The sequence below is a fragment of the Melanostigma gelatinosum genome, assembly GCF_949748355.1.
Source record: "Melanostigma gelatinosum genome assembly, chromosome: 14".
NCBI classification, from domain to species: Eukaryota; Metazoa; Chordata; class Actinopteri; order Perciformes; family Zoarcidae; genus Melanostigma; species Melanostigma gelatinosum.
Window position 1 is genome coordinate 13685448 of NC_136647.1, and position 142785 is coordinate 13828232.

A 142785-nucleotide genomic window follows, 5' to 3' on the forward strand; every position below is an offset into this window, starting at 1 on the left:
TTGGAGTCGGTGGTTGTGATCCTGACTCCATCACACTCTGCAGTAAACGTCTTGAACGCACACCAGAGATTACGGACGTGGCCAAAAGGATGACGTCATCAGCAAACAGCACGGATGGAAGCAGACGTTTCCAAAGCAGAAAATGGGGCTCACGCAACAACATTTTCATTTTCTTCTCCGCCAATCGTGTTGACTTTTTAAGAAGAGTCAGATTCACAAAACTCGAGACAAACGTGTTGTACGTTGCTGTCGCTCCAGCGGCACCACCCACCGAAACACAGTGACTGTTTCCGAACCCATGCAGAGGACTTTAGAAAACATTCCATGCCTCGTTCATCATCGGCATTGCATGCACTGTACAATACTCGCCATTATTTGTCTCGTCATCACTTTAGATTTTGTCATTGCACTTCAGGTCGACAGTTTCCAATTCTTCTTTGGTGCATAACGTCTGGGTTCGTTTCTGGTTCCCATTACGATCCAAATGATGTAAGACTTCATTCTTTTTTTCAGAATTTTAGCACTTAACATTATCATCAGGGAGTTTCCTTTTGATGTTAAGATTTGGACGACTTCAGCTCGACTAATGAGACGTTATGAGTTTTATTTCAATGACGTCCTACAGGTATTTCCTCACAAAAACTTATTGTAGGTGGTCTTCTTCTTCTTCTTCTTCCTCTTTTGTCATGTAATCACATAAACCTGAGTTAACACCTGTGAGAGCGTTCACTTCCCTCCTGCAGCTGTGAGGCTCCTCACAGGATGTCATGTGTATTTTCCATTTGCTCAGGTTCTACCCGTCAGTGGATCAGCTGTGGCCAAACAGGCACGAATTGTTATTCATTTACCGCACAATGGCTGATGGAGGAATTTTGAAATTGTGTCATGAAACTGGCTCTACGTGTCGCTGCGGCGTAACGGGAGTGAAGGCTTCCAAGTGTGTCGGGCCTGACAGTCGACTGGTTGGCTTCGACTTCTTCCAAGGCGGTAAGTGGTCAATTAGTGCCAGAGTTTGGCAACACATTTTACACACTTAACTCGGTTACCAAGGCGATTCGGGAAATGGCACGCAGGGTGGTGGCTGTGGGATCAAAACTGGCATCCATGCTAGTCTGATGGGTTTGAGCTCCTTTCTGCTGCCGTGTTGTGGTTCATATCAGGCAATGAGAAATTAAAGTATTTGTATTCGTATTCACTGAAAACAAATACCTGTATTTACATTCTAACACATTTCTTTGGCTGATTCAACTCACTAACTCCAACAATGTAAAGGTCCAGCTTGGTTCAACCGCATCTTATATATTTGATATCGTCATACTTCATCATAGTTACTGTATTGGCCCAAATATGAGACGCCTCTTCTTTCTAACACCTGTTTTATGGAAAAAAGAAACCGTCACATGATATTAGTGCAAAGAGAAGATGGCCTTTTCTCTCCTCGAGTGAAACACTGAATTATTTTATGAACGCATAACTTAAATTCCACATTTGCGTTGCTCGTCTCTCAGGCACATTCTCACAATCTCATGTCAGGCTCTGAAGAGGTTGTTCATTTTAGACTCTGTTCTGGACTTTCTAAGCTCCTAACCATGACGTTCCTCACAAACACGGGTTTAAAACAAACCCGCAGATTATCCATATTTATTTTTGGGGGGGAGAGCCATGTGAACGACATGTACACAGTTTGCACACTTTATGAAGAGAGGAGACTTTTCAAGTGCACTAAAGCTGTCTGGATAATTTGGACAAACTAATTTCTTGCCCCGTTGGTCTTCATTGTAGCGATGACGCAATCTTCTCAAATCTCGGCAAATACTTTAGTGATTGTAATATTATTATTATGAATATTAGAAATCAGCTTTAAAACCACAGAAACTACACTCACGTTCTTGTAAACCGACATTTTCCTTTTACCTTTGTGTACAATCAAATGACTGCTGAAACCTCCACAAATACGGCGCTTTTTGAGATGCACAAGAATACTGTTTGTGTTCCAGACCAATCAGGTCATGGACAGGTGAAAAGTGTACCACCACCGTGACATTCCAACCGGCTTCATCAGGTCACCTCCAGAGCATCACCTGAGGGGCTTCCTGTCATCGTCAGTAAACGCTGACTCGGACATGTGTGCGGTTGCCCCTTTATAGAGCAGGAAACGGTGCACAGGCCGAGAGGTCAGTCCCACCATCACACACTTTGGGAGATCAGAAGGCACATGTTACGCCACAGGCTCGGCGGGGGAAAATCTTCCTCATTTTACAAGTGACTTGTTCCTGGAAGTTTCATAATGTGTGCCTATTGACACATTCTTTTGGGACGCTCTCACTGAAAACATCTGTAGCCTCATGCATGCTTAACAAAAACAAATGATGGCTGCGTTTAAAAGCAGCATCTGCCATCGTTTGTTTTTCAGCTTAAAGTCCTCAAATGACCTGTTCGTTTCAACAATGTATCAAACTAAACGTCCATGTGAAACATGCTCAGGCGCCAGCAGGGTCAGACATGCTAATTCTTGTGCTCTTTCTTTATTGTAACGGGTCCAAGTCTTAAGTACACGTTAAAACAGAACTGTATTAGTTTGGACGTAGCCGGAGCTCCAGCGTGCTGTAAATGACCACATCTTGGCACGCCGTGACCACTGGCTCATAATGTATGAAAGGGGATGTGACATTTTATTTGATTTACATACATCGTTATCCCAAAATCCTATAATGTCCATTTCATGTGCTTGTTTAGTTGTTGTTTTTTTAGAAAGAATTAAAGAAAAGCTTTGATTTTTGGATGCACTTCTGCTGTTTAAAAGCTGAATATGGGAGAGAAAAATACCTTTGGATAGAGTTTTTCTTTTTTTTAAAGGTATGCCAGTGAGGACAACCAGCAGGACCTTCCACCTGTATTAGAAGTCTGGTGTTGAATCCAAACATGAATGCTCATAAGAGTCACATTATTCTTAAGTACATTCTGTGATAATAAATGATAATGGATAACATAACGGCATATTCTCCTTGTGCATTTGCATCTCAGTCACGTCGGCCGTGTAACTCGATTGACTCATCACTCCTCCTCTTGGATGTCTTTTCAAGCGGAGCTTGTTTTTTTCTTTTTTTGCAAGCCAGCTTTTATATTTTATTCATGCAACATGCCTGGACCCATGTTTCTCATTTGCGCAGATGAAACGCAAATTGCGAGGCCGCGCTGAGCTCACAGGCGCAGAGGTTTGGCGAGGCCGCGCTTTATAACGCTGGCAGCTTTAAAGCCTTCTCTCTTCTAATTAAAGCCACTCTCCTCTCTGCGAGACGGACACCACGTTCCATGTACGTTCGAAGCTTCTTCAGAGGTAGTAAATCCCTCCGGTCTTCATATCTTTATTAATCACATGCAAAGTATACAGATATAGAAAAACATGTATTGGAATAAGGGGAGGGACATTGACATTGTTTTGGTGGGTGTTCAAATATGAGCCTGTGTTTTTGCCGCACTTCCAACCTGTGACAGATGTATGAGTATAAGTGTTGCCACATTGTATCACTTGGTCTCACTGAATAACCACGTGGCGACCTGAGACACCCGCCGTGTCTGTTTGTTTGCAGCTCTACATCCTCCACCGCACCTGCGTCAGTGTGCCGCTACCCCGTTGAGCTCATTTTTATTAAATAACATCAGGTGTTTCTACTTAACCTTTTAAGGCCCCACACGTATACGCTCGGTGGTCTCCCGTCCCGAGTGTCTCTCGGCATGTGTTAGAAGTGAATTGCATCCATCTTGAATCAATGTTTTCTTGCGACTTCCAAAAGATGCTCTTGTGGCTGTGTAATCCGTTAATGATGAAGATAATAATGCTGTATGTGTGCATGTCCCACCAGTCAGAGTCAGGTTCGGCGTGCCGTCCGGGACGGACCGCCTCATCTCCTTTCTTTACATTCGCACACAAATCATCCGTCTGCGTCATCGGGACTTCAGCTCTCCGTGATTTATGATGTGTTTCCACGTTGTTGTGAAAGTGCATCTTGATACCAGACCTTATTACTCAAAACCGTAGAAGAACTCTCGACAGCATCTTACTACGAGAAAACAGGATTCATGTTTCTTCCAGATCTGATCACAAGCACACGCTTCGATACCTCGATAACAGAACATGTTCTCGAGTCAAAACAAACGGATACAAATTCAGCTGTAGTTTGACATTAAGCACACAGCATTGGATCAGGAGGCCTCTCCTGTTTCTATTCGTTTTGACGACATCAATACAAGCTTTTTACGAAACGTGTAAATCATCAAACACCGCCGTCTGTCACACTGTAAAAATGAAAGGCTCGACATCAGCTTTCCGTATGAAGCATGATGTAGCTTGTCGTATCTTTCATGCAACCTTCTTTTTTTCCTCCCTGTGCACATGTTTCGCTGTCGTTCGTCATTCGTAATCCCCGGTGTCTGAAGTAGGCAGCGGAGAGACAAGATTCATGGTCGTCGAGTTATGTGATCCAATATAGTGAGTCTGAAAGCCACAGTCAAGAATATTGTGCTGAAACACTCGCAGTCTTTTAAAATCGGTGATAGTACTCAAACACAAATAATATTTGTCTTGATGAATTCGTCTGGAAGCTCAAACTGAGGCCACAGACGTATCCACGATCACCCGTTAAATTGCCATCGTTCGTTATATCTGCTACTATAAAACTAAGATAGCAACGAGTCCCTTGAAACGGACATTAAGATGTCCAGAAAGCCATTAGAGGGCTTGGCAGACCTCCCTCAGTCATTTGATATTTAACTCCAACGCTGATTCTGAAAAATGAAGTCAGGTATTTCTGAATTTCACATCCAAGCACAGCTTTTATTTCCAAAGCTTAAGGACACTTTATTGTTCCAGGGCTCAGCTTCAGTACTCTATTGGCTCAGAATGGTTTTCCATGACGTTGTTACCCTCCATCCTATCAGGCCTCTTCTTGGAAGGTTCCAAGAGTGGATGTGCTGTGCTGTGTTAAGGGTGAAAACCAAATAAACTCTTAAACAGAAAAATGTGGGTGACGTACGTTTTGTTTACTCTCCGCTAACTGTCGCATCCCAAATGACAGAATCAAGAAGGCTCACGTCAAATATTGATATTCTCATCACACTGGAAAGAGTCGAGTCTTTAATCGGGCTCCTCGATCATCGACCGTACAATCCCACGTTTAGACCATTTAAAGTTTGTCTGGACTCAGTGGGGCCTTTGAGCTTTAAACGGAATGTTTTCTATGTTCTACCTTTGTGTGGATTAGCGGACTGTGACTGTGATTTCATTGACATCCAAAGCAAGGCTCCGCATCCTCGGACCGCATGTACTCGGTATCTGTCTGGAATAAACTAAACAGTTTAAGTACACTGATTGCAGCTGCTGCCGCAGAGGAAGTTGTTTACGCGGTCTCGTCTTGATTACCTAAAAGTTGTTTATTGTCTGAATGCATGTAGAGCTAAATGGCAACGAGCCAGAACATCGTACACAGTGTCTGAGGTCACAGAGTTCAGTCTTCAACCAAACGGCTCTGTATGCTAAGTCTAAACTCAACTGTTTTTGACACAAAAACATCACATCGCAAGAAACCACATCTGGAAGGAAATTCATCAAAGTGACCATAAAAACATTTTTTATTGTCTATCTGTTGTTCTATAAACATAACCATTAAACCTTCCCCATCCCAAATTGTTAAATGGTTTGGTTGCAGGACAACATTTTAAATATTATCAACCAACCCAAATAAAACGGGGAGCTGCAGTAAAATATGATTTGTTTAGTATTTGCAGAGGTACTTAAATGTGGGTCAGTCTGAAACATTAAAATGCCACAATGTCCTAATTTCTACAGCTTTTATATGGTCATTACAAGACACAAAATTAAACTTTTTAAGAGTAACAGCATAACCGTACATTTTCTGGAGTCTTTGCTTCATCACGTGATATCCCCAGGAAAACCACAACTTGTCGTTTTTTGCACTTCAGCTTTGTTGTTGATTAAACAAATGAGATATAACGTGTTCATTTCGTAGCTTCAGAGGCCGATTTTATTACAATTTGTCGGAGCCAGGCCAGCTGTTTCCCCCTGTTTCCAGTCTAAGCTAAGTTAAACTGTGCTAAGCTAAACGATGCTAACTCTCTGCTGGCCTCTGCTTCATATTTACTGTACAAACATGAGTGGTCTCATTCTTCTCATCTAACTCCCAACAACAAAGCAAATAACTGTATTTCGCAAAATTGTCTAACTGTTCCTTTTCAAGCAGAAGCTGAACTTATTGTGAATCTTCTCTGTAACATCCCCTCGTTGAATAATTCATCAAGACGGTGCCTGTAGACCAGCGGTTCCCAAACTTTTTAGGCCACGCACCCCCTTCTACATCCCGACCGGGTTCACGCACCCCCAACCCCACACACACACACCTTAAAAAAAAAAAGCAACAGAGCCGCATAAAAATCGGACGAATGAGAGAACAGTTTGCTCGCGCGTGGCGTTTGTTTACAAGATAAAAAAAACACAAAAACTCTTCCTGCACCGTGCCTTCGAAAAGGTAACGGACGTAACGTTACGAAGGTAACGGACGATTGGCCAGATTGGCCACATCTGTAGGCTCGTCTACTTGCAGAGAGTAAAACTCACTCTTCTTCACGCGACCGACCAATGTAGCCAGGATGTCTTCGGACAAAGCATCGATGCGCGCGACACAGTGTTGTTGGACACCGGGATCACGTCCAACTTTTTCGCTTCTCTCTCTCCAATCATACATTCCACCATCTCTTTAACATTTTTCTTCGGCAGAAATGCGCTCATCCACGCACGGGAACAACACCGAGTTGTAATATATACCTCCATAACACCCCGCCACTCTCGGCTCATACCTCCCCAGCAACGAGGCACATCACCCGGTCACAATACCTCCAGAATGTCCCCCGGGTGAAATCCGGGACTTGGTTTTATGGTTCCGAGTGGCGCGCGCTCACTCGTTGGCGCTGGGACGCGAGGTCTCCAGCCGTCCCCGCCGTGAGGCACCCGATCGTCAGGAACAGGCCGCGGGTCAATAACTTGTGGGTGGCGGGGTAGAGGCGAGGCAGATCACAGAAAAATAATAAAGACTAGAGTACAGCAAAGATATGTTGATGAGAAGCGTATTTGTAGGTCAAACACAAACGTAATCAGGGAGAAAATACGTTCGTGGTAAAACGTAATTGAGAATGCATTTTAGTTTTGGGGGAACGTAATTTTTAGGAGACAGGACTGCACCGCCATTACATTTTTCCTCTCGCGCACCCCCTAGAGGCAGCTCGCGCACCCCCAGATCCACAGCCCATTACTTTCTGCTTGCTTAGCAGTTTGTAGGGGGCGTAAATCTGTGTTATGAACTGTTAAACCGAGGAATAACAGCGGCCACTCCTCAGACAAAGATGTTGAACTGCTGTCAAGTCCCTCATCGCCACCGAAGGACGCATAGAGACTTGAGGTACCAGACGACCTGGTTTTATCTTTTAACAGTTTGAGAACAAATCATTGCTCGAGACACGTTCAATTGTCTGTATTTTTACACATCTTTTTGTACTTGACTTTGTTTTTCTCAGTGAAGGCCAAACCAGCACAATATTTTGCTGACTAGAAAACAAAAACAAAAAAAAGATCTAAATGTCCTCACGATGCAGATGCACACGTCCCTGAATCCCCTCCGCCTGCGAGGAAGCGCCACACCACATGACTCTGACTTATTGCAGATGACGGTGGTGATTTCAGGCCCCCCTTTGCATCTGACATAACCATGTTTCTCGTATCCAGATCATCTCTAGATGTGGTTGGAGCTTCAGAGGCGGAATCCCCCTCTGAGAACGAGATCTGTTCTGTGCGGCTGTTCTCGTTACAGCTGCGGTCAACGTCACCGCCATCCAGAGACGCGTTCAGATGTGGGAGTCGAGATGAATGGGAAAGAGTTGGTTGGCCACAGCGCACACTTGGAAGGCTCTGGGAGGAACGGTGACGTGTCATGAAAAGGATGAAGAGCAACATCTGTCAGTTATTTTCTTTCTTAATGTAGTTGTACGGACCGATTATTGGAAGTGTTTCTTGTTACAATGTGTCGCAGAGATGATGATGATTTTTTTATCCATCTTCTCTCCATCTTGTGTGCATTTACTCCTGCGTTTTTACACTATTGATTTGAGGTGTTTGTCCGAATCGAGTTCACGTTATAGGATAAAACTACCATCCATGAAGGATTGATGACATTTGATTCATGTTTTTTTAAAGGTTATACGCTTTTTGTAAATTATTTGCAGCCAGGTTTTTGTTGGCCTTAAAGCTGGAACCATTTATGCTAAACCCGTGTTCTCTGCATAGACTTAGGTGTGCAGATATCTATTCTACCAGTAGGCCTTAAAGCTAAAAGAAAAAAGTTAACGCAACCTTCAACATTTACAGATTCCCTGGTGAGGAAATTTAGTCTTTCAAATGAACCCATTGTAATTGACCTGTTAAAGCCCTGCTGGGCTACATTTAGCTGAACCACCCGTGCCGTTAACGGTCGTTTCCATATGGTGGGATGTATGTGTGGGATGTATGGGTGGTAGGGTGGAAAATGATACAACATGGTCGAAAAAAAGAATGACTCAGCCCTCCTGCTGAAGATGAACTAGTGTCTTTGATAATGTAAAGGGGAACTCCACCTATTCTACACATACAGCCCGCTTGCAGGTCTTGGCAAATGCGGCTGCATATGTGAAAAAAGCCTTTTGTGACTCCAAAGGAAGCTGCGCTGAACTCGTTAAATGACCTCAAGTGATGTCACTCGAGGCAGAGTCGACTGGGGCTTAAGGCTACGAGTTAAAAGACATCTCATCTCGTATATCGGCTTAAGGCGGCACGAGCTGCCACAAGAATCTCTGACTGAACTGTTGGTGGTCGAGTTGCATTGTGGGTAATGTAGCACCAGGTTTTGACGAGGTTCTGCTGCACATATTTTCTTTTTTTTTGTAATAGGAGTGCACTGCAAAGCTCCCTGCGGAGTTGCATTTCATTCTGAGGATCAGGATCCGGAACTAACGGTCCTTCGATGAGGTTTTCACAACTTAACAAGAATCAACAGCGTCTTACTGCAACAGCTCGTGTGACCGTGGATGTACAGAGACTTTAAGTCACACTTCAGTGCCTATGTTCCACTGGCTGCTCCACAGTGGACTGTGAAGGAGTCCATTTCTGTAACTTTCCGAAACCGATGAGGGTTTGAACTTCGCTACAAACCAACTTTATCCCTCCATAGAATAACACAGGGGCCTTATTCATTTAAGACGAGGCAAAACGTTAAACCTGTCTCGGCTTTTGTCGGACAGCATTGCGATGTCACCTTGCAAAGTACTGAGGTGGCCCATGAAATACATGCAAGCACACATTCCTGGTAGTTTACATTGTGCGTGACATTTCCACTGGCTACCTGTGCGATAGATGCATCAAAAGATAACCGCCACCATGATAACTTCCCAGAGTTGTAAAATCTCCTGTGTTACTCAAACTGGACTTCCTGGATCGTATTTCATGTCTCACCGATACCTTCACACCCCCACCAGCACCCTTGTGTGTGCGCGCCCGTTTTCAGCCTGAACGCCCGCTAACAAAGACTCGAAGGACATTACGGCAGATTGAATGGCGGATGAAGGGCGAAACTTCCCCCAAAACCACCCAGCAGCTCAGACATCTGTATCTGTAATTGAGGCAGTCATGTTGAATCGAGTACACCTCCCACGTAGACAAAAGATTAAAGGTTTAAGAAAGGTCTATAGAACATCTTTATTGTAATTGTAGGTTTGTCTAAAGGAGAAATTACAGGACAACTGGTATAAGTACAACATACTAATGCACCTGTGCTGTGCTGTGTGCAGATCAATAGAAACACTAAACTTTTAGCACTTTATTTTTCAAAGGGAGCTACTTGCTGAAACTTTTAATTTTTTTAATTTTTTTGTATTTGCTGAAGGCTGTCGCAGATTGTTTTGCTTCGTTTTCTATCTTCCATCAGGATGTATTTGTAGAGAGAACCAGCTTCCTTCAGCGAGCTGCTGTCCAACAATGTTTCTCACAGTTTCACCACATTGTTTTCCCCCGACACAATTTCATGCCAATATTTCCATTTTATGTGACACACCATTTGTGGGAGTGCATCTCTACATGTGGAACCAATTTGCTGCGAGCTAATGAGTTTTGCAGGTGGTTGGACTTGTTGCGTGCTACACTGTAGCAGAGAGGAAAAAGAGAGGAGATAGTGCAGTTTGGCTGTGGTAAGTCTTGCCTGCATGGTTACTGTCGTTGCAGGCTCCATGTTTACCTTTCATGATGTCTTTTATTTTCAGGTTTTCTTTCCTCAATCCCTATTGGCAGTGCCTGAGACTGCACATTTCAAAGGAAACCCATGCGAATGTAATTGTCTTTGTTTTTATTTTAGCAAGAATTCAGTTTTTCGCGAAGAATATTGCTGCTGACACGGCAGCTGATTACAGTAGGAATATACAGCACAATGTATACATGTACAAACAGTATTTTAACGGATTAAACGGTGTCTAGCGAGGCTTCGGTTGTCCTCAGACTGAGGTCACTCCCGACACTGAGAATGACCAGAGAGATGTTAAGTTGTTCATGACTGTGGTGCCTTCCATGAAACAAGTGATTAAAATGCTGCTTTCCATTAAAATGTATTTACAAAAGTGTAGAGTAGCTTTACTCTAGTTATCCTTCTATTACTATGACATTTAATATATAGTAATTACTGCATTTCACGTTTATTATGCTAAATGTTTATGATAAGACCCACCTAACATCACATGCATCTCCACAACTGTGGGGAACATCATGTACACAAACACACACTGTCTATGCGATACTTACTGCATGGTAAACCCCCTATCAGCGCTGCATTAAAGTGCTCAGGGAAAAGGTTATAACTACATTTTGAATTTATTTGAATGTAATTCAATCCAGGAGTCAGCTGGCGGCTGAGGCGCTGGTCAGCCAGATGCTTCATGGGTAATTACACTGTTCAGGAAGTTGTAGAATACATTACAGCTCTGGGCAATGGTGTGTGTGTGTGTGTGTGTGTGTGTGTGTGTGTGTGTGTGTGTGTGTGTGTGTGTGTGTGTGTGTGTGTGTGTGTGTGTGTGTGTGTGTGTGTGTGTGTGTGAGAGCGAGAGAGAGAAAGGAAAATGTAATTTAACTGAAATGCAAATGAAGCATCCCCCATCAAGCTGACGTTATTTACACATTTATGGACGTACTGAAAGATAATACGATTCTTAATAAATGAAATAAGATAAATAACATCCAAAATACAGCTCACCTTTTAAAAATCAAGCCCTTTTGACCTTTCCGTATGCAGGGGTTGTAAGCACAGGTGTAGCTAATGCTGTTAACGAGGGCTCATTAAGAGACAAACACCTGTTGCCTTATAAGTTTGTGACTTGGGGTCCAGCAGACCCGGAGCAACGTTAGCATTCATTTGGAGTGGTATGCATGGCTACAAAACAAATGTAAGTCTAACGCTCACTCTTCTTTGAGCTCTGGTTTAGTCTTTACCAGCTCCAGCCAGTGACTGTAACTGCTTGTCATTTGGTGGGCAGGAAGTGTGCAGTTCATTTTTTGCTGAAAGCAGCTGCCACCTCCTGCTGTTGGACATGAGCTTGATGAGAGCACTGAGACGGAAGCAATGACTAAATTGAAGGTTGCAAAGCCAATGCAGTGGAGCTAAAAGAGGCTAGAAGCTCTGTTTGAGTTTTGTTTTTGATTAAATGAGCTTTTACAGAAACATCTGCACCAGAATTCAGTTTTTAGAAATCCATTGTCTAATGGCAGAAAACATCCATCAACATCTGAAAAGGAAGCGTGGGGTTTGGATTAAGTGCAGCAGACTTTAAAGACGATCACCGCCTACGGGCCGACTGACCAGCCAGACCTACCGGGCCAAACGCCACCAGAGAGGAGAGCCAAGATGGAAGCTAACCCAGCTAGGACCTGAGGCTACTCCAGTACCCAGCCTACCCTTTTCATGTGAAGATGTCGGCCATATTATCTGCCAAGAGAATTGTTTTTGTCGCTGCTGTTTACATTCCTTATGATGCAAATTAAAAAAAATGTACTGCAGGAATGTATACTGTATGTGTTTTGGTGTCATGCTTTTGTTGTGTTCAAAATGGGCTACAACTGCGTTTCTTTGTGCATCCCTGTGTTGCATAATGACAATAAACAATCCTTGAAACGGGTCAATTAGACAGCTGCATTTCTTAAACTTACCGCCTGGCAGTGTGATGACGTGGCTGTATTTTTGTTGTTGTTGAAATCAGCTAATTTGAAAATGACTGATGGTCGAAAAGCAAACAACTGAGCAAATATAAACGCACCCAAACATCACGTACTTGCGGCTGTCGGAGCTTTGTGCGTTTCTCTCTCTCGGCCACTTTTTAAGCTGTGATCGTCTAAGTGGAAGACGGTAAAAGCAGGATATCCTCAAGGATGATAATTACAGCCTGTAGGCATAGAGACAACTGGCAAAACAGTGACCCACTTCTCTTACTTTTGTGGTAAGGAGCTCTGTAAAACAACCAGGAACTGTTAGTTTCTAACCACGAGGAGATGTCGTTCACCCTCTCTAACCCCTTATTAACCACCTCACTCTGTCTACATCCTCCTGTCATCTTTGAAAGGAAACGTGGTGACATCCTAATCGCTGTCCCGCCATTGCCTACAAATTCCATCGCTACTCTCCTGCTAATGTATTCAACTAAATGGAGATCAAAGAATCAAAACAAGCTGAGAAAATCCCAGCAGAGTCATTGCCAGATATCAGCCCCTGGGTTTATGCATGTGTGACGTCACACAAGACACAGATTAGCTGTCTCTGTACCGTGTTAAAGTGAAGCTGTACGCCGATGGCATCCCTTTATGTGGTACACTGGCTTAGACCCAAAACCACACCTGCATCAAGGGAAGCCAAAGACGTCTGCCTGCTGAAAGGTCTCTGAGCTGCTGTGACAGCTGTAATGAAGGCATCCACATCCGTTGTGGATGAACTCGAGTCTCTCTGACTGACGCCTTTGGCAGCCGGCCAGACGGAGCCTGTGGGTCAAAGCACTGCAGGGGTGTGGAGTGAAGGACATAACGGAGATGAAGATCCTGCCAGACATGTGTGCACTTGGTAAGCTGTTTGAACTCGTGCGCAGGGTCCGTGTACGTGTTGGTCATTTGTTTTACCGTTAATTCGGAAAAACCAAAATACGGAAATACCATGGTATTCTCGTTTTTTGTTTCAAACCAACAACGGGAAAACGGAAATGGGCGGTCGTATTTCCGTTTTTCGTTCTGAATTCAAAAACGGAAAAACCAAGAACCAAAGTCCCCCAAGGTCCGTGTACGTTTTAGCCATCCGTTTTACCGTTCAGTCAGAAATACGGAAATACCATGGTATTCTCGTTTTTCATTTTTGCAAATCCCTTTTTAGTTTGTTTCCTTTAAAACGAGACGCAGAGCACAGCAGGTAACCCGGAACAAGAATATTTCAAAATAAAAGTGAAGGCACTATAATGTATGCAAGCAAAGTAACAGAGTAACCAAAATGTTCTGCTTAGGATTGATTTAGTCATGAGAGAAAGTAAGAAAGGGCAAGTTATTGTTGCCCTCTGTATTTTCTATTTTTTTTAAACTGCAAAAAGTTTGTTTTGCTGATAATTTCCACCAAAGATAGTTTAGTTGGAAATTTACATTTATTCCTGCATTTAAAGAACTGAGAATAGTCAAAAGATGTAGCTGTATTTGTGCTGTATTTGTATCATCTGTACCACTAGCTGACTGGTGACTGTAGCATCCAGTCACATGTGGTCCATATAACTTTGCTTGTCATGCAGCTGAAGGAGACCGGTCAGCTTTGTTAACGATGGTTACCCTGACGTCTTAAAATCCAAAATGACCACGCTATTTTAGTTACGTTGCTCTACTCAGCCGGCCAGAACCAAAACAATGACACGGGCTAAAGCAACTAAACAAAGATTCATCGCTATAAATATCTTTTTTTCCCAAAGTGTCATGCATTTGGCTGCACCAATCAGTAAACATGTGACAGGATTGTGGAAACATCTGCAATCCAGCAAACAACGGGACTCTGCCATACTGTGATCTGCCCACAACGGGATTATTCCAGTATTTTACAGTGCATTTACTTTATCAGGGACTTTTCTGGCCTCTTACATTAATCAAGTTACATTCCAGCATGGCTTCGTGAGGAGGAGGAGGAGGAGGAGGAGGAGGAGGAGGAGGAGGAAGACATTGATCATTGATCACTGTGAGTCAGGTGTCCCAGAGCTCCACATTTCGACATTTTGAAGAAAGCCAGAGCCGTGATTTACTAAGACGGTGCCTTATTGCATTTCTTGATCCTCTTGTTTGTGTCTGTGAAGAGAGTGGAAGCCTATACAGCAGTGGCGGCTGGTCAATAGAGGGCCATGGGGCATGGCCCCACCATGAGCCACACAAAAAATAAAAACATGATAATGATGATAAATTATACAAATTGTCAATATTTGTGTTTTTGAACTATGGAATGTACCCAGTTATGTGTGTAAAATATGATATCTGCGCAAAATATATGCTTTCCTGCTCGTGCTCTCAGCCTGTGTGCTCTCTGCTCGTGCTCTCTGTCTGTGTGCACGACACTCTGAGAACGCGCAGCTTGGGGGGCCTGATCGTTTTGGCCCAAAAGAGACGGGTCTATGAAGCAGTTTAGCCAATTGCTGATTCAAGATATAAATGAGTGACATACAATTTAGCCAATCAGCGCCCTCAAATAGATTCAGCTGTGGGCCAGAACGATCAGGCCCCCCTCGCTGCGCGTTCTCGTCAGGATAAGTCTCTACAGGCGCCCGCGCCAGCGCGAGCGCTACTCCTCCAAGACCCGTTTGAGAGGAGAACTTTGGTGGAGATTCTGCAGCCAAAGAGCTGATATCAGATCAGCCTGACCTCACAATCAGACAGCAGACTCGCGGGAAAGGGAAGCAGTACATGCGAAGCTTCTGTACCAGCTGTACACCAGACAGGTTTGGCTAGCTGGATGACGTCATGCTAATAATTTCATCAGTAAACAATCAACTAGCCCCATGGCAATAGCAAATGTTGGCCACAGTAAAACGGTTTGTTCTGATTGATGTCCACAACAGTATAAAAGCTCTGCACTGAATATTACCAGTGAAACATTTCATGTCAAAATATAATTAACCTATTATACTTGTCTCTTATTACAACCTAATTATCTTAAGTTTGTAATTATGTAACAAGTTTGAGAAAATGTGATTTATCACAAATTTTCCACAACACAGCAGGAATATTTTTAGACATCCTCTCTGAAACAGACATATCTATATCTTTATATCTTGTGTAAATCAGAATGATGGGAAACCGCTGGAAACAGTTTTACATTTATTAGACCACATGTGCTTTAAAAACCAACGCGCAGCATGAAACAATTAAATGAGAAGCGTGCCCCAACATCAGAAAATAAATAACGAAATAATATTGATGCTGTGAAATGATACTTAAAGGTTTCAGCCTGTTGATGGTATCAGGCTAGAATGTGAACTATTCACCCTCCGCTCTACATTTGAAGGACCTTTGAAAACAGATATATAGAGACTCCCATATTGAGAAGGTTTGTTTTGAGAGGAAACGAATCAGGTTGTTTTCATTGGACGAAAATCATGTCCGTGATGAATAAATTGAAAACAGAAATCATGCCGGCACTGGATGATTTCTTTGGACAGTCAATAAAATACATGAGTCATCGAAAAGATTATATAAGTAAGGGAATTAATGTCTGCAATAATTGTGATCCCATCTTACAATAAGACAAACACACAAAAGAAAACAGTTTTGTAAAAATACTGAAAATCTGGGTTGTAGGCAGAACTAGACGAGCCAGAATACAACACTATAATTTATGTAAAGCATTTCACTTTTTAAGTGCCTTTGCCAAGAAAGTCTTCCAGGAGATCCTCTGTGTTGAACAAAATGTTTTCATTGGGATGTGGTATCGTGCACGAATACTTTTGAACTAAATTAATCCAGGTTACAGACAGCTGGACTCCTTGGGCTGAGCTTGGACACCAGAAGAAACAATACCTGCTTGTTAATGTTAGAACAATGATTTCTTTTAAATCAATTTTATTTTTATAAACTCGTGTTCTAATCAGATTCTAAGCAGCACGCTGCCGACCAGGGACTGCTACGGGCCTGGTGATATGGTTACACCGGGCCCCCTTTTAGTCATATTTGAAGTCACCCACCATCTCAACAAAATGAAATCAATGACAAATGTTTCTTCAAAAGAATACAAAAATAGTGTTTTATGTGATGTAGCAGGTGCTGGCAAACCTTCAGATAAAGAAACATGTTTTTTGATACAGTCCCTAAAGCTCTTGTAGGCTCGGGGTCTACAAAGCACTCGCTGGTCTTTGTAGCAAGCCAGACCATGTAGCTGGAATGTTGTTTATTGGAATTCAACGTCTTCAAGCCAATTCATTCCCCAAAACTGTTTCCCAGCCCACTGTGTCACGACCCCGACTCCAGAGACCATTCCCAGGTTCTCCGCTGAAACATGAACATCAATCATAGTTTATACTTTGAAAGACAGCGTCAAGGACTGAAGGAACGCTGGCTATAGTTGTGGGGTTTTCTCACCACTCGACCAGCCTCTCCCGGGACGTTTATCAACCAGAAAGGCAGTGAAAGCACAGAGGGAGACTCGCCAAGGCGAGGTAAAGCTCCAAACCACAACATGGTCAAAATCATTCTCGAATGTTCCTGGGAAGGTCCCTCCAACGCTCACACACAATGTTATAAAAGTAATAGATATCACTTATCAACCCATATTTTGTATTTGGAATCTGCATTTGGCTTCAGATTTAGCTCTCCGGGGCTAATGGATTTTTTACTGCTGACAACTTAAGATGAGGTTAGAAGAGGGGAGATAAGTTTATCTCTGTAATCTTTTCATTATTATCCACTCAGCAATAATACAGAAAAAAAGAACCAGAAATCATTCTCTCATGTGAGACCAAAGCAGACTGTTTGGACCATGAGCTTAACTCCCTGCTTTGGAAAGACGAACATTCAGAGACCCGTGGGTCAGGAGATTTCGTGAGGTGAAACAGAACATATGTCTCATGTTTGTGTCCAAATAGCAGTTCACATTCGAACTCAGCACCCACGGCGTTCCCCCATATCACCTTCAGAGCGCGCTGCAGGATGGAGGGATACATCATCTGTCCACGCAATCTCTGCTCACTTTGTCATGGAGCTCTATCTCTATTTTATCCACCCAGAACACAGACACGCTCCAGCTGAGCTCTGTTCTGTGTCATCTGCAAAATCAGTGATGTAAAGCCAGAGAAAATTTGTTTAGTTGTCCTGCATCTTGTCAAATGATGTCTTGGTTTGCTGACAGTTGAGCATTTGTTTTGTTTAACCGTCATTTGATTTCCATGTTGTATTACAATTGGTAGAATTGAGCCAAGTGAAACTAATATGGTTTTCTAAAGAAAATTCAAACCTTGACTTAAAAAAAAAAGTAGTTCAAAGTGTACCAGAGAAATGTACAATGGAGGAAATCGGAGTATCTGAGTTTAAAGTCATAAATTTATGAGAAAGAAACTTGGATATTCTCTGAAATTGAAGTGGCAAATTTACAAGAAAAAAATCATACATTTATGAGATTATAGAGTCATTAATTTACAAGAAGAAAGTTGGAAAAATAGTGGATTGCAAAACTGTGGTAATGCCAGCTGAATTTCGCTTTTCCAAAAGATCTGTAATTATGGTGATGATGGCCTCGGAGCGAGGAGAAGGTCCTGAAAGATACATATACCTTTTTAGTTTTAGTTTTCTTTATAATTTCAAAAATGTGAGTTTTTTCTACCACTTTAATCTCAGAGAACATCCAAGTTATTTTTCTCGTAAATTACAACTTTGTATTCTCTTGTTTTTTTCAAAGTCGGTGTTCGTGTGTTTTACGTGGGCTGAAGGTCTTAATGCTTTTATGTGGAGTCTGCTACCTCAGCAAACCTAGTTCATTTCGTGTATTCAGAGAACCAAGTGAGCCTGTTACCAAACTGCGAGATCTTGGGTCTAAGACATTTTGGAGACGCCCAGATAATAACACCATAGATACTAAATCCAGGATCAGCAGCATAGATTCCCCACCCCACGGAAAGGTTAGATGTAAAACACGATAAAGTGGTTTGTGGCCAAAGTGCATTCAAAAGTTCACAAACCTCCAGTGATCTTGTGATTCACTGATGTTCTCTGAACGTCAACGCTTTCCCAAGTGAGTCACCAGAGGAGTTGTGGGAGTGTACGACCCGGGGGATTCTTTCCAGTGTGATCTCTGAGAAATTTCATCAGTAAACAATCAACTAGCCCCATGGCAATAGCAAATGTTGGCCACAGTAAAACCGCTGTGTCAACGAAAAAATAAAACAAAGCAATGAATATTGTAAGAAAAAACCCCCCCAAACTTTATAAGATCTGCAATTGGTTTGTAACACAAACATCATGTTTGTTTTGGTGGTTAAAATTGTTTTGTTTTTTCACTACAGATGCATAAAATACAGTAAACTGTGCTTAAAAGGTCCCTCTCTTAAACAGACATCTGACTTTTGTCTTGCAGTGCCTGACCTTCCACACCAAGTCGGTGCTCTGCCGTCGCAGAACGTGGACGGTGATTTTAGGATAGGTGAAGAACACATTGTGAGTGTGATGTTTTCAGCCACAGTAGTGGTAACCATGAGATGGATCGCCATGAAATTTGATGCAGACGCTCATTCTTTTGACTTCTATATAGAGCTGCCATTTTTGCTTTTGAGTAAAATGTTTTGAGTATTGGATGGACTGCCATGAAATGTGGTTTGACACTCATCGTCCTCACAGGAGGAATATGAGTAACGATGAGTAATAACTTTGGTGATCAATACATTTTTCATCCCGTGCCGTCATCAGGTCAAAAACGTCCAATACTTTGGTTTATGATGAAATATCTGCAAAACCAGTAATCTTCCCATCAGTCTTAACTGTACTTTGTGTTCCTGTGCACTCCACTTTAAGGGTATATAATAACAATAACTTTATTTATCTAGCACCTTTCAAAACAAAGTGCTCCACAATCAGTTACATGTAGGGTTAAGTCAAACGGTAACAGTGAGTCTTTAGAAGAGACTTAAAAGAGGACACTAAATTGGCCTGCCTTAGATCTCCGTGCAGGGAGTTCCACAGCTTTACCTTGAGTGACCAGTTGTGATTTTGGAACTGTTGTTGAGGCCCTGTCGGATATAGAGGTGTGAGCCGACCGTTTGGTGGTTCAGGAGTTGCCATTGATCTCCAACACTGTGGACCTGAACACAGCAAGTGCATGGGGAGGCTGCTGTAGAAGAAGAAAACAGGAAAGCTATAATAGTGGCTGTCGCCACAGCCTGGTTGTTGAGCTACTGACTGCCTTATGCACCATTCAGATCTGTGTACACGTTTCCCATTATTAGCATGTAACTGTAGAGCACAAGAGAGACACAAAGGAAACAAAAGGGTCAACAGTCTGCCTCAGAAGGCTTCGTAACTATAGTATGTGTCTCTTTAACCTCTGGACGTGAGGTGGTGCATCAACACCGGGCTGCTGAATCCTAGTATCCTTTCGTTTTCTGTTTCTATGATTTGCATGACTAAAAAACAATCTGCTTTTGCCATTCTTGCATTGTTTGAACCTGCATCCATCGTAATTCATCCTGTTGTAAATTCATGGCGTCAATGGGTTTTTCTGTTTTTCCTTTTCATCACTTAAAAACTTTGAAAAGCTTGTGTGGCAACAAGGTCGACCTCCCTCCATTAGACATCATTCAGTGCAACAAACTCCATTTTTTAGATTAATTTCTCTCCTCTCGTTAAATGTGGAAAAACCACAAAATGCTTTCAGTTCTCCCAGTTGTGATTCTGAGAGTGCAGCAGCTGTAAAACACGGAGGAACATACGGTCGCATTCTTTCCTGCTCTGTTTGGTGATGCATTTAGCAGCTTAGCTTCTGATCACGACAGCCCTTTTGAGCAATAGACCCATAATGTATAAAGTTTTCAGCACAGCCTCAACAACATGTGGGAGTGACTGACAAATGAACATAGCTCGGTGTTGTTTCGGCCATAAAGTAACAGAATAATGGGAAGATTATCATCTCGGGACCATCTTAAGAAAATGTAGGGTTATGATTTATTCTTCGCAGTCTGCTACTCCTGGCCCTTTTGAGAATTTAGATTCAGTCCAGAACATTTAAAGGGACACTTTATTATAGTTATGGGATTCCGTTAAATTTGTAGTTCCATAAATTGGCCAGCTGACTGATATCCCAGCCTAACTAACGCCTTTTTGAGGGCTTTAGTCAATGAATCCTGCTTACTATTTGAGTCTTTGATATAGTTTAGTGTCTTCAACAAAAAGCCTTGCTGTTGATGCTGAATTTAAATTCTCAATATATTGGCCCTTGATTTAATCACCCTCAACAAATGTGCAAAGGCAGCAGTCAAGTGGCTCTTGAGCCTCTGTGAAAGCATCACATAAAATGACATAAATAATTGATAATCTTCCAAAACCGCAAACTGACTGTCGGGCAGTTTATCAAATGAGTTGTGCTGTGAGGAAAATAAAAGAGGAGCTATCATGACCACATGTTGGTTTTTTTCTGCTTCGTTTTTCATTAACTATAAATGTATCGATGCCTCAGAGGAGTAAGTCAATATGTCTTTAGTTCTTGCCTGGAAAGGTTCAAGAATCACAGTGGGAAAATGTCACAACAAACACAAACTCGTAACTGTAACAACAGAGGAATTGTGACTTCATGACCACTGTGTTTCAGTTTCCTTTCAGTTCAGTTGCGATGATACTTTGTTAGGCCAAGAAAGGACTTGACCATTACCAATCTGGGAGGGGTTCCCTTCTTTTTGGTTGGTTTTGAACCATTCTAGCAGCATTGCTGTCGGGATGGCCCGGTCGGTATAAAATATCTTCCCAAAACTGTTAGCTGGCTCGGTACAAACACATTCATGGTTCCCAGATGATGAATCCTTCAGTGATCCCCTGACTTTTGCTCTAGCGCCACCACGAGGTTTGCATTTGTTGATTGCCATTCAATTTGGTGCACACATTCAGGTTCCCCTCAGGATGAATTGTCATGTCTTAGTGATCACCAGATTTTGCATGTATTGCCACCGTCGGATCAACATTTAAATACGTCCCATACTTTAGTTTATGACTAAATACATCTGATCTATGTAAGAACTAATAACTCAGCTCTACTTAGTATTAAGTGCTTTTTTATACATGTCATTACGCTAACAGGCTAAACTAAAAACATGATACACACTGCTAAACATCAGCATGCTAGCATTGTCATTGTGAGCATGTTAACATGCTCACGTTAGCATTTCGCTCAAATCACAGTGTGCCTGATTGTAGACAGTTAGCCTTAAATACAAAAGATCTGTTCAAGCTGCTCAATTTCAGGAGGAAAGCTAAGTGCCTCCCGACATTTCATCACTTGATCACAGGCCCTCAAGGTCTCCCAGGAAGTATCACCACCACACTGTGTTTCTAGGGAATACATTATAGAATAATAATTTAAGAGTTGTATTCAAACTCAGATGACGTATGTTTTCTGCTGTCGCGATGATCTGACATCTTTTTCTTGTCTATGCTTTTCGTTTCAACGCATTTTTTCCTGACCTTTATTGTCTAGGATGTGAAGAGTTAAATTCTATATTTTAGAAATGTGTCACACTGGCATTCAGTGCACAAAGTCTTCTTGTAAATCTTGTCTACATCTTCCTCGATGTCTCCTTTATTTGAAATCTGCCCCCGAGCCGTCTTCTGGCTCTCAGCCACGTCACAGTTGTCGGTCCCCTCCAGTCCGATAGAAACCTGAGCGAGGGAAACCCATTATTCACGGTCATCGTAATATCAATCATTACTCATGTCGATCTTTGAGTTTCACAGCTGGAGAACGATGATCTGCTGCTGGTTTGATGAATCAGACTCGCAGGATTAAATGCTCACAGTCTGAAGCACCAAAAAAAACAGTGGTGCACCTGAACATAATCTATCAAGTCTGATGTCTGGTGTGCACTCTTCCCCCAGAAGTCATTGCACATTTGCAACTGGAGAAAAAATACATTTTCAAACATATTATTATATTTTAACACTTGTGGCACCCCTTGGTGTGAGGGTTAGAGAGGTTGAGAGCTGAGCTTTTTCATATTGATTTCATTTTTAATGTGACTGAAGTGTGATCCGAAAACTAGCACTAAATAAAGGAGATTGGAAACACAATGACACTTGCCATACACGTTGCCATACACGTAGCATGAGAGAGAGCTCTATTCATCCCCTACCAGGATTGATGACTTCACTTTCGCTGCCTTTCTGATACGCATTCCAGTTCACCCGATACCGCCACTGAGAAGCCAACAGGAGGGGTCAGCTCTGCTGTTCCTTTATATTGTTCTGCTGGAAGAAAGAAAAGCTCGTCCAGTTTCTCTCTTTGTTTTCTTAAACAGGTCTGGTGCGTTTCTTCAGCCATGTTTTAGGTTGTTTTGCCCCCATCAGGTTTGGATTAGCGGTATCCTGGCCTTGATTGCGCTTGTTCATAAATCATGATTTATGATTAGAGCTCTCAACTGCTCATTTAGAGATTAGAGACTTAAAGCGTCATCGTGAACTTTAATGATACTGCGTTGTAGTCCACATTTTGATTCAGACGGCGATATAGTTGAATAAAATGTTCTTTTTTCCTTCTAAAGACTCAGTTTTATAGATTTATAGCATCGTGACTTCATCCTCTCACTTCTCCCTTCAAGATGCTTAGCCAGTGAGAAATTAACTGGGTCTTTGGGGACCGGCGGGGCCGGACTGATGTGGCCGAAATTCAAACGCATACGCATGCACATATGCAGCCAGCAGGACTTTACTTCTCTTCTGGGCCAAGGTTAAAGGCATAACGTGATGTTTTGAAATTCAGCAGATTATTCGTCTCCGCCAGGAACTTGTCACATTATAGGAAAAACTTGCCATTTTGTTTCCCTAAAGTGGCTCGCTAGCATCATTAGCATTCCCCCATTGGAACCAGGAGGCACAGCCAGCCAGAAACCAGAGGAAGGAGAGAGTTTGCTCTACATTGTTGCAGATGAAAACCGTAACTTGAATACATTATGCACTGCAATACTTTCATTCTGCTGATGAATTACAGATTGCAGTTTTTTATTTTTTATTTTCCCAAAGGGTAACTCTCATTTTCTGGCCAGTCACCACTGGACTTTCCCTGAGCATGTTACAGGCATGTCAAGCTTGCTCTGAGTTTGGCTCAAACAAAGGACCCAAAGCGGCCAGACCACCCAAAACATTCATGAGTAAGATTATGAGTGGCCAAAGCAGCCAGCCCGTGTCCTGCTCTTCCAGTGTTCTGTATACACTCTGTGACTTTGATCACAGCTCCATGATTGATGCCATATTTTTCATTCGCCTGGGTTTGTCTTTGTGATCCAAATTATAGTGTGTGAATAAATGTCAGAAGTCTAAAACAAGCCCCCCACTTTTGGGTACTTACCATACCCCCTCTCATAAAGACGCACATGGTTCTACTTAATCTCTCTCTTCATTCTGGGACCTTAAAAACCTCTTGATTGGAGTCAATGGAATATGAAACCCCAGATTTCGGCCCGATGGTGTGTCCTCAGATGAGCAACTCAAATGAAACATTCAATTATGTATCGTACAGCTGCACTGAAGCAATGTACAGCTGGCTGCGTTACAGGACGTGTTTCAACATCAGCATATGTGCCGATACATACGGACCACTCTTGCTTTCTAGTTTTTGCACGTCTGAATATCAACAACCTTGCACTCAAACACTAAAATATGCATTCCACCCTTGCCTTGAGCAACAACTAAACTGAACTCATCTATCATCAAACACACACCTTGACGCTCGTATAACTCCACTGTAGCAAAAGAAAGAAAGAAACCATGAATGGCCATGTTCCAGTGTTTCCATTGTATGCATTTTGATGTGGTGGAATTGCTACAGACACTTTTTTTAAGCGGTTCATATGGAGAACTGATGGTGGGAGTTGCAGCATAAATTCAAAAACTGGAGGAGTGGTCGTAAAACAGAAGGGCTTCCCTCTAAAAACAGTGGTTACCGACCTGGGGGTTGCAACCCCGATGATGATTAACAGGAACCAGAAAAGAACCAGAAATGATGTTTATTTTTTCAGACCTTTCCATAATCTTTGCAGCCTTTCTAGCGAATGGCTAGTTTTTAAACCCCTCCATGCCTCTAAAAATGACCATATTTGACTTATGCAGCCACTGACGAGGGTCAGCCATTGCTTTTGCTTTAAGGGTTCACAGGATGTTGGGAAACGCCCAGTGATTCAGAAGATTATGAGACTGCACAGGAACCGAGATTATTACACCAACCTTTCAACTAAAAGAAACACATTTGTCATCTTTAACGCTTGTTTGATTTCTCCAGCTGAATGACTTATCTCCAAGAAACCTATGAGCACGTCTCCAGTAAACACAAGATATAAAGTGGTGCTTTTGCATGATTCCTTGTGGAGAAACTCAGTTTTACAGATTGTGGATTTAATCGATTAGTTGACAAAATCACATGGGAGTTATTCTACTCAGAATAGGGACGGCCCTACGAAGCACACACCTTAAGTTCACATCTCATCTGAAGCTGAAACCATAGGGTGGTGCCGTTGTTGGCTCGGTACTGATACTGCTGTCGATTTAAATAAAATGCCAGTCTTTCTTTATAATGCCAGGCTTAACGTCAAAGGGAACAGGTCCATTGTCTCCCATTGCAAACAGCTAAAAAGGCTGTTATTTTCTGTAGTGTCCGGTGTCTGTACTCGCACCGGCCTAATCTCATGAACATCATGGATGAAGGCTAAAATGTCTGCATCATGTAGCTATCAAAGCTTTGCTTTGAGACACTAAATGCTTGAGTTCAGAACGTGGTCATTACTCGTCTTAAATGCTCTGAGATTTAGTAAATATTAAGCTCTGGCCAAAGGAATGTCCTCAGTGACCATGTCCTCACAAAGACATGCAGCACAAACAAGCTCAGACTGATGTCAGGGCTTTATCTCTCCAGATATCCAAAATACTCCCTGCAGCTGACTAGTTTCTGTCCTTTTCTTCAAGAAACCATTATAAACCAGACATTCAGATTGGACCCAAAAATGTTCACCTTATGAACATTAATTTTAGAAGACTGTGATGACAAAAAGAAGAGCAGATTCTGGAATTTATGTTCCCATCTTTATCCCATTTATCCTCGTACATGTTTCCCCTCAAGCCAGGCCAAAGGAGAGTGTCTCAGTGGCCGGTGACCTAACCATCTTTGTTAGGCTTGGAGCTGAGCCAATGTGCTGCGATCATATTGTGCCACCAGAGCCGACTGGTTTAGTTCTGTATCAACAGACGCATCAGAAATCTGTCCTGCAAAGTTTCCATATGACTAGTGTATCCATGTTTACATGGAACTGTTAAGTGGTAAGTATCAAACAAGTGGATCCCAGATTGAAAAAAGACACATCTAACCAGAGTTAGACGGGAAAGGTTATACCACAATTAACATGTTATATCTTGTTTGTTCAGCTGGACAAAATTGGAAGTGTAAAAACTCTGAATTGCCATAATGTGTCAGACTATTTTCTTAGTCGGAACCAGTTGCACGGAAACGGCGGAGACTCCCAAACAGTTGGCTCAGAAGTCAGCCTCTAACTGCTTCACTCAGCAAGAGACTGAAGACAATCTCCCTGTTTTCGTTGTTGAAACAGGTAGGAATCAATTAGAGTGTAAAAAACACCTGCATAGCCGAACCAATGCAAAGTCATAGACGACGTCAACCAATAACAAGTGTTATCCCCCCGTACGTCCCCACGCAGAAAACAACTTTGGACAGAGTCGCTGGCCTAGCTGTTTCTGTTTCCTGTCTTTGTGCTAAGCTCAGTTAGCCGATGATAGCTTTGTATTTAGTGTACGCACAAGAATCCTCACAACTTTCCCTCAAAGTGGCCTTTTTTGCTAGATTACTACAGGGCAGCAGAGGACTAAATGATAGTTGTGCTCAGATAACTGCTTCTGACTTGATGATAATGTTTGGTGGTCAACAAAGCCATGCCCGTACAACAGACAGAAATGTGCCAATAAAGTGGCATGCTGTTTAACTCAGCCACAATGAGATGAACCATTAGAATCGTTCAGCTGTGGATCCATCATCACTGTTGTTTGCGGACAGATCCCGTTCCTGCTGCAGTCAGCAGACCTCCTCAGAGATGCACATTAATGAGACTGCTCATTGGGCCTTTCCATGTACCCATTCAGAATCACGTGGACTCTGTACAAAGCACTTCTTTGACAGTGGATATCTTTAAAAATGGTCTGTGGTGTGCAGTCCATCCGACTCAGCAATAGCTGCAAGAACAAAAATGTGTTGCTGATCAGACAGAAGACGCCACATAGAAAACTTGTCACTGGGCTTCTCACCCTAATTACTTACAGAAACTCTAAGGTCTCAACCAGTTTATAATGGTTTCACTAATTAGGGATAAGTCTTTCCTTGGTAGGGGAACTATTAAAGGCACCACAAGAATGTGGAGCTATGGGTAATTTCTTTAAAAACAGGAAATGCATTGATGGCTGACCCAGCGAGTCAAAATTGTGGCTCAGTGTCGAGCCTTTGCAGCAGTGGTGAAAGAAGCTGGACTTATGATTTGCAGGAATAGAATAGAGTTTGTCGTCTCATTCATTGGTGAGAGTAGTTCTTTGTGACACCCTGGCTCCTCCAGTCCAAGACACCGATTTTAAGACATGTCCATTTACCACGTACGAGGGTGCAGGTGTTGGTGGTTCAGTGTTTTCCAATTCCACTTTATGAAAACTTTTGGTAGTTTTAAATACCTGATGGATGCTTAAAAAAGGGCAGTATGTGCAGAGATTTTACTGTTCGCCTTTTTTTTCTAATTCAAATACGTTTTTCAAAACCATTTCAATCAATGCAGTGACGGTTCAAAACATGCCTGTTCAGAAGGGGCCGAGTGCTTAGAACAGCTCATAAAAACAAATGTACAACCAACAATGTGCTTCCTTGGGGTCCTGAGCAATAAAACTGCCTTGACATAGCTGTGTCACACATCTAGTGGCGGTTAATCAAAAAGAAACCAGTGAAATACACTCTGGTTCACAGGAAAAGACACCAGGGGCATCCTGGGATTGGGGCCCAACTACAAAATGTCTATATTAACACCAGCATTGCTGTTTTTTTACTACAGTACAGTCATATAATTTAGTTTATATCTTAGAAAACACATTTATGTGTGCAGTTACTCTTTAAGTTCAAATTTAAAATGGGCCTCCCAATGTAAAAGAGTTGTTTTTCCATTTCAAAAGCATCACTTAAGAGAAACCGGTAAGGCCAAACATTCTTTTTGATAGAGTCTGGCTCAATTATAGCCATCAAACCTGCAACTAGATATGACTATAAACACAGGCAAGAGGCAAGGAGGGGAACAAATAAATATTTCCATTGGCTCCCCTCCAGGTTTTCCTCTATCTGCTCTTCTGTAGGTCAGAATGTTCAGCCTTTTTGACATATCACTTCCTTCTTAAAAAGTAAAAAAGAAATATCTTGACACAAGACCTCCCATGCTAGACTCTGACCTTTTTTCTCAAAGTCCTCAGACATGCATAAGTCATCATGCCAGAATCGCACAATTCAAATTTTCCACCTTCTCACACACAGCTGCATTCTTGGACTGGTCGTAGACACAGACGGGGGGAGAATGAGTCCACGTCAACTTCGTGGAAAATATCAGTAGTTGCATTTCTAAAATGTTGACCGTGAAACAAACGCACGGCAAAGTAGAGTTAATAGGCTACGGTGAACTGCTGCAAGGCACGCTGGCCACCCATCTCACCTCTGCGCTTCTACTGTGGCTGCACATGTGAGAGCTGGTGATTGGTTTGGATACTTCACAGGGAGGAAGCATATGTCCTGGCACATTTCTCATAGTCCACACCTCATCTGCTTCCTCTCTTGTCTTTAGTTTTCATGCTGATCCTTGCTGCAAGTTTGCTCAGTATGGGCTCTGTAATTGTTCTCCCTCTGGCAGTATTATACATTTTTGGCAAAAACTATGCTTTTAACTTTAACTGAATGAATGGCTTTCAGTGCATTTAGCCTTCCCTCAAACTTTCTGGACTATAGCGTATGGACAAATGTGGCTTCCTTTTACTAAGATGAAGGATTTAGCAGTCATGTGAAGGTTATCTAGAAGCGCTAAGTCAAGGGCAGCTATCTTTAGGTTTTGTGCCTCCTGGCATTTTGTCCACCTTTGTGAACAATCTCATTCAATAAAAAGTAAATGAAGAGGAAAATAAAAGCTGTCTGAGCTAATGAGCTTGGTCACTTAGCAAGCTTGCTAGCTCGATAGCTTGGCTTGGTCGCTGAGTTCACACAGTTCATTTAAAAGTCATTTTTGTAGCTGTCTCTCAACTGTGTGTATGTCTCATAACTGTGTGTGAACTGTTTAGTGGATAAAGGTCATGGCCTACTCCAGCAGAGGAGGAGCAATACAAGTAAAAGGTGCAACACAGCTAGTGCTACGATGGCTAATTCCATTTTGGACTCAAAGGTGCGAATAAACAGCTCAAACCATGCATGGATTCACCTCATCCCCACGAGTCTACAATGCAATCTACTAATTGCATTTGAATTGACTGCATTTACGTAAAACATTGTGACTGAGCCTGGACAGTAACAATGAATAATTGCAGAACAGGGCAAAGAAAATGCAGTATTAGTGGTAATTATACACGAATGGCTTTATTTTGGAATAAATACACTGAAGTCAAAGACAATTACAAATGCCTGTGTAAAAAAGTATTTAAAAAGTATTTACATTATTTTTTGCACAGAGCTGAATAAATATATACATAGTATACAATACAGCCCATGTAGGTCATAGTTTTCTTTTGCTGTACAACGTGCAAAAGCTGATACGAATTAAAAAATTATAACCCAACTAACGCAGGATCCATCCTTTAGTTGGATGTTGGACTGGACAATGTGGCCCCGTTAAGAAACAAAACAAGAATATAATGGATTACAGGATTTCAGCAAGTTTGTAGAAGGAACAGCTTGGCTCTGGCTTTGGGGCCACGAACAAGGTGATCCAAAAAAACACAAATTCTGTACAGCAAAACGGAGGGCCTGCCAGTTTTTCTTCCCCTCTCCGCCTTATCGTTTCATTGATAATAAATTACAGTGGTAACTGTGCCAGACAGGCGTGACTCGACATGGCTGAACATCATGAACTGAGAAGACAATTGCTGTGGTCGAATGATAACATAAATGAATGAAGCAATCAAACGTGCTGAACACAGGAGGCGGGAATTGAATACAGCATGTGTGGCTATTATGGCGATAAGATCAGGGCTATATTATAGCTGATCTCAGATCAGCACTGTTATGTTGGTTGCAGCCTGATGAAATCACTGAGCTGGCGGACAAACCAGCTGACAGGGACCACTGACCATTGTCTCCTGGCCTGCTTTGTTTCACCAATGGGACTTCAGATTCTAGTTCAAACTGTTTCTATGACTGCTGCTGAGTGAGTTTCTGCAGAAAATGTTTACCGCTTCCTAGTGTTGGAGCAGCAATGCTGGCTGCATCGTTATTGTTGGTTTCCATGAAAGTATCAGGAGTAAAACACAGTGGTTGTTACTGAAGATATCTATCCAATCTGGTATCAAACTTTATCTGCTCGAGCTGTTAACCAACTGATTTTATTTGCATTGTATAGATGCAGCAACAGCAGAACAGAAAGTACAACCATGTAAATGATGTGATCCGTTTCATTTCTTAAATTAATTCCAAGTTAAAGACTCTCTGAAAAAACACCTGTAATGGCAGATGAAGTTCGCACATAATGTTAATCATGTGAACATTACGTATTAGTCCAGGCTGTAAGAAGTTATGGACGTCAATCCTTGTATATTGGAGTCGTTGTTTGGAAAACCAGAAGGCTTCGCTGATCCATTTATAAGACTCCACTGAAACTTTGAAGCCTCAACAGTTAAAACATTATGACATGAAATGGGTTTCAGATTCAAAACTAGATTGATTGCTTGCAAATGTGAATTTGTGCTGACAGTACAAAGGATCCCACTGCATTTTATTTGACCTTTCTACCGTGGTACTTTGCCATCAGAGTTAGACCATGACAATGTCTTTTGAAGTCAGAGTGATGGCAGTGAAAAATATCTTACAGCATTCATCCTGCGGCTTTCACGCTCCTTCCAAAATTCTTGGTTTCCCATGATGCAGGTGGAAAAAGTTGCACCCGACAGACACGGTGTGTGTGTGTGTGTGTGTGTGTGATACTTGCAGGAGGATTCGATTCAGTCTTTTTAAAACATAACAAAGATTTGTATTTTATAAGTTGTAGTCATTAGCAAGGCATTAGGTTACAGAAGTCCAGCTCCTGTGGCTTGCGTATGCCAGTGCAGTGGTCCCTTGGGAGCAGATGCCCAGTTTGGGTTTTGCAGTGCAACGGTCGTCTCTTGAAGCCCTTCCCACAGGTTCTGGAGCAAGGTGACCACTGCCCAATAAACCACTCCGGACAGGGGTCTCCACAAACCCTGGTGGCCGAGGGTCTTTGTGAAGGATCACAGTACGACCCTGGCTTCCCGTCCGGTCTCAGACACTGCACCATCCTCCTCTGGATCCCGCCGCCGCAGGTCACTGAGCACCGATCCCAACCTGTTGATATCCATTTCCCGAGAGCAGGATCCTCCTTTCCGTAAGACTTCTTCAGGGTGTCTCCCCCGTTCTCCTTGACGCTGTCCTCAGCCAGAACACTGTTGTGGGAGTCTACGCGCCCCTCTTTCTTCAGGGTCTTGTCCTCCTTGGTCTGACGGGCGAGGTAGAAGGAGTAGCGGATGCGAGGCGGCGTCATCTGACCCGCACACAGCACCTCCACAGTCAGGGATTCTCCCAAGGGCTTCACGGCCTGCAGGGTCTCGGCGAGGCCGGATGTGCCGCTGTAGCGCAGCAGACTTTTCTGTATGATGACGTCCCTCTCTCCAGCCGACACCACGTAGTTCCCATTGAGCAGGTAGTGGCCCTTGCTGTTTTTAACCGCCAAATAGTTGTCATCGCTCCTCATTCCCCTGTAGCCTCGCTGACGGATGTCTATGTTGGCTGCGCCCACCGGTAACATGACCACAAAGTTGTAGCCGTGCCTGCATGCCAAAACATTTTGCAGTCAATGAGAGCTCAAAATAGTAAATAGTTGATAATGCTATCGTGTTTAAATAAGGGCCGGGGTAAGAATGACGTTAGCAATGTCCCATGACGATGTGGATTTTACTCACTGAGGCTTTGTAAAGAGTCCCGACACCTTTTTGCAGCCCTTGCTGTCACCTCCGCAGATTCCACACTTGTCAAACTTCTTGGTGGAGCCAATTTTTCCATCACAGCCGGCCTTGATGCACTTCCCTTGGACACACACTCCTGTGGAGTCAGGGGAGCACGGAGTCCCGTCCACAACCTTGTTTGTACAAAGACACTACGAGGTTAGCTTTCCATATACTTTAAGTACAGAATTATTATTTTGTTCTTTGCAGCAAACACAGCAGGAACTTTAAATGGGTCGATACTCTCTTTATATAACAGTCCGTTGTGAGTTTACTTTGCTTTATATCTTTATTCCAGGTTACTAAAGTATAAAAACAGTTCTATATCCTGTACTGTCCTGCTTTTTCTAAATTAGGCAAATAGGCCAGCAGACAAAATAAACATTGAAATTCTCCCTCATAAATGTACTCGTTACGGACAAATGTATTTTACAGTCAATACACCAGGAAGATGTAAGATACAATCTGAAGTGAGCCTCACTGCTCGTCTTAGGTTCACTTTGTTGCGGTTGCGAGTTCCCTAATTTATATTTTTTTCATCCTAAAATGTATCCGACACCTTATGAACCAAACTCCCGCTCATATTTTAAACTAAACTGTCCACAGTAAGTACTGTACACTCGTTGTTTTGGTTCAAAGTCAAAACTAGATGGTTAAAACATGCAGCTTATCCGTGACTCAGAGCTCTGTGTCCCCTGAGCACTCTTATCTGCTCTCCCTGAGCCGGTATGATGGACCGAAGTGTGAACCCGGCCTCACTGCTGCTGAAGCTCACTCTACACCCTGCTATCTGAAAGAGTGAAACTCTCCTCCTCGCCTTCATTCCTTCTTTCACTCTTTGCACTTACATCAGAGGCAGCTGGCTGACGTTTATTCATGTTCTCCTAACTTATCTCCTGACACTATCTCAAAACCTTAATTTATCATGACTTGTCTCCAATCACCGATCACATTATCTTTGAATTTTGTTCAGACAAAGAAGAAAATAAACTTGCTGTTTACCTTGGGTGCCAGGACATAGAAGTAGCCGGTGCCGTTAGCCCTGCAGATGAGTTTGCACCTGTCGTCGGTGGACACTCCAGAGTACTTGGGTACCCACACCACGGAGGGGTCGATGCGGTTACTGTTAAAACTGCGGCCACTGGTTGCACACTGCTCCTCGCGATAAGTCTTACCTACACAGAGGGAGAAAATATGAGGTGAAATGGGGCGGACGCTCGGGAAAAAATGCCATTGGACATAGTTGTTTGCTAAGAGCCTCGTACCTGCATCAGGGCAGTGGTTCAGGTTGCAGGAGCGGTATTTGACCCTCACCCCTTGGCAGTATTTACCCCCATTTGACGGAACCGGGTTGTTACACTCTCTTTTGGAGAGCTGGACGCCGCCTCCACATGTGCGTGAGCAGGAGCCGAACGGGCCCCACCTCCCCCAGCGTCCGTCCACCTGGAAATGCACAAACCAGTGGTTTAAAGGCCGTTCCTCAATCACGCCTCAGTCGAGGTAAACGTCTATCTCAAGAACTCTGTCTTTTCGTGAGCCTTACCTTCACATTTCGGACCTGTTTGTTAGAGCAGACCCCTTGGTTGCAGACCTGATTGTCCCCGCAGTGTGTGCCATCCGCCCAGGGGAAGTGACGAGTCATACACACCAGGTGGCCGTTGGATTTCCCTGTGCACCACAGACGGCCGCACGCCGGCTGAATAAAGGGACAGGGCTTGGAGTCTTCTCCGAACGCGAGCTCACACTGGCGGTCGAGGATGTAGGACGTTCCCGGCAGTATGTCGGGGAGGACCAACGGTTTCGGAGGCTGGTCGAGCAAACATTCCCCTGGAAGAGGGAGACTCGGTGAGCAACGCAATGAAGCAACTGTTATCTCTGGGTTCATTGCCTGTCTTGTCCACCTTTGAGCACTCAACACGCATTTAAAGTAAGAGCCAACATTTCACCAAAATACTCCCACAAAATCATGAAAAACTGCATTTCTTCATCAATATTTCCACTAACCTTTTCATTCAGCGTGTGTGTGTGTGTGTGTGTGTGTGTGTGTGTTGTGGGTGGGGTTGTTGGTTGGAGGCTGTAAACAGACATTGCCCTGGTGATTTGGGCTCTTTGAAGTGAAAATTCAGCCTGATGCAGTGCATTCACTGTATGCCACATACCACACGCACATACATGAGCGCCCCCCCCACCCACTCACCCCCATCCTAACTTCTCCCTAAAAACCCACAAGCTCTTCCTCTCATGTGTCATCCCACCCAGGAATAAAGTTATACTATGAATAATCTTAACTTTTTAGAAATGAGTTTAAAATCCTATAACTTTAAACCAAAATGACATAATGGCAAGCGAGCAGTTCAAAGGTCAAAGGACTCCATTTACAAATGGCGACCAGAAACTTTTCCAGGAACAGGCTGATAATAGGTGCTTGGAAACATGAAAGATCAACGTCACTGGATGAGAAGGTTTCCAGGAGGTGGTTGTTGTTTTTTATCACACAACTTCTCACCCTTATGGGGAATTTACACATCCAAAACAAGCATTTGCACTAAACCTACGTGCACTCGCTTTGAAGTGTTTATCATGCCATTTGTGTCGCGTGAATTCATAACCAAGCAGTGAGTGAATGAGCTGTAACTGGTGGCAAATTAGTTAACTCCCATTTCATTGCAAATTTGGCAGAGAAACACTGATTGACTGAGAGTACAATCCAATATAAACAAGTCACTCTACGCTGAACTAGCTGAGCCTCACCTCTTCCTTCCTACTCTTTCTCTCCAAAGAGCAATCATTGAAAACAATAGCTGGTATCGTGTGTGTGTGGAAATGAACAGGTTACAAATCATTTTGGGCGCAGCACTGCATGAAAACTGCCTCAAGCATGTGGCAACATGTTTGTTTTTTTTCCTTCTTTCGGCTGCTTTTTGAAGTGTAGATTTATGACAGATGGCCTGGAGAAACGAACTTACAAGATTGTTGGATAGAAATGACTCCCTGTCAAGTCTAAAATGTTCTTCGCTCTGGACCAGTTTGTGTTCTTTTGTTCTCAGACCATCTCTGGACACAGAAAGAAGTGTGTCTTTTTGGCGTAAACCTGCATGGGAAACCCTGGGCAGATACACCTCTCTGTCCAAACCACTGTGGTGACTCTCCCCAAAACAAGCTCTCTAATTTGGGACAGATGTGGGGGCAGTTTTAAAATAAACGTTTAGTATTGCTCCAAGGCTTAGTCCTGCGGTCTGGCCTGCTTGGCAAACAATCCGCATCCAACCGAATGAATTTCTCTCTGGCTTTGCTTTTCTTTTCCACGAGCATGGTGCTATACAGGTTTAGGGTTAGATGTCATATTTGAAGCAAGACTGATGTTAAAATTCAATCATGCTCTCGTTTGCATTTACCTCAAACGACTGTTGCAGATTAAGAGGTTTTGTTTAACCCAGGCAAATGAAGTAAAACCCAGTAAATGTCACAAAGAGAGCCTGCTCCTCTTCAAGAACTGCATATCTTGATCAACGGACTAACAGAACCGTAAACAGAAAAAGGTCAGATTATATGAATAATACAATGAATATGTGTTCTCCTAATGTGATTAACCGCTAACTATGTGTTTTTTAAGCACTGTTGGTGGCCCTTTAAAGGAGTGCGTCCTCAATTTAGCATTGCTCTCCTGTGACATTGTCGGATTGATGGTAGAAAGTTTAAAAGAAAAAGTATGAAAAGTGTTGCAGCAAACCCAAAGACATTTTCCTTCTCAAAACCTGGTCCTTACATTACCCACAATGCAACGCGACTGCTGGTGTCTTATGCTAGTAGAAGCTAATGTAGCCTCGAGCTGCTAGCCTCATGCAGATGCAGTGCTCCCCAAAACGTGTTAACAGACTTTGATGCGTAAAATCTGTGTAGTTACCCTTCAATGATTTGTAAGTGTCTGTTTGCGTCTGTCTCGACTTTGACTTTCCACCTCTTCAAACACAACCGTGGGGCTGCTAGCAGACAAACACAGGGGTCAGGGGTCGTGAAAGCTCACCATGCCCGCTGTCCAGGAATTCAGTGATGATGGCAGCACTGCAGGGGGACCACGGGCTGGTGCGGTTGATCTGAATGAGAGTAGGAGACATCATGTGGTTGTCCTGCAGTTTCCCAAACACGTCCTCGCAGGCCCTCACGTTGTCGTGTGGCATGTTGAACACGTGTCCTGCCGAGAGGGAACGAGACGTCAAGACGTCTGTCACGAATTACACGGATTCTTTCATCTGTAAACTGTGCACGTGCGCTCACGCTATAGGAAACGTCGCAGTACTAATGCGTGTTGAATAATGGATGGTGCGGGCTCACCAAGCTCATGAGCGGTGGTGAAGGCTGAGGGTAGGCCGTCATCTTCGATCACAGAGCAGCTCCTCTTGGGGTCGCACATGGTGCCAACATCTGCCATGCCAAGAGTGTCACAGGTGGAAGCTCCACACAGGTCCTAGACAAAGAAAATTACATATATATTTGATATATTTTGCATTAATTCATATGAGAGTCAGAGTCAGAGAAAAAGTCTGGATTTTTGTAACACTGGCCTTCATTTCTGTGTGTTATGAAAACATTGTAATCTCATTAGAAACATTGGACCTTGCAGTTTGTTTGAAACCTGTCTGATCATGTGATTTGTTTCTGTTTCTCGCCCTGTCTGACCTCTTTTTAGTGATGTCTCCTTGTTCCCTTCAGCTATTAACTTGGTATTCATGCCAATAGGAGCGTTGGCCAAAAGTACAAACATAAGACAAGTTGCAACAAACTGGATTGATCCTTATATTGTCTTGTTGTCATGACAGGAAGGTTTTTTTTCTTCTATAGATCAGGAAAAGATGAGATAGTGTTAAGTCAGGCTTTCCACCACCCAGTCTTGAAGTATTTTTAGTGGGCAACAGTGTTTAGAGCACACCGTCTTCTATGAGGTAATGCAACTGTCCCCAATCATAACATTTCCATGCCAGAGCAGAGTTTCCAGATGACCTATTTCTCCACCGCAAGGTTTTAAAAAAACCCAATCTTAGCGAGCATCCATTTGGAGCTGAACCTACTAATCACAGGACAAATTCTGCAGTAACCGCCACAGAGAACCCGCCCATCTGCCTGGCTCCTAAACAGCTCTGTCTCTACAAACCCCAGAAACACAGAAAACCAATGGAGGTCAGCTGCTGGAGATAAAGCAAAGCACTGGGTTAATGTCACACAGCCCTCGCAACCCTCCTCTGCGCTGGACCTACACCGAGCCAAGTGAAGACCCTGAGAGCGATGACAAATCACTCCTAGAATAAACCACGAAACCCACAATTGTTGGCCTGCGCAAATTTAGGCCAGATGTGCTCGTGTGCAGACGACATCTGAACGATTGGGCCATTTATGAGCAAAACATTTAAAAAAACTGCAAAAGAAGATGGGAGAAGAAACATCAGTGTCAATGAGTTTGTTCTTTGCTTTGACCTACTTCTCACATCTGTCATCTATCTTTGCATTTTGTGTGCGTTTCTGCAATTTAAAAACAATATGCAAGTTATCTCAGCAAAGGAATATTTCCATTTTATTTTGTGTACAGATTTCAATGCATTTAACTGCCATCTGGCACGTTACCGTCGATCACGTTGCTCAGAGTTTCAGCTAGTACTTTTTAAACTCAAGACAAAAAGGAGTGGAAAAATAGGCCTGATAAGCCGGTATCGGTTTACAATGTGCACGTGGCATTTTTGGGTGTACTCTTTTCTTTCTCAACCAATTATCTATCATGTAAGTAAAGGCAAACAAGCTAAAACCTAAATACTTCAGATTTACAGTCAGACTTTGTCTTTAACAGACTGGATGTTCACATACAATACACTTTGTGTGTAACTTAATGAACTGAACAACTTCCAACATTCTTTACACAACAGTCATGCTGGCTATAGAGTTTAAAGATGACCGCAGTTGCCTCTGGACAACACCGAGTTGGTCTTCATAAAACCAGCAAATTACACTGTGGGCTGGTAAACAGCAAACAATAGACGTGCCTTAAATGCCCATTGAAAGCCATGGTAAACCGAAACACCACTGACTAAACCGACTAATTTCTATCACCAAGTTGTGAAGCAACAGAAGGTGGACTGTTGTTGACTTTTTGACCTTTGGCGATCTGCTGAGCAGAATGCTCCATGATCAGTGGGCCTTTTGTGCAGACGCCTTATTTGATATATGAAGTTAAAGTGTGAATATATAATAAGTACCTTGAGTCTGGGAGGGGCGAGCTTGTTTGTATGTATGCTAGAGGCCTGAATGGCAAAAGGTTTGGTAAAGAAAAATACATCCGATTTTCACAAACACAATCTGGCGGTTTAACATGATTTCATGATCATATTCGCTGGCCTCTCGTACTTTACTGGAGCACCTCAAGTGTTGAGATGCTGGATGTTTTGCACATGATGTCGGCAAGCCCGAAACAATCTTGTACATTTGTTTGTGAAAGAGAATTCCTTCTGATGGATTGAATATTATTTGTATTCACAGATAAAGCTGAGAAAAATGTAATTCAAACCGTGTCACTCAAACAATGACTGAATCCCTTGACGTCTGTCTCACTGCTTCATATTGCAGATTACAGCCGTGTGACTCACCGTCTCCAAGCAGTTCCAGTGCAGTTGAATGGGGTCATTTTAAACACAAACTCTGCACGGGGAGCGTATGATCCCAGAACCTGCTAACGCCCTGGATTATGTAGCTGAAATACTTTTATGGAAAATGCGGCCCATCTTTGCGATGTCATGGCCTAAACAGGAAGAGCATGCCGTAGGAGCGTTACGGCAAAAAATAATGAATGAGAGAGGATGTGTGTGACAGGGTGAAGAATGTGTTGTGAAGATGCAGCTGTGCAGGCGGACTGCAGCTGTGCACGACTGCCCCTCCGGAGCGGCTTGTTTCAGACCGGGGTTGAGCGGGTGGGGCCGAAACATGGAGGGATGTGACATCTCTGACATGCACATAGGAACCCCCCCCCCCCCCTCCTACATCACTCCCCCTCTCCCTCCATTCCTCCCTTCAGGGGCCTGTTTAATGAGGAGCAGGCGAGGCGGTGGGTAGGGCTGGAAAACCCACAGCTGGAGGAGGAATGGGAAATGCTAAGAGAAACAGGACACTTCCGACTAATGCGTCCCTGGTGGCACTTAAATTTGGCAAAGTTGCAGTCAAAACAAGCATTCGTTTGAGGTCTGCAATATGATCATGTGTCGGGTCATGTTAGCACAAAGGTAATTCAGCACATTATACCGTTTCACTCTTTCATTCCCACTCTTTCATCTGCAGTTGACCCTTTGACTGCAGACTGAACAGTATCCAAATATTTCAATTCTCAGTAATTAAATATATACCTGCTGATTTGATTTGTCAACTTTTATTCAAAGTGTTCAATGTCGAAATGAACTCAAAGTAGCCAGAATGCATAGAGCAGACGGTTCATCGTCGATCAGCGGTTTGCACACTGACCAATGAGTGTGAGTAATGACTTCATCTCTGACCCGGTGTCATCTGCCAAATATTTGGGAGTGCTGCGAGAACTCGGAGGTGGGTTCCAAGTCTATAAAACTACCCTCTCAGGATCCATGAAGAGACTATTGCTCATTTCCTTATTGACCCAGCCTCAATGTCGAAGCTGTGACGTATTGGTGGACTGTACATTCACTGAGTGCCATGGAGAGTGTGTTTTGAGAGGAAACCAATTACCTGACGCAGCAGGAGTGATTATGTTTGATAAGAGATGAACTAAACTAATTCATAGCTTATCAAACACAATCATGTCTTACACACAAAAGACACTGGATGTTTTTTTTAATCTTTATCATCGCCTCATTCTTTTCGAGCATATACAGATTAAATAAAGATTTGCGCATTTCTGTGCGTAATTGCGCATTACTAATATAACACATTCTCCTGTGTTTCTTCAGACCCTGCAGCGTGAACTGAGATGAATCCCTTTTTGTTTACCTGTCTGGTGAAAAGGATTGCCGTGTCCCAGTAGTCTGGCTGCTTGTCGTTGTTTTTGTTCATCTTTTTTTGCCAAGTGCAAAAGTTTCGAAGCGTCATGGCTGCGTTCCCGGACACCTTGGGTCCTTTGTCCTCCTCGGATATAACTACGATCTTCACAACCACGATGCTGATGGAGTTGAGAATACTGGGGTGCCTGTAGAGCTTCGCTGCCACTGACATCAGGGTCAAGAGGTAATATTTTAAGTCGTCTCCATGGAACTGCGCCATGGACTCGTCCGCCACCACGAGCGTCTCCACGTACCTGGGGATGGAAGCGAACCTTTTGCTTCTCCCCATCTTCTTCAGCATCGTTTCGGTCACATTTTTGTCATCTTGCAGTCGCTTGTATTTCTCCAAGGATTGCGCAACTTGGATACTTATGTCGCTGTCCACTGCGCACCTAGAGGTTGAATTGAGCTTCAGGTTGTTGCTGGTTCTGCGCCGGATGATGTGCGCACCTTCCACGCTTGTGGTGTCATTTTGCACCGGGCTGATAAAATATTCCCAGCCCTGGAAGCCAAATGCACCCCGTAAACCCTTACAGAGGCTCAGAGCGGCATACGAATGTGGGTCAGCGTGCACATATCCGGAGTAAAAACACCGGCTCAGGTCAGTGGAGACATCGGTGTTGGAGAGCCAGAATGCATCTTGGCTAGAAATGGAAGGCGCAATGAAATTCGAGTCCTGGTGTAAATCGATCACAAATTCCTGCTGGAAAGCTCGTATTTTTAAAACACATTTTCCATTTAGGATTCCCACGTCGTTGTCAAAATCCCTCCTGTCATGTTTGTGGTTATCCAATCTAATGGGGAAGCAAAGTTCAGTTTCCATGCAACGAACAAGTTTTGAGAGTGAAACCACAAAGCAGAGGAGAAAAGTTGTTCTGATAAACATGACGATGTTTGTGTTCAATAAAGAATGCAGTGACCATCAGAGAAAACGAAAACGATGTTGAATCCGCAAACTCAATGGATGCGGTGAGAACCACAGATCAGGATGAAGAGCATAATCCAATGTGCGGGACTCTAAAACAATGCAGGTCGTACAAGTCCATTCAGTGCAAACTCCTCCTGGTCATGCCCCATTCTCCACCTGTGTATGCTGAGTCGACTGCTGCCTTCTGCGGACTTTATGCATTTCCGTCATGTGTTGAAAAAAAAAATATGGAAACTCAATCTCTCTTTTGGAGGGGGCCGTCTTTGGAGGCGCTCATTGGACACGCGTCTCAGCTCACGACTTTTTCTCAGCAGGGCCGAGATCCTTCTTGTGGCACGCGTCAGTCTGTGGCACGCAGCGTCACACAGCGTCCCTCTCTGTCTCTCAGCGTCCCTCTCTGTCACTCAGCGTCCCTCTCTGTCACTCAGCGTCCCTCTCTGTCAGTTCAGCGGAAAGATTCAGCTGTGGCACGCGAGCATAGTTCGGCAATTGTCAAGAAGCTGCGGAGCTGAGGGGGCGGAGCAACATTTCCTGAGAACACCCGTTGTTGTTACGACAGATCAGCTTCCATAAATCAGTTTTATGATTTTAGTTGAGTCACAGGAGCCCCCTGTTCTCTGTATGCATCCTTAGAGTAAGTACGTTGTACTTTTTTGTTTCTCATTCATTTTATTTCAGTATGATTTTGCTGCTTATGCAACAAAATGGAACATAATACACTTTCCAAATTACTACTTTTATAGTCACTTACAACAATCGGCTAAAATAATGAAAATAAATCATCCGTTTTAGAATCATTTAAAAGTATATATTAAAATTAAGACATAAAATGTCCAATCCAAAAATACATGTTTGAAAATATCTTCACTCTTCCTCTGCTTATATGTATATGTATGTCAGTAAGACATATGTTAACTGTTAACAGTTTACAGCATACTTAAATAAATATAAATAAATACAAAACACACGCACACTTTGTACACACACTGCAGCAATTCTTTTGCAGGAATATGAGCATATTTTCCCCCTCTGGCAAAATACAACACGTCTCATGCCTTATTTTATTTTACCAGTTGGTGGCGGTAATGCGCCAATTCGTTTGCCAACCGCCAGTACACCAAAAGGGAGGAGAAGAAGAAGCTTTCCCGTGCCTGTGTTGTTGTGCTCATGAGCGACAGCGCTACGTACCCCGTTGTAATAATACTATGAGTGAGGAGCGGAGGACCCAGTCCTGCTGCCAGGACGGAGTCATCAGGGTAGTGTAAAAAAAGTATTTCAATCTGCACAGGAAGACAGAGGGTTACGCAGAGTAACAGAGCGTGAAGCAGTGTGACGGAGCTTGAAGCAAGGTGACGGAGCGGGACGCTGGGTGACCGAGCGGGACGCTGGGTGACCGAGCGGGACGCTGGGTGACCGAGCGGGACGCAGGGTGACCGAGCGGGACGCAGGGTGACCGAGCGGGACGCAGGGTGACCGAGCGGGACGCAGGGTGACCGAGCGGGACGCAGGGTGACCGAGCGGGACTCAGGGTGACAGATATTTGATGTTGATGGTTAATTTGCAACCAAGTTGTATACATCATGTATTTACTTGTTATTTGTATGTAATAGAAAAGTGAGCATGTGTACTTCATGAAGCAATAAATAATGACAATTGAAAAATATAGAGAGATGTTTGGTTCATTCTTTTCAAACACTAAGCCTAATTTACCTGAGTCATTGATTTAATTGTCACACTTAAATCCTGAATTGACTGGTGAAACAGAAGAAGTTAAAGGCCAAGATGAGAAGATATAATGTTGGTCAAATACTGTGGTCCAAATACAATTTATTCAGTTGTATTGGCATTGAGATATAGAAAGTTTGACTCTAGAATATTCAAACAATTCCGAATCTCACAAGACAAGAGCAAAAACAAGATGAATGTGTTCTCCTTTCTTCGTTGCTGTCATGTTAACTGTCTTGTGACCGCTAAGATTGATCTCTGGAGCTGTAGGTGGAGGCAGACTGTCAGAAGTCTTACTATTTTGAAAATGTATCACTGATTGTGTTACTATGGTAACTGAAGCAAGGTCTACTGGAGGCTGTTTAATAATAGAGTGCAGTGATGAGATTAACGTGTTATACATTCATAATATCAGCAATTTCCTGCCACGTTTTTAATATTTTGTGATCCTATATTGAACGTAATTTTCTTTTCTTTCTCGGAACTGAATCACGCTGCAAGCAATCGGTCCATTTTGTAGCCTCAGATGGCTTAATTGTTGCTGAAAGAGCACTCTTAACGTGCATTTATTAACATAGCTGTATAGTAGTAGTGTGATGGCAATAACATAACGAAAATAATGATGTGGCCTGCTGTACATGTGGTAAGTAGTAGCCTATGTAACGTAGCCTATAAAACAATCAATACATATGGTAACATATACTAACAATGATAATAATATACTGTGTTGTCAAACTTGTATTCAACTTGTTTATCTGCTTTTTATATGTTGTGCAATATATTGTGATGACTTCCATAACAGTTCAACTACGTTTATTTAACACAAGTAGGAAATGGCATTTAACACGCAAGCTATTTAAGTAGAACTTCCACCGTGCTGCCGCAATACAGAGTGGACATGCACGGCCAACTGACGTTGTTAATACGGGACCCTAACCTCCATGGAAGGAAAATGAAAGACACGGTTTTTTTAACTGTTGGCTGTACATGACCAGTCCATACAGCGTATTGATCTTTTAACAATTTAGTCTAGCCTATTTCATACGAATGTCTTCCGTGTGGAAACAGCCCAATTTCCCTTAAAACAGTGCTCACATGTTTACACCAAAAATAATCATATAAATATATAATGCGGAACAAAAACAGGCAAAACTATTTTGCCGAAATGATAATGTCAATAATGACTGATTACTTCATTTAAAAAAAAGTTTAGAAAAAACAAATCTCTCTGACAAAAAAATAGGTCTCATCGGATTTAGCCCACACCCCTTGCGTCGGTGGAATTTTAAAACCAGAGGTGAGATTAGGCTGTAAATGGGCCATTGGCTCCGTGTTAGGTCGAGAAGTAGAGGTGAAGTGTGTCCGAATCATTTCAAAACCTTGAAACTTAACACTACCTTTTTTTCGGATGTATAGATGTCAAAGACAATTTGAAATAGATTTTCTTTGTACTGGGCATCGGAATTGAACATGGTCATAAGGACTAAACCATGGCAGGTAAGGATGAGTGCACTTTGAGACTATGCCTCCACGCTGCAGTACCTCGAATTATTCCTACTTCGAAAATTACTTCAAAAAATCGTAACTTCATTGGTAACTTCATTGGGGTTAGGTGATTTAAAGATTTAAAGTTGCCTGCAGCCTCGGTTAGGCTGGGCTTTTTATACAAAATAGCAGTGACGAGGTCGAGATCTACCAAATCCAGCCAACAAACGGAAAGACGCGATGGCTCAAGTGATTTCAACATGGCGACAGATGAAAGTCTGTTCTGAGTTTCGCGAGCCTGCTGTCTTGCGACGGACGGACCAAATTTGTATAAAGTTGAACGCGGGTCGTGTTTATGCAAATGTGGATACATTGAATGGTCAGTCTATCTTGCTCTCCAATAAAAAAAAAGAATGGGATCCATAAACTTCACATACGTCCACGGATTTGGTATATTTTCACCTTTTAAAGATTTGACATCCACACCGGCATGTAGGCCACGTTCGTCACCCAGCCTCATTCAATTCAATATCTGTATGATATATTTACTGGTTCTAGTGGGTGTCAGAAATACAACAATAAAACAAAGTTATGTTACTTTTTTGAAAGACATCCAGCATTGATCACTGTCATGCAGTAGATGTATTTATTATAAGGTATTTAATAACTAATAGAAGTTGCTGCCACGGCCGTCGCCACTAGATGTCACTGTAGGCAAGAAATAACGCAAATAAGAATAACGAGTTTTACTGGAACTAGGCTTGTAGTGCATCTATAGTGATGGCACACAGACATTATTTTTGGTAATAACCCCCCTTCCCCAGAAGTAGGCCTATACACAGATTTATAGGCCTACCAATAACTAGTAGGAGAGTTGTATCTAAAAATGTTGTTAAAAGTTTACAACATTCATGTAAATAGACTATATAGTATGATCTGTATTTGCTCTCTACTGCACACGTTGCAGTTTGTTTATTATTTTTGGTATAGAATGAAGCTGGGACCTTTCTTTCATATTACATATTTGTTGAAATTTATTTAAAAATAAATAAATACATATTCTCTTGCAGATTCACATCAGGTCTTCAATGATGCACAGTCTGTTCTTCAGTTTGTTGGTCCCAAGTGTATATTTTGCACTCTGCAAGTAGAGGCTTCTGCAGTGCATCTACATCTAAAACATCTAAGGGATGCTGTTTATTTTCGCGATGGAGATACAGGTACTTAAACATGATTGAAGAGAAAATACTGTATGCTCCTGTTTTTTACAACAGTTTAAGCAAATCTTCATGTCACTAATATTCCTAATTTTATGCAATGTTCTTCGACAGAGAAACTTGTGTTGGCATGCTTTTGCCAGGACGCAAATCAAAGACATAGATGCCACAGTCATTGTCCGTTTTGCAGCTACAGAGTGTTTTCCCGAATTCCGAACTTCAGGAAACACCTTCAACAAGTTCATGGTAAGTATATGTCACACTCAAAGGCCAAGGCCAACAACTAAGGGACATACATGATGTTATTGATAGACAATTTATGTTTGGCATAAAGACATTCAAATACTGAATTACAACATTGGCCTCCCTTTCGATCTCTATATCCAAAACAAAATGATGTATAAATATCACCTGTAAATATATTTGAAGCCTCTAGGGGCACTAAAAGGCCATATCACAATCAGACCACAGTTGACAGTCCTTTTGTTTAAATCCACTTATAAAATATTAAACTTTACCTTTTAAGATATTAAATACATAAATGTCATTCATCCAATGTGAAATTCAGTGTTCTTATGTAATGTTCATTGGGGGTTTTAAATTACATCATGTTTTTATTTTGTTTAATTTAAACTAAACTTTTAAGGGTGAATATGTTGTAAATGTATTAGAAATGTTGCTACTAAGAACGACAACTATACATGTAGTCAAGAACAAATATCTGTAGTCCCATTATATCAGTAAGTAAAAATACCTTTTTATGAATAAATTAATCTTTCAAATTCGGGGAATTAGGGTCTCTGAGAAACCATTATGTTAAAGGATAGCTTCAGAGCCCAATGTTGCAAAGACTTGAAGTGGTAAAGTAACTATAAAGATTTATTTTATTGGAATTCAATGACCAATTTTTCTTTCATTTGCAGGTATTGAATCATACAAGAAAACAGGTAATATTTTCCTTTTTTTAAAGATATATTTTAAGATATAACATCTAGCACCCATACTATCATCCATCTTTCCATTGCCATTGTCTATAGGTATATATTCACATGTGTGTGTGTGTGTGTGTGTGTGTGTATATATATATATATATATATATATATACCTTAATATTCCTTAATACCTCAGAACTTGACACTGCAAGAAAACACATTTACTTCAGAAATTGTTGTAAAAAATAAATGAATAAGAGTTACATGGAACATAATGTGTTATGTGAATCCTTTGTTTTTGTTCTTTTAGAAAGAGCTGCAAAAAAGGCTGACACAGAGAAAGCAGGTGATATCCCACATCCAAAGGTTTCACAGAAGAATAAAACTATTCCATGCATACATTGCAGTTCATTACTTTCATCTCATTCCAATCTGAGACGCCATATCCGTGAGGTTCACAACCGTCCGACAACCCCTATGATGTGCATAGACCCTGACAATGGCATTTATGTCACGCCAAAACATGATTCAGGCCCTCTGTTCCCGATTCATGTCATTAAATCTACAAGCAGACCAGTTATCGATTGCGAAGTTTCACTCTGTCGGAAATTGATGGATATTGCGAAAGCATCAGGAAATCCAGGAAAAGAGTGTGTTCACCTGGAAAGAGTCAAATATGCCGATCCGTATGTCCCCCCAGCATCTGTGAAAAATACTTCGCTACAGGAAATGTTGGACAAGGGACTTATCTCCACTGAATGGAGTGAGCGGTGCAAAGAGTTGAAAACAGCAGCAGCCAACAAGGAAACTGAAAGCATCAACCCCATTCTTTATGGACATGCTGGATTTTCAAAAAGATGGCTATTTTTCTCTGTCTTCACTGACAAAAAGGACAATTGGTGCCGTTTTGAGCGTACTGTGGTAAGCTTTGACTCTGTGGGGGGTCAGTGGCATTGTCCTTGTAGGCAAAGGGGACAATCACACCGCTGTGTCCACCACATGATGGCCATGTGGTGGATCTTTCAGGAGGCTCCAAATGTTCTCAGTAACTGTGATATCCACCCAGAGGAAATTGAAGACATGGAAAGTGAGCTCCTTGACCCAGAACTGCCATGTACATCATTCAATGTCAATGACCAAAACGTCCGCGTTATGACTTATGACTCGCTCATGAGCACAACAACACAGGCACGGGAAAGCTTCTTCTTCTCCTCCCTTTTGGTGTACTGGCGGTTGGCAAACGAATTGGCGCATTACCGCCACCAACTGGTAAAATAAAATAAGGCATGAGACGTGTTGTATTTTGCCAGAGGGGGAAAATATGCTCATATTCCTGCAAAAGAATTGCTGCAGTGTGTGTACAAAGTGTGCGTGTGTTTTGTATTTATTTATATTTATTTAAGTATGCTGTAAACTGTTAACAGTTAACATATGTCTTACTGACATACATATACATATAAGCAGAGGAAGAGTGAAGATATTTTCAAACATGTATTTTTGGATTGGACAATTTAAGTCTTAATTTTAATATATACTTTTAAATGATTCTAAAACGGATGATTTATTTTCATTATTTTAGCCGATTGTTGTAAGTGACTATAAAAGTAGTAATTTGGAAAGTGTATTATGTTCCATTTTGTTGCATAAGCAGCAAAATCATACTGAAATAAAATGAATGAGAAACAAAAAAGTACAACGTACTTACTCTAAGGATGCATACAGAGAACAGGGGGCTCCTGTGACTCAACTAAAATCATAAAACTGATTTATGGAAGCTGATCTGTCGTAACAACAACGGGTGTTCTCAGGAAATGTTGCTCCGCCCCCTCAGCTCCGCAGCTTCTTGACAATTGCCGAACTATGCTCGCGTGCCACAGCTGAATCTTTCCGCTGAACTGACAGAGAGGGACGCTGAGTGACAGAGAGGGACGCTGAGTGACAGAGACGGACGCTGTGTGACGCTGCGTGCCACAGACTGACGATGCTTGACACAGACTGACGCTGAGTGACGCAGAGGTGCCAGTGCCACAAGAAGGATCTCGCTGTCTCTCCTTTTTCTGCGGCCACTTGAAACTCAGCAAACCGCAGACCTATCATCATGTCCCAACACACTGGGATGAATTATCAGATGTCTCACTCACACCCTGCCTGACTCCGCATAATATGCAAGTCATTACTCGACACTTTTGCCCACATTGCGGAGAAGCACTTAATACATTTCATCTCACATAAATAGCAGCACGCTCATGTCTATTATAAATAACTAAGACCGGTGCTTCAATTACCTACATCTTTAATGGAACATCAGTGGGCTGCAAGAATAGTACAGAGATGTTAAAATCAGATGAACATGACACAAGTCCCGATAATATTGCAGCTGAATTCCTGTGGAGGAACAGCTGCTGTGATTCAGGTCGATTACTCTCCGTAACTCGCGTACGACATCTGGTGGACAGTACAGGAACTGGGATTGTGTGTATACTATATTATGGTATGATTATGAATTACTGATAATGCTAGTGTATACTAGGTTTAATTTCCACTACATTTCAGAGGGAGATATTATTCTACTCAGTTGCATTTACTATTTACTTTGCAGATTAAACCTTTTTTAGAGAACATGATCCCCCTTTCAAATATATTGATTTGTTATATACCACCTGCAGTTATCAATTTAATCTAATGTAGTCTATCTGTTTTAATAATCAACAATGCCAGATATAATAATCACAATCATCATAATCATCATAATAAAACACTCTGAATGAGCCGCATAATGAGGACATTTTGCATTTATACTTCTTAGGAGAGGTTGAGAGGCAGACTTGTTGAAGTAAAAATCAGTTATCTGTGCAATACTGTGGAATGGATATATGTGCAGTATATTCATTTTGTGTTTAAATAAGTGGATCATCTTAAGACCACGTCCCCCTCCTGCCAGCTGCCTGCTCTGTTGTCCGTTCTCAGCCCGTTGTCAGGAACGCAACAGTGGTCGCTATGCTAAGGACCCCTGCTTGCGTGTTGTCCACCCAATTGCCAGTTTTTACTTTTGTATAACAATATTAAACAATGCTTTAAACAACTTTTAGTTGTTCAAATACGCAAATAAAATACTTAAATGAAGGGCCACTGGTATACTTGTGAGTGAAGTTAAACTTAACTGTGTCTTTTGCTACTTTTATGAAACGGCAGTTAGCTAACCTACTTGCTCTCGAGCGTGAATCATTTTAGTTGTCACCGTATCCAAAAACGTCCAACACGAAGCTGTGCAAAGTGTAGTTCACATCAGCATGTAAACTAGGCTGCTAGCTAGGATAGCTCGGCTAGGATTTGGGAAGTTCAAAGTTTTGTGTCCAAGTACACACGTATCCTGTGCTGTCACGTAAGGAACGAAACGCTCGTCTACTGTCCTAACGGATAACTGTAATGTTTTAACCTCCTGCCGTTAACCGTCGACATGAACTCGTATCACGTCTTGGAGCTGGCGGGAGAGGGCTCATTTGGTCGAGTTTACAAGGGAAGGAAAAGATTTACCGGCCAGGTGAGTGGCTTTTGTTTGAACCGTCTGATAGCTGTGTGACTGTTGTGTTCAGCCGTGTATCGTTTCACCGTCTGTGTGTCTGTGTGTCCATTAGGTGGTGGCTCTGAAGTTCATGCCAAAGGTGGGTCGGTCTGAAAAGGAGCTGCGCAGTCTCAAACGAGAGATTGAGATCATGAGGGGGCTTCAACATCCAAATATCGTTCAACTCTTTGACAGCTTCGAGACTAAAACTGAGGTATTACTGTAATCTTCTCTCAAAGAAACAATGCATGCATGTGCTTAGTTCACAAAATATTGCTACTAATTCTATAATTTGATCCACCTAACCACTTATCTTTCCATGTGAGTTCATAATCGCTCTCTATGTTTGTAACAGGTTGTGGTTGTAACTGAGTATGCAGAGGGTCAGCTGTTCCAGATCCTTGAGGATGATGGGAGTTTACCAGAGAGCCAGGTAATCACTGTCGGTGTACAGAGCAATGCCAGGAGTGACACTCATCATGGTTTCTCATGATCATCATGTGCATCATCATTCTTCCCCTTTCTTCCAAGGTCTGTGAGATCGCCTGCCAGCTGGTCTCGGCTCTGTATTACCTACACTCCCATCGCATTCTTCATCGGGACATGAAACCACAGAACATCCTGTTGGGGAAAAGTGGGGTGGTGAAACTGTGTGACTTTGGGTAGGTAACTATTTTAAAGACAAAGTAGCTGCATCGCTCAAATACCACGAAGATCATGTGATGCAATCTTGCCGTAGGTTTGCGAGGGCCATGAGCGTCTCCACCTTGGTGCTGACTTCCATCAAGGGAACGCCACTGTACATGTCTCCTGAGCTGGTGGAGGAGAAGCCGTACGACCACACTGCTGATCTCTGGTCTCTGGGCTGCATCCTTTATGAACTCCACACGGGGGCGCCTCCGTTCTACACCAACTCCATTTTCCACCTGGTGCAGCTCATAGTGAGAAACCCAGTCAAATGGCCAGACACTATGAGCGACACCTGCACGGTACGGTATACATTAGCGACAGTCTGATCGTGCTGCATCGTGTGTAGGTCAAAGCTAACATCCGCACCGTGTTCAAATCGTTAGCCAGGTGGCCAGAGCTGTGCTTACGGGCAGGACCGTAAAAGGGATTTTGGAAATACTGAGGTTTTAGTCCAAGTACCGCCTCTACACCCGCAGCCCAGTTCAGATCATTTTGACCAGACCCCAAAAACAAATGTCTTAAATCTGGAGCTCACCTCTTATTATTGCCATAAAAGTAGTCAAATGTATCATTTATTTTCGTTTTTTGCCACAGAAGGTAAACAGCACTCAAAGTAGTGAGGAAATGTCCCTGGTTTTCTCAGTGATGGCTACAAGCCTGTTAAAGGACATACAAGTCATCGGTGCTCATCTGATATTTCCCTTCCAGAGTTTCCTGAAAGGCTTGTTGACCAAAGACCCTCAGAAGCGGTTGTCGTGGCCGTACCTCCTGAGACATCCCTTTGTTGCTGATGGTGTTTTAGGTGATGTTTAAAAAATGTCAAATAAGCATAACGCTGGTCTGTTTTTGAGATTATTCTAATGTCTGATTTGAACTCTTTTATTCCTGTGTTGGCCCAGTGCTGTCAGACACAGGCGTTTTCAGCCCTCTGACAGTCACACCCACCCCAGACATGATGGCGCTGAAACTTCAGCAAGTGGCGGCAAAGATGGTACCGACTCCTGGAGGGAGCAGATTATTGCGGAGGGCCAGGGAACAGACAGACGACGGCAAAACAGGGAAACCAGCAGGCGGTGACGGTGCGAAAGTGAGTCACATATTGATTTTTCATTCTTAAATTAGTCACATGGAAATTCATGGAGGCGCTTTAAGCCGTTCTGTGTACACTTGACAGAAAGAGAAGGACGGAGTGGGAAATGAAAAGGTCAACTATGCAATAACAGCAGCGTCCCCGAGAGCCACGCCCCCTTCCAGTGACGTCTCCGTTCCCTCAGTACACTCGGTCATGACAGCTGCCAATCAAAGCCTACACCCAAAGAGTCAAGCCTGCGTGAAATCCAAACACAGGTGTTTGTGGAAGCTCAGAATAAAGGTACAATATTCGACCAAAACAGACTGAGGTGTGTGTTCACGGCTGTGGTCATTTCTTCCGCAGGGGTCAGATCAGCAGGGACTATGAACAGGAGTTTCCCTCTGTAGAGGTTGGGCCGCGACTAGTGCAGGGATGCAGTGCAGGCAGCCGGACCACACTGCACAGGCAGGTCAGTGCCGGCTGCATAAAGACATGTCCAATTCAGAAAATGTGTCTTGTTCCATAATGTAGAGTATATATTCCCTTCCAGCTGCAAATCTGCCCTGGTAATAAATACGCTGTTCGCTATCTTAAAGTCAATTTTTCAACCTGGACCCTATTTTCCCATGCTTTGTGTCTAAGTTACTGATGGGGCTACAATTTTTGAAATTGGTCCAGTATTGAACAAGACGCTGTAACCGGCAGCCAAGCTGCAAGGACAACTGCGCACCGTCAATGTCAACACTGAAATCGTTGTTCAAACACTGCTGAGTAGCAATGCAATCTGAGTAGCAACAAAAAGCACTTTTAGTTAACGTTACTTGACATTGATGCTGCAGAATTGCCCTGGTTTTGTTCAATACTGGACCAATTTCTAAAATTGTTGTCCCGATTAGTCTCTTAGACACAACATATGTGAAGTTCCTTGTTGAAACATATCATAGTTATGCTTTAAAGGAAAATGTGTCTTCTAGTATGAATGATGTCTTGTTCTTTCAGGATGTTGACTGTGAGGATTATTGGGAGAAACTGGCCCAAGAATCAGATCCGAGCAGCAAGCGGAGAGAACCGTTGAATCACGGTGCAGTTATACCTCAACTGAAATCCAAGATCCTGGCATTTAAAGCTCAGGTACTTAGGTACAATATTCAATAAAGCATAAATTGCTTCTACCTCCGAACAATTTAACATGTAGTCTTTTTTTCTTTGTACGGTTAGCTGACAGGTGGCGTTGTGAAAGAACCGTGGCGGATTCACCTCCCGCTGAAGGTCTTGCGCAACCTGATTGTGACCTCTGACCTTGATAAGTCTCATCACGTTTGTCATGAACTCGGACTCCCTCGTGTCCTCTTTGACCTCGTCCGTGATGCTGTAGACAGCTCGCACGTCATCAAGGTCAGTGCTCAGGAATGGAGCCATGTCCAGCAATGAATGAAACGGTCCTGGAACAGTATTCCTGACTTTCTTCTCCTACTTTTTTCCCTTACTCAGCAGCCTTGGAGCGACCGAGCGTATGGAGAAATGATTGTTGTGCTTCTGATCTACTGGGAGAAGCACTGTGACTGGGTGGAAGAAGAGCGCAGGTTAAGATTTAGCACTGAAGCTGATCTTGCTAATTAGTTGAACCCTGTACGTACGGTGCAGTGTCAGTGAGTGACTATCGTAAATCAACTATTGCAGCTCATCATCTGTTCTCTCCCTGTAGACCAGAAGAGTTCACCAAGCCTTTCATCACAATCCTCAGTGAACCAGACCTCGTCCCTTTGGCGGTGAGCACTCATTGAAGTCAGTCCGTGCATTTCATAGACTGACTGGCGATTCATTTTGGTTTATATATCTCGTTAGTTGTGCGACACATTTGACTTTGTGATCTCTTCTTTAGCATCTGGCTGCCTCTGTTTTGTCTCTGTTGACACAACACGATGTTCACGTCAAAGTGGATATGGACAATCTAACCTCCTTGCTCAAAAAACTGCTTCTGGACTCCTATGTGGTACTGAAACTGTGAGAAGTAATCTGGCAATAATTTGACAACTTTGACCAGTTTAAATTGATCCGCTATTGTGTCATGTGCCTCGTCAGCCCCAACTCTCTCTCCCCTCTGGCTTCGGTCTCTGTGACGGCGTCCTGTCTTTAGTCCTGCACACACTCTCTGAGGTCAGACAACAACTACAATGTGTTAAAAACAACTTGACTGGATAGACACCAGATAGACCTGCAATTTCTTCCTCTGAGCTTTGCCTGATTTTTCTTTTAACAGCAGGAAAATAGCTCTTCAAGTTTGGACCCAGTCATGTTTCTGGATCTATGGAAAGCAATTGGCAGTTCACTGGCCAGGACAACACCATGCACAGACCTCTGTTCGGCAAATGGTAAATATACGTGTCTAATGATGCCCACCATTGTTTAACAACACAAACAGCGTCTTTACTCATTTTTTCCTTTTCTTTTGACATCAGGGCTTCATTCCTTTCTGTCTACCGCGCTGTCCATCTTCACCAAGGATCCACACTCATGCACTGCTCTGTTTTCTGAGCCCGAATCAACATGTGTGTACACTCTGGGCCAGCTGCTGGGCGCCGACTGGTTGGTTCTCAGATTTCTCAACTTACCGTTTCATTCGTACCACCAATCTTAGAGCAGCACTGCTGCTACGCCTGAAGCTAACAATATGATATGATGTTCCCTCCAGTCTTCATTTGTTTGCTGAAGGCCGTCCTGGGAGACTTGAGGTGGATCCGGGTCCTGACAGCCTGTCTGTGTTGAGCTGCCACTTGTTGTGCTTCCCGTTCGCTCTGGACCTGCCTTCAGACGCCGTGGCCGCGATTTTACAGTCGTACGACAGTTGTGGAATAGTGGCGAGCCTCCTGCAGGTGAGGGCCTTCCCGTGCTCCAATAAAGACCTTGCTGACAAACACAATCCTGTGATGCAACGCAGGATAACTCTTGCAGTAGGCTCACATCAGCCACACACTACTGTACATCTTAATGTCTCTGTTCTTTTGTGAGAGCGTTGCGCCGTTTGTTGCCGGCTGTTTGATCTGTGACGAGTTGTCTGGGTGATTTTTGTTTTTTTCCGTGCTTTGACAGGTAATTCAGACTCTTCCTCCTGCGCTGTTAGAGCTGCCGCTCTCCCTGCTGAGCCGTTTGCTCCTGTGTGACCCCGAGCGCTCCGTTTCCCGCCTCGGAAAAGACGCTTGTGGTTTTTTCGCGCCACCGAGGGACAGCCAGCTCGCCGCCTCCAAACACCAGACTCCGCTGCGCAGAACCGCAAGCTCCCTGCTGGCTGACTTTCTGCAGCTGGATGTGCTGTGGGACTCTGCCGTGGAGCTCTTAACTCTGTTGTCCCAAGTAGCCCGCTGTTGCCCCCGGCCCGCCCGCCTTCGGCTTCACCTGGAAGCCTCGGCGCTGCACCAGGCGCTGGCTCACTCTTATGACCAGATCAGGGCCGCCACATGCAGACTTCTAGGAAACTTAGATCCATTCAGGCCTCCCACGCTGCACACCTTGCAGCCTGACATTTTCAAAAGCATGATAGAGTGTCTTCACGATTCCTGCATGCCTGTCCGACGTATGGCTTGCAGGGCGGTTGGGAACTGGTTGGGATGTATGGCAGCAGGGGCAAGGTTTAAAACGGGTGGCATTGACAGTACAGGGTGGGGCGAAGGGAAGGCACACAATGAGGCAGCAGGAGATTTGGCTGTTATAGTAGAACAGGGATTGGACGATGAGGAGGGGCGCAGTTGGACAGAGGACGCCAGGAGGACGGCGGTGCCGCTGACGTCTCTGATCACTGACCCCGATGCCTTCACGCGTCGCCACTGTTGTGCAGCCCTGGGAAACCTGGTACATGTCGATGGAGCTGTACCCCTGTTGTTGGCGGAGCACACGTCCAGCCTGCTCCTGAGAGCTGCGTGCATGGATTCCCATAATGCAGTGAGGCAAGCAGCCATAGCAACCCTGTGCCTGTACAGCGAGCAGGACGTAATACGTCAGGTAACATGATGAACAGGTCGGAGGAGGGCAGAGGTCAACGCTACAAATAGGATTTCAGTTTTTTTGAATTTGGATAGAAAGACCTTTTTTAAATTGAATGACAGTTTCTTAATGGTAGAAAACAATTACCACTATTTACATTTAAGTAGTGTTGCCTTGAGCCCATTCCTTCCTTTTATATAAACTTGTTTTCTGGTCATATTTCATTGCAAATTATTTAATGCTATGCAGATGTTTTGTCACCTCTGTGCTATAGTGTGGTCACTTTAAACATGTAAACAAATGTTTTCCAGTCGGTCACTTTCTTTTGCGTTCGTTTGAAGGTCCTGAGATCCCTCGATGCCAGTAAGAAACTTCTTCAGGCTTCACAACACGCAGCTCCACAATGTGACTATCACCAGCTCATCGGACAGCTGTAAGTGAGTCCAAATAAACAGGAATGGTGGCACATTTAAATGTTTTGTAAATATTTCTTCTTCTCCCTTACATTGCAAAAGTCCTTCCTCCTGTCTCCTATATTCAGTATTCATATCCCATTTATTATTTTTTATAAAGTGTCTTTTTTATTTTAAGATTGGTGGACTTAATACATGGAATCATAGCGGTGGATATAAAAACTAACTTTCTGGAGATCTTCGTTGGCACAGCAGAAATTGTGTCTGTGTGTTGAAATAAAACCAAAGTGCGTTGTTACTGTTATCTGATGTTTCATTTTATGACACCAGCTGTTGGAAAAAACTATTCAAATGGAATCGAAATTCCACAAAGACGAATGTCTTTTAATTGGAGAAGAGCTTATTTTTACCCCTCGCACTCCGCAGTAATACACACGAGTGGTTGTTATAAGCGCTACAAGTAGGTGAGTTATAAACGTATTTAAATAGTTTCAGGTTGTAGTTTTTGTACATTTTGGTTGAGTTCAGTTAGTCCGTCATTTTAAAAGTCGTGTTTCAGTATAGAGGATTTCGTCTACATATTTTAAAGCCTTTTGGGGCAAAATTGTGATTCTTGGTGGTATAAATAATATCGACTTATTTTTATTTTGCAACTGCGAACGGCATTTTAACAAACGTCGGGCTGGACGTTCACTCCTTTTTAAATTGTTCTTTCTTTTTTTAGCGTAACATCGACGAACAATAAGCGCTTAATAATGACATTTATAGCTTCATAAAAAATTGTTATCGAGCTGTTTGTCTCCGCGGGGAGTGAATGATGGGCCGCGTGTCGGATCAGAGAGCAGCGCGTGTCGGTGTCCGTCAGGCCCTGCAGGTTTGTAAATGTGCTTTTTTACAAAAAAATATGAATTTATGACATTCAAGAGGCACGACTTGTTTTCAAGATAAATTTGACAGCATGTTGTATTTTCGGATTATTACAACAGTCGGCGTAGGTAAAAAAAACATTTCCGGTCAATTCACCAACTCGGAGAGAAACCCTCTGAAAGAACACAAAGGACTGAGTTAATGATTCACTTTACTTTATTTTTTTAGGAAAGAAAAACCTGACGCCACACAAATGACAGATGCATATATGATTAAATGAACATGGAGTTACAAAGCGTTTTTTGGTTTTAACAATCGGAGTTGATAGTGCACCGCAGGAGGGTCGAACAATGTGACTTTCATTTCTTGCCAAAAGCTGAATAAACACATTAAATAAACTGCTCAAAGTCCGCGTTCGTATCCAAGATTGTCTTAAAATAAATATGCATAGAACAAAAATCCGTCCTCGCTATAGGCATGTTTAACAGTAACAGTAGTGCTTATTTCCTTAGCAATAAATTCGAGAGTATCCTCTTACACCAAAGATAACACTGCAAACGTGAACAAATAACCTAATGAGATTTTTTTCAGTAATTTTCTACAAAGAAAAGGCAAACACTTCACTCCCTGAACATACAAAAGTTGTTACAAATTAGTGCAGATCAGCCAGAGGCCTATAAAACGTATTGCCATAACGAGCACTTTAGAGAAATAAAATCCCCTTTATTTCTGAAATTCTACATTTTCTACTCCGTTTATGGAAAAACATGCAGAGGGAGGCTGCTAAAACTCAACTAGTTACAATATTTGTACATATGGAAAAACCTTTTTTTACATCAGGAAAACCTGTATGTCAATAGCAGTGAAATCTTTATGTAATGAATCATCCACTGGCATGTGTAGGACTGGAGAACAAATTATATATCCTGAGCTGCAAGATTGTATAATTTGCAAAAATGTTGCAAACTGCAACAAACAAGCTTCTTACTTCAAAACTGTATATATTATTAGCTAATTCTCTTTTGGTCACAGGACCAATAATTTGGACATTAGTCTGGAAGAAATGGGTGATTTGGGCATGAAGAGTAACGCAAATATCAGGAGAAAAAACTAATTGAAATACAGTAGAGAAAGTAATATTTCTAACAAAGCTGGGTAAAATGTAAATGTCAAAAGGAACTTCATGCTCAAAACATCCAAATCCTTTTAGCGACTGAATATTTTTGGCTGCATTAAATCTGAAGTCAATCAAAGGCTTTGTCCAAAAAAAAATGTAATAATATTAAAATATTTGCTAAATTGGTGACAAAAAGTTCCTTGCTCTTCCGTACATCGGTCGTTCTCTCCGCAGTTAAAAGTCAATACATCTTCAAGCACAATCCTAATATTCTAAAATATTCATAGCAATCAAACTAACATTTGCTGTTCAAGAGAGGCGAGAAATTAGTCTAGAAAAGTATTTGGTTTGAAAGATGTGTTCAAAAATGAAATGATGCACTTTCATGTGTAGACACCAACAACATATTTGACGACTTCAACTATCGTAAAGGGCGATACAGTAATTGTAAAAAAAAAACATTCACTTCTATTGCTGACATCAATTCCAATGTAAGGCTGTTAATGATATTAAACCTGCATAATGAATAGCATCGCTTCTTCAGAAATAACCGTATTTCAATTAGTAGATCCAGGCAGTGAGAGATCTATTAAACATGATTGTCATTTAAAGCATTGCAATGCCACAGTGCAGGCTCAAGTGATCAGAGTGCGAAAGCAATGGAAGCATTGGATAGTGTTGATTTAAAATGTAAAAAATAATTCACATTAGCAAAGCATGCATTTACCCCACCCGCCATTAAAAAAAACCCCAAAATTAAACATTCAATTCTGGACAATCTTACAGACACAAAGAGCGCCACATTCTCCCTGCTGCGCCCTCTTTAAATGTACTTGCAGGAGCTCGGTGTTAGGCGGTTGTGTCCTGCTTGAGCCTTTGGCTGCGGGCCTTGTAAACTTCAATCAGCAGGTCTTTGACATACTGGATTTCACGTTCTACCGACTCTGCCTTGTCCCGGAGCTCCCGGTTCTTCCCTTCGAGGCCGTGCAACTGTTCCTCCAGAGAATCTAGCTCCACCCTTTTTCTCTGGCGGTACCTGCGTTGAGGAAAGCAAAAGATTAAATGCAGATCTTTACCTGTGAAATCATGTCGGAGGTCACATTTTGAATCGAGCTGAGAACTAAAGGTCACCTGTGAGCGGCGGTTTTGTTCTGATCTCTCTTCTTCTGTTTGCGCTTGCCGCCTTCGACTGGAACGAGGTCCTCTTCGTAGCTCAAAGCACAGTGGTCTTCCTTCAGCCTGCATGCTTGCCTGCACCCCGAAGACTCCAGGTTCAGACTCTCCCTAGCCATTAAAAGACACTCTGGGCCCTGATCCTCCAGGAAGTTACAGTGCAAATCATGTTGCCCTATCTGCAGACTCTCTGACTTCACCTGCTCGTTGATGGTGCTTAAGAAGCTATGATAGGCCTCAGACTGTGCTGTCGCTGGAATATAACAACCTTCGCCGCTCCCTGTCTTCCACGAAACGCTGGCTTTAGTCATCTCCACACTCGCTTTGATGCTACTCAGCGCCTCGTTGCTACCGGTGCCTCCGCTGACCTCCCTCATGCTGTACATCAGCAGGTCCTCTTTCTTGTGCGGGACGTTAAGTGATCCGCCGAAGCCGAATCCCCCACCGACGACCTTCGCACCACCTACGACATCTTGACCGAAACAGCAATTTTTGTCGTCTCTTGGCAGGACGGCACATCTTCTGACCTCGACTGCACTACCCAGACAGTAGCTCTTCCCTACCAGCTGCTCGTCCTCGGCACAGTCGTAGTTACCTGTGAGGGTCACCGCTGCGTTACCTGAGTTGCTTCCTTTGAAGCTCAACAAACTGTTGTCATAGCCGTCGCTGAACCTCACGCCGTCGGGAACTCTTTTCCTAACACACCCACTGGGGCGACTGCAGCTGTACGGGGCGTGTCTTGGATTTTTGGATCGCCCAATGGGCCCGCCACAGATACTCAGCAGGTCCAGTTCTCCGGTTGCCAGGGTAACAAGGAGTGGGCTGGATTCTGATTGGTTGGATGTGGAGTATGATGCGTATGGCAGCTGAGTGAACGGCTGAGGACCCGCCGGCAGTGGACCCCTGTCGCATCTCGCGAGCCTCGGCCCTTTCTCTGGCAGCGGCTCGGACAGGAAGTAGTCCTCCAGTTGGGCGAGTTCCTCTTGCAGCAGAGAGGTCATGACCTCCAAGTCGGAGGGCACCTGGATATCATTCTGGAGGGGCGAAGGGGGAAGGGAGGCATTGGTGGAGGAGGGAGGGGAAGGAGGGTTTGGGAGGTACGAGGAGAAATCCACTTCTTCCGTCATCCAGTCAGTGAGACCATCACCTATTGGGGAGAGAGAAAAATTGCAATCGTGAGAAGCTGTTGGGTTGAGGAAAACATCACAGCTAAATAGCAACGTTCATGCAAACATTGTAAAAATGTCAGTCGACCAACGTTGCACGAAGGCAAAATCCGATCGGCAATAGCAAAAGCAAAGCAAGCTTTTTACAAACTATAGTTGTAGCGTATCAACATACTAGGCGTAGCTAGTTTTTTACTTACTGTTCGAGAAGGACGAATGTGCTGCAGTGCCGAGCCCACCTGAAATGGGGAAAAATATAAAAAAGCGTAGTCGCTGCAACTCACCAATTAAGTGCCGACTCTCCTCTGACACCTCCCCCCTGCACCCCTGTGATTGGCTGTGGTTAGCCTGTGGGTGAGAAGGAGCGAGGGGGTCTGCCGGGCAGACACGAAGAGTCTTCCAAACAGGAGCTGATGTTGCCATCATAGTGTCTGTTGGAGCTTTGATTCAGTCCAAGTCCGAGCATGTGCTGAGGGCAAGAGGGGTCTGACAGATGGGCCACAGAGAGCAGGGCTGGGTGAGCATAATGAAACCTGGAGGGGAAACACAAACGTGGATCAGAAACATGCCGCCGAAGAAAAAACGATGCAACTTAGTCAGTCGACCGGGAATATCAGGAATATCACACTCGCTGCCCTCAGCAAGTTTCTCAACAGCAGTCTGTCTGTTGATGGAGATAAAATAAAGAATAAGAAATCACCTGCAGGTCATCATGTAAGAATAATGGGTTTTGTTTTTTTTAGCTATAAGGAAATAACTTTCCAAAACATGAATATTTATATCAAATGTTTAAAATAGAATGGATCATGAACACTTTGAAAAACCAACAATCAGAATTGACAAAGTCAGTGATACACACATGACATCTGTGTCCTCTGAGCTTTGAGCTCCCTCAAAAGCAAAATGCACTTGACGTCCTCAAAGCACGTGGGACCCCGTAACGCTGTCAACGGTCCAACTGTTGTCAAGTAGGCTGGCTAGATTACAGAAACTCTCTAAAGTGAGAGACACCCTGATCATCTAATCGCATGTCCCTTTTTAAATGAATCACTTCTGTTTGACGACTGAAGCAGGATAGGTGGCGATAGCTCAATAGAAACCTGATGCATGCAACTGAAAGTGACATAAATGTGATGCTCTCCGGTGTATAACAACATCGGCTGGAGGCTATACGTGTAACAGCTGTCCCTGTTATCGAAGCAACCCAAAACAGACTAAACGCCATAAAATAAGCATTCAATATTTAGGCAAATGGTCTAAAAGAAGATAGTAAAATAAAACAAACTGTATAAAGCAGATAAACCAGCAAAATAACGGACCGCTCCGCTACGTGTGACACACGAGCAGATATACAGCAGAAACAAACTGGAGCCAACGTGTGTGCATAAAGAGAGTTTCACTTACTCCATTCTTGCAGAGAAAAAGGTAGAGCACGTCGGGTGCGGAGCACGATTTCTTATCGGGTCCAACAACTTCGCGAGTTTAAAGAGCCATGTTTCAGCTCGCGGTATCCGGGACAGCGCAACAACAACAAAAGAAGAAGGACGAGGTGTTGCTTTGTTGTGGTCGACCTGTAAACTGAGCGGCTGCTTTAATTGTGAGAAAGCATCAGTTCATTCACACCTAGCAACCGACTGCGTCACCGTGCTGCTGAGCGCAGATCCCTCCGCCCCCACCCTCCGCGTCTCACAGAAGGACGTCCCACAAACTCACTGAACGGGCTCTGTTGTAAAAGTACACTACTCAGTAAAGTACTCGTTCCTTTCCTGCTTGTTTCAAAAGTACCACCGTTAATGAAGTATGATTAGTTGTGATTTCGTATAATAGGCTTGCTGTTGTAATACAGCCACACAATGAGATGGCTTTAACGCGTTGCGTAAAAAAGGAAACAAAACGGACAAAAAGTAAATAGAAAGGTAGCAAAAGAATACCACGTGGGCTGCAGTGACTGTCCAGCTCCTATATGTAAAGTGTCAACACTAAACACTCAATCATGGTCAATAATTTCATGAAGCTGGGAAAGTTATAAGCGGGAGGGAAATAATCAGTAGTTCCTATCCTGTTCCGACTAGCTGTAGTGTTGATATATCGTTAGTAATCCGACAAGTACTCACATTATGTAACGCGTTACAACTAGTCATTGTTTCTCTTATAACCCGTTGTTGCTACAGAGACAGTAAGTTACAAATGATCCAAACCCAGATAATGGACTTAGTTTACGTGGACTCGTCTCTCAAATACACACCGCTACAGTTTAGAGACTGTACTTTACTATGCGGCATGGTATTGTTTTGACGAGGGACTATTTGATTCACAGCGCACTTTGTTGTTCAGACGTCTGTTGCATCGCCGTTGCATCAGTGGGCCATGTTCAGAGCGATTGGCTGCGCGTGCCCAGGCTGCCGGTCTGTCATTGGTTGGATTCTGCTACAAGTGAAATCTGATTGGTCAGCGGTAGGCAAGGCAAAGCATCACTGTGTTGTCATCTTTTTTTCTTCTTCTTCCTGCAGTGCAGACTGTGCACATGTGTCAGGTAAACAAACCGGGTGTGGATATCGGTGCTGCACTTTTTCTTTTTCTTTTTTTCTTTAAAGCTGAGAAAAGCTTTTTGTGTCACAGTTTTACCAAACAGCTTGTGGTAATCAAGTCAGACTGATTATGCAGCAGAGCAAACTAAATGAGAGTTTAAGTCATTAAATACCAGGCGGAAAAGATGCTCATCATAGGAAGTCATGTTGTCACCACAGACACGTCTCGTTGTGTTATTATTGAGTTACTTAATTGTAAATATGTCAAATCATGATTTCATTTTCCTTTTTTTGTAAATGCAATTAATAGCTGTCCGCTTATATGGGTCTCAACTACACCAGGACATTGTTTGACGAAACGACACTGAGTCAGTGAATAATGGAAGATATCTTATTCAAGTATTCAAGGATATATTCATTTTACTTCTGCAACACAGAATGAGTGTTATCATAATATACTTTGACAATCCTGTATTTCCGTGGCTCATTTGCGAGAAGCAGCTGGCGGAACCGATTTAATATCACTTGTAATGACTGTCAATCATTATGTGAGAAACACAACTTTGTTTTTCTCATTTCAGCAAATCCTGAAGCTGAGTAAATGTGCGGTTCTCCTGTTGCTATAGTGATAGCGGACACTGCCCCCTATTTTAGACTTGTTTTCTGGTTGCTGTTGCCATGGGATTTGCATCTCTCTCTCTCTCTCGCTCTCTCTCTCTCTCTCGCTCTCTCTCTCTCTCCCCATACCTGCTGCTTCAACCCTTCCTCCATCTCATTATCTCTAGGACACTATGATTTTGTCAAAAACCAATAGGCTTATTTCCAGTTGTGCTGAATTTGCATATTGATGGGACACTCACGATGTACCCTCAAATAGATTTGTCCACTGAGCAGCGTGTCTGTGTTTAGAGTGGAAGTTGGGAAACGTCGAACTCGTATTGATTGCACATAATCACATTATCCAGAATGACTACAGTTGTTTCCACACAAAAGAAAACGTGTCCTAGAGAGCTACAGGGACTCCGTATCTGTATCGATTACATTGAATTTGAGTAGGACTCTGATAGACACGAGTCCATCTGTGTTAATCTGAGTCATTTAAAGGGACAGCCCTGTTGCGGAGGAGCTATTCAGCAAAATGCCCACCATGTGGTAGCTGTATCACAGGAGTGGAGCTTGGGAGTTTTGTAGAAGGGCAACCTGATGCAATCTAGATAAGTGTGGTTGTAATGGAGACCAGATTGAGATAGTGGAAGCTGGTGAAGTCGGAGGGTCTCCCAGGAAATCGCTGACTGCTCTCTCTGTCTGTATTAATTGGTCCACGAGGGCCTTCTGTTTGTGCACCGTGGGAGAGCGAAATACAAGGTGCAGCTCACGACACCACTTACCTGTTGTACCTTTGTCATTATTTCAGGACAAAAATGCCAAATGTGATATGCAGCAAAATTACATTTTGATCATCCAGTGGGCTCATAGTCTGGATGATTAAAGCTGTCCAGGTGAAACAACATAACTAAACTTAACAACAAGTGAGTCAAGGTGAAGCATGTTAAACGTTGCATCAAACTGGACTTCAGGTATATTTGATATTTATTTACAAGGGTGTCCAATCAACTGATGCCCACATTTCATTGTCTGAATATTGTGTAAGGCAAGAAGTCAGAAAAAAGTTGAGTCTGCATGCCAAGTGCACGTATGGCACGTTAGTAAGGGTTACACCATCATTTCATCATCATCTCTCTCAGAATTTATTGTCCTCAACTTTTGCCCCTCTTTGAACATGCGATGGAAACATGGAATTCAGTGAGCACTTGTGAATGGGAGCCTCTCAGGTGGGGATTTGTCGATGTTTGTGCGCGTGTGTTCAGCCTACAAATCACTCCTATTTGTTTGGCACGAAAACAGATGATCACGTCTCAAAAAGGTGACAAGCGTGATGTCATTTTTATTCATGTATGGTGTCTAGGCTAACTTGATTTGCATTCAGCTTTGACAGACGTGCGCCAGTCAGTCACAGGGTTATGTTTATTTACTGTTCCTCAAGGACTTGATGGTAAATTAGAGTTGTTTGATACAGCGTCTCTTCTGTCCCCCCTCTGGGATGTCACAGCTTTTAGGAGAACACTCCTAACTAACGCTAACTCCTGAACCTAAAGGCACACAAAGCTCTGCCCACAGCGGCACGGCGTGAAAAACAAAAAAATCAACTTCTACATCAGCAGGTCGATGGATCGTGGATGGAAAAGTTAAGCGTTGTATGAAAAGTTTGCGGATAACCAAGATAAGCAGATTTTTACTCAAACTTACTGTTCGTGCTTCACTTGTGCTCCTTCAAAATGTCAGCTCTTTAAGCACACACGTCCCAAATGGCTCCCCGGTGTCATTCGCAGCACTCAGGCCGTGTCATGCTGCCCCTGCAGAGCCGCTTCAACCCCAGAGGCTCAGCGTCTATCGCCTCTGAGCTTCACACAGCCGATATTCGCCCGGGCCACGTATGCTTCTCGCTTATAACACAAGTTATACCGTTCACTCAACTTAACTACCGGTACATTTTACAGTGAACTTTAAATCTGTTGAAGTCAATTTAAAACGACTGGCTATACTGAACACAAACATTTTCATTCCTCATCGTTCATCAGTTCATTTTTACGTTACATTTTAGTCATGTGGGAGATGCTTTTTACATTAATTAAACTATAAATCGTATTCCTACACCACCAAACATACTGAGGGCATAGGTCAAGAACATGGCATCCCAACAATGTCCCCCAAAATGATGACGTTACAGACAGGAACATTTAAAACATGAGCTCATTTTAATATATAGCCAATCCTGCTTCACTTACTTTAATATGAATTGTGGTCGTATTTTTACGGTTTGAAGACCTATTTATCATCTTAAAATTGGTTGAATTGAAGTAGATTTGAGAACATGCAATAAATATACTCACAAGTTTTCACAATGCAATGATATTGGAAAGCGCTTCACTTTCATGGCTGCTTGTGAATGACATAAAAAAAGAACAATATCCCACTCTGGGGTGCAGTTGTGGTATTCACAATCTATGTTTTTGTTGGCCTCATTAGGTCAGCGCTGGTGCTTCTGCTTATTCTCCCCTCTGGATATTTTTCAGATATCATTGTTGTGCTCGCTATGAAATCCGAAAAACATGTTTCTTTTATCGTAATTTAATGATTTGTACGTCGTGTACCCTATTTGGAATTCACAGCTGTCATTTTGCATTGCCTTCAAGTAGAGTGAAGATGATTAGTTCAAAGCGGTAAACATTAAGAGTGGAACTTTCACGCGTGCATCAGATGCGTTTAGTGAAAGCTTCTTTCATCTGCTGTGTGTGTGTGTGTGTGTGTGTGTGTGTGTGTGTGTGTGTGTGTGTGTGTGGTTGAGGGCTCATGTTTCGGGGCTGGGCAGGAGATTTTTCTCTTTAATCTCTTAAATTACTCTGAACTCACATGTGGGTATGAAAACTTCTAAATAACAAACGTCTCCGCTGGAATCTTGTGAAGGATGTGTAAGTCTTTGACAGGTGATGCTATAAACTCGCCCTCTTAGTCGAGAGATGTCTCCGTTTCATCAGAATTATTGGAGGCTGTCTCCAGACCGGGTTAATACCTTCCATCAACATTGACAAAAGTCATGTGAGACCCGTCCTAATTCACAGCCCGACTGTCTTATTTGTGCGGCCGGTCTGCGAGCGTAGATCACCCAAGGCTCATTAATATTTCACCCGACAGTAAGGCTGGGTGTCACTCATGCTCATCACCACGGTAATGAGCTCACCCTCTTAAAGATCTGTTTATTATGCAGCCGGGTGCGCCAGAGACTCAACGATACTGAACGGCACGATGTGTGAAAATCTCCACCAAGGTCAGAGAAGCGCAATTTGGTGTGAACGCTGTCAATGAAGCCGAGGATGGATGCAGTCCTCTCTAGTGTCTGAGTTGTGGGGAAATGTAGCGGTGGTGAAAACTGTTCATTTGAATCGATATCTACAAAACGTTGCATGATTTTCTCTTCAAACCGGGGAGTTCAAGAATGAACTTGTAAAGTGTTGAATCGAATTGGTACCTGTCAGGGGCAAGGTGTGCTTCTGTGATTACCGGCGTGTCTGTTAAATATTCCAGTGGTTCCCTGAAATAAATGAATCACACAGCCGCAGTCTTACATTATCAACTATCTGCACATGCACATCTGTGTTACTGATGTGAACTGAGAGCACGGCAACATATACACCGTGTGGATCTATTTCCATACAATAACTTGTTTACGGGGACTTTTTTTCTTCTGCATGAGATTCTTATTTTTTTTTTCTTTTTACGTGGTTTCAAATTTCTCGATGTTGAATCATGCATGTTAAGTTGCATGTCATTTCACTCCATGTTTCTATATTTTTCATGTGGCCAACCTAGTGTAGGGGCGAGCCATGTGATTAATTGCACTGTGCCAGAAATACATTATGTACAACTTCTGTAGATAATGAGAGTAAACGAGCAACTTGACTAATTAAACCACCTGGCTATGTAAATAGAGGAGCCGCAGCGTTTCAAATGGAACACCTCTTGTGTGCTTTCATTTGAAATGTGAACGCTAGCAGCTCATTACTGCGTCTGAGATTATTTAAAGGAAGCTGGTAATTAACGACTTGTTTGCGAGAAACAACAAATTTAGAAAGCAAGAAGTGTTTTTTTACAGCCGCATGTCCTCAGTTTAACCAATTTGTCAGCAACAAACGAGTTAATTAGACAAACAAACAGACAGATACGTCGTATATTTTTATTTATTACATGTACGTGGTAGTTTTACAATTTCATTATAGGACTATAATTTATGAAATTTGTTAAAATACTTATAGAAGGTTTTCATTGACATATTTATGTGAAATACAGACACATTAATGTCGTGTTATATGCCTGAATAAAACAATATATAACACAATATATAGAGTGATATTAACATTTGTGTTGTAAAAATCTGACAAAACATTACATAAAGTATTTGGCTCCAAGTAACGTTTAATTGAATAAGTGACATATGACTTTTAAAATGTTTTTAGAATATTTGCGACGAAGCTCTGTTAACTCTTTAGTGTTTTGAAATATCAAGAGATTATTTTTTTTCATCTGAGAAAGAAAAGCACAACTGTATCAAAAAAGGCAGCGATTCGAGTGAAAACACTGCATGCATAGATCGGCTTCAAGGAGAACACAGTTTGAGCTTATATGAAGTAAGAAGTTCCTCCTGAAACCTCAAAAATGAGATTAACAATACGTTTTGGTAACTTTGAGAGCTCCCTTCATAGATCCATTGGCATGTTGCTCAAACTCTTTTCCTTCTCGTAGTGGCTGAAAGATAAATACAACTCGTGAATTCTGTAAAATGGACCTCTGTCATTGCTAAGCCCTCATTTGCCCGCAGGCCTCAGGCTTTCTACGAGAGCCCCAGATAGTTAATCTCTTCAAACGTCCATCCGTTTACACACCATCGGGGGGCCACGTGTCTCGTATTTCCGCTCCGGCTCCGGCAGGTATAGCAGCACAGGTTGGCTTGCAGGCGTCCGTGTTGTGCTCGCTTAGTCCCTGTCGTCCTCCAGATCTGTCCCCCATGGTCCCCTCAGCTCATGAACTGTGTGTAGCCCTCGGCGCCCGTTACTATGACATCCATCCAGATCCTCATGGCCTCCGGGGACGGGGCCACCATGTAGTAGAGGCGGTCGTGGGTTTTCACACAGAAGGTCAAAGACGGGTTTGGGCTCTGGAGGATACCGGAGAGAAAGGGGAGACTTTTCAGACTGCGAGCTGCACCTGTTGCATCTTTTTCCTCAGAGGAAATTGGCAGAAATACAAAATATATAATCGCATAAAATAACGTTCGGATGGTCTGTTTCAACCTTTTTTATTGCCTGTATCAGAATGCACTTATAATATGACAAAACCAATTCAATTTAAGAAGACAATTTAACAACTTAATCCAGTCTAATATGGATGCATCTAAAAATAACTCCCAATTGAAAACATTCCCATTTTTATGTATGATGAACTTCTGACAATATTGTCACAGTTGTGAGTGACTGTAAAAATATAATCAACCATTATAGTACAAAAACAAATCATACATGTGGTTGAAATAAAGTTTATTATAGGGAAATGTTAAGAGAAACATAAACCCTTCAGATTGTATTCCTCTACGTTCATTGATACATTTAAAACTAATAAACATCTATTTCAAACATTATAAAATCGCGGACAAAGTTCTGAATGATAAGAAATGTAAATGTGGATTACCTTGGTGGCACTGCGTAGGTGATCGTAATAAACCTCTTCAATCGCCTGAAAGTAAATGAGTCCTTTCAGCTTGGTCTCATGCTTGTCTGAGAGGAGAAAACGGGAAAAAACAAATTCAGAAACATTACATTATGCCTTTTACTGATGCAAGACCTCTGTCAGCCCAAGCAGTGCAATCAGCCAGTGATGTGGCGATACATTTCATGTTTGTCTTTGGTCAGATAATAAACGGCAGTCTTTTTATTCTATTGTCAAATATTTCTTACACACCTGTAGATCCTAGATAGATGGTCACAAAAAATATTTTATTTTACAATATTCTATCTGAAAACATGTGGCCTTTTTTTGATGACATTAAAGCCATTTTACTCTAAAAAAAAATTCAATTTGAAACAACCAAATAAACTACACTTTTCCTTGTGCCCCTAAAATATCCATTTAGAAATAATTCTTTCAAAAAAGTAAAATAAAAACCGAAGCACAAAAACACATTTTTTTGTCAAACAAGGTAGACAGAAAATGCAAACCCATGCCGAGTGGATCGAGTGTCGTGTGAGGACAATAATGGTGAGTACCAGCAGAGAGTAAAAGTTGTTCATTCGAGTAATTTATCCAAGATCCCCACATGTGATGAGCCATTATCTCTTTTTTTTAAATTTCCTCCGAAAGCAAAACCTCTTTATTTTTGGACAGAGGTCCTTCTGCCTCTTCTATCAGCAATAACTTGAATGAAAACTCGCAGGTCGAAGCAGTTCAATTGCGTTGAGGATTGTTAGTTGTGACTTTAAAGAGACATTTTGTATCGTTTCATAAATATTATTTTTTAAACTTCCACGAAAGATAGAATCATGCCATAAAATAAGCTTGTAAGTAAAACAGAGGAACTTAAATCTGGAGAAAGCAGACACAACAAAGCAGAAAGGTGTTAACTCTTTTTTCCCAGCAACACATAATCCATGAATAGGTATGAGCCGCACTGTGTCACAGTAAAAGTTCATTAAAAGTGCAAGTCTATTTCAAGCTATGCCTGAAGTCTTTACCGTCCTATTAATTTGACTTGTTTTCTTCAGTCGTACTTTCTGGATTGTCTTTGTGGGTTTTTTTCAGCCTTTTCCCTGCTGGCGAGGTTCACGACTTGAGATCTTTTGTGAATCTTAAAAAGAAATGCCTCTCTCTTGTGTATCAGATCAGCTCAACAATTTCCCTTCCAGCAGGTCAGACCTTGTGTCCGGTGCTATAGATTGCTGTTCTCTTCTCGCAGAATATCTTCGAGCGTGTTAAAGTCACTCCATACCGAGGAGTTAGTTGTTTCAGGGAAACCTGCGGATGAAGCTCAACGGACGCAGTCGTTGGACTGATGGGTTTCTCTAGTTCGGGGCTAAACTGTAGGCATTTAAGTTTCCTCACGTCTAAGATCAATTTTCTTCAAATGAAATTGGTTCAAAGAGTTTCTGGATTCTACTCTTGTTCAAATAAACAGCGGCCTTTTTTTGTGTCTTCCGTGCACACTGGAGCGCCCGACTAAGAAAAAAACATCCAGCAACAATTAAAGGCAATCTTTTGAAATACATCTGACACTTTCTCCTTTTTAGTCAAATCTGCTTAGTAATGAGATAAATGTTTTTGAAATGTGAGTTTCGTTTTATTAGTCACGAACAAGCCAGGAGCTAGCCTCCTCCCCAAGAAAAACACATCTAGAGAAAGTATTGCATCTTATTTCATCACCATCATCACCATCATCTTCGTCAGGAGTAAGGGGGTGAAAAGGCTAGGCAAGTGAGTGAGAGAGAGAGAGAGAGCGAGAGAGAGAGGAGCAAAGAGAACAGGGGCCACGGTAATGAAAATATACCTGGGTTCTATTTTCAACTTGATTGTAAAATAATGCCTCAAAAAACACGCTCATGAATTATTCAGAAAACTAACTGCTCTCGTTTCAAATTCAGGGGGACAGTCTGATAGACGCAAATTACAAACTGACTGTTAACACACAAGAACGAGGCGGGAAATTCCACTTAGTGCAGCTTTAATTAGTGTTTGGTTCCAGATGAATAAACGCCGGTCGGGACAGAAGTCGGGTTTTAGTAAAAAGAAGGAAAAAAGAGAGCAAAGTGTACGTTTCTCAGAAGAGCCCCGGCACCGCTGCCGGGTGAACTGAATAAATCAGGTCCTGGCTTGACGCGCAGCGACTCTCCAACATAAAGTTCTGAGTTCACGAATACCACAGACGAGTGGGCTCTTATGTGAGCAAACCGGTTTGACCACTTTAACCTTCTGTAAACGAGGCCTGAGCCTTGAATTGAACAAGCCAAGCAGAACTTGAACATATTGGGATCCTGCTGGTGCGGAGGGCACTGTAGTCTTTAACAAAGGCTGTAACTTTTAGGCCCCAAAGTTGCTCTTTTGTTTAATTTTCAGATTTTAAAATGGACTTTGACAGACAGTGTCATTGTGTTTTTTTTTCTTTATTTCTGGTGTATTGTCTACCTAGCGTATCAGGGGTAAATCAGTCTGTTTTTACTATTTCCATTCTGATGATGACCCTGTGAGGTTGAAACTGGTCAGCATTCCAACCAATGAGCCAAATATAATACAACTCCTCTCCTGGCTTTGCGTCAGACTTTTCTTTTCTGCGATCAGTTGTTTCATCTTCTAGAGCTCCTTAATGGTTCCCTGTATTTACTGCATGTGGAACTAAGTGAGCTCTTGGCTTCTTCATCTCTCTTAGTATTTGCAAATGTTGAACTTCGCCATGTACTCGGTAATAGTACCAGTGTGTACTCCTATAGTGACAGGTTCACTTTAAAAGTTCCCCTTACCAACTCTGAACTGGAAAAGACTGGTTTCTAGTACTCCTCATCACTCAAATGACCTGCAACCTTAAACCTTAAAGTTATAGACGCTCGTTCCTCTGTGGATATATTTTCATATCGTTGTGTGTGTTGAGAGTTGAGAACCACTTTGACCGACAACCATAGGAGATAACTGAGTTGGTGCAGGTTGTGCTGTGTTCTACTGCTCATGTATGACTCGTGAATATAGCGCCGTAGAGACCTGGTGTTGTGTGGTCGATGTTAAGTATTGTAGAATAAAATGAGCTCCTGCTAACTCGCTAGCTCTCTCCACCTACACCAACCACGTTACAAGGTCTCTCTTGCAAAAGATATCTTGATATCAGTGAGACTTCCTGAGGAAATAAAGCTGAACTAACGAATCGCCAGTAACAATTCAACAAATATACCCCACGATGAGATGTCGTTGTATCCTCACCCGCGTAATAGCAGATGTTCCTCTTGATGCGGTCAAAAACGAACCAGCGTTTCTTCCACGACTTGATTTTGCCGCCCATCTTCACCAGGTGGCCCTTGCACATCTTCTCTGTGAGGTTGACGAAGGCGCAGGTGTCTATGCTGTGGCCGGACGACTCCACGTGGGCTCGCAGGTCAAACTCCTCCTTGCGGTTCGGGAGATAGCGCGTCATTGGACGGGCCTGTGGAGAAAATGCTGCGTGATGCTTCATTGCTGCTGACCAAGTGGTGTGAGTCACAGTGCAGAGTGTTACTGTACAAGGTTGCGTTTGAGTCTCAGGTCAAGTCATAAAGGATTCATATTTCCAGTGAGTCAAATCTCAGGACAGCCAAGTTAAAGCCTATTTTCTTTTGTGACTACAAACTGTGTCCGTCTGCTGTTTGGTGCTGAGCAGGTATAGTGGGCAGTGGGTGTTTAGAGCTTTGTGTGAGGAAACAGCTGCCTGCCTGAGCGGTGAGAGTGAACCCGAACGGTGAGCTAAAAGATGCTAAAAATCTTTTGAGCTGCAAAGTCCGGTAATAACACGCTGTGGGTTTGTCACCAGCAGCGGCCTCTTTCACATTACCCATATAGTTATTTGATGTATGATATAAGAATGTCATTTGAAAATGTTTAATTGTAACAGCTTCAAATAGGACTCCAGCAGAACAGGGTGCATTTGTACTTGGCGATTAGAGGATATTTGTTTACGTACTTATACCACAGACAACTGGTAATTAAACAAACGCTGCCAAGATTAAAGCTTTAATTATGTGGACATTATATCCCCCCCCCCTCTCCCCAATCCATTTTTCTCTCTGTTCTTCCTCTCACCCTCCCCTCCATTCTCTCCCTTCCTTGACAATCTTTGATCTTCCCGTGTTCCCAGCCTCTCTTTATTGTCTCGCCTCTCATCCTCTTCCCCAAGTCTCCCGTCCCCTCCTCTCTCATCTCCTCCCGCTGCTCCACTGACCTGGGAGAAGTGCTTCTCTCTCATCTTCACCTCCTCCTCCACCAGCCTCAGCCTGTGGGCCGTCTCGTCCTGAAGCCTCCTCTCGGCCTCCTCGCGCCTCCTCCGCTCCTCCTCCAACATCTGCCGCCGAGCCTGCACCTCCCTCTCCTGGGAGCGTCGGGAGAGGAGACAGAGGAACAGATGGAGAGGAGAAAAATAACAGGGGCAAAAGGGAGTCGGGGAGAATATGTAAATGGTAGGCAAATATTGCAATACAAAGTCAGCGACTGTCAGAGGAGGCTCGTGAGAATTCAGGTCCCAATCCAGGGTTTTGTAAAATATATCCCTCAAGTCTGGGTAAGCTTTGCTGATGTAAAATGATCCTTGGCAGCTTTCAGATACTTACATACAGGTCTACTTTGTTTCAACATGTAGAAATAATACAAAGGTAAACAAACTACTTACAACATCATTTCACCACACCTTGAGCTGAGTGACTCACTTTTGTATCTATTAAACAGGAGAAACATGAGACTCCTGCGAGAATTCAAAGGTTTTGCTCATCTACTTTCTGGGGAATTAGTACATTCCGATGAAGTATTTCATACAAATTGTGAGTTTATTGCATTGAACTTTGATTATTTCTCATTTGCATACATTTGCCATATAGATATACTGTATATTGAAATCTATGATTTTATCGATAAGGCCTTTCCTTAATGCCAGCAGCAAAATGTGTGGCCATAAAATAATCTCATCTAATGTTTTTAATATTTGCCAGAAACATAAATATTACTTTTAAGTGTGGACGAGTGAGGGTACATTTTATACTCTCCTCTGAAACCAGCTTAAATATGTTCTACTCGTTACACCAGAGGTGAGGCACGGACATCAGTGTTAGCAGTTGACACTAGGGCTGCAACTAACGACAATTTTCATTATTGATTAATCAGTAAGCTGTTTTGTTTATAAAATGTTTAAAAAGGAGTGAAGAATGGGCAAAGAAATATCCCACAGCCCAGAGGATGCATTCAAACTACTTATTTTATTGGACCAACGGTCCAAAACTCAAAGATATTCAGTGTACCATCATATATGAAAGAAAAGCAGCAAATCTTCACATTTTAAAAACTGGAACTATTAAATTCGTGGCGTTTTTGCTTGGCTAAAAAATGGCTAAAATGATTTATAGATTATCAAAATAGCTGCTGATAGATTTTCTGTTTATTGAGTAGTTGACTAATCGTGTTGAAATATGAAATGAGTGGTGGAAGTGATGGGATAACTGATGATAAGTGATAACAGACCAGTACAACAGAACTCTGCAGCACTAAAGTTCGAACTCACTCGGTTCTCCATCAGTCTGGCTTTCTCCTGCTGCGCCTCCTTTAACATCTTCTCCATCTCCTCTATCCTCTGGGCCTCTAACCCGGAGGCACTACAACACACAGGGAAGGAGCGTCTGATGACACAGCCACGACTACACTTTGGATGAAAAACAGAAAACACACACACACACGTGTGTGGAAACCAAACACTGGCGGCAGTGAGAGATGGAGGAGGCGAGGTTTCCTCCACCAACACCAAACGGAGCCTTTGAATCCTGAACTTCACGAAAACACTGAAAACTTGGTTGGCATGGCAACAGCCAGTGTGCTATAGTCACGGGCGCACACATGTAACAAAAAAACATGTTGTCACGGGAACAGAGAGCAGTGACCCTTCTCCTGGGAGACGGGGGCAGACTTGAGTGTTCCCATGGAAACAGAGCCGATTGCTCATTTTCCAGTCTCTCACCTTTCGGGGGTACAGGCGGAGTTGCCAGTGGAGACGCTGGTCTCCGTGCTGTTTGAGCTCTCCAGGCTCAGGGTGTCGTACGCTTGGCTGCCACTCCGCGGCGCCTGATGATGCAGGATGGAGTGATGGACTGTCGGAGGCAGATCTGTGGGAGCGGAGACGGCTGTCACAGACTCACAGTGCCCTCTGCTGACACTGTCAACTCATTGCTACTGGTTATAATCACATCCAAAAGCATGTTAAACTAAGGAGACTGGTGGTATCCATTCCCCCAGACGTATGTTCTGAGTGGTGGCCCAGGTGTGCTGAAGGAATCACGTACCTTTGCTCTGCAGAGCCAACTTTCTCCTGGAGTCCATGTCTAATGGCTGTGACATCTCTCTCAGCATTAACTGTAACCCCTGAAAAACACATCGAAAGTATCACATGTGTAGCTGCAGAGAAGATTTGCTTTACAATTTCCATGTGTTGAACGGATGTGCCCACCTTGGTGGATGCATTTTTCTCATGAGCAGCACTGGGGTGGGGCAGTGTCCATGATGCTGTCTGCGCAACCTCACCGTCTGATTTGGACTTCAATAGCTGAGAGAAGAACGACAGATCGATTTGGAGAGGAAGTTTATGTGCTTTACCTCTTCTACTTGTTTGTCCTAATGTGGAAGACATTTGTTTGTGGGGTTTTGACTTGCTGTGCACATCTGGGCAGTGGTGGGAAGTATATTTACACATGTACTGTACTTAATTTTAGGTTTTTGTACTTTACACAAGTATTTAAATGTTCTGCTACTTTCTACTCCACTACATTCATACCTGGTCTTTTTCTGTTTCTCACATCTTCAGCTGAGCCCAACATTGAACGTCATTATTTGTGTATATGGAGCACTCTTTAATTTATTAGACTTCCTTTTCCAGCTTGCAATGTTTCTTTTTTTTGCAGGAAGTTATAACATGCTTTACTTCATGCTTTCAGGATAAAGAACCCAACTGATGATAAGCACAATATTAGCATCGGTCAGCGACAAATCAAAGCAAAGTTCCTGAAATTCAAGAAATACTGCCCTGTCTTGTTTAACCCACTACGCCTCCAAGTCATACAAATATGGACAGTCTGAGTGAGGATCGCCTGGATTCAGAGGCTCAGGACAGTGTGTTGGCAATGCAATGTGGCCTGCTGTTAGTGCCCTTTAGCAACACACAGCGAGAAAGAGTGGATCATTTACCTGACTGTGTCTGCGTGTGGAAAAAGACTTTGCAGGCAGTGGTGGTGGAAATGACTGAGGCTCTCCAGCGGCCATGATGTCCTGGTACCAGCGCTCCAGGTTAATAGGAGGCATTGCATTCCTGCTCAGCTCAGGCTGGCTCTGAGGTGATGAAAAGCATCCAGCCAAAGAGAGGAGAGGGGAGCAGCGCAGCACCAGCATCAGTGACAGAAGCAGGTAGGAAAGATACACACGAAACAGTCCTCGCAGCAATAGTAATTGTTCAGTGGATGGTGGCAGTGTCGGAAAAAATTGAAATGGGGTCGTCTGTTTTTAAAAGCCAGTTTAGAGAGAATAACAAACCTGCGCAGAGAGAAAGGAGGAAGGACCACATGCAGCTGAGTGGCACGAGAAGGTGGATTCAGAGGAGGCGAGTTGGAATGATGGGATAGAGGAAGAAGAGGAAGCGTCAACTCTCTGCATCCCGAAGATCTGACTTAACTGACTGACTGTGATGTACTCCTTCACGCACACACACACACACATTTACAGAACAGGTAGAGAGAAGAAAGAGGAAACATACGTTAAGAAGCCTGAATATTTAAGAAGGATCATTTGAGATATTGCAAATGTGCGTAGGTGGGTTCAGTGTTTAGTAGGCTGACGAGTCAGAGGAACAGAGGGTATGGCAGAGAGCAGGCGGGGGGTGTCTACCTCACATGGCAGAGCCGGACCTACAGCGAAGGAGAGGCAGTGGAGAGCAGCAGGAGAGGAAGAGTGAGGTTGCATAGCAGCATTTCCATACATCCTATAGACATCAGCGAGCCTGAGGTACTCCTGCAGCGACAGCCAGAACACAGGGATAAGAAGGAAGCAGGCGGTAATAGTCGACACTTAAAAAGTCATGCAGAGACGCACAAAGCAAACACGTGGGCATCACAACTCCCTCGGTCTCCATCTTTGAAATTAACATGGATGGCAGTAACGTTACAGTTTAATCAGCCCAAAGGTCATCTTCCACGTTTTTTTTTTTTGTTTGTTTTATTTTGCATCATCTACTGCTTTAATTCTAGATAGTGTAACCCTACAAGTTGGAGAATGTAGCAACCTCAAACAAACACAATATACATAGAAAGGCAGGAACTTTACCCAACAACAAACAAACTGCAAGCTTGTGAGTATTTGCTAACCCAACAACATGCTCGTTTTTTAATATTGTAGAAACGGCAGCACAGGCATTTATTAGCCATTTGTTAAGTGTTGTTACACAGAGGATTTTGTCGAGGATTACCTCTTGTGGCCTGACAGGATAAAGTTCAGGGGAGGGCATGTGAGAGGAGGAGAAGGATGCAGAGGAGGGACAGGGGCGATGAGGAGGACCGTCCTGAACCAGGTCAAGTTCGCTGATGTGTAGAAATTCCTGTTTAAAAAGTTCATTTAAGTTAAAACTAAATCCACTTGAAAGGAGGTGTTTGTTGTTGTTGTACTCCTCCTCTAGCTTAGTAACCACAGATGGTTGTGAGATCGCATCTCACATGTTCCTGCTCACCTCTTTCATGCTGCTGTTGGGCTTTGGGAAGTTTCTCCCTCCTGTCACGGTGTGGTACCTCGTCTCCAGGGCACACAACCTGTCTTGCTCCTAAAAGGCAAAACCAGCATGGACATAGAGGCGCTTTCACAGCTTGCCATGCATCTCTATCATGAATTAATAAATACATGCCTCCTGCAGGACGGGTTTATTAACGGTGAAAGGCTAACCTTGTGTAGCAGCTGCAGAGCCACCGTCCTGTCCTGAGCCATCCTCTCACAGTCATAAGCCGCCTGTAACCCCAGCTGCTTCACCTGTGCTTCCATAGCGGCCACCTTCTCCTGCAAATCAAACCTGGATGTCACGCTGACATAAAATCTCAAGTCGGTGATCGTATTTTACACACATATACGTATTTTCTGCTACAACGGCGTCCGCACCTTCCTCTTGGCCACACTGCAGTGATACTCGGCTCGCTCTTGGTGAAGCTGTGAGCTTTGAGTCTCCTTCTTCTCCTCCAGGCTGCTCTCCTCCTCCAGCTGGCAGAACTCCAGCTCCTCAAACTGCTTGGTCCCAGACTCCAGAGCTTCAGCTGTCTGTCCGTGTACAGATACACATGCAGGTTATTCACACTGTTTGAAGTCAGTCAGACAGAGATATCAAATGATATGACTTTCAAAATTTGGGTTCTTATTGTTAACAAAATCCCATAAAAAGACCAAAACCAACAGTGATTAACTATTGTTTGTGTATCCAAAGCTGGATATATCCTATTAGCTTTCCCTGTGATGAACACAGGCATTGCTGCTGTAAATACTCACGACCACATATTTATCCACAGTTGAAAATAGTCCCCATCCAAAGCAGTTTACTCCTTTTTGAGTAACGTTTTGCGAAAAACTACAGGACTCAATTGTTGCAGATTGAAAACCCCTTTGCCTTCTTAAAAAATGTATCTAAATTTGCTGAGGTTGCTGATGGTTTCTTCTGGCTGGAGAGGTCGGAAAGTATTGAGGGACGGACTGACACGTTCTTGGTTTTGGCATTTTCATGGGATCAGTTCACAATGAGAATGAGAATGTATACAAAATACCAGCCTTGTCCTTTAATGTCCACGATGAAGTAGTCAAAATGTTATACCATTAAATCTGACAATAATCTGCCTGTAATCATGAACTGTGCATATGTGAATTGGATCATTCATGGTAAAAGGCATGCAATTTGTTTTAGAGCAGAGCTGTTAATGACATTATTAATTATTACTAATTGCATTTGACATTTCAAGCATCCAGAATGAGGGGAGAGCAGAGATTAAGCAACAGTCTAAAAGAGCTGCTGGAGCAGCAAAAGCGTTGCTTACTGTTTAGTTACACTTATAACCTTATATATATATATTTTAGATAATGAGGGGCAACAGTAGAAAAAAAAGAGGAAACTGCACAGTCGGCACACTTATGAGTAGCTCTGAGTGCTTCAAAACCGAGTCAGCGTTATGTCTGCGGCCGTTTCTTGTGCGGCTCATACACAACTGTGGTATTTGGCATATCATAACTCACTGTTGCCAGCCAGTGGGCTGCGTGAGAACACTGACCCTGCTGAGCTGCTCCTGTAACTGTTCCCTTAGAGACAAGGGGCACTTATCAAACTGCCTCTTCAGCTCATTGTACTCATTCCTCTGCTTTTCCAGGGCCTTCCGCTCAGCCGACACATTAGCCCTCCCCTAAAAACACATAGAAACACACACGATTGGGTCCGCATTCACACACACACACACACACACACCACCCCAGGGAGAATAAAATCACAGATAACTCAAATCCATGCAGCCAAGCTAACAGGCCAGAGCAGTTAGAGTATTAAAGGGTTGAAGCAGAAGTTAGGTTAGCAAGTGTGTTAAGAGGTCGCAATGCTCCACACGTTGTTAAAATGGGAGCAAAATAAACAGGTACATGCAGATCTGAATCAATATTTTAGTGTTGGTCACATCCAGCTGAAAGCCTCATACATGTAAGGAAGATTTCCACTGTTTTCTGTCTGTTTAAAAAGCTTTAAAAGCTTCAAAGAGAAGACAGTTTGTGCTTTGTGTTTTAGGACAGACAGCTAATGGATAAGCAGTGCATGTCAGTTGAGATCTGAGAAAAAGATACGCAGTTCAAACGCAGATGTTCAGGAACATTCACGTGCAAACTGCACTTAGAAGACCAATGGCTGTAAGCAAGCCGACAGCATTTACTGTATTGTTTTTTTTCCCTGGGTGCCCACCTTGTCCTTCTCTCTCTGGGTGGCCTTGTCCAGCTGGCTGAGTTTGAGCTGCAGCTGAGAGATGATTTCATTTTCAGCCTCCACCTGCTCCTGCTCGGCCCGCCTCTCTGCCTGCAGCAGGGCCTGCTCCATCTCCACCTAGAGACAAACATGGAGTCAGAATCTGCGAACCACCTGTCAAGCTCACTAAATAGTTCAAGGTGAAACAGCTCCCACTCTTCTCACTTTGAGAGTTGATCTAAGAGCCTACAAGCTAAATGTGTGTGTGTGTGTGTGTGTGTGTGTGTGTTGACCTCCTGTTTGGTCTCTTGTAGCTGCAGCTCCAGTTCACTGACTCTGTGCTTCAAGTCATCAACCCTGGCCAAGATCCTGCTCCTCTCCTCCTCCATGTAGACCTGCTCCTGACCGGCTAACAGCTCTTCACACTGAGGGAACATATAAAACAACTTTGTTTTAAGATGTTTTAAAACTTAAAACCAGACGTAATCCAATGCATGCCTTCCCGAATGTGTTTATTACCTCTTGGTGTGTGCTCTCTGTGCTGCTGGACTCCTCTCTCTGGGTTTCCTCATCGTTCTCTCGCAGCCTCTGGGGTCTGTCTACTCCCTGAAGGGACATCCCCCCCGCTGCGGCCGAGCAGGTTGCTCTGGCGCCCCCCAGCAGCCCGCTTCTCACCACCTCAGCCAGCTCCGCAGCACTGTCCTCGTGATTAAAATCCGCACACAGATGGAGGATGGTCTCCAGCCTCTGTCGCTCCTACAGAAGAGATGTGAGACGTAAGTGGGCCTGTCCTACATTATAGATCGTATTGCAGATAAGCTGCAAGTGTCCTTGTGTGACATTGTCCCATTTAGGCAGCTGTCCCTCAGCCACTGGCACGGGACAACTGTAACCTGATAGCAGGAGGGCCGAAGCTGATGTACTTTGTCTGTTGGGAGGGGGCTCATAGTAAAACCAAAGTTGTTTATGAGAACAGAATCTGATCAGAAGCATCAATGTAAGACACTGGCGCGTTTTGGTTGCACTACACCAGTTGCCATTTTGTTTTTTTAGGCTTTCAATGTTGCTCTTTTTTTAGATTTGTCTCGTCACCGTGTTTTGTATTTCTTTGCTATGCCACATGGTTTCAGCTTGTGGCCAGTCTTCTGGCTCCCATCACTCCAAACAATGAGATGTTTGCTTTGATCTACCAGAATAGCGCAGAATGTGAAACAATAATTGGGAATCTGGCACAACTGGGAATTGTGCCTATTGTTGTGTCCACAACCACCAGGATGCTTTTGTCTGCTATTTAAATGATTCAGGCTCTTGAAATAACCACGTGAATTCTGTCATAGGCATTTACTTTATCGGCAAGATTTACACCTTAGACACTTTTGACTTAAACTTAAACTGGCAGGTTTACAAATAAAATATGGGCGTACAAATAGAAATATAAAGCTACAATGAACCAAATATTTTGATTTGACTTTTAACCATTAGCATTTAAAGCAAAAGTTCAACATTTTGAGAAATATGCTCATTTGCTTTCTTGCAGAGCGTTAGATGAGAAGGTCGATACCACCCTCATATATATGTCTGTAAAACGTAAGCTACAGCTAGCAGCTGGTTAGCTTAGCTTAGCTCAAAGACTGGAAACATGGGGAAACAGTCTGGCTCCATCTGAAGGTTAAAAAAATCTGCCAACCAGCATTTGTATTAATGTATCACGATAGAAATCTTCTCAATTAACCAGAACCTCAACAATAGAAATATTTGCACTCTGTTGCAAACCCACAGTTTGGCCTCCTCTCAGTGGAATTGATGCTAAAATTAACTTTTCAATCCCTTCCTCTCTAGCTATGCCCTTTACTTTTGCTGAGAGGTAAACTGCAGCATGGGCTTTTTAAAGTGCAGCAATATCAATGTATGTAGGTTGGGTTCAGTAAAGTCAGACAACAAAATCCTGCATGGCTGTGCCAACTGTGCTAAGAGAGCAGTGTGCCAAATGTCGTGCATTCATTCCTCTCTTTGTCTCTCTCATCTATAGGTCTACAGTTGATCTGTTTTGTGTGCTTCTTTCAAGGTTGCGGAACTAAACAAACCATGAACGTAGTCAGGGACCCCAAACTCACATCAGCTGGTTTATCATTCAATGCATTTTATGTAGGAATACAAACCATTTAAACACAACTGCAACATAAACAACTGGAAGCATAGAGGCTGCAAGACTCATAATGCAGGTCCACTTAAAGTACTTTTTTTCTTAAAAGCGACATTTTGGTAAATGTACTTAGCTTTCTTCCAGAGGGTTAGATAAGAAGATCGATACCACTCGCATGTCTGTCAATAACTATGAAGCTAACATCACATCTAGGAGAGTTAGCTTAGCTTCACAGACTGGAAACAACTAGTACCTCTAAATCTCATTAATTACCACATTGAACATCATTAGTTTATTCCGTGGTCCAAATTTTACACTTTTTGTCCAGTCTTTCTGCTACGCTGCGTACACTATAAAACGCAGATCGGCAGAGATCTTTTCCAGACGTGGTTTGTGTGCGAGTAATTGCAGAATTGCGGCAGTGTATGGTTGATTGCGTGCAGCGTAATGTCTCAGGGAGACATCAATTATTGTTTCAATGTATGTTTTAAATCTCCTTTACTTTTTACTACTGAATTTTATTTCTTACACTGTTTCTTTAATTGTTTTTAAATCTCCTTTTCTTTTGCCTTATGTTTTGATGCTTTTAATGGTTTTATGTGAAGCACTTTGAATTACCTTGTTGTTGAAATGTGCTATACAAATAAACTTGCCTTGCCTTGCCTTACGCTAACCGTCTCCTTGCTCTCTCTTCAAAGTAAAATGTAATTTTTACACATATTTTTGTGAGTATTAAACAACTGGCATATACAGTGTTAATAAGGGGTGTTGATTAACTGTTTGCCTCTCCTTCCAGTCTCCATGCTAAGCTAAGCTAACCATCTCCTGGCTCTGTTTTTAAACTTACTGGACGGACTGGTATCAGTCTTCTTATTTAACACTCAGCATGAAAGTGAATATGCAAATTTTCCAAAATGTCAAACCATTCCTTTAATGTTTAAAGGTGCCTTGATATCATTAAGTTCTGAAGCTCTACATTTGTCCTGTGGGACGTTAATGAAGTAATTTACTGTTTAATGTGTCAACAAGCAACTTTTTTCACACAGTAGTGATCTACATTCACGTGTGTCCTATTTGTGTGCAGGTGTGCACATATTCCATCATAGATACACATACAGTAAGCCTTATTATCATCATTTACCAGCAACATAACATAGCCGCAAATCACTGGAACCCTCAGCCAACAGTAAACAAATCTCAAAATATAAATTTACAGCTAGATAGTTGTATGTCTTATGAATGCAGCATAATATCAAAGCTTGGAAGAAATTCCAAATATGGATCACAAGCAAAAACACTAATCAACAATTTCTACGGCCAAGAAATATCCGCTGTTTTTCTACTAATGTATTAGAGATTAAATGATCTATACAGAGTGGATGACTCAACACAAACACGGACCATACTGTATCCGCAGCAGTCCAACCCTTATCAGTACAACTCAGATGCATGTTGTCGGTAACTCTTATTTGTTACCAGAAACCTTTTGGTTCCTGAAATAGTCTGTGGACATGAAGGGGCGGGAACCCCCACCCCCTCCTCTCCCTATGGTCCCTTCAGCTGTCAGAAGCAGGCTGGGAGTGGGTGTTGGGTGTGGACTCAGGATGGATAACAAGTATGCAGACTACGATCTAGCGTGGGTACGAATAAGAAAGAGCCTTCAGTCGAGCGTCGAAAGTGAACGCCACTCTTCCTTTTGATAAATAAATTGAGCCATATGCAGCCTCGCCCTCCGCTCTGGACCTTAAGACCGGTGGAGGAATGTTCACCCCGTCTTAGTCGGGCCACATGGGCTGACGATGCCAGTAATGCTCTGGGGAGATGAGCTCATGGATGTATGCCAGGGGATTTAGACAAGATATCTGAATGCAGACATGGAGTCTGCCAAGCCAGCGGTCTCAGCACCCTCACTTAACTGTCACATGTGTTTGTTCCTCTGTGCCTGCCTGGATGTTTAATGTTTCTTTTTTAAAAGATGTTGTTTTGCTAACAGTTTGTACGCCCGGATACAGCTGTGGCTCTACCTGTCAGCTTGTTTTGAAGATTTTCACCTAATTGGCCAAAAAAAAGATCATAGCAGATTTTAAGTACATACAAATTCCGCCGGTCCACAGGATATAGAATAAACAAACAGTCATAGACAAACCGGAGCAGCAAATGTTTTCTTTATGACTTCATGAGCGACATTCACACCAGCATCGTGATTGGGACTCAACCTATCGTGGTGAAATTACTTTCTACGATCACATCTGCCGTGAAGTCACATCCAAAATATCACTTACCAGTTTCTCCATTTCCTGCTCACGCAGACGCTCCTCTCTCTGCCAGCGGTGGTATTCCAGCAACTCGTCCGCATTGTCACTGATCTCAGAGATGCTGTTTTTGCGTTCGCGGATATAGGGTTTCACAAGACTCTGTTCTTTGCTCGAGGATCCTGTCATGTTCATGCAGGAGGTCTTTCTTTTGCTACGAGGGCTAGCAAGAGGAGATAAACCAGACAGAGAACCCAGGCCTGACATGATGGCACTTCCCGGGCCAGACCTTAACTGCCTGCCTCCAGACTCCTTCTCCAGCCCAGAGAATGAAGATGGGCCCTGGGCATACATTGCCCTCACGGCTTCTTCTTTTGAAGTAGTTGTGAGTTTGAGGTGGCCCTGGGGTCCCTCTGGAACGGGTTTAACGGTGAAGCCCTGTGAGGCGAGGGAGGAAGCCGAGCCCTGCAATCCCGGAGTCTCTCTGCTGGACATGTAAGGGCTGAGAGGACGAAGCTCTCTCAGGCTGGTGGACCCGATCGGCTCTGGAGTCCTGAGCCTTTGAGGGACTTCAACATGAGAGAGGTGCTGGTCTCGCATAGGACTTGGGGATCTCTTCTGTAGGGAAGAACCTCTTACTCGAGGGTTGGATGGAGCCGTTGGGGAAAATTTGACTGGGCCCTGTCCTGACCCCCCGGTTGGGGGTGTGGGGCTTGACGTGGCCTCTGCTCTTGTGCTTCTAAGAAGATTTGGGCTCTCCTGGGTCCACTGAACACCACTAGTAGCGCTTGAAGCCACAGAGAGTGAGGTCCGTGGATGGGGGACAGGAGTGTGGTTGGTATGAGCAGACCGCGATGGTACTGGAGGGGTTTTGTTGCCGAGGTCCTGGCCCAGAAAGCTGCTGCTGTTTTCATAAATGGAGTCCTCGGTCATGGAGCCGTTTCTCCCAATGAGCATGTTCGGAGGAAATGGCTGAGGAATAGGCTGTTTACCAGATCCAGCCTTCAGCACCAAAGAGTCCTGGAGGTTCTTTGCTATGTTGCTGATTTTGGAGTCGCCGTTGCTTGAAAACGATCGATGGTTCCCGTTCAGGACACTTTGAGAGTCTGCACAGGGAGACAGAAACACTTGTGAATGAGCATTCCTGTTGGCTAAGAGGACACTCTAAAAGGCAGTTGCAAAAACACAGATAAACAAACACAGCTGGAGGGATCTGTCCTGTGTTGTCTTTGCCTACTGACAGCCACCACACAGTCATTGTTTAGGACAAAAGGGGTCGCACTTAAAAGGACAACTACACATGCCTGAACATACACATTGTCCCGATTGCCCACTTTAAATAGTGATAAAAGTCTTGGGGCCCATGTTTTCCTGTATGAACCAAACCCAGCAGTCGGGATGGTGTACTCCTCAGTTGTGTTGCAATCCTACAGGGATCTGAAGCTGCTAAATATAAAAGCTGCAGCGGTCTACCTCATTGAGAGCAGATGAAATCAGGGCCTGGTCAGGAAAGAGTGGGCCATACACACAGGGCAGGGTGTGGTGGCTCTTACTGCACAGTTCAAGCACTGACAGACGAACCAATAAGGTCAGAGGAGAATGGATTCCAAATATCATCCACAGCACGAGGCCAAAGTCAAAGCAGCTAACGGGACAGAACAATATAACATCATCTGAATGTAACTGTGAAAAGAAAGGTTACAACAATCCTCAATCACAATGGGGTCACACCTTTAGCGAAAAACCACAGAATGAAATGAACTAGATCACAATGTAGGCCAATGATAATTAGCCCTGAACAAGCTATTTATGCATCCTGTCGAGATTAATGACCAATGCTGCAGTCAGACTTCAAGACCAATTGTGCCGCAGATATAAAAATCAAGAGCTGATGAAGCCGGTATTACATCTGAGTAGCAGAAAGAAAATACAACTTCCTTTTTTAAATCTTTTGACATGAGAATGTAAGTTTAATGTCAAAGTCAGTTCTGAGTTTAAAGTAAAAATGTTCTTTCTTTATCATGCTTACTATGTCATCTATTTAACCATTTGTTAGGACGTAAGCCTTAAAACATGGATAGTTTTAACAGCTAATCATGTACAATATGTCATCATACCCAAGGTCTCTTAATTACAGATGTACGATGGTTCAGCATTAACCAGAAGTTTTTGATTTGTACATTATGGTAAAAGAATCACGACTAAGAATACCTACTGAAGAAACTGTACAACCCTCATACATACCAGCGTTTTCTGGGTCCCTGATTAGTTATTATTACTAACTGCATGCATGCATGAGTATGACCACAACCTCTCCGACTGACTCACAGGAACTGTACAATCTGATGCTAGGTGTTGTGTAATTATCAAAGCAAAGGGTCTCCTACCTGTAGGGTGAGCTCTTATGGTGCTCAGTCCTTGGCTCCCTCCAGGCAGCATGCTCTTCATCCTCAGGGCCTCCTCTGGATGGTTGAAGCGGAAAAAGACAGACTGACCAAAGCACAGCATGCACCCTGCCAGGAGAGGAGACCGTGTGGGTAAAAGCTGTCAGTGATGAGTTCGTTAACAACTTCAAGCAGAAAAAGCATTGACACCAACATAAACACACTGCTTTAAAATATTGAACTGACTAATTAACTGTGCTTTTTTTCATATTTAGTAACTATTAGTAACTTCAGATTTTAATTTAAATGGCTATAACTAACTAAATATGTCTATAACGGCCACAGTACAACGCCTAAGTTTATACAAACAATTTCATAATACACATCGTCAATACAGTAGGAGGTGTGAGCATAAAGACCGATTTTTCTGTAAGATTAATTTTAACGTGAATGTACACAACACTGCAGCTTGACATTTGATAAAAACAGGTTGATCGAAGAGTGAGAGCAGGTGGTAATCCAGCATGAGAGAAGAAACAGTCCTTTAGTGTGGCACAGACATGGCAAAGAGCTCAACATTTCTACTATTGTTGTTATTTTGTCCCCTACTCGATTAGAGGAAGTGTATTGGCAGTTTACCATACATCATTAAACGGACTAGTTGAACTCACGTGTAATTAACCAGTAAGTGAAATCAACTCCTTCCCCTGCATTTCCTCTCTGGTGGCTTTCAAGAATGCCCGATATATTCCCTGAGAGTCAAACGCTGAAGTTTCCTTTCCAGTTCTCGACATTCCACAAGGAGTTTAATATTTATCTCATCCTTCAAAGTGTAGTCAAAGGTCCACATGGCTGCAATATTGTTCTGTATGATAGAAATGAAGCAGTTTCCTCCATTCCTGGGTTGTTTTATTCAGAATTCCATGAGTCCTTTGAATGAAGCCTGAAGTATTCTTGTTCAGCAGCTGCTGCCTCCACACACACCGGCTGATTACCCGGCTTCAAATGACATGCTGGTGTAGTTGCTGGCTTGGATCCCATGGAGAGGGGACTGAGGGGGGCGGGACTGCTATGCCTTTTTTTATGGCAAGTAGGCATGTTACTGGAAGGACATGGGACTGTTTTGTTTTTGTAAAGCTAGGCATTGTTATCGTCCACCTTGCTTTCAGTGAATTGAAAACTCATCAGAACCCAGTTTATGTATGAGTATGAAATACAAGTCGTCTGACTGTACATCAACGTGATTTCATAGATAACTAAAGTTCTACAGCCAATAGTTTGAGCTAAATGCTAACATCGGCATGCTAACATCGGAAGCAGGTGTGATGTTTACCATAATCATCATCTTAGCTTAGCATAAAGCGTGCTAACATTTGCTAATTGCACTAATGACAGAGTACAGCTGAGACTGATGGGAAACTCATTAGTTTTACTATTAGAACATTGACATGATGATGACGCTTGATGAAAATGTGACGGATTCCCCAAAGTTATTTGACTTCCAGTGAAACATGCCAACCTAAAGATAAAAAGTCAGGGCATTAGTGAGGAAATTAGGATGGATAGTCTCATCTACACGACTGTCCTACACAATCATCTGCTTGGTGTCATTTTTGTGTTTGTTTAGAAACGGCTTTAACACCAACAATCATCTCTTAAGCCTGTGACAGAGCTACCTTGTGTCAGGCGAAAGGGTTTGGTGATGGGAAGGCCATCTACAGAGCACTGGTTTCCACATGGGTACAAGGTGATGCTGTCTGCTCGGTTTTCAATGTAGCAGTGCTGAGCTGCGATGCCGTGGCCCTGCAGAGGGATGTCTGTCGCCCCGCTGCCCAGTGTGGTTCTCCCTGCAACAGGAGAAAACATTTTCTCAGCGTCAGTTACAGGAACACGATGTGGACATGTGAATACTTCTGTGAAGTATTCTTGGGTACAGTTCGAAGTACGGGTGTCATTTCAGGTGCAAACAATAACATAGATTACAGAGCCTGTCAGTACAGAGATGTCTGAGCTTCACAGACTGTCGATTACCTGTAGATTTCTCCTCTTACACGTTAGTCACGTTAACAGGGTAATGGTGCAGCATGACTAGGCAATTTAACAACAAGCTCTCAATGAGGGTTCTAATGTCCTATTCAACAAGGACATTAAGATATCTGTGAAATAATTGGTGCATAACTTAAATGAGAAAATATATCATTTTAAACACACAAACATACACTCCGAATCACACGCACACACACACACACACACACACACACACACACACACACACACACACACACACACACACACACACACACACACACACACACACACACACACACACACAGGTGTTCACCTTCCAGCAGAGGTAGCAAGGTGATGGCGGTGCTTAAGCGTCCACTCCCCAAACTAACCAGGTGGGGGCGCTCTGCCTGGACTTTCAGGGACTTGCCTGTGTCAATCAGGTCTAAAGGTGTGCTCTGACAAAACAAAATCAATAAAAAAGACCCATTATTTTATGATTCTAAAACTCAGTTACTTTCTACACACAGCATATTGATTTTAGACTTCTTAACACACAGTATCTGTCTGCAAATGGATGACTGAACATGGTATAATTCCAATAACACAGCATAGAAATGATAAGGTAGATTTTTCTATTGTTACTGCAAGCACGGATCTGTTTTGTTGATTTTGTTGTAAAACACTTTTAAGTCCTTCCACAAATCATTCACTCCTCACTTATATTGAGTAACAAGCTGACTCACAGCAGACATATAATAGTAATAAAGTCAGTTTCTCATGATTTAGCACCCCAGTTCTATCAACTAAATCGTGATTTGATAAATAACTCACCTGTAAGACCTGATGTGTCTGTCTCCCATGTTCCACTTTATTCCTGCTCACCCGCTCCATCTCGTCTGGACCGTCAGAATTATCTGACACATGAAGATCCTGAAGCAGAGAGAGAGAGAGAGAGAGAGAGAGAGAGAGAGCAGGGCATGAATGGGAGCTCTGGGAATACTGCTAGTTGTACTACAATGAGAACAGTGCTTTCCATAGCAACCTCCTGCCCCACTTGTAAGCCCATGTGACCAAACCATTGTACTGGGTAACTGTTTCACCAGACAAAATGATCCCTGTACAAGTTGTATGCCTCAATCTAAGAGAGATTACTGGTTTCCCACATTTGACAACAGCCTGCGACTGTGCGAGTATCATCACAGTTGTACTTTTGAGACGCAGCACACGGTATGAATGAGCTCTGCAGGTCCCTCACACATCAGGGGTCTGATCACCGCTCACCTGGCCCACAATGAGTCACTGTGACTCACATACACATCTTACAAACACACACACACATGTTTGCAGACAGATGCTGCAGATTTGATCCAGCTGTCTGCTCATCGCGGCTCACATGAGACGAGAGGGAAACAGGACCAGACGGACCTCAAACAATCACACGCAGACACATAGGCTACGCAGCCCAGATGACTCACCATGTTTTTCGACTAAAAGCCGCGTCTCTCGCTGTCGCCCACATGGGTTGCTTGTCCTGGCAACAATTTAGTATCAGCTCAGCATTCCAAGCCAAACTGAAATAGACACAACTGCCTACTATCTAGTGTCTGTTGTGTCTACCATGACCAAACTTAAATTGCTGTCGTGTTTGACTGTTGACATTTCAAAGGAGATCTCTTTACTTTAATGATCTGTCTGAAACTGAGGTTTCTGGCACTCTACTGGAGGAACGAACGCCATCTTTCCAAAAGATATTCCTGTATTGATGGCGGTGGTGGAGTAAGGTGTCTGACTGGGTTGACTATAAGGTAATAGTATATGATTCACATTGCGTTCATAAACCGCTCAATAATCTGTTTCTCATTGATTCAGCTTTTTCCTTTGATTTCACACCTTTCTGTAGGTCAGGAAATGACCACATCAGCCCATTCGCACACCAACACATGACTGTTGCATGAAAGGCAAATGCCTGGGCTCTTTGTCGCGCCATGCTGACATCACCGTTCAAGTCAAATTCTTGAAAAAACAAAGAAGAATTTGCCAAAAACCACCCACAGCTGCCGTGCTCCCACTTTAACCCCGGCTGAGACAACAGGGCGTTCTATCCGCGTCTGATGTCACTGCGGACGAAGCCGCCGCATGAAACCACACATGTCTGACAATCACGTCCAGTGTGTGGGTCTCGGAGGACCCAGTGGCACGGAGAACAGACCGTCCCCTCTGTTCACCGCTGACACTGGACCCCTCACGCCTCTGCTGTCAGCCCACTGGCTGTCAACACTGGCCCTCTTTGAGCCACGCAGTCAGACACAGGACAGGACAGTGGGCAGGGTAATGTCTCTCTGGCTGTCTGACTCACACACACACACACGTGCACACATGTAATCCCGCTCCCACAAGCCTCAGTGATTGAACGTACACACCCAGGCCAGAGAATAGTTTCAGTGCTTGCAAATGCAGGGCCTTGCACTGTAACCTGTGATTATGGGGGCAGTTATGCCCTTCAGAGTTGAGCTTCTGAAAATAGACACCGCCAACCACACGGTCTGGGCTGCTGCTTTTAAAGAGAAATGATTTCTGCTCAGAGCGAACACTGACAAAATCGACATTTAACATGATGAATAAAATTAAATGGAGTGTTATTTGTATCAAGAATGATATAAAAACAAAACAGGCAGAACACAAGTTACAAACACAACAGTGCTGCAAACACAGTCAACAGTTTACTTACTTCACTGACGGGCATGCAGCTCTTACCATAACTCTACTCTTACAGAGTCCAGACAACAGCTAGATCCATGGGTTTGTCTGAAGTGTATTTATCCACAGAGCAGCGTCTACATAATTGTTTCAGTCTTGCTCCGAGCTTTCTTTATTCACTCACTGAGTTCTTCTATTTCCCTCCTCCCAACCCCTTCTCCTCCCTGAGAGCAGAGTTACAGAGGGGGAACCCGGCATCGGCACTGCCCTCTAAAATGTGTTATTACATCTCACTAAATTACATGGTTTTTTTTGTTGACTTCCTTTCTCTTTCCTTTTTTGGCAGATAAACCCTATGAGGAAAGAAAATTAACTCTATATTAAGAGAGGCGTTGGTGTCAAAGTCCAGATCCTCCTCAGAGAGTCCCTGAGATGTATTCCCTCCTACAGGATTTCCATTGATTGAAAGATCAGCTGGACCACACCAGATGATCAGAGGAGGAGGCTGGAGACCAGACCTCTTCAATGCCGTGAGCCTCCTTAGCTTTGTCTATTGGTTAAGCAGGTGTTAAGAGTCTGATCCAGGGAGGAAATACAACGTGGTGTAGGAGTAGGAGATTTAAAGGACCTTGTGTCCTCTGGCTTCCTGCTCTGTGCCACTGGTGTAACAAACTGTCGAGCGTGTATTTCCACTCTGGAAAACTGTTGATAACAGTTTCTGATAATATGACTAAACACGGTGGATTATAATGTGTCCACTGTGCTTGATACATCAATGAGGATGGGATACAGAAATACTATGTTCCACAGGAAGTGAGCGAAACTCATGCAAGCCATCTCTTCAGGAGTCCCACAGGAACCATTTGGCCGACACAGACAGAGAGAGAGAGAGAGAGAGAGAGAGAGAGAAAGAGAGAGTGGGAGAGAGAGCGAGTGAGTGAGTGGGAGAAAGACTCCACTATTGATCTCTCAAGGCTTTTCCCATGGTCAGGGGCCAGAGAGGAGATGGAGGAAGTGAAGCAGATGATGAGTCACTAAGGAAAATAAAAACAAACAAACAGAGGCAGCGAAGTAACCAGATGGACTTAAAGTCCGCAGAGAGGGTTGATGTTCTGAGTCAGTCGCCCTCGGCGTTGATGTGGAAGTTACAGCAGAAGGGGTGAAAAGTTGCTGAATGTCCTTTTAAATAGTGATTTCTAATGTAGATTACACTCCACAGTAACCACAGACGATACGGTAACACAACAGAGGAAACGGATACTTAACAGCAGCTTCCGCCCTCATTAACTAACAAAATATAATGTGACAATGAGTGTCCACACCAATATCTCGTCTTCAAAGGCGTGTAATTAAGGAAATCGATGATTATTCTGTTGTGTCACATCTTATCTTATTAAGCATGCATTAACATGACTTCAAAGTAAAAGAAATAGTGGCATCATCAAAAATATATTGTGATTCATAAGATTATGAACAGAGAGATTTGAAAAGATGTAGTTTGACACATTTTTAGGTGGTTGGAAAGAATGAATTTATTCTTGGAGTGAGATTCCTTGTTAGTTTCAACAAAAAGGTGATGCATCCTTTCAAACAGCTAAAACCATCCGGATTATGAAGACAGTTTTTATTTTTGCCTTGGAGTTCAACCACATTGGTCTGGACTGTTTAACTGATCGCTAAATCATGCAAAATGATCATGATGGACTAATAAATAATATTCAGTTTACCTTCTGATCAGGATTATAGCCAATACTATGACTTGTCTTTATGCAACTCTATTCTCCCTACATGGTCTTGATTATAAGCCTGAATTGACTGTGGCGATACCTCAGCATTCAAGGATCGAGGATGATTCAGTTCACCACTACAAAGAAGATTTGCCAGCTGCACCGTCAGCATCAGCGTGTGTTTTTTGCTGATCGCACTGGTTTGATGATTTCTTACGGGTCTGGTGGGAGGTTCAGATTGTACAGTCTGGAGATGCACACGGTTCTACACCGTCTCACCTGACTTGTGGATCAGATGTCTGTCGATCTTTGCAGGATGTCATGACACATGACAACAGACAGGCGGAAGCTCAGTGTAAAATGTTTGAGCAGGATGCAGAGGTAGAATCAGAATGTGTGGAAGTCTGATGAGAAACAGCTTTCACTTTCCTTCTCGCATTATTTCAAGGAACAGGGACTTCCTAGCCCTGAACCCCAGGCAGCACTTCCTCTCAGCAGTGCACAAATCCTGCCTCATCCGCTAAGATTGACGAGCCAAAACATGAGATTTGCCCAAACCTTGAGCTGAAGTTAACCGTTTCCACCAAGAGGTGGAGCATGTTGTGACTGGCAGGAATGCTGCATGTGAGACTCACCATGTATCATGTGATAAAAGACAGATTAACATCATCCACAGCAAAGACCCAGATGTAGTAGCAGGACATCGTTGGGCCTCATTTTTGCAACATTGTCAAAAAAGAGCAAAAACGATCTTGTTATGCAGCCCGATATTAACAATTAACAACAGTACATAGCATCTACATGCAAACAAGTTGAAATCAGAAAGTATATTTTTCCGTGTTTTTCCCATGTGAAGCAGAAATGCGTCTCATTAGAAGATTTTGGGCACTTTAAAGTTAAGAATATACTCACTCAGGCACATCTGCACCTCACACTCCTGCAGGGGAAATACTTCATCAGCCTGTAATTCCACCAAAGTACATTACTGGATGCATGAGCCCGGATCTCACACACACAGACACACACACACACACACACACACACACACACACACACACACACACACACACACACACACACACACACACACACACACACACACACACACACACAAAAAGTGTCCATTCAGAGAAAGCTGAGTTTGCCCCTAAAACTCGCTCTCTTTGTGAAACCAGATGACTTCCACCTGCTCTGACTGCTCTGTAATGTTATAAAAGACAATGATAATGAAAGTATGTAAACTCTGTCACGCACCGTGTACAATGAGTGAGCGATAACTGGGTCACATTAGGCTGAAAGGCCTGAGTGGGAACTGCCACAATAGCCCCATTATGTCTACTCTCTCCCACTTAGTCTCTCATTACAACACACAAACACACACACACACACACCATGAAGCAATGTTTGTTTCTCATTACCAGAGCGGGCCGGGAACATCTTCTTGTCTGTGGGCTGAATCAGCCCACGATTAAAAACACTCGAAGCGAGTTATCTTCCCAACTCTCCATGAGAAAAAGTCCCCTAGTTGTCTCCTGGAGGATTCAAACACGCTGCCAGTACTTCACTGCTCTTGGGACAGTTTCAAAGTGAAACATTCAGAGCATCCACATACATCTTTCCACCGGGTCCTCCCCTCTTTCCAGCCCTTTTTCTCTCCCCATTTATCATTCCTTTTTCCCATTCATTTCAACCTAACATGGCTCTGTGATTCCCACAGATTTGATCTCTGAGATCATAGACTTTCTCAGATGTACAGACTCGGTGAGCACCTGGTGAAAACTTTCCCTTCAATATCCCGTGTGGCTTTAAGTAGTACTTTTTTTGTTTTGTTCCATTTGTCACCCCAACAAGCTGTAATTAACAAAGAGTGGTAAAAGTGAGATCACTTCAAACTCATGCGGTGTTACATTACCTTTGTTTGCTCTTTGAGAGAGTTAAATTTCACATACTTTCTCTCAAGACAAAAGTTTCTGTGACTTTAAAAGCATAGAATTACATAAATACTCGACAACCACAGAAAAAGAGGTAAACCGAGAAAAACTGAGTATCACTGTGTTTGCTTTGCTTTGTCACAAACAGCTGAGAAGAGCTGGTACATTTAGAGTCCTTGACAGAGTGCCAGTCAGGAAATTATAGTTGTCACATCCAATGGACATTCAAGTTTTTCCTCTCAGGCTGGAATTTTTAGCTTGGCTGCCGGTGTTGGACACGTTGTCAAGGCCCGGGTAATTGGTTCTGCCTGTCCTGGGCTCAGTTCAACCCTGGTGCGTCATGCTGTTTATGCCACGAATAAAACAGTCGAAGCAGACATAAATATCTGCAGGCTCTCCTCCTGTGGAAAGGTTATGAGTGTTTGTACAGCTGCACATGTGAAAGATGTAATGAGAAAACAAGTAATCCCCACCAAAGATGGCATTACAATCACCGCGTCTCTTATGAATCCCACACATAGAAGTGTTAAGTATGACTGTTGGCAGGACTCAAGATAGTTTTTCAGATATTTTATTATTTTAATGTCACTGGTGAAGTCTTTCATTCCCAGCTGGAAAATGTCCATTGTTCGATTATTATGGTGAGGGTTTGTGTGTTGAATATCTGTTGGAACCATACGTGCAGTGAGCAGTCATCAATTGTTATTAAATGGAAACACACTCCAGATTTTCAGACATGAAACAATTGACCCCTGGTGGCAAAGTCAGTGAAGTGCACACTCCCACCATCAAGACCACATTGACTGTGTCTGACATGTTGTGTCTGATTAGGCTAACTGTACCAGTTACATTCGCAACTCCTGGATGTGTTTGTAGTCCGATGACTGTAGCTGTCTGGCAAGGTGTCAGAAGTCTTGACTTTCATATCTGCAAGCTAGTGTGCATTGTTGACGTGGAGCTCGAATGATGGAGTTTTCTGGCAGTGAAGGTTTTATTTGGCCAGCTGAGGCTTTGGGGTTTGCACTGATCCCTGTGTAATTAGACCACATCCCTTTCAGACTCGACAAAATACGTTAACCTACATCTCGCTATAGACACTAATTCTTCACATGGTACAGTTTGAGAGCTAATTGTCAGTTACGTCTTCATAAAGTGTAACAAATGGTAATGTATGCAATCTTACACTACTCATGACTAGCATGATGTACTGGGACTTTATCTAAATGCTTCTATATGACCCTTGGGTCATGTAAATAATAAACTACCTAATTTCTAAATTCATATACTGTTGATCTGGATGGTGGAGTTTAAAATGTAGAGTGCATTATTGAGGATTAAATTGCCTGCTGCACTAGAGCCACATGTACTTGATCAGATGTCACTGTGCTCAAGCTTGTATTGTAGACCAGCTGCAGTTGTTTGTTTCTTCATATGCAACAAGGAAACACCTGGAGCTCAATCAGCAAGAGCCGTTATGTGTTATGTAGGCTTTAACCACACTGATGCACACACGCCATTCAGGACAACCGTTTAAAACGAATAAAATCCCAGTGTTTCAACCCAACCTGTTTTACATGGGCTTATACGTCTCATACACGCAGTCAGTTTCCTAAGTACATGTAACTAATGTAATTTAAGACAATTTGTGCTATGTTATTGACATCATTTTAGCATTATGGTCCTTTTGAAGACTAGTTTTACCACATTTGTTTCAGTTAGGATGGGTAAATGACCGGAGCACAGCCTCCAGAAGGAACATAAATTGACAGTTTAAACATCGACTGGACATATCTTTCTTTAAGGTATATTTATTTTTGGATTATACTGAGTTACCTTTAGCTAGGTGCGTTTAATAAGTTAGACAGTGCAAGAATCAGGGGCTCTTGAACTGTACTATGCTTGTAGCAAAGTAGACTGAATTGCAGTGAGCAGCCCAACTTGAAAATGAGTTTATCGGTTCTTAATGATGTAGTTAAGGAATTAAAAAAAATGAATCCAATTTTTTAAAAGCTGCTTAGTCATGCTAGAAGGAACCGGATGAAGAGCACGCCATGGTTTAATCTAGACCTGTACGGGCCTCCTGAATGATTCACACGTGTATTGAAACTTAATCTACGAGCCTCAGATACCGATATTAAAGCAGGAAGCTCTCGTGGCCCATTGAGATCTGGTCTATGCTGAAAATGTTAAACAAAGAGGATTGATTTACCAGTTACTGACCACCAAAACTTCTCAGGATTAACATGTAGCTTCAGTTAGCCTAACTGATCAACAAATGGTGCGGACCACTTTCACGAAACAAGCGTTTATTAAATAAAAGTAATGCGAGAAGGGGAAACAAAACAGATAATTTGCTCTTTCGATGACAAATGGGTGGCCCTTAAAAGGGCCTTTGGGTGCAAAGTTATTAGCCAGCTAGCTAATACTCCTGCGACTGGGACGAGGCCTTCTTTCCCGCCTTGCCGGAGCTCGGTGCTGCAGACTGGCCGGTCTTCTTGGGCAGCAGGACGGCCTGGATGTTGGGCAAGACGCCGCCCTGGGCGATGGTCACACCGCCGAGCAGTTTGTTCAGCTCCTCGTCGTTGCGTACCGCCAGTTGGAGGTGACGAGGGATGATACGGCTCTTCTTGTTGTCTCTGGCGGCGTTTCCGGCCAGCTCCAGGATCTCAGCGGTGAGATACTCCAGCACGGCGGCCAGGTACACGGGGGCTCCGGCGCCGACTCTCCCGGCGTAGTTACCCTTGCGGAGGAGACGGTGGACACGGCCCACGGGGAATTGCAGACCGGCGCGTGAGCTGCGGGTCTTGGCCTTAGCGCGGACCTTGGCTCCAGTTTTTCCTCTTCCAGACATTGTCGAGTTTATCTTCCACAACAAATTGCTGAAATCGTAGGAACAGATAAAATACTAACCGCACGACCTGCCTATAAACCCTGAGATTTGTCCCGCCCTAAAACGCGATTGGCTCTTAGAGGGAACATAGTTAAGAATGATTGGCTGTGTTAGGTCAGAGGGGGACCGGAAGTCAATGACTATTGGTGTGGCTGCTCTGGTCCTAAACCAATCACGATGGGCCATGAGGAAGGAACGCGATTGGCTGTTATTTCCCCTGTTAGTTGTGAGTGGTTGTATGTGAAGGGGCGGACTTTAAAGACCAATCGAGTATCTTCCCTCCTGCCTTAAATTTTTGGCGCTTTTATACGTTATGCAGTAAAAGTAAAGCAGATCTAATATAGAAATGAGAAATATTTCCATATTTGGTACATCCCCTGAATGTAGCTTACCTGTGAGAGTAAAGAAAGAGCGATTGAAACTCATACACTCATGATCAGATATAAACTTAACAGCAGGCCAGATGTGTGAGGTTATTTGTCTTTTATGACAATGTTGGCTCATTTTAAGTTACATTCTCTACACAGGCACAGGGTATTGGGATCAAAAAAAATGTATGTAACGTCCTAAAAAAAGAATAAGATAGCCAGAAGTAATCTACTGATGCTCCAAAAATTATTTATTTGCAATAAATTAAACATTTCAAATATAACAGAAATCATACATATCTTAAACGTTTGCAGGCTCCACCTCTGCGATCCCTTTTATTAGCTTTCCTTTTATTGATTCAAATAAACCTGGAAACGTTGTCAAAATCATTTAATTTTATTGTTTTGAAGTCGGTAGAAATATTTTAGATTTTCTCTGACAAAACTTAAATGGACAAAAGTGTGTGTACATTTTTACATACTTTTTGATACAGCAGGTTTCCTCATATCTCAAGTTGCTTGTTGAAGTTTCATTTCTAGCCCTGAGTATATCCACTCCACCCAGCACCTTGTCGTAAACTTTGACAATTGTTGCTCCTAATGCGTCAGCAGCAGAGCAGCTCTAAAACCTTCACAGAGACCCCAAAGTTCCTTTTTTTACATTTTAAACTGCAGAGCTGAGCCCTACATATATTCTAAAAATAAATGCCTTCTGATATACAATCTATGAGAATTCATTATGTAATGCTCCTGAATATTAATACAGAATAGGTTTTGCTATATTTAGTTTATGATTATGAGCAGATCACATGTCAGCATTTCCTGTAAAACGATTTTTGCCTGCTACCCATGCGAGGCATTTCGCACTATATAATATGGTGTTGCTGCACAATAATGATAGTTATTGCAATATTGTAATGTCCACATGTGCATCAATTGAAGTCTCCATAATGTGTGTGGATAATGTGATAAACTTCATTGGGGTCAACAGGAGCCACAAGGAGAGCAAGACCTGTTTTTTTTTTTTTTTACTGACAGAAAAAAGTTTAAACTTATTGCCTGGCTTGAAGAGCCTGCGAGAGATCCTGGCTGGTTGTAGTTTCAAAAGCAAACTGAAATGCATTATGATATTCCACAGAAAGTACCGTTATAGAATAAAAAGTACAATAAATATATTAACTTTTCTTCTTATCTAAGATACAACATTGAACAACATTCTAAAACCAATACATTAGCAATTATGAATGGACTGCTAGATTAAGACAGATTTTTTGTCAACTTACTTAATTATGTGTTTAAAATTACATTTGCATGGAAAAACACACAGCAATGTCTCTATTTTACAGTGCAATGCAACTTAATGACTTGTTTTTTGGGCGGTAAAATAAATAGCACTTATTTCATGAGAACCACACAATAATAAATTACCGTTATACAACAGAGGAATTGTACATGTGCTGTTACAAAAACAGTCCAAAGTGTAACCAATAGCATCGTACTGGCATCTTTTTTATCATGAATACGTTTCAGAGCGATTCCACCATCTGTCACAATCAAACACTCCGACTATAGTTTGTGTTCAAACGGGGCACAAGACATTTCATTGTGATTATTACTTTCTCCTCGAGCAGCAGATTTCTCCTCGAAAGAAACTGATTTCATCATCACATTTTAACTTCAGTGGTGTGATTAAACAGGACTTCTCTCTCCTGAAGGTGCAATGATTTCTCTCCAGAGTAAAGCCCTCCCAGAGGAATGTACAGGTGACAACCCGTAAGGTTGAGTTGTTCTTCTGACAGTAATAACAGAGGCCTTAAAACCCATGTCCGACCCTCTCGATGATAATCAGTTATCCAGTGAACTCGCTCCTCCGTTTGTGGCTTTGCCTTTCGATTTGCCTGATGAGCGGAAAGAGAAGCGTTTGATGAGACGCCGGGAGAAGCTGGCAGACTTTTTACGGCTGATGTTGGTGGCAGCAGCAAAGTTATTGCCCATGTTGGAGATGTCCTCATGGGATTGGCTGAGGCAGGACTCCTTCTCTCGATGTCTTCTGCGGAACAGCAGCTTCGTCCCGCTCTGTAGGAAGCCCACTAGAGGAAGCAGAGGGAATACGTGACTGTATTTAAGTGGAAATCCACAATTACAGCATTGGGGCCTTCGTTGAAAAACACGAACCAATCACTCAACTGCTACTTTTATGAATGAATTCACCAATTTCATGATATAACTCTCGTATCAAGTTGATATTCAAATATAATTAGACTCTGATCCATTCAAAACTGCTTTGCTCTGGTTGGATGCATGCTGCAGCATGGCCTCCAGAGGGCAGTAGAGTCCCTCATGTTATATGGCCCCAAAATCTGTAAATGCATTGTGCTCAATTGAAGTTTTGATGTTATGTAAGGCTATAAAAGATTTGTTTGCATGTGAAATAAACTGTTCGCTGTAATATAATGGCAGTGGGCTTTGAAAATAAAAACTTATTTCACATAGACAAAAATAAATCAAAATCTAGCGAAGTGGCAACATGCATTACCAGATCTGAAATCTGAAAAAACTATATTTGGATGGCTGAATATTGTGTGTAAGACAGTGTTAGTGGAAACTGAACCTCTGAAACTATGACGACTGCGTTACCTTTATGGTCCTTGAGGCTGCGGGTTTCCAAGGCGCCAGTGGAACCAGTGTCTGATTCCACATCGTCCACTGACGGACGCTCCGACACGTCGGAGGGTGTGGTTTCATCTGGGTCCTGGTGATGCCCCGCCCCGAAATGGTTGCTCTGCATGGCTGTGTCCATGGCTGCCGCATAGCCGCTCGAGAACGCGCAGTCAACTTCTGAGAGTGGAACCTGCTGGGTGTTAGGATAATTGAATCAAATTATTTCCAAAAAAAATGTTAGCGTGATTATAAGGGGTTATAAGGGCGATGGGAGTGTGTAACTACTTAAACCTCATTTTGCCCGGCTCCATGTCATTGTATTTTACATTCCTTAAAGGTGAAATCCAGAGCACTAATATAGCAGCAAACAACTATTTCCAAGGTAAAAACATAGTGGAGTAATCTCTACCTGAGCAGAGAATGCAGTTGCTCTCCCTCTGTGTGTGTTTTTATCCCAGCTTCTCTGTGCTTTGATTACAAAGGCGGGCCGGTCCGTGCATTTTAGTGCATGTGAGTCTCTCTGTGGCGTTCCCCATAGCTCATGCCGGGCTCCCACTCTTTTCTAGAGATCATTTTCAGTGATGACCCAGCTGGTATGACAGACATGGATCATGCCATTCGTTATTATTTTCCTCTCTGTGGAAGTCTGGTTTAAAACACGTGCAGTCTGTGGCTGTAACTTATTTATGCAACCATCTCTTAGGTGCTTAGAAATTATATATATATTAAATAATATAATCAGAAAAACTACCAAAGTTACTAGCCAGTGTGAGGAATTGAAGTTTTGAATCTCCTAATTATGGATATTATGTGATACAGTACGATACTTGTAAAGGTTTTGAATCAAGGAGTGTTGTCATTTCATGCATTGAGTGAAAGAGGGGGGTTTGAGGAATGTGCTGGAGGGGGGGGTTGTGTGAAAGTGGCTGGGTGAGGTGTGAAGATCAAAACAATGGATCAACGGCCCAGGAGGGGCTTGTTGGACTTCAGCCAATCGTTGAACTGATCGATATGTAATGTGTGCCTTTTCAGAGACTCCTCGGTACCATGGGGCGGATACACCAATCTGTTGTGTGGTGCGGACAGGGCCTCAATTTCATGGAATTTATATTTGTTTTGTTGTTAGTAGTGTGATTCGGTTTGTAAATGTCTGTATCTGTTGTTATGCTTCTTGGATAATAAATCCATTTGATTTTGACTTAAACCTGCTGTTGTGTTTTGGAGGCGATTGAGAGCACGTGGCTGCAGGAAGTTATGTCCCTAACACTAGCAGTGACGAATATTTACATATGAAGGATAATGTTACATTTCAGCCACGAATTGTCAGCCCACCTGCATGTGCTACCATGTGTTGTGACTTGGGATCATAGCGTTTCCTCAACAACATAACAGCCGATTCAAAATAATCTTGTCCACAAACAATTTGATCGTTAATATGATCCTGATAATAACTGAGCCCTGTCAGATGGCAATGTAATCTGTTTTGGGGAGCTCTGATAGATAGCCTAGTGGTTCATTCTAAGCTGAAGGAAAATAGAAGAATATCGAAATCCAGTACAACACAAGATTTCCAGACCATTTTACTTTTTTTCTAATTTTCCATGTGTTTAACATCACTAAAACTTTTTTTTCACATTTTCCAGGACCGGTGGGAACCCTGTCATAGCCGCCGCTGTGCACTGCGGTTACAGCTTATAATGCCATCCTGACCCACGGCGTCATCGCAGAAGCATAGCACCCACCCTCCGGCTCCCCCTCAGGTAAACACTGTTAGCACTGACAGCACGGTTGCTGTTGTTTGCACTGTTAGCACCGTTAGCTGTTAGCACCGTTATCTGTGAGCCGCCGGCTGAGATCCGTTTGGGGCCAAACTATATGATCTGCAATCCGTATTGAACACCTTTTAAAAGTAGGTTTTGTAGACTTGAAATAAATTAATTTTCACTGAAATAAATATACTGTACTGTATGTCTAAATGAATGGTGATGGCACAAATTCAACAATCCACTACATTTGACACAGTTTCAATTCCCTGACCTTTGACACGCCCGAGATGATCAGCATGCTCCTCTTGGTTGGTGTCTTCCGTGCTACTTTGGAGGCGGACTCCGTCAGCTGCCGAATGGCCGTCTCTGCAACAGGATCCAGGCCATTAGAGAAGCGGCTGCCCTCTGAGCAACCAAAACACAAACATGTCACTATAAACAAACAATCAGCACTATACGAGTGAACTGCATATGGAAAGAGGTGCACATTATTGAATACATTTTTGTTGCAGTACAAGTCAATTAGAAAATGTATGGTTTATCAGAAATATACACAAAAAGCCCATCATTGTCTTGTATTGAGAAACAGATGTCGTTAGATCTGTCAAACGTTGTCTATCGGGTTCATCATACTTTTTTGCTCTTTGCTTTGTATAAGCAAGACGTTTCTCTGCGTAACCCTGTTGTGAAACTACATGAAGTTTTTTTCGAACAGGAGTTCCTATACCGAGAGTGCATAATGTGTACTAAAAATTGCATTCCTCTTATCTTGTGTTACAACGCAGCTTGCTGCTTATCCTACTTTGCATTTGTTATGTAAAACAACAGCTGGCCTTTCAGTCTAGAACTCACTGCTGAGGCTGGGGCTGGTGCTGCTTCTGCCATCTGACAGGATGGTGGGTTCCCTCTCAGTCACCTCCACTTTGGACGGCGAACGCAAAGGGGAGTCACCTAAAAGGCATCACAAATATTTGATGTCATTGTTAATACCGTCACAACATTCTTTCACATCTTCTTGTACACCTAACCTGGCACAATGTAACACTTCACTATGTGCATGTACCTGGACTGCGGTCCAGCTTCAGTCGAGACTGGACGGTCGTGACGGTGGTGACGATGGTTCCGTCTGGCATGATGGTTCGGTCCACATCGACTTTCTTGGTGGGGGTGAGTGAGGAACGAAGCGGCAAAGCATTGTGGGCACTGTGGGCCTCCTCTGTTTCCACATACAGCAGCTGGAGGATGAAGAATAATCTTCATTTAGCTAATAAAGCATAACGTGGGGGTGGGCACTTTATTAACGAGGAACTGACAGCTGGACCTGCCAGGAAAATTTCAGACAACTTATCAGTGGAGGCACAACAGGTTGCAGGAGAGGTACAGGAAAACAGGGAGTGTACCAATATGAACTGTTAGCCTGCAGAGATGAAGCAGATGTTCATTCAGATGTCGTCTTTAAAGAAATATGTTGATAGCAAGAAGTGCAAAAAAATGGCAACAAGTTGGCTGATGAATAGAGAAGAGAAGAAGAAGAGATCTGAGACAGCAATCACAGGTATGACAATGTATCCGTTGTTATGCAACACTCCCTCTCCCTTTGTGGTGAATCTCTGTTTCGTTCCAGCCTGCTTGACGTTAGATAATAACGTGTGATGTAACTGTACACTTCAAAGCATGAGACTGGCTTTGAGAGCGCTTTCCATTATTTTCACAGAAATGAGCTGCAGCTTGTTTCCCACCTCTGCTGTGACGGTAGCGTTGGGTGCCAGGCCGTGGCCAGGGCTTATTGACAGCGTATGCTGTCCAGTGGGAACTTTGCACCGGAGGTCCAAGGCGATGCAGGCGTGGCCGGGCAGGAATTCTATCCAGATTTTAAACAAAAGGAAAGTCTTAACATAATTGTACAAAAAGCGTGACAGCAGTTTCTTTTTTGTAGTTCTGAGGCCATCATGGGAGCATCTCCTGATATCTTATACATCCTAAAACACTGACCATTACAGTGAGCCTGCCAACAGTGCATTTGGGGCATGAAGAGTTTGCTTAAGCAGTCTAAACATTCCTGCTGATCAGGTTTCTGCGTCGCAGCCAATACTAAAAACGCTATCGAGCAATGCCTTACGTTCCCTTTTGCCGTTCCGCTCCAGAAGTCTTACTCTCAGCTCTTTGGTCTCTAGGCTCGGCTCTCTTCAACACAAAGCAAACAACTGTGTAAGAATTCAAGTAAAACCCCACTATGCAAACAGTGTGACTTCTTCCTCAAGCGGATTGTTCCTGAAAAACTTCAAATCTTAAACAATATTCTATAACATTAATATTCGTTGGCATGAATGTACACAATCATGACTCAATAACTGCAGGTAGGAGTCACGGCTGCCATCTTACAGGGTGATTTCTTCACTCCATTCCAGCGGGGCGTTGGGGTTGCTGGGCGCAGGCAGGAAGCATGTTGACCTCTCTGTGGAGGGTTGGTCCAGGCTCAGGACACAGCACAGCTCCCCCGATCTAGACCACTGACCTGAATGCAGAAAGCCAGACAGTGAGACCTCGGCTCTCCGCAGGAAGCCGGACGGAAATGATGTGACGCCGAGGGAAAATGTCTGACCTTTACTTAAGGTCGCCCTGAGCTGCCGGAGCATTAGTCGTTTCACTAAGACACTCTGGGAAACAGAGTTCAATCTCACTGATAGATGGTCCATGGGAGCCTGGGAGCGTGCAGACAAAGGGTGAAGGGTACAGCTTCTGTCATTTAGTATCCATTTGTTTAAAAAAAGATCCTTATCATTTACTCTTATTGCTGCGGAGGTAGCACAAAGCATGTTTTCTCACCAGAGGACTGGATGCACAGGTCTTGAGGTTGAGGACCATGGCCGGCTGAGTGCTGAACAGAGTATCCTCTACCAGCCCCTTAATCGTGTCCAGGTCTGCACCCCCCTCGGTGCCCTGAGATGAAAAAGAAGCGGCTGATAATTCTCTGATGATAAACCAAAGCATGGGAGGTCAACACACTCTGCTATAGACAAAACTGGGGCTTTTAATGCATTTGTATGCCTGATATTATCTTACTTAATAATATATAATAACATGCAAGATTATTAATGATAATAAACAGAAAATATCCAAGAGGAACAAACAGACTTTAATTGTTTACTGTTTACTGCTGTAATCTAAAAGCGATGTAGTTTGTTAAAAAAAAAGCAACTTTGGAGGATTGAACTATTTTTACTCACATTCAGCTTCACTACATATACAGTTGTCGGGCATACCCACTGGTTATTATATATTATATATAATAACCAGTGGGTATGCCCAATAACTGTCTTCAGTATTAGTTCAATTCTGCTTAATATATGTTGCAATGTTACTTTACTGGTGTTGTTAAATGCTCGTTAATGTAAAGATAAGTATGCATTTGATATGCATGCAACCTAAGTTTGTAGACTGTAAACGGGTTGAGGAGCGAGGCCTCTGCTGACCATATGAGACAGACGTATCATATTAGTGGTGTCGGTATCCGATATTCTCACTTGTCTCTGCAGCTTGCATGGAGACACGCTCAGAGTACATGATGGCTGCTTGGAAAGAGTCCAGGACATCAGCAGACCCTCGTCCTCCACCTCCTCCAGACACACCACCACCTGACGGAGACCGACAGCAGGTTAACCGTCATGCTTTCACAATAGAGTATAAGAGTAATAATATTAAAGGATTAAACGTGTAGAATTTCTCATGAATAAATAATCACCACACTATTTCATTTTGATGATTTAGTAAAACAGGACTCTTCCTAGAAGATTGTCCGTCTCTGCTAGCTTCTACAAAACACTTACATAATAAAGCAACATTTGTAAGAAGCGAACAAGCAGAAAACGCTTTACTCACAAAAATAAAAGTTTGTCATCATGCTAGATGGTGTAAGGAGGGACGCACAGTTGGGAAATCACATGATTATACTCTTCCCTCTAAGCTTCGCTTTCGCCGTCCATTTCTGTCTTCCACCGTGACGATTTCCCAGGAAGATTCAGGCTCCATTTACAGTCGTGGGAAACAAAATGATCTGTGTCCTGTGCAGTGTTGCCAACTATTTTCCAATGAAAGTAGCCAGCACTACCTCCCAAAACTGCTAAAAGTCACCATATGATGTCAAAGATCAATTTGCATATTGGCGATGTCATGGTGTATTCATTTGCAGAAAGATGAGCGGTTTTGTCGGTTGCAGGGACGGTGCAAGAGGAGAGGGAGAGACCCTGTGATGTTGGCAGAATAACTAGTCACTGTGTTTAGCATTGGGAATGAATTACAATATCATATATTTGAATATATTTCGTGGCTTTTCCCTGATGGTCTGAATAAATTGCTAAATGTGTTGCTTGTAGTAAACTGAGCGATCCAGTTGCTGTCTGAGACAGAAAGCAGCAGGACGAATGGGAAATGGCTTCTTAGTTGTGATAAATACTTGCACGCCTGAAATAAGAGAGGCTATTGATTGTCATGAATAGTCAAATATACTTAAGACTCTTTATTTAATGACAATGACCGTGATGGCGGGATTACAAGTGATCCCTTACATTTGAATAGCAATGCAAATGATGCTCTGAGATTCTCATTTGTTTTGGAGGCCTGCCCTCAAATGTGCAAAAAATCCATGTGGTGTGCTTTCGTACCTTTGCCACCATTGGTGCTATAGTGATCTGATAGGTCTCCATGGAAATGGCAGCTGGTGACTGCTGAGTGACCGTCACAGGAAACGTCACTGTGTCCACCCAACATTTACAGTGTAAAACCTGTAAAACAAGAAGGCGGTCAAAGGAAAATACAGAAATGGCGGAAAACGTTCATGTTTTGACACAGAAAATGTGATTTTCTTTTGTCATGTATTTCCCCAATTACAATAAACTGGGTGACTGGCTAAATAAGTTAATTAGTTCCAGCTGTAATTAACAGAGACTACGAAGATCACGTACCATTCGGTGTGCCGATTTGTCAGTGCAGGTCACACTATCTATTTCAGAGGCAGCAGTTAACTGGAGACTGCTGTCAAAAGTGATCTGGATGGAGCTCTGGGAGAGACAGAGGAAGAGAACAAATGTCCTAAATATTACATAAGAGAAAGAGGAGTGACTATCAGGGATGACAGAAACGACTGTGCTGCAGTGATGAAGCCTTTAATGTAGCTGGGAAGCAGTTAGTCACCATCCTTATGGATCTTTACTCAATGAGTATGCAAATAAATGAACTGCTGCATTTCATGAATTGTAAGCATGTTTGGTATCAGACAACTAGGTAGTTCATTGATCTTTGCTCAGAGTGATTGAACTCACATATGCTCCTGATCACCTCATCCACATGCTAATCACGCAATGCTTCTGCTTCCCTTCCACAGCAACCTCACGAGCTTCGCAGGAACAGAAAAGTTCCTCTTGGCAAATTGAGTCAAGATTATTAATTAAGTCTCATGCGGAAAATGTACATGAATCAATAAACAGACTCTTGTAAGGCGCTATAATGTGTATGCAAACAAACATGAGGCGATTGTATTTACCACGCATGGCAAAGCACAACTGTGTTTTGAAGTCCAGGCAGATCTGTGGGTATGTGCACTCAGATGAGCACTGACAAAGGGTGGCAAGTAGTATGTTCAAGTTAATATGAGCTTCTGTCATTATGCAGAAGTTGTGGATTGATCAGGCTGCCGTAGCCCCACAGCAGCGTCCATTATGAAGACTGCATCAGTCAATGCTTAGTCATGCTTACAGCGAGGCAGCTTTCACTGTTGGACTTGGTAGACACCCCCTAACAAAAGGAATCTCAGTTGTAAGAAAAGAGTCACCAGAACCGCGGCAACATCAGTGGCCTACTATCACTGTGTGTGTGTGTGTGTGTGTGTGCCAGAGGATCTGTTTCAACAGACGGCTTTCGACTGGCTCGAGAGATGGAAGTGAGAGAAAACAAATCCCCTATTGTTCGGGCATATGTTTCTCTAGCTCCAAGTCCAACCTCTATCAAACACAGCAGCGGAGGCGGGGTAGAGGTGGGAGTATGATATAACAAAGTTTGTGGTGTGTGTGTGTGTCTATGAGCATGTGCAGGTGTGTTTGTGTATGTGTGTGTGTGTCAGTGTTTAAGCAAAAAGGGCAGGAAGCCAAAAGCAATGCTGCAACCTTACGTAGGTTCCCTGGACCAACACTGCAGCCACATGACTAGAGCGTACTACCGGCTGTGTTTACTTCGGTTGGCTGGAGCTTCTAAAACTGCTCAGTCACCCAACCAACCGTTCATTACATCCAAAGTGCAGAACCAATATGATGTGAGAAATCCATTAATCACAATATTCTGATTGTGTGTGGCTCATAGATCGGCATGACTAAAGGTTTGTGTCACTGCAGTCAAACCCCACTGGCATCTTTTCAATGAGGCAAATTGGAGTCAGCACAATGTTGTGAGCAAATACTCCTAAATGTCAGTACTTTTTTTTTGGGACACGCATGTTCCACAATAATGAGCACGATGAGAGAAAAATAGTGTTACGTTTTTACATTTGTTTTCGGCATTTTGCCTTCATTAGTTATCTGATAGTGTAGACATAAACAGGAAATACGTGGGGGGAGAGCGTGTGGGGTATGACCATAGATTATGTATAAATATTTATATGAATGTGTATGTAAATATTTATATATACTCTTTATATACAGTTTATGACATGCACAAATGTCTGTAATGCTGATATGGTACACATCACCACTGGGCCACCAGACGCTCCCCAGTGTTGCCCTGTTTTTGCTATTTTTAAGCCTAAAAAGCCTCAAGGTCCAGATCACAATTCATGACAAGCCACAGTGCATTTACAGCACAGATTTGTCTTTTTTTTATGTGAAACATGGCAAAGACAAACGAACACTTTATTTTTTTTCAAATCACTTCAGGACACACAGCAGCACAGGCTTGCCAACATGTGGCCGTCAAAATCTTGCGTGCCTGAAGGAAGGTTGGGTCGGTTGTTTCCACTGATATGCTTTTAACTTTCACTTTCTAGGCTGAACTATAATCCAAGCATCTTATATTCATCTTATATTTAACATTATTAAGCGTACATGCTTGTAAATTAGAATGGCAGCCATTACCAGGTTTTAAGGTCTGTTTTGGACCCTGAAATTAAATATGGTAGCTATCCAACGTTCATGTTTCGTAATTCACAGCATTCTATACATTTGGCTAACATATGCTACATGACTTTTTTACCCATAGTACCAGTGCGGCTGGAGGGATGGCAATGTGTGTTAGCAATGTTAGCATGCTAACATTCTAAACTGATTTGGTGAACATGGCAAACATTACCTGCTCCTAAAATATCCACATGTTAGCAGTGTCACTGTGAGCATGTTAGCATGCTAATGTTGCTAATTGATTTCATATTTCAAATTTGGTACGTCGGCTATTGTAATGTTTTGAAAACTGTTGGTCTACCGACGGTGTACATAAAACCACTAAATGTAATGCCAAAAGTACAGTTTATAAAAATTATAACGAGAAGGAACAAGACTGAAAGTGAAGCTTCTATGTGAAGCATTTAGAATTTAGCTTCACTTCATCATTTTTTTCAGGTACAAAATGATATTAGAAGAATGCGCAATGCGTGTCTCCACTTTAAATGACGAGTGAGAGGTGCCACCTTGTAGACCAATGCCTGCCATGGAAATTTTGTGTTGTTAAAATGGAACTTTGTGGTGAAGTTCAAATTCATCAACAGCTGTGAGTGACTGACGTTAGTTTCCTGCCCTGTCATTACAAACGAGTGCTGAGTGCTTAACGTACCCCCTCGTTAAGAAGAAATCTACTTGAGCATAATCACACAGCATTAATCATCTACCGGCAGCTCACAGTCAGAGAGGGGAGAAGTGAACTGTGGCCCTCAAGATAATCACCAGGCTCTTTATAATTGCAGATCTTGAATGGACAGGGAGCTTCCTTCCCTGCAGATGCACACTCGTGTGCTCTATTAGTCCTCCACTACCACCCACTGAACCCAGTGACAATGGCTTGCCACCATGTGTCAGCTGCAGATGCACACACGGTTTGCGATGCTGTTATGATCTGCTGGTCTGAAGAGGCCAACCAGTTCAGTCCTTCAAGCCTCCTCCACGAAATACTCGGGCCAGAGACATCTGAATAGCTCCATATCAAGTCTTCATGCCAAGGCACGATTATATCATATCTGCAAAATTGTGATGAACCCATCTCATCCACTCTGCTTTTTACCCTGGGGTAGCAATTGTCTCCTCTAATCTATATCTTATGAAAGGCATTTACCGTCTCCTCCGCTTATACAAATTCATTATTTTTCCTCTCAGAATTTAAATCGCGGAGAGGAAAATACAAACATCTTGGCTAAAAATATCTCCAAAGCTGAAGCTGAATGGGGCACTGCCACTAACACCATGTCTCTTGTCCGTACAAACCCAAATGACGCTTTAGCTTGTTCGCTGCTGTTTTCTATATTTATGTAACAACCGTCCTGTCACGATTCAGCCCCCCCCCCCTGTCTTGTCCTGCTGTTTTGAAGACTGGAATTTGGGAGTCAGGGTCGGGTCTCGCGTCAGGACGGAGTGTCGTCATACAGCATTCTGACGACACTCGACATTAGTGTCGCAACATAAGCTGTTCTGAAAGCGAGTGGCGTTTACACGTTGGCATTGCTGAGTTCCTGGCTTATGCCGCTCTCTGCTGCAGTGAGCAGAATATTGACGAGGACAGCCGAAGCAGACCAGTTATTCAAAACTACAGACAGTGACCCACTGGCACTTCTGAAATCTTCATAATAAGATTGAGAGAAGATAGGTAAAGCCCCATGAACAGCAAATAGCCACAGTAGAAGCGTTAACAACAAAAGCAAAAAAAAAATTCCTTTCCTGACTGCTGCTGAAATATCCATAATGTTCTTCCATATTACTGTGAACAGCTACACTCAGAGTGACTAGAGTGTCATTCGTGCAGAAAATACAGATCCTGAAACTATCATTTCTCACAATGATCCAAAGCGAGACTGTATTAAAAACCATTATGTGTATAATTCTACAGATAATGGTGATATAATGAAGTCAAATCCAGTTTGAGTGTTACATCCTTCATCGCCTAGTCTTTGAGTCAGATGTCAGAAGTCTTAACTTCAGCATTGCCTAATCTACGGAATATATGAAATGCATAACTATGATCATGGTATAATATATGGCATACTCATTTATCTAATCCTCAGCAAGAGAGCGATGAGAAGTATTCCCCAAAATGCCCATCCTTTAATCACCTAATCCTTTTGGCTAAATAGTTGTTGATTCATTTTCTGTCAATAAATTCAGCTCTACATATAATTATTTCACGGAGGGTACAGATGGATATTTTTTTATCATGGAAGGTTTTGTAATGTAACTTTTCTGCTGCAGTGTTTCAAGTCTTTATTATTTGGGGTCTCACAAGGTGTTGAGTAAAAAAAAAATCCACTCTCATGCTTGACCAAACATAACGAGGTCTGCCGGGGGGAAGGTTTTTGCTAACTTGCCAACTTTCCATGCGGGCTAATTCATCTTGCCTTTTATTTGGATACATTTCAACATAATAATTTCAAGGCCTCTGTCAGCATCAATCTTAAATGCTGCAGAAGTACTTAGGTTAATGCTATAAAGGATTTGCGTGCTAATCCCTACATGATGATACCGAAGCCGTATCTGGGTGCTGTGTTCCTGCTGAGAAGCTCATGTTTTGCCGGATGTAGAAACATAATCAGGAAATGCAAGTTGGAGGAGAACGTGAGTTTTGGGGGATTCGATTTTGGGCCGGCTGCTCTAGTGTCTTTTTTCGAAGTGGCAATGCAACATGCCCGGCAGGTGCTTATTGTGTGTGAGAGGTGAGGAATGCCAGGTGACTCGCTTGTGGGCACTTAATACTTGCAATATTTCCACAACCCTCCCAGCAGGTTTTTCCAGGCCACACCACAACAACGAACCAAGTTACAACTCTTGAGTGTAAACAGCACAGACCAAAGGACAGAGTATACTGGCTAATATAACATTGATGTATAATGTTACAACTTAATAATGAACGGCGTGGAGGCCCAACATGTGACCTTTAAGCTACAGGACGAGGCCACACCGGCTCATAGACGGACTCCTGGAGGGATATCTATTCAGCTAGACGTGTTTGTAATTTGTTATCTCAATATCAACTTCAAGGTTTCGTTGACATCCGAACACGTGATTTGCATATTGGCCCAGACACATTTAGAATAACAGACTGCTCTGCACACAGACGCAATGACGAGCAGATATTTCCTTGTGACGAGTGGAAGCTTATCGGGAAGCTTTGGCTTCACACTCTCGGTTCACAAACTAAACACCACATGGACAGACAGACACGGAATGCTTGTCTCCGTCTCCTTCCTCCAACACTGAGGCATTTGCTCAGTCTGGAGAATCATCTTACAATAAACATGATATACTTCATCACTGCCAGAGTTGTTTTTTTGTTTTTTTTCAGCAGTTCAAAAGCCTGAAGGTCCTACAGTCATAGATGAATCCCATCGAGGAGCATGAAGGTATGGGGTTCCTACGTACAAACATATCCATAGCAAACTTTTTTTTATTTTTTAAAAACATCCCCTTTAAATAGAATTACTAAGCCTTTCTTGTGTGTTTAGTTCTGCCAAACGGCTGTTGAATTACTAATTATATCCCAAACAGAGTAGCTGTGCTATGAGCAACTATAGCAACTAGGTTGTGTTTTAATTTATTCCTCACATGGAAACCTCATTAATCTAACTCTCACTAAACACTTCCAAGTTCACCGAAGGTTCACTCCAGTGATGTGGAGTTTCTTGGTAACTGAGAGCAAAGGTCACAATGGATCAACTAATTAGGCCGTTGTAAGATAACTCAGCTGGCACGCTCCAATTTATCGCCACATAATATTAAAGGGAAGCAGTTCCGAAGAATCCTACTGCTCTTCCCGACCTCTTATTACCAGCACAAGAACATGTAACACTTTGATGAAAACAGAGACAGCTGGATGAATGCTGCGTACCAAAACATATGTGGTATGCAGAGAAAATACACGCAGAACATCTAACCGTCAAGGATTCAGACGGAGAAACATGAACATGTGCTCTAGCTTCAGCAGTTTGTACGGTACAGTGGAGTGAATCCTCCCCGTTGCACTCTTCACACAAACACTGTCAGACTTTAAAGGCAGAGTTTGACATTTTGGGAATTGTGCTTTTTCTCTTAGACTTAGATGGGACGACCAATACTGCTCTCATATGTTAAATGTGAAGCTCGAGCCAGCAGCCGGTTAGCTTAGCTTAGCATAAAGACTGGAAAGGGAGGGAAACAGCTAGCCTGGCTACCTCCAAAGGTTAAAAAGTATTTCTTAAAGATTTCCAAGTATTACTGAGCTGGGTGGTTTTGTTGAAACATTAACTATATTTCCAATATGTATATACATCACAATATGGCAAATGTATGCAAAATCACACGTCTAGTCATAACATTTTAGTAAAACAGATAAAACATGAAAAATTATTTTAAAATCTAAGTTAATAATTTGCTCTGAATCATTAATTTGGCAGAATCTTGTGAAATGACAACACATGATGATTACGTACCTCATCACGATACACTACTAAACATGATAATAATAATATATTTTTTACTCCTGTCTGTTGTTTATTTGTTCACAGAGTAAAAAAAGACAAGTTGGACATCTTACTTATTTGGGTGCTAAAACAAAGAAGCAAAGAGTATCTTGCTAAAAAACAAGCAGTGGCCTGTTTATTGCATTGTTACGCCAAGCATCAAGTACCGGTATGCATTTTTTCCAAACCGATGTGCAACACTTGCACCATCACAGAGTGTTCACTTGAACATCTGAGGGAGGCTTTTTAAATCAGCCACGGTGAGGTGACCCACATGAATCAGAATCGAGTGCAGTTTGTTGTGCACGTTCGCTCTGTGGATTGATCCGACCCCTTTTTAACTCCCCGCCAACTCATCTTCAAAACACACAGAATTTCTGAGTGGGGTGTGTAGAGGATCCATCTCCTCTCTCGGTGCTCACAGCAAGCATCCGACTGTGCGTCAGACTTTGAGTCCAACGGATCAAAGAACTATTTGAAAGGAGAAAGACCTTTTAGAAACTTTGCTCTAAGCCTCTAATATGTAATATGTAATATATAACTGTCTGTAGTGCTCACCACACTGAATCCAGTGTTTCTGTGTGAAGCAGTTACCAACTGCAGATTTAATACAATTGGATTCACTATGAGTTTGAGGAAAGGTGAGCCAACCATTCTCCTGTCTTGAGCAACAACATCGATGTTGACTCTTCCCACTGTGATCGAAACACATCCATCCCCCCCCCCCCCCCCCCCTCCCCCCCACAGGCCGGGGTATCAGACTATTTTTATGAAGCGTGGGTGTTCACTCCGCGGCTACGCTGACTGGTCTCGCCTCTCAGCTCTTATGTGCATTGATTCAGAGCTGTTACGCAACGCTCAGCCCCCCATCCTCTTACCGATTAGACACTCCGGCACCTCCACCTCGCTGCCTACACACATTTCCAGCGCACAGCAGCTGCATAAACCTTGCTTAACTATTTATGCCTCTCCTTAGTGGAGTAACCTTAGGCGTGGTCCTCTACACAGCGCCATCATGTTTATTCAGCTCTCATTTGCAATATGATAAGATATCCAATAAACAACTCACCCCGTGTCTGCAGGCTTGCTCATTCAGAGCTTTGACCCAGGTCCTCTGCCAGTGCTCCCTGAAGGACTTAAAGGAGAAGAGAGAGGTCAACAGGCCTTTCACCCCGGCCTCGGGCATAGGTCCTCCATCCCGGCCTAAGCGGAGCTTCAGCAGGAATCCCCACACACCTCCAGCCAGGCTCTGGTGGGGCTGTGTGACGGGGAGCTGCTGCCCGGCTGGTCCCTTCCTGTCCTGCTTGTCTGCTGTCTTCCTGGATCTCCACAGACCCAGTACGGTCAGCAAGTACTGACACAGCCATCCCAGCACAATGAGCAAGGAGGTTAGAAAGAGACCCACCAGACACAGCCAGCCCAACTCCTGCAGCTCCATCAGCGTCTCCTGGAGCCTCTCATGTCACCAGGTCCAGGTGGAAATATCAGGACTGTCAGTCAGAGCAGATCAGCCCCCTGTAGCCTGTGAGTGGCAGCAAAAGACAGCCAGTCATCTTGATTCAAAGGGTAACGTTATTAATAAGTTATAACTGAGGAATAACATGGATGCACCGACATGGTGGCTATGACCGCTTTAATTGTTCTTATTTTTAGATCACGTTAAAAAAGGTCGTGTGTGTGTGTGTGTGTGTGTGTGTGTGTGTGTGTGTGTGTGTGTGTGTGTGTGTGTGTGTGTGTGTGTGTAGCAGAAACCCATGTACTGACAATGCGCTACCGTTACATGTTAGATATGTGAGAATGAATCGTGCATTAGCAAAGAGGACGATGTTAGCGGACAAAACTCAGAGAACAAATCGTGGCTCCATACCAACCTACCGTTTAACTTAAACAGTCCGTGCTGCAGGCTGCAGGGAATCAAAAGCAATGCATTGGAAATGTGAAGCTGGCTTCATGGCGATATGCATCCAATAACTAACGTGTTTGTCCCATCTCCGAGTCATCGGCGATGTTTGGACCGGTGTCCCTCTGCAGACATTAATCGATAAAGCCTCCTCCTCTCTGTTTGTGCGTTACAGATATCAGTGGGTTTCAATTATCCGCTGGTCGTACCCTCCTGCCTCTGTAACCGCTCTTCAATGATGATTCGACAAAGAGCAGCAGTGGCCCACAGGTGGCGCTGCAGGAGACGAACACAAAGGCAAAAAGGAAGTGAAAGGCAGAGCCTTCAAAATAAAAGCAGGAAACGTCAAAACTTCATTTTCAAATGTTTCTTCTTTTTTTTGTTGCACCCATCCCACAAGTCTTGGTTATCTACAACATACAATATCAACTGACTTCTGAATTATCACACAATCTATCATCACAAAATAAAATTAACATAATTTTCATTTTAAGATATTTGTACTTTATTCTAGTTACTTTGCAGATTAAACGTTTACATAGCCCTACAACCAGCTTCAATCGTCTTATGTTATTTACACATTAATGCATCATCACCGTCAATAAGTATGAACCTAATCATAGAATATATGATGATCTATTATAACTTTGAGTAATGGGCCTTTTTTGTATAGTATCGTACTGATATCTGGTTAGATACATTTGGTTGAATATACGTTTGTACTTTTTGAATGCACGGCTTGTTTTTTAATGTAATAGTTTAAAAATGTTGCATTCCATCAAGTTATGGATCGGAATACTTATTCCATCAGTAATCTGTATTTGGCCATTTTACCTCTTCCCACTGACAGTCACATGTCCTGTATTTAAAGCAAGGAGGCTGGTAGTTTTTAATTGTGTGTTTGTTTGTTTAATTATAATGTTGTACCCTCATCTCCTCATGCCAAAAGGCTGGTTGGACGAATGTAAAATAAGCTGCTGACATTTTTGAAAAGAAAGAAAGAAGACAGGCATATACACTCTAAAAACTATTTTGACAGACCATCGACTACAGACGGCAGAAGATGTCACTTCCGTGTCAACACGGCAGTGGCCGGAAGCTGTTCAAACTAAATGTTTGTTTACATGTATGTCAAGTGAGCAATAACGTAGTGCGGAGGGAACGGTCTTAAAAACAGCACGAATACAGTGATATTTTGTTCAAAAAAAGTTTACAAATGATATGTGTTATTTATGTTAAAAATCGCTTTAATGCAACAACCGTGACCTTTTGAATATCATTTCATTTTGAAGAGTTTGACCGGATGTTCCACCTCCCCGTAACACTCGGGAAATGGTTAAACATACGTGGAGTTCAGACAACCAGTGAGCAGATATTAACAGCAATAACACGTAATGCAAGATGTTATGGATTACCAAAGTAACTCATGGACTTATTTTCCGTTGACACCGGAAGCCCGTAGGTGTATTACGCTTTGAAATAGCGATGTGACGTGTTTTTACCTCAGTGAAGACAGCCAAAGCGCGTTCATCGATCGCCTGAAGGGGTAACGTCAGATTAGCTTAGAAACGTGACTTGATCTTTCAGAAACAGACCCACCAAAAATGCCTGGAAACATGTCACCAGTACCCGTCCTACCGTTGGTGATCAACTGTTTCCTGTCTATCCTCGGCTGCATGGCCACATTGAAACTCATCCCTGCTTTCAAAGACCATTTCATCTCAGCCAGATTGTACGGAATGGACCTAAACAAAACGTCCAAAAAGGAAGTGTGAGTAATTGTGTTATCTATCCTATGATCTGTTAGCCTAAATATTATTTTCGGTAAAAATGTATCTTTGTTTGGAAGCCAAGTGTGCTCATTCCCTGCTCTGATTCGCGTTTTGTTTCTCTTCCTGTTTGCAGCCCAGAGTCCCAAGGAGTCATCAGTGGGACAGTCTTCCTCATCATCCTCTTCTGCTTCATCCCGGTGCCTTTCCTCAGCTGCTTTGTAGGAGATCAGTGCAAGGGCTTCCCACACGATGAGGTGGGTCGACTGATGCATAATACACATCTGATACATCTGATACTCAACTCTGTGTTGTTTTCTTCTTCTTTTTGTAGTTTGTGCAGCTGATTGGTGCACTTCTGGCCATCTGTTGCATGATCTTCCTGGGCTTTGCTGATGACGTGCTGAACCTGCGGTGGAGACACAAGCTCCTGCTTCCCACCATTGCTTCCCTTCCACTGCTCATGGTGTATTTCACCAACTTCGGCAACACGGTCATCGTGGTGCCCAAGCCCTTCAGAGCCCTGCTGGGGCTGCATTTGGATTTGGGTGAGTTGTGCGGCTGTTTGCGGCAGTGTCTGGTTAGCAGCGGGCTAAGCAATGTCCGGGTGCTTTTCTACCCCAGTCACATCCTCCAGCTCCCAAGATGTTAACTGCGAAATATGAATATGTTTTCTGGATACTGTGTTTTGTTGTCGTTTCACTTGATGGAGGAAATGACACTGCTGCAGGCGCTCTGTGAATTGCATCATGTCCGATCTTCTGCAGGTATTCTCTACTACGTCTACATGGGAATGCTTGCGGTTTTCTGCACGAATGCCATCAACATCCTCGCGGGCATCAACGGCATCGAGTCAGGTCAAGCCCTGTTTATCTCCGGCTCCATCATCGTCTTCAACCTGGTGGAGCTCAGTGGTGTGTGGCCTCTCTCACAATTCCTGAAACAAGTGACGATAGGTTGGAAATAAGTGTGGAATTATCGTATCACACAGGTGGAATTTATCCCCCTCATCAGACTGAATGTGATGCTGCATGATTTATGACTGTGGATGTTTCACCGTGTACTTCTTTCCTGTTGCGTGACATGCAAATGGCTGAACATATTTTGTCTTCATCAGGAGATTACCGGGATGACCATGTTTTCTCCCTCTACTTCATGATACCATTCTTCTTCACCACATTAGCACTTTTTTACCACAACTGGTAAGTCAAACCTATTACCTGAGGCCGTTTTCTGAAAAAATGTTTGAAAATGCACAGGCATATATTATACGTCAGTGCCTCTAAATTCTGTCAACTTGCAACCCTTTTTTGTCACAGGTACCCTTCGTCTGTGTTTGTGGGAGACACCTTCTGCTACTTTGCTGGGATGACCTTTGCTGTAGTCGGCATCCTGGGACACTTCAGCAAAACAATGCTGCTGTTCTTCATTCCTCAAGTGGTTAACTTTGTCTTCTCCTTGCCTCAACTTTTTCATGTCATACCCTGTCCCAGACACCGGCTCCCCAGGTAACAACCTTTAAATACGTTTTTGACATATTTTCATTCATCATTTATGCTCATTATGTATTCTCAATGTCCATCATTCATTCATCCTCTTGACTTTCTCCCAATGAAAGGCTGAATCCAGACACAGGCAAACTGGGGATGAGCTACTCTAAATTCAAAAGAAAGGACCTCTCTAAATTAGGAAACCTCATTCTTAAGGTAAAAGCTCTTGCACCTGTTTATTCTCTTATTTTAATGCCGGACAAAATTACATTTTACCCAAGATATTGTCCTCAAATTGCTTTATGTCCAACCAACAATCAAAAATGCAAATACCGGTATATTGAATTAAAAACAATATATAAAACCGAGAAAAGCAAAAACAATTCTTGCATTTGAGAAGCTCGAACTAGAGAATGTTTACCATTTTTACTTGGTAATTTAATTAAACAAGCAAGCGTCTGGCAAAATTGAAAATAAACCAGAAAGCCAATACATTTCTCTGTCTCTAATCATTTAATAGACTATTACTATAAAAGGTACTCGTAATGAGTATTGGTATAGCTGGGTAAACACACAGTAGAGTAGCAGGTGTACTTCTGTGTTTATTGGGTTATAACAATAATGTCTCAATGATCCTCAACAGGTGGCCGAGTTATTAAAGCTGCAAGAGGTGCGAAGAGGCCAGGAGGGCGATGATGGGTTTATCGAGTGCAACAACATGACCTTAATAAATCTGGTCCTGAAAATACTCGGCCCCACCCACGAGAGAAACCTCACAGTCATCATGCTCGTCATTCAGGTATAAAAAATACCCTGGAATAGTGTTGGTCGTTGGGAAGTATGTGAATGTTTCACTGGCTGCTCATTTCTGTGTCTCTCCCAGGTGATGGGCAGTGTACTGGCTTTCGGGATCCGTTATCATCTGGTGCGTCTCTTCTACGACTCCTAGACAGCACTCTGGGAAAGAGGGGAGAGAGCATTGGCTGAGAAGATATGATGTTGCTTTGTGGAACTATTTTTACAGGCTCATGGTTCATCTGCCTTTGACAGGCTCCATTACCTCACTGTTACTTTTCTGCGTCAGACTCTACTTACAGTATAGACCCAGTAGAAGGTTCAAAGCTGTATTTCACTTTGTACGACATTTTCACGTACAGTGTTCCAACGTAAACTGCTCGGGGTCTGACATACCGGTAAACAGCAGTACAGTGTGTTTTTCTCCTGAATTTCAGTAATTACAAGCAGCAAAAAGTAACTCTGTCTTAATGATCTTATGTGTCCAACCTGAAAGTATATTTTTGTACTTGTTTTTTAAAGGAAAGTACAGTAAGTGGGGATGGCCTTTGGTTTTCAGGTCAGCCAACATCAATAGTTGATGCCACTAAATTGCTTCGATTTGATAAAAGCCTAATGGATGTAGTAATGGAAAATATCAAATGTTAACACTGCAATGGTCCATTACTTGAATCTGCTGTTGAAGCAAACATGGCTTCGGGAAAATGTGCCCACTCGCACTTAATTCACCATGACTATCAATCCATGCAACATGAGTAATATTAATGAATAAGTTAATATATAATTGTTATTATTTGTTTGTTACCTCTGAACAAATGCACACACAATGGTCATTGTGAAGAAAAGCAGTGACGAGATGAGGCTTTAATCAGTCTGAGAACCAAGAATTAGGTGGAGACAGGTAAATAGAGGGGATATTAAAAGAGTTGTTGACAAAGTTACTTTGGGCTGTGGAAGGTGAAGGGTGTCCTGATGAGAAAAATGCTAATTGTTTATACCTTTCTTGGTATTATAGCTGTATTTTTATGACTGAAATGCATTTTTCCACCCCGAGGGTTCAGAGGACATTAATGTGAAGTAAACATGGCACTGGAATATTTTGCTTCGGAATGTAATTACAACTGAGAAACTGTTTACTGTTGAGATGGAAGCCTAACATTGAGAAATTAAAGCTGAGAAAATGAAAGCACAGGATTTTGCCATCACTATTATTGCTTATTTAAGAAGTATTCAGTTTCTTAATTAGAAGGAGCGGTGTATAAATACTTGACTACAACTAAAAGTCCTGCCTTCACAATCCTATTATCAGCTAAATGTATCAAAATGAAAAGTTGTTATCACCTATACTGTTATTAGATAATGTTATCAGTGTGTATATCGGCCAACAAATACCAAATTGCAGTGCAGAAATGCCAAAAAGCAAGAGCCAACATCTTGTTCACAATTCTTAAGGATTGTTATTGACAAGGTTTGTTTATGTTGTGCTTTGTGTTAATAAAAAACATCTGATATTTTCATCTGACTTTATAGACGCTAGTCAGTCAGTACCTCAAAAAGTCAGTATCAAGAAGGCTCTTCTTCTACCTTATAGTGTTCTTATGGTGTTTTAACCTCTAACACTGCGTAAACTTTGTTTTGTACATAAAAATCTTAATCTGTAAATTGTAAATATAACTGCCAAATAAATGTAGCGGTGTAAAATGTACCATATTTGTCTCTGTAAACGAGCAGAACGGAAGTATAAAGTATCTCAAAATGAAAGTAGAAGTACTTCTGCACTCAAGTAGACACCGGTGTCTGCTTAAAGCGGTACATGTTACACCCGGAACTATATAACTACACTTTGGTTTTGGGGAGACATCTGCGCAGCACACAGCCCGCGGTTGGCCAAAACAACTCATGTTTACATCATGTCAGTGCTTTTGAACAGCATCGTATTGTGTTGAAGCTCCTCTTCGAGTTAGAATAGAACGCACTATATGTTGTATTGTTTGCTAAAAGTGTTCCAGGATGATGTTTCTAAAGCTCTAGCGTTGAAGAACTGGCAGATGTTTCAGAAACAGTCTCTGGTTAGTGGTTACACTTACCAACCAGCACCCGGTGTTAGCTAGCACCAGGTTGTGGTCAAACCCGGGCGACGTGTACAGCTCCGGTCTGTGCGTAAAACACGCTGCAGCGAGTCAATCTCAGGTGCAACGAAATGCCTCCCAACAAACGGAGCCATAAGAAAACACTGAAATTGGTTTGCGAATGGAGTTCGTGCCAGGAGACGTTTAGTCGGATGGATAATTTCTGCAAGCATGCAGAGGTTCACTTTAGTGCTCTAAACATGGCGGAGGAGGACGAGGAAGAAACGGAAGGTGGGGAGTTGTTAAAGTAGCTGCCTGTGGCTTTGTTCATGTTTATTTACACCTGCATCAAGTTGTGTGGAAAAATAGTTATTGCCTCATTTACATACAATGTGCTGTAGTGTATTAATTGACAGATGATAAGCGAGAGATATTGCTGCATTGCGTAGCCCCCAAGAGGTTAAAGTCTAATAATGCAAACTCTGTATTTTTTTTTGTGCCAAGGGGAGAGAAACTGTCTTTGGAGAGACTGTGGTTTCTGCTCTGTGGAGGGTCCTGAAGAGTTGCGCAGACATCTGTTCTTTCACTGTTACCACACTAAGCTGAAGCAGTTGGGTCAGCAGGTGCTTAAGCCAGAAATTGGCACCTGCTCCATCTGCCACCAGAACTGCAACCTCATCCCCGATATCCCAGACAATTTCATCTGCCTTTGGGAGGACTGTGAGGTAAGCTCGACCGAGGCCGGTGCTGACGGAGCAAAGCAAGATGACTTGTATGTTTGAATGTCTTCCTTTCAAGTGTGTGAAGTAGAGTTTAAACCTTTTGTTCTTGGACTCTAAATAATTCTGGATATATCTTCTTTCTATCCACATTTGTTAAAGCAACCGCCGTATGAAAACCCAGAGTTCTTCTATCGCCATGTGGAGATGCATAGCCTGTGCATTGACATTCCAGTGGGAGACTATGAATTCCCAATACGCTGTGGATGGAAAGGTACGTCATTTAACATGATTCATCTCAGGATTATAGATCAGAAATGACAATGTCAGTGAAGATTACGCGCCCTCACTCTTCAGATTGTGAAGCCACCGCTAAAGGACGTCCTAAGCTTCGGGAGCACCTGCGCAGCCACACCCAAGAGAAGGTGGTGGCATGTCCAGGCTGTGGGGGCATGTACGCCAACAACACCAAGTTCTTTGACCACATCATACGACAGAGCGCCATGGAAGGTAACATTCCTGTCAGAACTGTGGCAGGAAAGTTAATAACAAGGTTTGCAACGGGTTAAGATTTTACCATCTTGCTTTGTGTGTGTGTGTGTGTTGTAGGTCAGAGGTTCCAGTGTTCCCACTGTTCCAAACGTTTTGCTACAGAGAGACTACTGAGAGACCACATGAGAACCCACGGTCAGTCCCTCCTTCCCTCCCATGTGCTGGGGAGGACTTAAAAGACCACGCGGCTCTTTTTGCAAACTTAAAATCACACACAGCTTTAACTCTTACGACCATTTTCCACACCATTCCTGACATGTTTACATGTATTTATACCTGCCAGGTAGACACTGGTGTAGGAGCCATTATTTATATCTGTGTATTTGTCCACTTATAGTCGTAGCCTCAAATTTCAGCCATCCTATCACCACACGGGGTTTTGTTTGATTTTGGGTTTTTTTCTTCCCAAAGCTTGGACCCTTACATACTTTTACACCTCCCTGCTCCGCTCTTCACTTAAATATACACATTACACTTTAATAACAGTGCAGTATTATTAGCTGATCTAACCTCGTCACTGGTTTGTCTTTTTCTTGTTGGTACAGTGAGCCACTACAAATGCCCGCTGTGTGACATGACTTGTCCGTCGCCCTCTTCACTCCGCAACCATATTAAGTTCCGCCACAGCAACGAGAGGCCATACAGCTGTGAATACTGCGAATACAGGTGTCTATCCTCTGAAGTTGCAGCTGTGCATAACCAGATTAAGCTGTTCAACACACTCTTGCCTTGTTGTTTTCTTAACAGTCCTTCACTTTATTCTGTATTTGCAGCTGTAAGAACCTGGTAGACTTGCGCAAACACCTGGATACTCACAGCAGCGAGCCGTCGTTCCACTGTGATGTTCCCGGCTGCGGCTTCAGCTCTCGTACCCTCAGCACCATGGACATCCACCACAAAAAAGTGCATAAGGTGATGTGGGAAATCTTTTAAATGATTGTTAACTTGCACTCTGAATGTCATTTGTAGTTCTCAAATGTTGTCTTTCTGAATCAGGGTAACTTTGTAGCTCGCTACAAGTGCCATGTGTGCGATCAGTGCTTCACCCGGGGCAACAACCTAACTGTCCATCTGCACAAAAAGCACCAATTCAAATGGCCCTCTGGACACCCCAGGTTCAGGTAAGTCTTGCATCGACAAAAACAGATCAACCCAGCAATGCTGAATTTGAGATGTGTGTGTGGGGGGGGGTGTTGCAGCACTGATGGCCTCTTCGTCGCTCCGTCAGGTACAAGGAGCACGAGGACGGCTTCTTGCGGCTGCAACTGATTCGCTATGAGAGCGTGGAACTGACGGAGCAGCTGATGAGGGAAAGACAAAGTAGTCAAGCGGAGGAGGATGATGACAATGGCCAGACTGAGGAGGAATGCCCGGGGGCAGCTCCTCCGGAGTTGCAGGTAGAACTGAGAGGGGTGCTGCTGGAGGAGCAGAGGACCGAGGAGCCCACCGCCGCCAGCGTTGAGGAGGCCGGTCAGGTCACGTTGTACGTTCTCACTGGAGGTTTATCACAAGCAGGGGAGGACTAGGATGCTGCTCAGCAGCACGGAATGCAGGCGGTTTGACTGCTGCAGTCCTGCATACACGTCCTATACATGACGGGGCATTCTGTTATCAGCTGTGCAGTTCCACACATGTTGTAAGCCTTTAATGGGGGCTGGAGACACTTAAAACTGAATCAACGGAAAGGATGCGTACTCCATGATGACCCATTTTGACTACCAGCCTATGTTTTTGGGGCTCCCCGGGTGCCTGTCATTGGCAGCTCTCCCTATATACAGGGATGGGTCAAATGCAGAGACAAATGTCCCCCTTAAAGGGATAAAGAACAGTATACATTCTATTCTATGCTAGGTGAACCTGTTTTTATGTGTTTTTTGTTTACTGATGTTGAGCCTGTGGATAGTCTGTTTTCCAGTGTTGATTATTATTTCCAGGTTAATTATTGTATCTTACACTGTAACATATTCAGACAGTTGGATGCTAACGGTGCGCTGCCTAGTGGGTTGCCATTCTCTTTTCGATGGTAATTCTGTCCCAGATATTCAGAAACGCATCAGCCTCACCTTTTTGAAGAATGGCGTGCTGGCATTAATATTCACCAAAATGTGTGGAATCCAGCTAAGAGGGCATACCTCATTGGCTCAGTGTGTATTTTGTTTTATGCTTCATCTACATCTTAAATAAAGTCATGACACAAAATGTTTGCAAAAATCACATTACAATTTTTCTTTGCCTCATTCATATGTATTTAATGTTGCACAGAAAGAAAATGTGTCTTTAGTGGTGCACACAGTATTTATTCATTCTAACAAGTCATTAAGAGAGGAATATATGCATCATTTTGATAGTCATCAAATGCTTCACAGGTAGCTGCATTGATAGTATTTACTGACTGTGCTTCATTATGGCGCCCCCTGCTGAATCTAACTGCTCTACTGCAGCTCTATTATGTGATTATATCGGGCTCTGCTAAACTAGACATTATATTGCTGTAAAATGTTGACAAACAGCTATAAGGTGACTGAAATGTCGCTCTAGCATTATTCACTCACAAACTATATCTCGATGGACTGTTTTAAGGTACACTTCTACTTTCCTCCTTTTGATAAAAGAATATATTCAGCACAAAAATGGGCACATACTGTTCATTTGTTTTATCCTACTACTCAAAGGTACGTACTTACAATATCAGTGATTCAAACAACAAAGTGACCTGAACCGACCTGAATGTGATCTTCTCATCAGAAAAGCTGCGGTGATCAGGTGACCTATAAATCATGTCTGTCGCAGCATGGCAGACAGTGCGTAGTGGCATTAGCAGTGTGTAGAAGATTAGGCAGCACACAGCTTAGTTGAAGTGTTACTGCTCTCTGCTTCTTCACTCTGCAGTCGGTGAACTCTGCTCTACTGAGACGGCTTCTAATGGCTTCGTGTCTGTTGACTTTGCAAGAATGATGATTTATAGGATGTTGCTGGACAGCAATATAACTTAGACGCAGCTCCCAGATCCATCTGCAGTTATTTTCACAGGAACTGATTGCATCTGAAGATGGACGCCATGAGGTTATATCTACTGCTGTTGCTGATGCTTGGGTCCTTCCAAACAGCCAATTCTCAGTTTCCTGGATGGATTGGTGAGGTGGAAGGTAGTGGTAAGACCTCCTATAACGGCAGTTTGATGTTATTTTTCAATCATGCTTTGGCAATGGGTTCCTCTATAACAACAATAACACATTTATTTATCTTGGCCTTGAATCCTAGAAACACTGGCTCGGCCAGAAGTCCCTGTGCCAGATGTGGACTATAATGGCGTGGTTTATGGTAACGACTGGTGGGTGGGCTCTGTGGTGAGGTACACCTGTCGCTCTGGCTTCATGCTGGTGGGAAACCCAACCAGATTCTGCCAGCCTAATGGCCTCTGGACCCCGAGAACCTACCTGCCTCAGTGAGTAAACGCAGATCCCATGATCCCTCATGAACCGTCTAGCTTTTGATATGACCTCCCTCTACATGCCTTTTTAGGAATGTGTCAGCGGGGACGCATTGAAATCAGTGAGAGGGAACTAAATGGGACGTGCAACTCCACCTGTGCATATAAGAGCTACTTCGGCCCCCCAAAAGGAGGCTGCTCTCGGATCGACAACTGTATGAAGAAGGAGACTGGCTGGAAGCGGTTCTTTGCACAGTGCGTCCCTTGCATTTGTGACTGCGCTTTGTCATGTGGTGAGTAGCTTCCTCATCACACGGTCCAGCATAAATGATGAACTGATGCAAATACACTTAATTCATTTATTATTGCTTTAAACCTGCATAGAACACCTTTTGTCTTTTTATTTTTTAGCATCTACAGGCTAAAATATGGAGAAAACAGTATGTTGGCTGTACAGTGAGACATCAGATGAAGAGGAAATACACAGACAGCTTGTCCACGGCAGAGCCACGCTATGTTTTTGCTGCTTCATCCAATTGTGTGGACAAATCAGTCGACCAAAATCTGTATGATTTAAGACATTGATTTAATCTGTCTGGCACACTGAAGCCTACAATTTCTCCTTGATTTCTAAAGATAGGATTTGACACTGTGACAAGAAGATATCAGTTCCTGAGGTTCAAATCCCTGAGAGTCAGGGGTGAATCATCAATCTGTGTGATGTAAGGGTAGCGACGGGGTCAGAAAAGAAGTCTTCGAGGCCGGGTCAGACTTGGGTCAAATAATTATTTGAAATACTTAAAATAAAAGGTTTTACCTGAAGTGCCAAGTGGTGGTCTGTGTTTGATAAGAAGCTCATTTGGGTTCGGCAAATGATATCTCAGAGGATGCACAGTATTTGGTAGCTCAGACAGCACTTTCTGGTTTAAATGAACTTGGTACTATAATTCTATGTCACAAGTTCTACCCACCAGGAATATCTCGCATGCTTTCTTTTAACATGCGTCTGTAAACATGTTTGCATTTCTAGTGAGAGGAAGGAATAAAGTCAAGGAGAAAAGGATGTGAAACCACAGAGATTAGTGTCACTGCTCGTCGCTCCTCCTCTCGGTCCATCTGTCTTGGAAGATGAAACCGTAATGGTGTTACAAAGGGAGGAGCTTTGGTTCGGGAGCTCAGGAGTCAGTTAACACGAGGAGTGTTGAAAACTTCTTGTAAACATGATTTTTTTTTTTTAGGAAGTAGACCATGTTAACTTTCTAATATGTAAATCATCTACCGTGGGAAAAAAACACCAAAATATAAATGTTTTTGTTGCAAAATCAAATCTTTAATTTCATAGAGATGGATTGTATCGACGTGAAATGATGCATCTGAAAGGAAGAAAAAGATTGTGCTCCCCTATCTGAAGTCAAAGCATCCACACCTGCTTTGCAAATACCCATTTCATTTCAAGCTTTCGGTGTCGCAGACTTAATTGACTGGATTATTGTGCTGGATTCTTTCGAGTCAACCCAGAACCTACTTGGTTGAAAACAGAAATTCAGAGTTGCAATCTGCTGTATTTCCTTAAGTTGTCATCAGCTGAAGAATGATGCCTCTCATAACATCTCACTTTGCGGTGATATTCAACCTTTCTGCCCTCAAACTATTTGGACGGACAGTAGACGTCCTGGTATGTGACACGTCTCTTCTTATATTGTCTCTGTGTGTCTCTGATTCAGAACGCTGCAGCTCGAGTCCTCACTAAGACCAGGAGGGTGGATCACATCACCCCAGTTCTGATGTCTTTGCACTGGCTTCCTGTCCAACAAATAATTGACTTTAAAATCCTGCTGTTGGTTTACAAAGCACTGAATGGTTTAGGGCCAAAATACATCTCTGATCTGCTGCTACCTTATGAACCATCCCGACCCCTCAGGTCGTCTGGGACCGGTCTACTTTGTCTCAGGGAGACATCGGTTATTGTTTCAATGTATGTTTTAAATCTCCTTTACTTTTGCCTTTATGCTTTTAATGGTTTCATGTGAAGCACTTTGAATTACCTTGTTGTTGAAATGTGCTGTACAAATAAACTTGCCTTGCCTTGCCTTGCCTTTAATGTTGTATTAGTTTGTACATTTTTCTCTCTGTGGATTTGATAAATGAAATTGCTCCTGACTGCCACTAGATGTTGCTGTTTTGTTTATTCTCACACATCAGGTCACAACATTTACCTCCCAATGCACTTATAGGAACTTGATACAGCCATAAATGCAAAAAAAAATAATCAAGTTTGGTTCTCTTCCACATCTGATCCTGAAGAGTTTCTTCTGAACAGCTGGTTCATCACTGTTGGTGCCAGGTGCTGAACCTGAGGATGATGTGCTCATTTGTTTTAGGTTTGTAGCAGCCAATTCCTGCCAAGAGGGACAGTTTGGATCAGTAACTTAAACATGAGGGTTCATTCATCAACACAGATTCTGAGAGGTTCAGGGCTCAGTTGACATGGTGCTCTTGCATTAATAGCAATTATGAAAATAATAAGGAACGAATAATGCATCTTCTTTAATCCAAAACCCAAACAGGCACTCAATAACAACCGATAATTATGTTGTTGCATCACCTGCTTGTGAACAGCAATAATCCCACCAAATATATTCAATTAAATTCAAACTTTATTTCAGACTCGCACGAAAGTCCACAGTAATAATAAAAAGATAAGATTAAAGATAGAGTGAGTTATATCGTCTCAACAATAATATTTTTCGAATACTCACACCAGAGGACATCTTGAATGAATGAATGAATGAATGAATGAATGAATTGTATTTATACAGCGCTTTTCACAGGCAATAGTATCACAAAGTGCTTAACAGAGCAGACATTTAAAAGCATAACAAACACAATGTGACCCAAGGGTCAATAAATTAGAGAAAAGTAAAATATAAATGTAAAACATATTTTAAGAGCAGGTCTAGGACATGGGTTTACTTTTACACAAACGCCAGCCTAAACAGGTGGGTTTTGAGCTGGCTTTTAAAAGTATCCACAGTATCTGCGAGGCGTAGAGTTGCAGGCAGAGCATTCCAGAGCCTCGGGGCCACTGCCTCAAAGGCTCTGTCACCACGGGTCTTAAATCGTGTGCGTGGGACAGAAGACCTAGAGCGTTTGACCTGAGAGTGCGGGCGGGTGAATAGGGGCGAAGTAGATCAGCTACATAAGCCGGAGCCTGACCGTGAAGTGCTCTGTAAGTGATGGTGAGAATTTTGAAGTGTATCCGAGATGCTACAGGAAGCCAGTGGAGAGATCGGAGTACGGGGGTGATGTGACACCGTCGATTTGTCCTGGTGAGTAATCTGGCGGCAGCATTTTGGATGACCTGCAGACGGTTAAGAGCAGATACACTGAGTTTCCAGCTACTCCATTGACACTCTCCAGTAACAGGCCAAAGTCTGGGTCCTCCTTCACAGTGAACCTGGCCACAAACATAGAGAGTGTCAGGACATCTGTCCCCAGCATGAATATAATCACAAGCTTGCAAAGGAGAAACGGCCGAGCCACCTTTGGGAATAAAGGATGTTATGCAGAGAAAATAAAGGGGACGTCATGGATGGTCTTACTTGAAGTCCTGCTGTGTTTCCTGCAGTCTCCTCAGAGCGCCCAGCAGCACACCTCCCTCTACCACAGAGCTGAAATGGGACTCAGGAGTCATGTTAGACAGGTCATTCTCCACAGACAGTCGGATAGGAAGAGTCGTCTGACCTGCACACGCATGTTATATTCAGTTATAGTGACACTTTGCATGATACATGCACACAGAAGTGGGTTCAAGTTTTATTTTCTTATATATTTACCTGTTTCTGTGAGAGCTCTTTGTGTTAGCAGCAGAAAAAAGCCCACAGAGAGGAGAGCAGTTGTCCTCAGTGCCATCCTGTCAGATCTTGTCCCTCAGATGTCGACTAACACTTCATTCAGCTCAGTACTTATAGTGTGCCTGCCTATCCCTCTTTTACGAGCACATACTATAGAAAACCTTTACTCCTGCAGCCACCATGTCACTTTGCAAAGATGTCTTTGTTGAGGTTAAATATTCACAGCCTGAAACAAAAGCTAACGTGAGTGTTTGCTCTTATGTGGCAGTCCGTCATGTGCTTTATGAATAGAGAACCACCGTTATCTCTGAGGTGACTTAATGATCAGTTGATTAATGATCTTTCCTTGTGGCTATGTTTCCTCACAGGGCATGAATACAAATGGTTGGTTGATCTTAGATAATGTATGCATGCAAACGCAAGCCTATTCTTCAGAGAATAAGAAAGGTCGTATCTCATTCCTCGAGGCAAATATTACATTATGCAATCAGGATTTGGCCTTTTAGCTCGAATGATGGATTTAAGTAGCACCTCACGTGTGCAGTCTTGTCAATCAGTCAAGCTTCAATGCAACACATATACTATAATCAAAGCATCCATCTTTATTTTTGACACTGACTTGTCTCTAATCACACCAAGATTGAGCTGTAGAACAACATAACAAGAACAAAACGTGTTGCAACACAGTGTAACATGATTGATAATGACTGGCCTGTGTGCAGTGTGATGGATTCAGGGTGTTACAGCGTCTCTGTCTGAGCAGATGGCCCCGGTTGATAATGCATTCATAAGGGAGCCATACATAACACAGATAGAGATGGGTTGCTGTGCTGAAATTGCTCACTTTATGATGGGTCGTTTTAATAAATTGGTCTGATTAAGAGGCAGGTGCAATTGTCTAAAAATGTTTTGGATTTCCTCTCAGGGGTGATGTAAGCCATGTAGCGCCCGCTTGAACGCGAGTAACCCCGGCTGTTTTACCGAAAATAACCCGGGCACTGCAGCATCAGCACCACGCAGCTGCGCAGATGCGTTCTTTAAAGAGACAGCGGGGCCTACAAATTCCACATAATCCTTCCTCCGTGTTTACACAGACTGGCAACAATAGTGCAGTGACGACGGTGGAGCCGAATGTATCCTCTGTATCAGTATGTGGCAAGAGGCTAAATAGAAATGTAGCTGCTATCCACAGCGGAGCTTTATCTTAATTTCATTGGGTTATTCCCATGTCTCTCATTTCCCCAGAGACAAGTGGCCTCAGAATAGGAAATGGAATCCGTAAAAGGTTTAAATTGGCATCTGAGGGGCTCATTTAATGAAACAGACTGTGGCATCAACCTGATCTAAATTAATTTAATCAACTGCGAATTAAATCCAACTTTCAGGTCTTAAATCGCTGTAATATCTTTGAAATGTCTTTACAGGGACTTCAATTTTGTATTCTTTTTTATTTCAATTCATTCTAAAAGATCAGGATGAGGATTAGCGAGCGAGGATTACCACAAAGCCAAAACAGTATTTTTTCCCCCCGTCCATTAGCATCCTGTCAGCAACGCCCTGCATCCCAGTCCGGCGTGCGTACCACACAGACGCACTAACCGGCAAGAGGAGATACGTTGGCTGCTATATCGAGCTGCTGCTGCTGAAGCATCTGCAGCGCTGTTCGGTTGTTTTTGTTTCATTCCAGACGTCAGAGACAGAGATGGAATGGATTCACTGAAAGGAATAATCCCACCGAGGAAGACAGAAAACATGACAGGCATCGTGTTCCCCTGACGATTCTCGGGGATGCAGTCATAGTTTGGGGCCGGACATGGTTTTAATCTGGGGAGTTGCTGTAGTGGATGCGGGATGGTGTGCGCCGCACCCGGAGATATATTGATAAGGACAACACAGCACTTTCCTTTAATGCCTCTCGACCGATACGGATTTTTCCTGGACTGTGGCGCACAGTGAGCATCTTGTTGTTGTTCTTTTTACCGGCTGGCACGGTTTGGGGACCTTCTGATGTAGAGGGATTGTGCTGTTTCGTCTGAAGGGATCAACTGAGCACTGTTGCTCTCACCCAGATAGGAGAACCAGGGCTGAGCTGCTCACCTGGTCATTTCAACACACAATATTAAGTATGTGCAATGCCTGCCTGTGTGTGTGTGTGTGTGTGTGTGTGTGTGTGTGTGTGTGTGTGTGTGTGTGTGTGTGTGTGTGTGTGTGTGTGTGTGTGTGAGTGAGTGTTTGAGTGTGCACGTGCATGTGCATGTGCAATGCAACAGACAGCAGCAGCCTTACTGCATGTGTCCTCAGAATTAATTATTTATGACTCATCTACCTTTAAAAAAAAAAAAAAAAAAAGCCAACTCTCCCTGCTCTGTCATTTTACAGCCTAAATAATGTCTGCTGTTTTCATTCTCATCAGTTTGTTGTTAACAGGTGCTTTTTGAAGAGCTGGCAGCTCCCCCATCACTGACAAGTCACTGCAGAGCACAGAGTCGCCACACCACTGCAAAGCTTTACATTTATTCACCATATTGCACTCCCTAGAGACTTTCACAATGCCTGTGTGCTCACATGTCCTTGCGTAGGGGCCATGAGGGAACATCAAGGCCTTCAATCTGACTTCGAGGCCATTAAAGCCCGTCTGTGTTTTACTCTTCTTATATGCAGACTTGTAATGGAAATTCACTAATGGCAGGGTGATCAATAGAAGCCATGGTCAATTTCCTTCACCGGCGCTCTTCACATGGGGAGGTTTAACTGCACATATACAGTCGGTCATGGATAGTATTACTAAGAGAGACTACATGGCTTGGCAGCAGCGGATGTACAGCGATTATGTGTTCAAACTTGAGTTTAGATTTTTAAAATTCTGCTTCTTAGTCTCTATTTTAGGTTTGCTTCGCTCCATAACTCTTTGTCTATGATGAATGTTGTATATTTGTTAGTATTTGTTATATAACCTAGTGAATGGTGTCACAACATGTTATATTTTCACGAGGATAAGTGTCCCTGAATGAATCAGTAATCCATGTCTGACCCAAACAGACATCATGTATATCTGTGTGTCCCCATGACTTCTTTATCTGCTCAAAGATGTTCAAAGTCCTAAAGTGTTTGGGTCGATTTGTATGCCAATGTCAGGAGTGCATGTACACAAAATAGGTCATTTTCAACTGTTTTCTAACTTTTTTTTGATAGAATCAGCTGTTTTGTATGTTAGCAGTGCACTTTTATTATTCATAAGGCCATTACACACAATGTATTTATATTTACACACACATCTGACTCGTTTTCCTGAGCATTTAAAAATGATCATCCTTAAAACATTCAACTGATAATTACACGGCTCTTTATTTACAGGTAGGCGTACGAATCTAAAAATCTTCTAAATCACTTGATTCATTTTTTTAACTCATTTGAATCATGCACATACTTATTCAGTACTGGAGTCTATTTTTTGTCAAATAACTTTTATGTTCCTGATCAATAAAATATTAATGGCAACTGAATGTCGTGCTGTTACACCTCCTGACATCTTCAGTATGCTGATATTGGTGAAACAAAATGGTTCAGTTTCAGATTATTGTCAAGCTAATGGATCAGCAGCTACTACATAATCATAAAAGACACTTCAGACAGGCCGCCTCTAAAAGGAAATTTATGTGAATCAGCAGTATAAGCGTGCTGCAGGACTGAAACCAGATCCTGACTCCTCACATTTAGAATCTCATTCCTCTCAACAGCCAGTTCATCAAATAAACTATAATCAGATGATACTTAGCACCTAGATTTAAGACGGTGTCTGCAGTCATCCTAAAATCACTTCTTCAACACACCTTTGTGTCCTTACATCCCATGCTGAGGCACCAGTTTTCTATGAATCAGTCAACCAACTAAACAAAGGAACCAAAACCGATCAATGAATTTAAATCTGCATCTGATGCTCTTCTTGTGTGAAAATGTGAGGCTTCTTTTCTGAAGCGGGAGACTGGAGTTGAGTTTGGAAGCACTTGTAAAGACTGACATGTCATGTCCTTCTTTGCATCCTTCCAGCATGGCCGAGAGGACACTGGAACAGGGCTCGGTCAGCATCCCCATGGAGGAGACCAAACTCCAAGGCGGAGCGCCTCCGGAGGCGCCACTGCTCATCCACTTGAAGAAAGTGGAGAACCAGATCACCGAGGCTCAGCGCTTCTCCCACCTCCCACGCCGCTCTACTGTGGACCTGGAGTTCAATGAGCTCTCGTACACCATCCGCGAGGGTCCCTGGTGGAGGAGGAGAGGTACTGCATAGCTCAGTTCACATGGTAACCATGATGGATGAGCGAGCATGCACGAGCATGCACCAGCCATGAAGATCAATATCTGGAGTGCAGCAATTCATCCATCTAAAAGCCTGACATTTAAGACAAATGTTGTTTTTTGTCTCAGTGTTATTCTGCCTCTCTTGCTTTGCTCTATTGTTCTGACACGTGTAGGCCAGCCCTGTCCTCTCACACACACACGCGCACACACACACGCACACACACACACACACACACACACACACACACACTTGCAGACTTCCACCATGTTGTGGCAGGCAGTGTGGTTGTATAAGCTTTGCTGCAATCAGCAGAGTTTAGACTAGAAGATGAACAGCATTTCAACTCACCACCTTTATTGATGACGAGCCTCCAACCTTTGGTCGTTTCTGCTTGTCAACTAAACCGCCCTCTGTGAATGTGTAGCTGCTCTTGTTATTGCAGGTTGTCTTGTGTGTCATTTTCAGTCTTGTGTAATGTTGATGTGCATTATGAAAGTCTGGCAGAGGAGTGTTTGTTGTGACACCTGAATGTATGGAGAGTAGGAATGAGGAGGATCAGAAAGTGCTCGATGCCGATGTTTTTTGCTTCAGTGGTCTCGTCTAAATCAACCTGTGGTTTCTGCTGTTGTTTGTGTTGTCTCATCAGGGCGCCTGCTTCAACTCATCAGGCTGTTGATGTGTGAGCAGGAAGTGTCTTAGCTTTTACGAATTAAGATGTGCCTTTCATAGAGAGGCTCGCCTGCCATTTTACTCTCCTTCCAATCTGACTGAACCTCCCGTCATATACTTGTACATCCAGCTCTTTACAACCCCTTTCCGCCTCTCCAATCACCTCTGCCACTCATACAGTAATACAACCAGGGTGTTGCGCTTGCATTTGACATGAACTGTAGCTTATACTGAGGGGCTTGTTGGTGTTTGTGTCTCATTTGACAAGCTAAGCTCAGAGCTGATTCTCTGCAGTCTGCCGAATCAAAGCGGTGAAAGGTATAATCACACAGAGCTTGAGGCTGTTGTTCTGCGGTGGCCTTTGGTAGTCAGAGATTATTTCTCCTTGAAAAGAAATACATCATTTTATGTCATTTCTGCTTAACGACATGTAATTACAGCTGATAGAGGAAAGGGGATGACGTGACCGAGGAGCCTTGAACCCATGATGTCTTTTGTAATTCAAAGTCTTTGAGTCTTTGAGACAATGACACCATACTTATGAGTCACTCCTTATAATGTCTGTGGGCAATAGGAAGAGATCATTGTAAAGCAGTGAATGTAGAATTGTTTATTTGACTGTAAAAGGGCTCAGGAAGGTGAGGTGATGTATGAGCTGCCCACCGTCTGCATTATAGGTTCTTCTTGGCCACTTATCCCTGTTAGGTTGTTGTTGCTGGGACCTGCTTTCATGTTTTGGGTATTCTCCTCTTGTTGAGGAATTCTCCGAACTGGTGAAACTCTGGCCCAGTCACCGCATGGGAAGGACAGGAAGAGGGAGCGAGAGCAGGAAAAGGTTTACATGCCTCTAGGTGATAACAGCTCTGCATTTTGCTGTGTACTGCAATTTAGTCTCTGCTCCTGCATTGCTGAATTGTTAGGAGGAAGAGGAGCGTGGTCATCTTTTCAGATAAACTCACATCTTCTACTCAACATGCTCTATGCTGCTTCGACAGTTCTCCTTTTAAAATGCATCGCCATGCACACGATAACTCACATTTATGACGCAAAGTATAGCCTTGTCTTGTAAAGTAGTACATGTGAAAAGGTTGTATTGCCTTTTGTGTCTCCAGAAGGAGCTGTGCAAAGTCTGAAAAAGTGCCTTCAGTGATGTCACTTGAGTCAGCTTCAGCTGAAGACTGGACAAGCTTCCCAGACCTCTGTAGCCGTTTGTTTCTGCTTGTGGTTACCAGCTCGAAAGCTACATTAGCCGCAACTAGCATAACACCCGCACCTCCGTCCAAACTGTCGCTAGTCGAGTTGCATCGTGGGTTGCGTAGGCACCAGGTTTTGACAAGGAAGAAGAACAAAATTGAATTTAAAAAAGATGATATTTAGTTGTGCTTCTGTAACATCCACCAACATGCAGAATTTAAATGGCAACGAGATGGAGTACTCTTTTTAAACATTCTATAATGTGCACATGACAGCATTTGACAACAACAGGTTATTATTCTGTTGTGATGAAATGCCTTTTCTATGGGGCAACCACTGCCTGGCTGTGCTGTGTATGTTTGTATATCGAGTCAATTCAACAAAGTGAATACAGAATATGCTAATGTTAAACAGGTACTCAAATTTGATCACAGAAGTAGTTTAGACAGTCCAGATTAGAATGATTGTCGTAATGAAACAAACATTGATCAAGTGTGAGGGAAGGGAACGACACCTTTCTTTAAATCATACCGCTTTATGGAAACGTGATAATCCTGGTTGAGAATTGAGTTGTCATTTGTGTCAAGGGCTTCCGTTTGAGGCATGTGATAACCCCACCTCAACCGTGACTCATAATCATTTCTCGAACAATTACTTTGATATTTCCTACGAGATCAGACTCGTACGCTGTCACATGCTGTTAAATCGGTGTGTCTTTGACAGGGAGGTGTCTGGGGTCAGCTGTACTCTGTGGCTCTCATGAGGCTGGTTGATGTGTTCGCAGCCTCCGACGGATAAGGCCATTATTATGCACGGGGTTGGATCATCAGTATGCACCACATGCCAGAGCAGGGCTGCTTCACTTACAGCAGGCTGCTCTGCTGTCTAAATGGAGGCTTTCTGATGTAATAACCCTGCGTGGGAGGAGGGGGCACTGCCATTAGGCCACTTTACTCATAGAGTGAGGGTTAAGGGGGCCGGCAGCTCTGCTGAGCCCCTTACACAGCTCGAGACAGGAAGAAGCATCCCTGCAGAAATGGGTGAGGCGAGGGGCGACGGCGAGACAGGATACTGACAGCGCTTTTTAACTTTCCATATCTGGAAGCTTTCAGATTGTCCGTTCTAAAACTGGTTTGCATCATATGTAAAAACCTGAACCATCTTCATTAGAGGCCATACCACTTCAGCCATTGTTAAAACCACTGCAGGGAGGTAATGTCTGTGGTTTTTCTGTTGGCGCCACTGAGGAAGCCATGATCTTAAATCTTTCTGTGTGTCGTTTCTTTAGTTTACCTGATGCGCAGCTCTCCTGAAATACTGTGAAATCTATTAATCTAGTATGATTGACTGCTCTGCTTGCTCTGCCTGATGGTTCCCGGTGTTCAGCATTAGCAGTCAGTGACTTCCTCTGCTGGAGTGAAATTAGGCTCGCTGTCTGCATAATTATCTGTAGAAGTATTTTAAGAACTGAGTGTCACGATGCGACACGGCTCAGTAAGTTCCATAATATATAAAACATAAAATATACAGTAAATTAACTAAAAATGTAATTTCATTCCTCAACAGTTGACCTGTAAGTGTGTAAGATGGTGCACAATTCAATAACATGTTTTCAGCTTACTTTTAACCATCTTTGTTTTGATAGATTATTTGACTTTTTAATTATTTATGGCTCTTGTGTTGAATATAGCTCTCAAAAACTCAATCTTTTGTACACTTGCTATTTTGTTTTTGGGCTTGTATTTTTCCATCTTTACTCAATGAGCTTTTTACTGGTCTTTGCAGTTATCTGTCCTCTTTATCTGTGTTTACTGTGTTCAAAATACACTTCAGAAATATTTTGTAGATCTTGTAACAAATGTGAGTCTGGTACATTTTTTGAAGCACATTGTTTCAAATCTTTCAACACCATACAAAGATACTAAATGTAAATGTCTGAGAATGATTGAAAATAAAGATGTCAGACCAATTAGAGCACTATAAATAACAGCTTTTCCTCATGTTTGTCAGGTTACAAAGCCCTCCTCAAGTGTCTGTCTGGAAGATTCAAAAGCAAAGAGCTGATTGGCATAATGGGGCCTTCTGGAGCTGGGAAATCCACTCTGATGAATATTCTGGCGGGATACAGGTGAGATGTGGAAGATCATACTTTTGACGTAATTCACTGCTTAGAAAGTGTCTGTAGTATAATTACGTTTTCTGTTTGGAAACAGGGAGACGGGCATGAAGGGCCAGATCCTGGTGAATGGTCGACCGAGGGACCTGAGGACCTTCAGGAAGATGTCCTGCTACATCATGCAGGATGACATGCTGCTGCCACACCTCACTGTGAGGGAGGCCATGATGGTGAGGTCATCTCAAGATCAAAAATAACGGCTAAATACCTCATTAAATCAGAATGTTCAATCGACTTCTGTCTGTCTTTCAGGTTTCTGCCAATCTGAAGCTGAACGAGAGCATGCAGGTCAAAAAAGAGCTTGTAAGTCTGAATATATTGATTGCATTTCAATTTACAGAGTTAATTTTAGCAACAGGTGGGCAAGACAAAATAAATTTGTCAAAGTAGTGCTCAGCTAGAAGTCATTATGGGTGAGCCAGCCTGCTTTATGGGAATAAACATCATAATGTATCCTGTTTTTTTAAGAATCTGACTCACTGAATCACTGAATTAGCCAAATACAGTTATTTTCATTTGGTTACTTTACAGATGAAATAACAATTTGGCCATTAATATCACGTGACTTCCTATATATGGATAACTAAAAGTATTTATGTATCAACATTATGATATAAGGTCACATGTACCATGATTGTGTATTTTATCATCACTGGCACCCATACGTTCAGTATGTGCGTCATCGTGTTACCACATCTGCTTCTGCTTGTGTCTCAGGTGGATGAGATCCTGACTGCTCTGGGTCTTCAGGAGTGTGCTCAGACACGCACCAACTGTCTCTCTGGAGGCCAGTGTAAAAGACTGGCCATCGCCCTCGAGCTGGTCAACAATCCTCCTGTCATGTTCTTTGATGAGCCCACCAGGTAGGATATTGCTTGGCTGGTGTGAATGTGTGATATCCCAACATAAATACAGATTAAACAATGTGGTTTTCTGTCTCGTCTTGTGTCCCATCCTAGTGGTTTGGACAGTGCGTCCTGCTTCCAGGTGGTTTCTCTCATGAAGTCTTTGGCTCTGGGAGGACGGTCAATTATCTGCACCATTCACCAGCCCAGTGCCAAGCTCTTTGAGATGTTTGATAAGGTAACTTGAGTGCTTCTAAGGCTGGACACATTTATCTTTCCATGAACTGCTGCTCAGACCAGGGCTCCACAGGTAGTAGGGGTGGGGGAAAAATCGATACAGCATAGTATCGCGATATTTTGCGTGGCCATATTACATCGATACACGGACGCCAAGTATCGATATTTTATTATATAAACTATTTAAAAAAAAAGGAAAATAAAGCAATCAAATCAATTGCTTTTTCAGTCCACTAGATGGTGCTGAGTTGTTTTCTGATGAGGTCAGCAGAGGTGCCGGGTCTGCGTGCGTGATTGGTAGGAAGTTGGTCGAAACAAAGATGGAGACATCAGAGAAAGAACTCATAAAATATGTTGTTGACACAGTTTTCCTTTGGGGACATAATTTGAAGTTGAAAAAAGTAATAAATCGCAATACATGTTATCACAATACTCAGAATATCGCAGTATCGTTAAAGTATCGTGATATCATCGAAGTATCGCGATAATATAGTATCGCGATATCTCTGGCGATTCCCACCCCTACAGGTTAGCATGATTCATTTTATCCAGCTGACAAGCAGCGCAGCAGTCGACACACAGCCCTGTTGTTTTGTCAGTTGTTCATATATTATATTCAGACAATCCGTGTGTTGAAAACAATGTTGATTACGTTGTACCTGTGTTCCTCCTCCAGCTGTACATCCTCAGTCAGGGTCAGTGCATATACAAGGGCACAGTCCCGTACCTCATCCCTTATCTGAAGAACCTGGGCCTCCACTGTCCAACGTATCACAATCCTGCTGACTTCAGTAAGTCAAGCAACTCCTTTAGTACAAGCGTGTGTCTGTGTTTGTCAGTGTTTTTGTTCTTACCAGCTTGTCCTCTCTGTCCTCAGTCATTGAGGTGGCGTCAGGGGAGTATGGGGATCTTAATCCAGTGCTGTTTGAGGCTGTCCAGGGTGGACTGTGTTCCGAGGAGGGCAAGAAGAACTCCAGAGACAAAAATGGCTCTTCCTCTCCCTCTCATTGTCCCACTGTGAGTGGCACCACCCCTCTCACCTAGCACCACAGCTATATGTTTTAGAGTAACACACGTCATAGCCTCACATCACGTAGTAATACAAAAAAAATGCAAGCCCTTTAACCACAGAACACTGAAAATGTCTCACTTTAATAATGTCAAAGAACTGTTGGAAGACAGGAAATTGCTTCAGACTTCATCAGTTTCCTTCAGTGATTTCTGATGGATTAACTGCTTCCATTAAGCAACAAGGGATGTACTCATTTACATGAAAGGTTCAATTTCTATATTTCAAATCGGCAAAGCCACAATGTGATGGAAATGCTCAATTCTGTCCTTATTAAACAATATATAAATATAAATATAAACATATAATAAAGTCGCGGTGGTAGCGTCTATTTTGACCAAAAGTACTCTAATAACTTAATTTTTTTTAAGTTTTAAATAAGAAATCGCAGCCAGTAAAGGAACCCCAAAATGAAACACACACTGAACTGTGTTGAATTCAAATAAAATACCCTGTAACCTATTCCTGTACACATCATCCAAACTGTTCCCCCTCTCCTGCACTCCATCGATCTTTCTATCAGCCTCTCTCAGCTTCCGCTCACTCGCTCTTTCTCCGCCCCATAAGTCACCTTTGATAAGCGCATCAGCTAAATACTAAAACTGTAAATGTAAACCACCAAGAGCTCTCTGATACACGATTACTCCTGTATGATGCAGTTTGGCCCTTCTACGCCTTCAAATATTGTATTACTTTATTGATCTTTTACTGTTGCCCTTTCTATCTTGTGTTTTCTGTGTAGTCATCAGTAACCTTTGCACTAATAGCCAGAGATTGTGATGTGTTTCATTTTTATATACGGCCATCTCTTCATTTTCTGACTAAAGCCTCCAAACTTCCATCTCGTATCTGCCGTCAGTCATTATGTGGTGCAGACACAGTGGGCATTGTGTGTTTAGAGGTTTAATTCCTTTTGGGACAAAATGTTTGTCTATACTGACGTTATAACATTGTTAAGAGAAAATGAATTACCTCTTCAGCATCAGATTAGGGACGATTTGAATACATTCTGATTCATGAACTTAAATATCATATTTATTACGTGATGTAAAATACACTTGCAATTTAAAACAAAACAAAAAACATATTAAATAAACAACCAGACGATTTGCATTCCTATTTTCACAACATGACATAGTAAAGGGTATGCTTCGTCTTTCAAAGGTTGTCTTGTATCTGTGTACTGTATATTGTATGTATAAATATATGTATTTAATTGTATATTATTCACATAATTAACTCCTTGTTCTCACTGTTTTTCTCCACAGGACACAGGAACACTTGAGAAACATAGCTTTGCCACCAGTACATTCACACAGTTCTGCATCCTCTTCAAAAGAACTTTTGTAACAATATGCAGAGACATGGTAACATTATTATTCTGTGGTCTATATCTGCTCAAACTCTGTAAATAGCAAAGCCTATCATGGTAAAAACAGGTTTA

At 42.8% G+C, this 142785-nt stretch overlaps 9 protein-coding genes across 10 annotated transcripts in view; 4 read left to right on the forward strand and 5 right to left on the reverse strand.

Annotated features, from left to right (window-relative positions):
* Positions 1-28936: 28936 nt before the first annotated feature.
* On the reverse strand, positions 28937-41894 carry LOC306788389 (A disintegrin and metalloproteinase with thrombospondin motifs 15-like). 2 transcript variants are annotated; one of them, XM_079283910.1, is made up of 8 exons: positions 39545-41893; positions 35885-36017; positions 35577-35744; positions 33096-33379; positions 32818-32995; positions 32555-32727; positions 31511-31686; positions 28937-31378 (listed from the first exon to the last, which is right to left on the reverse strand). In XM_079283910.1, exons 1-8 carry the CDS (start codon positions 40478-40480, stop codon positions 30586-30588), a joined length of 2841 nt encoding a protein of 946 aa, XP_079140036.1. In that variant the 5' UTR covers positions 40481-41893; the 3' UTR covers positions 28937-30585. The 2 variants fall into 2 exon arrangements, with proteins under 2 accessions (XP_079140036.1, XP_079140035.1); XM_079283909.1 differs by having other exon boundaries at positions 32555-32995; positions 39545-41894.
* A 7401-nt stretch (positions 41895-49295) lies between these two features.
* Positions 49296-55832, forward strand: stk36 (serine/threonine kinase 36 (fused homolog, Drosophila)). Its single transcript, XM_079283223.1, has 20 exons — positions 49296-49422; positions 49517-49657; positions 49799-49876; positions 49975-50105; positions 50183-50432; positions 50842-50935; positions 51033-51220; positions 51308-51480; positions 51569-51674; positions 52205-52336; positions 52424-52600; positions 52697-52788; positions 52911-52974; positions 53088-53198; positions 53288-53362; positions 53466-53577; positions 53665-53791; positions 53898-54078; positions 54296-55201; positions 55525-55832. Exons 1-20 carry the CDS (start codon positions 49339-49341, stop codon positions 55618-55620), a joined length of 3318 nt encoding a protein of 1105 aa, XP_079139349.1. The 5' UTR covers positions 49296-49338; the 3' UTR covers positions 55621-55832.
* A 2597-nt stretch (positions 55833-58429) lies between these two features.
* Positions 58430-60345, reverse strand: atf5a (activating transcription factor 5a; the record flags this gene model as incomplete). Its single annotated transcript, XM_079283355.1, has 3 exons — positions 58430-58616; positions 58712-59900; positions 60204-60345. 3 exons carry the CDS (start codon positions 60343-60345, stop codon positions 58430-58432), a joined length of 1518 nt encoding a protein of 505 aa, XP_079139481.1.
* Positions 60346-67255: 6910 nt separating this feature from the next.
* phldb1a (pleckstrin homology-like domain, family B, member 1a) lies at positions 67256-91452 on the reverse strand. The gene is made up of 25 exons (XM_079283873.1): positions 91288-91452; positions 89391-89489; positions 88891-89014; positions 88226-88396; positions 86553-86678; positions 84196-85271; positions 80290-80526; positions 80064-80195; positions 79771-79908; positions 79100-79228; positions 77949-78104; positions 77739-77849; positions 77530-77619; positions 77272-77400; positions 76695-76817; positions 76344-76502; positions 76002-76142; positions 75268-75363; positions 75104-75182; positions 74782-74926; positions 74332-74422; positions 73006-73152; positions 72015-72234; positions 68748-68833; positions 67256-68217 (listed from the first exon to the last, which is right to left on the reverse strand). The coding sequence occupies exons 1-25, from the start codon at positions 91300-91302 to the stop codon at positions 68077-68079; spliced, it is 4161 nt and encodes a 1386-aa protein (XP_079139999.1). The 5' UTR covers positions 91303-91452; the 3' UTR covers positions 67256-68076.
* A 5757-nt stretch (positions 91453-97209) lies between these two features.
* On the reverse strand, positions 97210-97842 carry h2ax (H2A.X variant histone). The gene has a single exon (XM_079282761.1). It carries the CDS (start codon positions 97763-97765, stop codon positions 97334-97336), a length of 432 nt encoding a protein of 143 aa, XP_079138887.1. The 5' UTR covers positions 97766-97842; the 3' UTR covers positions 97210-97333.
* Positions 97843-98980: 1138 nt separating this feature from the next.
* c2cd2l (c2cd2 like) lies at positions 98981-116405 on the reverse strand. The gene is made up of 15 exons (XM_079283958.1): positions 116149-116405; positions 115343-115795; positions 107561-107656; positions 107261-107380; positions 106124-106234; positions 105426-105539; positions 105202-105301; positions 104982-105114; positions 104719-104783; positions 104339-104460; positions 103663-103834; positions 103452-103550; positions 102871-103004; positions 100810-101023; positions 98981-100262 (listed from the first exon to the last, which is right to left on the reverse strand). The coding sequence occupies exons 2-15, from the start codon at positions 115709-115711 to the stop codon at positions 100018-100020; spliced, it is 2094 nt and encodes a 697-aa protein (XP_079140084.1). The 5' UTR covers positions 115712-115795; positions 116149-116405; the 3' UTR covers positions 98981-100017.
* A 1082-nt stretch (positions 116406-117487) lies between these two features.
* Positions 117488-121505, forward strand: dpagt1 (dolichyl-phosphate (UDP-N-acetylglucosamine) N-acetylglucosaminephosphotransferase 1 (GlcNAc-1-P transferase)). Its single transcript, XM_079283220.1, has 9 exons — positions 117488-117944; positions 118079-118199; positions 118277-118490; positions 118710-118856; positions 119060-119144; positions 119262-119450; positions 119561-119648; positions 120076-120231; positions 120316-121505. Exons 1-9 carry the CDS (start codon positions 117778-117780, stop codon positions 120379-120381), a joined length of 1233 nt encoding a protein of 410 aa, XP_079139346.1. The 5' UTR covers positions 117488-117777; the 3' UTR covers positions 120382-121505.
* Positions 121506-122169: 664 nt separating this feature from the next.
* Positions 122170-125734, forward strand: hinfp (histone H4 transcription factor). Its single transcript, XM_079284009.1, has 9 exons — positions 122170-122587; positions 122801-123021; positions 123178-123289; positions 123373-123525; positions 123625-123702; positions 124113-124233; positions 124341-124479; positions 124564-124688; positions 124796-125734. The coding sequence occupies exons 1-9, from the start codon at positions 122428-122430 to the stop codon at positions 125091-125093; spliced, it is 1407 nt and encodes a 468-aa protein (XP_079140135.1). The 5' UTR covers positions 122170-122427; the 3' UTR covers positions 125094-125734.
* A 6961-nt stretch (positions 125735-132695) lies between these two features.
* Positions 132696-142785, forward strand: part of abcg4a (ATP-binding cassette, sub-family G (WHITE), member 4a) — a gene marked incomplete at its 5' end in the record, with an annotated part of 12422 nt that continues 2332 nt past the window's right edge. Inside the window, 10 exons of the mRNA XM_079283146.1 lie at positions 132696-132814; positions 134899-135128; positions 139025-139142; positions 139228-139360; positions 139443-139493; positions 139908-140053; positions 140150-140273; positions 140949-141063; positions 141150-141289; positions 142610-142708. Of these exons, the coding sequence (XP_079139272.1) occupies positions 132696-132814; positions 134899-135128; positions 139025-139142; positions 139228-139360; positions 139443-139493; positions 139908-140053; positions 140150-140273; positions 140949-141063; positions 141150-141289; positions 142610-142708 (1275 nt within the window). The remainder of the gene's footprint in view (positions 132815-134898; positions 135129-139024; positions 139143-139227; positions 139361-139442; positions 139494-139907; positions 140054-140149; positions 140274-140948; positions 141064-141149; positions 141290-142609; positions 142709-142785) is intronic.

Excerpts from the sequence above, each read along its gene's own strand:
- LOC306788389 (XM_079283909.1), bottom strand. The coding sequence starts at position 40,480 with ATGTTTATCAGAACAACTTTTCTCCTCTGCTTTGTGGTTTCACTCTCA. Across the intron at positions 31,687-32,554 it reads TCTATGTCCTGGCACCCAAG|GTTGTGGACGGGACTCCGTG; the intron begins GTAAACAGCAAG and ends TGTACAAACAAG. Across the intron at positions 31,379-31,510 it reads GGACTCTTTACAAAGCCTCA|GCACGGCTACAACTTTGTGG; the intron begins GTGAGTAAAATC and ends TTTGGCATGCAG.
- stk36 (XM_079283223.1), top strand. The coding sequence starts at position 49,339 with ATGAACTCGTATCACGTCTTGGAGCTGGCGGGAGAGGGCTCATTTGGT. Across the intron at positions 49,423-49,516 it reads GGAAAAGATTTACCGGCCAG|GTGGTGGCTCTGAAGTTCAT; the intron begins GTGAGTGGCTTT and ends TGTGTCCATTAG. Across the intron at positions 54,079-54,295 it reads TAGTGGCGAGCCTCCTGCAG|GTAATTCAGACTCTTCCTCC; the intron begins GTGAGGGCCTTC and ends GTGCTTTGACAG.
- phldb1a (XM_079283873.1), bottom strand. Across the intron at positions 78,105-79,099 it reads TACAGGAGCAGCTCAGCAGG|ACAGCTGAAGCTCTGGAGTC; the intron begins GTCAGTGTTCTC and ends GTACACGGACAG. Across the intron at positions 68,834-72,014 it reads GAACATCTGCTATTACGCGG|ACAAGCATGAGACCAAGCTG; the intron begins GTGAGGATACAA and ends TTCTCCTCTCAG.
- h2ax (XM_079282761.1), bottom strand. The coding sequence starts at position 97,765 with ATGTCTGGAAGAGGAAAAACTGGAGCCAAGGTCCGCGCTAAGGCCAAG.
- c2cd2l (XM_079283958.1), bottom strand. The coding sequence starts at position 115,711 with ATGGAGCTGCAGGAGTTGGGCTGGCTGTGTCTGGTGGGTCTCTTTCTA. Across the intron at positions 107,657-115,342 it reads AGCAAGCCTGCAGACACGGG|AGCTCCATCCAGATCACTTT; the intron begins GTGAGTTGTTTA and ends TGTCTCTCCCAG. Across the intron at positions 105,115-105,201 it reads CAGGGCGACCTTAAGTAAAG|GTCAGTGGTCTAGATCGGGG; the intron begins GTCAGACATTTT and ends TTCTGCATTCAG.
- dpagt1 (XM_079283220.1), top strand. The coding sequence starts at position 117,778 with ATGCCTGGAAACATGTCACCAGTACCCGTCCTACCGTTGGTGATCAAC. Across the intron at positions 118,200-118,276 it reads AGGGCTTCCCACACGATGAG|TTTGTGCAGCTGATTGGTGC; the intron begins GTGGGTCGACTG and ends TTCTTTTTGTAG. Across the intron at positions 120,232-120,315 it reads TCATCATGCTCGTCATTCAG|GTGATGGGCAGTGTACTGGC; the intron begins GTATAAAAAATA and ends TGTCTCTCCCAG.
- hinfp (XM_079284009.1), top strand. The coding sequence starts at position 122,428 with ATGCCTCCCAACAAACGGAGCCATAAGAAAACACTGAAATTGGTTTGC. Across the intron at positions 123,290-123,372 it reads AATACGCTGTGGATGGAAAG|ATTGTGAAGCCACCGCTAAA; the intron begins GTACGTCATTTA and ends CTCACTCTTCAG. Across the intron at positions 123,526-123,624 it reads ACGACAGAGCGCCATGGAAG|GTCAGAGGTTCCAGTGTTCC; the intron begins GTAACATTCCTG and ends TGTGTGTTGTAG.